Source organism: Scleropages formosus, chromosome 19 (genome assembly GCF_900964775.1).
Source record: "Scleropages formosus chromosome 19, fSclFor1.1, whole genome shotgun sequence".
Classification (NCBI taxonomy): domain Eukaryota; kingdom Metazoa; phylum Chordata; class Actinopteri; order Osteoglossiformes; family Osteoglossidae; genus Scleropages; species Scleropages formosus.
Window position 1 is genome coordinate 217,418 of NC_041824.1, and position 144,179 is coordinate 361,596.

Here is a 144,179-nt window from a genome sequence, read left to right on the forward strand (position 1 = left end):
GGAAAATGTGTTTTGCTCTCAACTATTGTTAGCAGTGGAAATAAATCCGGACTTCTGGACTCGGCTTGCGTCTGGGCCCAAATGGCCGATTCCCCCTGTGAGAGATGAGGCGCGGGCATTGTTCACAGCTCTGGTAGCCGGCTCTGTCCTCATAAACCTCAGCTCAAGATCTGCCCTGAGATTCTGCTGTCTCTATTGCACAGGGAGAACGTGAAAGAAGAAATTAAATGAGCACAAATGCATTTTTCACAGAGAAATTACTTTTAGTCTTTACTTTTATAATAGTGTTTTGTAACTCCATGGTTATAGACACAAAATATAAAGCATTGTTCTGGGAAAAAAGTGTGTGGGCCAGCAGGGACATTTTTTCTGACTAACACTACTTTGGCAGTAGTCTAATATCATCCATCTATAAAACTGGAGATAATACAGTATGCTCTGGTCACATTTACAATAACTGATTTTCGGTACTGGTCAGTACTGCATTCATTCTACACATGTACTATCCGCCTCAATATAAAGCAATACAAATATATGTTATTTAATTGCCTCATATTGTGTTGTTCATCACAACCTTTGCATATGGGTACCTCTGTAATAGTAATGTCATATTTGAAGGAAAATACTATGCAGACTGATAACGTTACAAAATTATTCCATGACCCTTCATTTCCCCCCACTGTGCATGGCACAAATGAGCAAGCACCTGAAATACGTGGGGGGGGGGGGGGGGGGGGAGATCTATAATAACAAAAGCGTAGCAAAGATGGGAATGAGCAAACACTGTTCCATCCAATGAGGGAAGACAATATTTGTCCGTTGCCATAGACCTATTTGACATTTTGAGTCATTTGGTTTGATAATGTGGACCTGCAGCATTATTCTCTTCTTGATGCATTTTCCAATTTGCAGTTTGCTGCCTGCCCATTTTGCACTCATTTTTAAATGTCACCTTAGCTCAAGTGAAATTTGTAAGCAATGTTTTTTTTTTGGTTTTAATAAAAATATGTCCCTGTAGGTTTATTGGCACATTGTCAACATATGTATGTGCTTCACATTGTCAGTTCCTCAAGAAACAACTGAACTCTGATGTTGTTACTCATGACTGTGAACTAACCCAGGAGAAATTCTGCCATATGGCATGTAAGAGAAAAGCTAAAGACAACACTGCTTCTTTATTGATAGGTGGAATCTTCACCCAGAAATGGCAGAAAACTCAATGTTTACTCAACTTGCTTTTTTTCTGATTGAACCCCAAAAATCCTACGTCCTTGTGTATTAACAACGAGAGTGAAAATCTTTGTCACTCTGGAGATGACTCCTGAAACTGACTGTTTGCAGAATGGGACAGTACCAGGAGAGTGGTCAGTGACTCAAACACTGGTTACTCATCACCAGATTTTCTCCCAGGATCCTTTAAATTACGACCATTTGATATGAAGGGTTCAAGCAGTGTACTTGAACTGACTGAAACCACACACACGGTGCCTTGCAAAGGAATCCAGACTCTTGACCAGTTCTCTCCTTATTGAATCACAAAATTATAATCATTGAAACTCACAATTAAGGTGACATTTTTATGTCAGAAAATGTTTTCAAAACACATTAAAATCAGATATGCTGTTTGCATAACTATTCATGCATTCATACCTGGTTTCACCATGTTTTGCGGTCTTTTGGCGATGGTCTGTACCAGTGCGGCACCGACACAGCACTGACTACACCACCTCTCCGATTACAAGTAGAGCTGAGGAGTGCTGCGGGAATAAATTAAGAGTAAAAATCCAACAGGGAGTATAAGGACAAGTACAAACTTTATTAAATGTGAATGCCCATAAAATCAACCTGACCTGCTGAGTGAAGGTCTAGCTCCCTGTTCCCATACAACCATCGTTAGGATGCTGAAGGGTTGGGGAATAGGCCACACAGGTGCTGTAGATCCAGATCCAGGGCAGCACACAGTTTGTCTACAAAGGCAAAGCGTGGAGCTGCACAACCCACCGGTGATCCACTCATAAAAATCGTGCAGGAGGCAACGCGGTTCCTTCAACCGGTTTAACAAAGTAGCTAAAGAGCACCAAAAGAAAACCCTCAACCCGACTGGACCCCAGTCAAATACACAGTTCAGAAAACACACAAGAGGTGACGTAAAAATCAGCCAGCTGCTCACATAAATCCACACCTGGTCAGCAAAGCAATTTTTAGCATTTACATTTTAAACACTAACCCAAACAGTATTGGGAGTGTCAGTTAAGAGAGACAGTAACTTCCAGGGCTGCTTATGTAAGTAAAAGAAGTATAATTGCAAAGAACAGCAGTTAGCAGTTCAGAGAGCATGGTACAGTGTGTAAAAAGAGAATACGTACAAGAAACATCACTGTACTGTGAACACACCATAAACACAACCACTGATTTCAAAGGGTAATAAAAGAGAAAAAAAAAAAAAAACACCTGCCACACACACTTCAGTTACATTCATCTGGCAAATGTCCAGATGTCACACTGCACCTTATAAAACAAACTATTCCATAAAACACAAGCATTGCAAAGTCACATTCAGCGCAAGGTTAAATTATTTTAAAAATAAGACAACAGCTAATCCATAGAGTCCAAAAAGAGTAATTTCAGTCCAGCAGAGCAAAGAAAAGCAGACTCTCGGAACCCAAGGTGCCCATGATGCATCTTCTTGATGGTACCCAATGCACAAACACGGTGCCCTGGTCCCAGAGGCCAGACCAGCTTTGCACACCATTTAGGAATCTTTTTATATTTACATTTATTCACTTAGCAGACACTTTTCTCCAAAGCGACTTACAATGGATACTATGTAGTGTTACTAGCCCACACACCTTATTCGCCAAGGTGACTTACACTGCTAGATACACTACTTACAATGGGTCACTCATCCATACATCAATGGAGCACATTCTTTCTGTGACACCCAGGCGCTGTGAGATAGCAGTGCTACTCGCTGTGCCACCGCTTAGCCCATTCTTCTAGGCAGATTTGCTCCAGGTTATTCTGACTGGATGGGTGACACTTGTGGACAGCAATTTTCAAACAGTGTTTCAGAATCTCAGTGGCACTGAGATCAGGACTACACCCGGATCAGTATAGGACAATTCATGTTTTATTCTTTGGTCGTTGTGGCGCATAAGCATTATTCCAGCAAAATGTGGCTCTACCAAGTATTGCTGTGTTTCTGCTCTTTGCCTGTCAAGTTTTTAACTCAAATGAATATATCAGAAGTGATTTGTCAATCTTTTAGATTTGGGAAGAAGACATTAACACATCAGATGAATATATATAATCTGAAACCACAGGACTTTGTGTTGTCTCAGTCCTGGTGATTTAGGGGTAGGTAACTGTGCTAATTATCCACCTACAGGTTTGCTTGTGGTAGGGGTCACTTCTGGGCAAGAGTGTTATGGCTCTAGCAGTCAATTTTGGATGGCTGCCTTCTCGTGGCTTGCAATTCCCAGGGTAAATTACGAGCTCCCTTAAAATGTACACTTGGTTTTGCCCACATTAAGAACAGGGGACTTCAGAAGGGCCCAGCAACAAAAAAGTAAGAGTGAGGAAGGTCAGTAGTGGGTTCTCTGTGACATTTGCCGATAGCTATCAATCATTGACCAACTGGACAGATTTGCTCATCATGTCAAGTTGGAAGAGTTGATTAGTTTGCCTGAGACCATGATGATTATGCAGAATTTGGATGGATGAATGGATTTCAAAGCTGATCTTTTAAATTGACATACATCTTTATCCCATTTTCATGTCTTATGCTATCAACAAGATTAAATTTAATGAAAGGAATTGATCAGTCTTTGCTGCCTTCAACAGTGAGAACCGGAAATCACCAAGTCCACTGCTCAAAAACATATCCATATAGCAAATTGCATGTGGTGTGTGCCCACAATCCCATACATAACATTTATGTAAGCTTCATAACTTATTTGTGCCTGTCAATTATTTCCAAAGTGGAAGGAATTAGCGGTTCCCAGAGCACTGAATGGGAGGCTGGGATGAGCCTTTTTTAGGTAGCAGCGTAGAAGTGGAATGTGAACGCTGTGGGGGAAATTTTCTCAGTGACTATAACCTGACCAGGCTTTAACTGCCCTAAACCACTTTCCCATTCCCTGTGTTTCATGTATTTTAAGTTGCCCATAATGGTTCAATGATGAACTTTAAATTTTGTTTGCAATGGCCTTACATATTTTTTACCTTTTTTTTTTTTCAAATTACACATATCAGTACACAGTAGGGTTTGTACTGGCATTTGCAGTGAAAATGGCAAAAAAATTGCTAGTCTTTTCATTAGGTTTGGAGTACATAACACTCTGATTGGTAGATGTCTAATTTTACATGTTAAAAGGAGCAGATGCCTTGTGACAGATGCTCATGAACAAATGCCTTCTAATTATGAGAGTGGGAAGGAACTGTGTCAAATGATGTACTATTTTTCAGCATGCAGAGAAAAGGTGAAAGAGAGAGAGGTTGACTTAATCACCACAATCTCGTTTGCATCGTTTATAGATTGTATTTGATCCATCTTGAAAATTGCAGTATAGCTTGATGAATTCGATTACAGATCATATTGAGACAGGACTGCTGGCAAGTGCAGAATAAAGCAACCTATGTAACAGTCCTCATATACATTTAGCTGATGCTTTTCTCCAAAGCAACTTACAATATTAAGGTCACAATTATTAAATGCTTACAATCATTTACCGAGCTGGGTAATTTTACTGGAGCAATTCAGGGTAAGTACCTTGCTTAAGGATACTTCAGCCACAGGTGGAGATTGAACCTGCAACCTTTGGGTCTAAAAGGAGTGGTTCTAACCACTACACTACCTGCTATCAATGTCTAAAGTGGCTTTGGTTTGGAAATACAAGATGGTGCAAACCTTGCCTATAGCTTACTTGTATTTCCTTCAACTAGTTCATTATTATGACTATTCAGCACCTGTGTGGTAATCTGGAGGGCTGGTACTTTTCCCAGTGGGCCAGGCAAGTTTTTCCAGAGCAGACTGCAAGCTACTGGCCACTGAAACAAGCAAAGATGAGGAATAGACATGCTGGTTTTCACATTTGGCCTTTAATTCTCTCTGTTACACACACATTTACATTTATTTATTTAACAAACACTTTTCTCCAAAGCAACTTCCAATGAACTCTTTGTTGCATTACCAGCCCACACACCTTATTCACCAAGGTGACTTACACTGCTAGATACACTACTTACAATGGGTCACTCATCCATACATCAGTGGAACACACTTTCTCTGTCACTTACAGACTATGGATGAACCTGCACAGCACGTCTTTGGACTATGGAAGGAAACCCACACAGACAAGGGGAGAACATGCAAACTCCACATGGACTAAGTCAGGATCAAATCCACATTCTCTTGCACCACACAGGTGCTGTGAGACAGCAGCACTACTTGCTGTGCCACTGTGCTACCATACAATGGGAGAGGGATGTTAAGAAGGTCTGAGGGAGAGGACAGGAATGAGGACAGGAGTTTCATTAACATGGTCCATTTCAGCTTCTTGTAGAAAAATTGGTTAGCGGCATCAGGTTCTTTCACATGGTCAAACAGAAGTCGAACAGCTTGTCTCCATCTTTAATCTAATTATAAAAAGAAAGAGAGAGAGAGAAAAAAAACACTTTAAGCAATGTGTTCCTTGAACAGACTGCTTTCAGTTAAATTAGGGGTCCCTTATCCACAACTGTTACCATGGCAACATCACAACTGTTGTTCTACAAAAAATTGTGCTGAATTATATTCAAAACTTTTCTATAATGGATAAGACTCTCTTGGCTCATTAAATTCCTTTAATCCCTTATCGTCTCTCCCCATCAGGCATGTATTAGAGTTAAAAGCAAATTTTCTTTTGGTTCCACACAAACTTCCTTATTTCGATTTGTATGAAAACATTATCATTTAAGAAAAAACAGTCTGCATTACTTATTTGTTTTTGAGAAAGTAAACTAAAGCTGATTATTTAAATTAGAGCATCAGTAAGTACTATGCTTGCTGCAATGAAACATATATTACACTGTTTTGATTATGTCAGCCAACACAACGCATCAAGTGTTACAATACATTTATTGGCTGGTGTTGTCATTTTCAGTCATGGTACCCTAACTTACAAACAATAGAGAACAAAAGTCTGTTTGTAACTCAGACCGCTCGTAAATCCAGCCGCTATCTAATAGTGTGTGAAATATTAGTAATACAGCTTAAATACTTGATTTAGTTCTTGAACTTGATCTGGACAGCTATAGGAAGCCAGTGCAGAGAAATGAGTAGAGGAGATATGTGAGAACGCTTCGGCAAGTCAAACACGATTTCTAGTGCGGTATTCTGTATCAACTGTAGAGGTTTGATGGCAGTAGCAGGAAGGCCACACGGGAGAGAGTTGCAGTATCCAGATGGGATATCACCATGGCCTGGACAACTAGTTGGGCAGAGTCAGTTGTGAGATAAGGACGGATCCTGCAGATGTTATGCAGGATGTATCTGCAGGTCTGGGTTGTGGCTTCGATGTGCTGAGAGAAAGACAGACTTAAGTGCATCATCACTCCCAGACTCTTAGCTGAGGAGGTAGGCGAAATGAGTGAGTTGTCCAGTTTGATCGATAGATGGTGACAGGAGGACAGACCAGCTGGGAGGTGAAGAATCTCTGTTTTGGAGAGATTGAGTTGGAGGTGGTAATCAGACATCCATGCAGAGATGTCTGACAGGCAGGTGGCACAGCAATATGATTACTTTCCCTTTCATTAACACTGATGGGATACTAAGGTATGTGAATATCTGCAGGTGTATCTGTGTGTATGTCAAAAGAAAGCCAAGTCTGATGTTTTTGGGGTTGTGACAACTCTAGAGGTTTGTTGAGACAAAAGGACTCAGACACAAGGATCTTCTTTCAGCTGTTTCATTATTGTAGGTTGGTTGAGGCATTGGAGAGAAGGGTTTCAGAACCATAGCTGGAGATACATGCTCCCGAACTGAGATCCCGGGTCCTTCTTACCTCCCCACTTCAGTGCAGCATCTAAAGGATTCTCTCACTGAAAGCAGATGAGACTTAAATAGTGGAGTCATAGTAACACACTGTTAAACAGTGATGATCAGTGGTGGTCAGACATATCAGTGTTGTTTGTTAGCTGTTAGTTGTAAACATGATAGGTTGCCAGGTACAGGGGTCTTCTGTTGTGTACATACATACGTACCGTATAGGTGGAAGAAAGGAAGACGGCACCAATATAGTAAACAATGTTGGATTGGCCAATGCACAGGAAAAGGGACATGTACCCACAGGAACCCTGCAGTAATTTATCAAGGGAAAATGGCATGATCATGAACTAGGAAATGGTCCAGGAGTGAAGAAAAACCCACGTACAACAGTTCTCTCAAATTTCTTTCCCATTAACATGAACCAAGCAGCACTGGTGCTGTTTTGATGACTCCTGATTACCCTCAACCAAGTTGAAAAACAACCTATTGCCAGATTTGCTTGCCAAGCTCCAGGGATGGAAACACAATGGAAGACAAATCAGATATTTGTAGTATAAGGAATACCATCAGATCTTTGTTGTACAAGTTAATTACAAGGATTAATTTACTACTGGATAGTGTGAGAGTTAGAATGAGGCTGGGTATGAAAAAGGCAAACAGCCATCAAAGTGTGTGGTGTCTGAGTGTGTTCTTCTCAGATCAAAGTTTTGCCAACCAACCAAAAAGCACAAAGATGCACTGAATAGATGGTTCCTTTAAATGGGCTCAGGGTTTGGAGGAAAATGAGAGTAGAACTGCCCTCAAGCACCCAGGAAAAATATATATTTTTAGTTCCTTCAGTCTTTAATGGGCTGTATGTTTCAGGCAGAGGCACAACAACACTGACAAGAACACAGAAAAAAGAGCTATTTTATGGCAAATGGGTCGACTTGATGTACATATAGCAGTATACCTTTTAATACATGGTGAACAAACATCTTTTCAGTGTTTCCCTGACAACTCTGAGAAAGAGAGAGAATGGGAATACTTGCTCTAGGTGTGTGGGGCCGAACAGAGGGGGGCATGATTGCGAAGTAATGGTCGCCTAATCCACTTCTATCTACTTGCTGTGACACCTGTCCCGTTGCATAAAATAGATTATTGATTTTTCCCTTTCTCACAAAGCAGCAAGGTTATTCCGCTGGGTCCACAGTGCAAACAGAACAAGCGCAGAGGTAAAGCTATAGTCATTAGGTGTGCTGCCAGTCAACGATGCATGTTTTACAGTTGAGGCCCATGGCAGAGGGACTCTGCTCAAAAAAGTCACCGGCACGGCAGAACTGCATTCCTGGGGCAAGTGCAGGGGAAGGGGGTTTATAATGGCAATTTAAGTCCTAGTCGGAGTCATCCAGCTTTTCAGTCTTAGTCATTCGGAAGGGTGGTCAGATCCGCAAGGGCACATATTTTGGAGAGGAGCATTCAATACAAAACTCTTTTCATTCAGCAGTTTCTGTAAAGTCTTCTACCTGAGGATGTGTGGTAACCCATCCAGGCCTCAAGGCACCAGCTGGAAAGAGCACAGTGGATGAGGAAGACGGCAGCCGCCAAGAGGTGGTCCACCTTCCACAGAACTGGCAGCTGAGAAGCACAGGTGTCTGATTGGTTTTGGCTAAGCTGTCGTGAAATCAACAAAACTTTTGTAATACAGACCATAGTTTATAGTACAAAATAGTTCACATCATTTGTATTGCTTGCGGGGGTGCGGTGGCGGAGTGGGTTGAACCACAGTCCTGCTCTCCGGTGGGTCTGGGGTTTGAGTCCTGCTTGGGGTGCCTTGCGATGGACTGGCATCCTGTCCTGGGTGTGTCCCCTCCCCCTCCTGCCTTATGCCCTGTGTTACCGGGTAGGCTCCGTGACCCTGTATGGGACGAGTGGTTCTAAAAATGTGTGTGTGTATTGTTTGCTTTTCTGCAGAAGTGGACAAATTATGATAAAAGGTCTAACTTCTCATAATCAGCATTTTTATGTAGGTGAACATGGAATTATTATTTATTTTCCTGTTTATCTGTGGATGGAAAACCTTTCGGAATAGTGGCATGAAGGACATGCACCGAGAGTTAGATATAGTCACGGAAGGTGAGGTTAGCCATTACTACGTGGCTGTGAGCTCTCCAGTTTCACTTAATACATGCTTTGTGTGCTTGAAACATAAGCTTGATCCAGAAGGGAATCCGATCCTCCCTACTTCCCCATCCTTTGTGCAGGGTCAGCAATCACCTACGCCGTGTCATCCAGGCTGGATAGGAATTGATTGTTACCATGGAAGGATGCAACAGAGGGAAAGGTTGCATAAAAGTAGAGAACATTAACAATTAATGCATGCTGCTTCGTGAGAGGGGGAAAAAATTCCAAAGCCATGTTTTATTGAGAGGGGTGTACCTGTGAATTATTGACCAGGAGAGACTGTCTGTCATTCTAGCAATCAATAAACGTACTGATGGCTGTGCTCCAGGCTATTTGCACAAACCCCATATTCAACAGTACCTCTGCTCTTCAGGTGGGCTAAAGTACCCCTGCATAGTATCTAAACATATAAAAAATATGGTATATAATTACTACAACATATATAATTTCCAGAGGCTTTATTGAAATTGTGAGAGGGCAAAATGATATTTGAAGACACAGATACCCCCCATAAACACAGAGATCACGCAAATGAGTAAAACACACCGCTCCATGCTTTAAGCCCAGGTTCTTTGCGTAAATAAACTGAGGTTACAGAGGCTCTCATTCTTCTCCACACATGGCAGCACAATGCAGTTAACAGAAGCTACAACTGAAGCCTAAGCAAGTCTTAAAACTGCATCTACATTTGTCTGTACTGTGGTTTTATTTTTTTTTAAGTTATGAGGGTTTTTCTCACACGTTCAACAAAGTTGAACATGGCAGCCCTTCAAACTGTAAATGTAGGATATATAAAAGTGTACGGGAACATAGGAATATAAACCTTTTTAAGAAACAAATGAAAGAAACATTGCTGTATGACAGACTGGTGTCCTGTCAAGGGTGTACCTCACTTTGTACCCTATTCTTCCTGGGACAGGCTCTGAACCACAGCAACCATGAACTGGAAAAGTGGATACTGGAAAAAATGAATGAATGAATGAATGAATGAATGAATGAATGGTGGACAGACAGGAAACCCTGAAATACTACTACATCACACTTCTGTTTACTTAGAACCCTACTTCCAGGTCCTTTTCTCAATAAGGTTTAATCTGAAATGACAATGTGAGGGCTTCAAGCCGTCACTTATGTATTTGGAGTTCTACTGCTGCTCTACCCCACATTGTTTGAAATGCACACAAGATGGCAGCTGCACAGATGATGCAGAGCACACTTGTCTTCTAAATGGTCATACAAAGACCTGTAATACAGAGCAGAATGGTACTGAAGTGTTGGGACTGTGGATTCATAAACTTGGTATATGCAAGACTGAAATACATATAATGTAAGTGTACATGAAGACAGACAGTTGTCCGACTCATTCATTCGTTTGTTTCTTCATTCGTTCGTTCGTTGATCATTCATTCATTCATTCATTCATTCACACAATGTAGGAGTTCACTGGCTCACAGTTGACTCTCTCACCTGAACTTTGCTGACACAGAATGTAAAATGTACAGGAAACACATGTAAAAGTAGGTAATTAAGGAAATGCAGATTTGAATCACACATAAAAATGGCACTGAACCAGATATTAAGCACAAAAATGGAGATAACGCTGGAAACAGCAATTTTTGACTTGTCTGAAGCTGAGCAACTATATTAGCCTTCACCGCCTTTATTAACACTGAGTACAGGTGAACGACTGCAGTGAAGAACTTCTTGAAGTGAAATTAAATTTTTACGGGTTATTGTCTCTAGGAGTAACATTCTAATAGTAGCCAGGAACATGTCTGAGTTCAGAACGAAGAAGTTCTGTCACATAGGGCATCTCTGCACACTGTGAACATGACAAAGCACAATAAGAACAGATTGATGGCAGATATACACTTAGTTTCAAAGAGCTGCAGGGTTCGGAATAGTAATTAAGATAAATTAGGATGCGAATAATTATCAAAAACCACCAAAAGGTTTTGAGTTGTGAAAATCCTTGGTAATCCTTAGTAAAAGATTTATTAAACAATTTTGATAAGGAATATAACTTATGGGAATGTAATACAACTGGGTGTCGCTTAATAGTAAATAATACATTGCATATCTTGAGTGACTTCTGTAGTTAACTGTCTTCTTTCTTGGGCTGATTTTTTTTCTTTGCCCTATGCCTGTGTTCAAGTGCTTTGTATCACTGGTGAGAAGAGCTCTATAAAACACCTGGAATTGAATTGAATTGAGTGAAACTGTGTGCATTTTTGGATATTAAGCCATATTTTTGGAGCAGCACTTAACTAGAATAAGGTGGGTGCTGTGGAAAGAATAAAAAGGCTGAGTAATAAAAAGCATCTGAAAATTTGTAACTGGTTGTGAATGTTTTCAATCTCAGAACCAAAATGAATTAAAGCTGAAACAAGCTCTTTAGCAAAAGTGCATGTATTTTTAAGTTTTTTTTTTTGCCGTAAAAGGCATTGAAAACACTTAATGAAGAGAGGTCTTTAAGCGCCAGCCCACTCACTTTTTGTCCCTCCAGATTAAATTACACATGTACACTGTGTAAACAATGGGGTTTAAATTTGACATCTGATGTCATTCTCTGTTCATAACATGAATTTGTGAATTTTTCATTCACTTCCACAAAAGTAAAAAAAACATTTCACAACACACGTACATCCTCCCTTTTCCACAATTCTGCTTTGTTTTTGCACGTCTTTTTGAGAAGGCCTTTGTGTTGCACCCCGAATCCTGCTCATTAACTTTCGTTTTACCCCCTGTGAATGTGGCTTCTGCCGCCTTCTCCCTCCGCTGGTTTGTCTGATAGGATTTGCTCCTCTCCTGACTGATGCAATCCCGACAGCTCAACAGCTGCCATCCACAGCCGCTCCCTGTGAAATTTCTGCAGTCAGCAGCATTCCCACTTTTTATTAGAGCTGAATTGAGTATTAAAACAAACCACATTTCACTGCATGTAGAAAAGAGAGAGAGAGAGAGAGAGAGAGAGAGAGAGAGAGAGAGAGAAATGAACCCTAGAATAACCCTAACCCTAATAAAATACAAGACGGAAATGGTAAAAATAGTAATATCTGTGCAGTTACCACTGTTCATGAAATCGTGCTTGCAATGTGTAAAAGAGTGATGACCTACCATAGCTTTGTCTCGGAACGTTTACTGATCCATACGTTAGTTTATATTTGGTGAGAACATGAATAGCAGCCCTTTTCCATTTAGGTAAGTTGCTACTAGTTTTCACCCATTTATACAGCTGGCTAATTTTACTGGAACAATTTAGGGTAAACTGGGGGGAGGGGTGCAGGGGAGTGGTGGGGTGGTGGGTTTGCCCTGTGTCCGCTGTGTGGCAGGTGTAGGGTTTGAGGCCTGTTTGGGGTGGCTTGTGGAGGACTGGTGTCCCATCCAGGGCGTCTCCCCTGCTCCCTTGGCCCTGTGCCCTGCGTTGCTGGGTAAGGCTCCGGCTTGCCGCGACCCCACTTGGGACAAGCAGTTGTAGACGTGGCAAAAAAACGTAGGGTAAGTACCTTGCTCAAGGGGACTACAGATGGCAGAGCTATTTGAACCTGCAACCTATGCTACCATTATTTATTTGTTTTCATTTATTTCGCTTCACTTCATACTTTTATTCTTCCCATTACTTGTTCAATCTCATTAAATCATGTTCACTGGCAGAGCTTTGGTGTACACAAATACTTATTTATGTGCGTATTTCCGTTTGCCCACTAACTGGGAGAAAGTGTAGTGTGACACGAGCTGAGTTCAAAATAGCGAAACTAATCCAATTCAGGAGGTCACGTGTGCTGTTCTCTTGATTAAATGTCACAGCATTAATGCATGAATATTTTAATATTTGTAAAGGAAAAGGACAGCAACAAAACAAAAAGCTCTCATTTCAGTCCAGGATGAGCCAATGAGTTTCCACTACAGATGAATATTAATGTACGAAGGAGGTGAATGTAAGCAATGCTGCCCTGATCAGTTATATATCTATAAATGTAAGGTGCCCTGTCATCATCACTGCTTTACCTTCGAACATTCGAACACACTCCTAGCAGTGTCATGCAAAGCCAAACCCGTAGCTTCTTATGTATTTCACACTGCCCATGTACAACCATTCCTCTTGTATAAATTTCATAAAAGAGTTACAAACATAGAAATTTTGAACTTTCCAGTCCTTCACATCTATTGACAGCTGCCAAAGAAACACATTATGTTAAAGAACAGGAGAAGAGACAGACTGAACCAAACATTTGCACAAATATCCTTCAAAGGCCACGGGGAGTTTGAAGGACTTGGACTGGGGGGCTGATTTGTAAATAGTGATTGGTGAGACTCGTCCTTTCCTGATACCATTCCAGGATGAGGATAAAATAGAATTAAAAAAATGTGTACAAAGTGTGAGAGTTGATTTCTCGACCGCCCATGACAGAAATCTTTACATCTCTCCATCCTCGTCTATCAAGGCACGACCCATCCAACATGACAGTGCCATCATAGATGAGTCACAGAAACCTATGCATGGGTCCAGCCCTTTACTGCAAAGTTTTATTTTGTTCCCCTCCTGTTTTCCCTATGTATAATGGAGGGCTCACTCTTAATACTACAGGATAAGAGCCAAATTGATGAGTTCTTACAGCGATGTAAATGAATGCATGTGCGGTGCGGTGGACTGAAGAGGAGCCATTGCAGAGCTTACAGCCATCTGCCCGACTGTACGAAATAGGAAATGTCTCTCAAATAGCAATCATCCCTGCAGAACCATTCCGCAGCATCATCTGATTTACTCTGTATGCTTGACGGAGCATCCAGAGTAATTTTGGAGTTATATGTCACTGTCACTTGTGTTGGGTGCTGGTGATGGTTACTGGGCAGCCATGGCTCCGAATGGACTTGGCCCACTTGTCCTTATATTTGTGATTAGTCAACGTCTGTCACACCATATAATAACGCTAGAGCTGCTGCGTTTTGTGAGTGTTGCTTTACTTCCAAACATCGGGAATTGTATTACACTGAGTTTAATAAAATTCGGCAGGCAAAGTGTATTCAAAAGCTCACCAGCATTGAGTACTGAATATAAAAAAGATTTAACTGATTTAACCCAAACCGACTGTTTAATATTTGAAAAAGCATACTGTCTAGTACTTGTGTGATACAGTATGTACTGGTTTGCAATGTATATGGTGGTATGTGACAATGTATGAATGTACTCAAGAATCACATGTGTGCATCCAACTTTCTCCTTCTATTGGTCTAATGCACTTTTTTTGCTCTCAGAGATGTATATTGTTTTGGAGAAAGGCATCTGCTAAATGAATAAATAATCAGTGCAACAGAAAACAATGGAATAAGAAAAGGAAACTTTTCTCCATTCGAGTGGAATTAAAGGACTGTTCCGTCCTACTACTTGTAGAAGTATAAATGGGTTCATTAGAAGGCAGAACTATAAACTGTATGTGTCATGTCCACGCCCACAACACCTGACTCTGCTCCAGCACCTGATTGACCGCTCACCCTTCAAAGGTCCCTCCTCATCTCCCATACCTTTGCGGAATCTCGTCAGGGACAACCGCCCTTCCTTGTGGCTCGTCGCTCATATGCATCTCCCGTTCTCAGTTCACGTTCTCCAATTTTGACCCCTAGCTTTGTTTCTCGACCATGTCCACGATCTTCGTTTCAACTCCGATTGCCGTTCGACCGACTCTTCGCTTCGTCTCCTGACCTCGCCCATGGATTCCCGTTCTGACCCCGACCGCCGATCGACCGACCCTCTGCCTGTCCCTGATATCAAGAACTTGCCTGATCCTCTGACTCCAGACAAATGACTCCACACTTGGGTCTTTCCGTCCCGGTTCTCTCGGCCTGTCGTGACAGTATGTTACTTCAAATGGTATTCGCTCGACAAAGGACTTTGTATAAGTTTTGCATCCACATTTGTTATTTTCAAGAATTATGTGAAGGAATCTATTAAAGGTAACTGTATTCAGCGAATAATATTTAAAGGTAATTCTTTACGCTTAAGTTTATGTATTTACTACTTGTATAGTACTAATGAAGTGAACAAGTGAACATTTACAGACAAATGTTTGTTTTTAATTTATCATTTTAAATATGAAATAGCAGGCAATTTATTTGGATGTGTGAAACCAATAACAATTTATTAACAAGTGTAAATTTAATGTCAAAAGTCAAAAATAAGATCATTTGAGCTGCATCTAATATATTGTAACCAACAGTTTTCAAAAGGAATACTTCTTCAGGTAAGAAATTTTGTAGAAATATGTAACCTATGTTAATTTTTTTAAAAAAGAACAGTTGCATGTAGAATAAATGTAAAAAAAAAAAACTATTAAAAGTTACAATACATTCAATAGCTTTCCATCTGGTTTGGTTCATTTAAGAATCATTGAAGTAAAACATTTATTTATGTTCTTTTTTTCGTAAGGCCCACGATAGTATGAAGGCAATAAGGTAATGAATAACGTTACGTGCGTGGACTGAGTGATATTTTTACTGAATCCCTTTACTGTTAGGTGTCAGACAGGAGCTGTAGGATCCCAGGCAGCGCGAAGAACTGAAACTGTTCTGAAGTCAAATCTTTCAGGTGAACTGGTCACTTCAAATGGCCCATAGTGTGTACGACTACCCTGTGATGGAGTGCTCTCCTGCCCGGGGTGTACTGTACCTTTGTTAGCCTACAGCCCAAGTTCCAAAACAGGCTGTGAATCACTGTGATCCTGCCATAGAATAAGAGATCACCAGTAATTGAAGAGATTCAGTAAATTCTGTTTACTTGTTTCTCTTGTACATTTTGAATGTAGCAACAAAGCAGAGCTCACTTTATGCTGGTGGAAAAATCTCTTGTTACAAAGGGACATAAATGCTTGAGTGGGAGGTTTATAAAAAATACTTAAATACATTTCCAGTGGAAAGGGCAGCAAACCATTCAACATTTATAGAAGTTGCTTCACAAAAAGGCAGGCATAGATGGAAAAGGATCATGAAATTTGCAATAAATAATGGGTGTTTAACGACAAACCATACACATTTTTGTCTTAATTTTTATGTATGTAAAATTATGCTTACAGTTCGGTGTCTGCATCTATAGCTCTTTGTCGGTGAAAGGCAGTTTTATCTGAAATGTCACCTGAAGTAAAGCACCTGCTAAATACATTTGCATTTATATAATTACATCTGTGTACATTTATGTGATTATAACATTATTATTATAAATTGTAATATATATATAATTCAAATAATATATATCTCTACAGATTTCATATTAACCTTCAGCCAAATGGAAGTGGAAATTATAGCCAAGAAGAGAATTTATTAATTTTTTCTGGACTATGTGTATATTTTGACCAGCCTGCATTCTCCTTCTGTACACAGTTTTGCCTGATATTAGAATTTAGTTTCCAACAGTTTTTTCTAGGTTTAACTTCCAGCTAAATCGGAGAAGCGCAGGCGATGAAGTAAATTCCATATTCAATTCAGCCCGTGGTCTGTTAATAGCCTGTGTTTTTTACTAAATGTTATTAATATTAATGAATTCTCTCTGCTTACTGTATTAAGTTGTGGTACATTAATTAAGACGGACTGAAACCAATGACATTTAAGGTTCTCTATTACATCCATCTTAATTACTTATGTTTATTCATTAATTGATGATTTAATAAGGTAATACAACCATACTACACACATTGTTTAATAGCCAAATGGAAAAAAAAAAGCCATTACATAGTAAAACCGTTTAGAAATGTCTGTTTTTATCAATGTAATAGAATACTTAACGCATAGTAAATAAAAATTAGCTGTCCTACGTTTTTACCGCATGATCATATAAATCTGACAAATGCCTGTACAGCGCTACTGTTGAATGTCATCTTAAGGAGAAGAATTGCAACATGCAGGTTTCATTATTATTTCCAGATAAGTTGTTCCACAATCTTGTAAGTAAGGATAAAAGGGCCCTCAGAAGCAATGTATTTGATGTCTCATTTATGTAACAGCAGCTACCATGTGCTTCATTATAGGTTGCGATAAAGATTTCTAACACATTTTCAGAGCAGCAGGAGGTGTCCAACCAGAGTAAATAAAAAGAGTAGTTCTGTCTGTTTGGATGCAAGAGATAGACCAAACAAAGAGTATTGCACCTTACAGACTGAGGGTTGTAAAAAAAAATATGCAATGCTGGACCACAGCCAGAGTCTTTCTGCACCCCCACCCTAACACCAAGCCAAGCTCAGTTCCCGATGTCCCCCCCAGGACTCAGTGGAGGCTTTCATCCCGCAGTGAGGCTCCAGTCCTTGGTGTGTGTCCTTGTGCTCTTGGCTGCTGCTGCTGCAGTGCTCATTTTTATTGTCCCTGTACGTTACGTCCACTGGGGTGTCCATTGTCTGTTTCTGTTTCTGTTTTTTATTTTCTGCCTCGGACTGGAAATGGAGAACTGTTCATCATCACTGAGCAGGAAGACCAATGTCATTGGCTGGAGGATGAAAGAGGTGGAAGTTTTTTAAAAATTTCTTTAATTTTTTAAATTATTTATTTATTTTTTAAATAAATACAAAAATAAAAAGCTTTTTCTAATAGACCTTTCTCTTTTATGGCTTTGACTATAGTCAACTCTGATACTTTGCTTCTTTGCATCTCTTCTTTTTTGTTTGTTTTTCTTTTCAATAGCTAGTGTTAGAGCACAGCAGTAGATCGGATTACAAAACACTACATTTTGCTCTTGACACCCTTTTTGTTTCCAGGCTTGATAGTTAAGGCTGACCAGTTAATAGATTGGGCTGCTTTCATTTTTATATTGGCATAACTGTGTTTCTTCTTGTTTCTTTTGTGATCACTTCCTGTGTAAATTGACTTTTTTTCTACACAAGACATTCAAACACTTTTCTATTTGTTGCACACCGTCTTTTTGCTGCAGACTACCTGGTACACGTGTATTTCACACAGCACCACATCGCTAGACATGCTCAGGGTCACAGCGCCGTAGAGGGTAAAGTGGTGGCATGGCGATGCCCGAGCCCTGGAGCAGGACCCAGCCTCACAAGTACCTAGAGTGCTGGAGAATGTGCCCTGGCTCGAAGTTACTGGTTCCCATCACCTTGGTTGAAGGAGCGAGGCTACTGTGCTAGCAGACTACATATAACAGACTGCACATTCATTTGGCAGCAAAGAGAGAGAAATGCACAATTTAGGACAGGGTGTTAAAGAACATGATACTCTCCCTCCTAAAAAAGGTAATTAGAGACAAAGCAGGTGAAAAACACACAAGCTGAAGCACCAGGCTGCCTGCCAAACATCAACCAGCAATGCAGTGGTAATTACAACAACACTTTCCACTTCATTTTCCAATTACATTGTATTTCATCTTCCATTCCCGCCCACGGGGTCCAGGCCTGAAATAGGCATCCGCCTGCATTAAATTTTAATGCAAACCGGTGTTTAATTAAGAGTGCAAAAGCAAACAAAGCCGTGGGGGTACTGTCAGCGAGAGGTATCGGAAGAAATCTGTGTCCTAATAATTACTTTAAATGATTGTTCCTGCCCGCTCGCACAAAGCCGACATACACACATGCACACAAAGAAGTTTGGACTTGCAGTGAAGGGCGGTGCTGGAGAGAGAGCGGATTGTGGGCGGGTGGGGGTGGAGGGAGGGACTTCTCTATGAACAACTGAAAGCACAAGACTTCACCTGCATGCAAAATATGTAGGAGACAAATAAACACCTTTCAAATGTTCTTGTGGGGGGGGGGGGGGGGGGGGTCTGGGGAGTTCTGCATTAGTTCTTAATTAACAAATTATGCAAATTGGCTTCACAACTTCTGAGAGGTCACTTCAGATAAGAAGCTCATTTCACTTCCTGATTGGTCGCATCCTGGGGCATCGACATGAGGCAGTGCAGAAGAAAGAGCGAAACTCTCCCTGACATTGTTATACTTTCCAAAAGTAGGCATTTCTCATCCAAAGACTGCACATTCTGTGACGAAATCTATTTCTGTAGCTGTCAGCTGCTTGTCTTTAGAGAAAATATAAATGTAGCAAGTTTTCCTTTAACACAAGAAGCAGCACCATGACTGAGATATTTTGTTACGAAGAAGTGATTTTGACTATACAGCATAATGTACTTTGGATGTTATAGTTTTTCACATATATGTACAGTATATGTAATGTAGTTGTGGGTAACATTATTCAAATGTAATTCAAATGACACACACATATATATATCCTGTACATATATACATGTTTTTTTTTTTTTTTTCAAGACCCCAGACAAGAGAAAGTTTATAAAATCCTCATCCTCTCCGGCAAAGTGCGCCGTGGTTTTTTTTCTTTCTTCTGCTACTTGGCTGTTAAGTTATGGAGTCGCTGAGCTTCTGCTTCACCTGTCCGCTGTTGTGCAAGCTTAAGTGAGACAGATAGCTGTCCATTTTGCTGAAATCCATCATGCAGGAGAGAGCGCTGAATGGCTGGCCTGCCTCATGGGGAAGCTCTTGCTGAGTGTAGCATCAACACAAATAACATTAAGATGCACAAGGCCAGACAGAAATATTGGAAAAATGTATAATGCCATTCCTCCCAAAATCATTCTACTTAACTGATCTCACAATAAGATCAGCAGATCATTTGTTAACGTGAAATGAGAGAATGGAAAAAAGTGGTTACGCTATGGTGCACAAACAGATTGTGGAGAGGAGAAAAAAATGAAGCTTAAAAAAGCACACTCCTTCAAGACACCGTGTGTGTCTTTGTACCGTTTGCCACGCTCAGAGACGTGTAACACTTCCACTGGAATGGATACAACATCTGCTCTATAGTGTTAGACAGACCTCAGTAAACTAGTGAGGCAGGAGAGCAAGTCCTGCTCAGAAAATGCACAGTAATTAGCGTTTTGGTAAAGAATGCAAAGCATTTGCTGCATATTATTTTATGCACCATTAAATACACTCAGAACTAATAGCACACAGATATAATTGTTTCTATTTAGGAACATTAAAATAGAACGGTTAAAAAGAAACATGAAAAATGAATGAAAAAAAACAGAAAGGAATGTGAAATGATAACCTTCTTTATGCAAATGAGCTAAAAACTACAGGCAGTGATAAAACCTGTAACCTTTTTCATTTATTTTGCATGTTTCTCCTCTTCCAGCTAAGCACTCCGCATTCTTTGTCTTTATGAAACTTTCTCACTCGGTTATTCTCCGTATGGCTCTTCCCTAAATCATGAGCAGCAGAGCTCAACGGATGGCCTCCACCTGAGCACGATCTCATTAAGAGAGCCGTGTGTAGGCACACCGCACCAACAAAGACACCCCCAGGCATTGTTTTGTTTCTCATGAATGTCACAAAAATTTGCACAGAATACAGTCCTACTTTTTAAAAAAAAAAGAGGACTGGCCATCATTAGCTGCCAATGTTTATTTGTTCAACTTTGTGACAGCGCTCTTCAGGTCTCCCCATAGGGGGATGGATCAGACCGACAGCCAGTGGATGCAGTGAAGCGCAGTGGCTTTGGAGGCAAAGAGTATTCCTGTTCCACCTGGGCCTCGTTGGAACTATAACACTGACAAAATCAGACATTCAAATAGCTTGATGCACCTTGAGATACAGGAAAATGAAAGGCCGTGTGAACTGCGGATATTTAAAATTTCAATCGCTTATTGATCATGGGCATTTTAGGGTAAATTATTTAAGGGGAATACAGCTTTGCAACCTGTCTTTCTGTCTTAGGAACTGTAACATGTAATCAATCACTTGGACTTTGTTTGGGTTGTAAAAGTAGTAGCCTGTTGCACATCAAACAATGACAATGGAAATATCATTACACACACAATGTCTACAAGCGCTCGATCCAAGCGCGGTCACGGCAACACGGGGGCGCAGGGCTGGGGGGCGGACACACCCAGGACAGACGCCAGTCCGCCGCAAGGCACCCCAAGCAGGACTTGAACCCCAGACCCACCACCGCGCCCTCCTATGGGGGGAATATCATGTATGTTTTAAAATATTTGATTGATAGATATGTGACAATAATTTTACTAATTATTAAGCATTACAAGAGTGTAATTGCTTGGTTCACAGTAACACTAGATGCATGTAGAAGGCAGGAAGGAAATGAAAATAGAAAAAAGAAATCTCTGCAAACCCAGAGCAAAGACAACACTTCTTAGAAAACCTGGCAAAGTTTATTGAAAACATACATTTTTACCCACAAATTTTACTATTACTACTGTTACTAAAATTTTGCTATCTTCTTGTTTGCAAGTGCATGATGATATTTCAGATCATATTCTTTCCTCAGTCACAGCAAAATAAAATAAATCATACATCAGATACTTATTATAAACAACTTAACTGGAGATAGAAAGTCATAATCAGAATCAGACTCAGAATCATAATTTGTTACTGCCTTACATAAATATTTTGTTTGGACAATTTACGCACATTTAGTATTAATAACACATTTTACAGTCAAGGTAGACTTCTTTTTGTTAAACGTTTGTTTTTTTTGGGAGGGGGGGTGGCTCACTTTAGTATACACACACACAAACACACACACACATTTTCTGAACCGCATGTCCCATACGGGGTCGCGGGGAGCCGGAGCCTACCCGGCAACACAGGGCGTAAGGCCGGAGGGGGAGGGGACACATCCAGGACGGGACGCCAGTCTGCCGCAAGGCACCCCAAGCGGGACTCGAACCCTTGACCCACCAGAGAACAGGACCCGATCCAACCCACTGTGCCACCGCGCCCCCTGCAGCCACTTTAGTATATGAAAAGAAATTCTTTATGTCTGTGAAAAGGCTTCAGTCAATATGGGCTCCTTAAAGAAATTACCCAGCAGTGATTTAGAAAGAGTGTGACAGACCTGACCAAAGATCAGTAATCAATAATGTCGGCTGGCTAGAGGATACTGTATTTTTAAGCACTGTGCAAGTCTCAAGGTTAGAGACCCCTTTTAGCAGTTCATTTTACATGTGGCAAATCATTTGTAGAGCCCCCACTTCAATATCTTAAGCCACTGTAAATAGAACTTATTATTTTTGTATAGTAACATTTCCATCCAAACTGACTTTCAAGTTCATCCATTTGGAGAGCTGGTTGTTTTACAGAAGCAGTTCTGGGTATGCTCTTTGCTGCAGGGTTCTAGAGTAGAGCTCATGCTCACACTTTAAAACAGAGCGTGCGGAAAGAAGCTGTATGTACAGTATGTCAGCGGTGTTATGGAGCGACTCTACCTGCCTCTGGCAGTCTTTGTTGCAGTACATCTCAACATGGCAATGGTCCCGTCCTCTGCATTGTTTAGAAGCACACAGTGGACCAGGGGACTCATACAGGGGATTGTGTGGCCCGACCAAAAGATGTAACAAATAAGTTGGAGTTTGATATCGCATGACTTCCATGCATCCAGCTATTTTACATGAGAGCCAGTTCTCTGGGGGGCAAACGTGGTTTTCCTGCATACGGCTTTTGCGATGCCAGCATGCCATCAGCTGGGATCTTCTTCTCCTTGCCACCCCTACTGCACATCCCCACCCCCCTTTTCCATCTTCGGCCTCATTGGTAGTCCAGTCACATTGGGAACAATCCTCAGGCAATAATCGCAATAAACAAAAAAACCTGTTTATCTGGGAGGAACAGCATTCCCAATGAGTAAGCCACGCCGTGGGGAGAGCAGGAGAATAAAACCTTGATATTTGTACAAAGAATGAAATCAATTTGAAGCACATGCAAATCTCTTTGCCTGTTCACGTTCCTGATGCAGATGCCGAAATGATGGCCTCCCTGCGTTGGAGTATTTGCAGCAGTCATGAGGGCATGCTTGTGGATAATGCAGATTGCTTTCTTTCGGTTGCTATCTGGGCACGGTGTAACTACTCTATGATTGCACGGCTAAGCCTCACATAACACAGAACAATTGCCATTGGGCTGCAAATGGAACAAATTTGGTCTCATTCAATAGTCATAGCCTGGGACAGAGTGGAATCATAACTAGGTCTTCAACAATAAGCACCCAGTTGCTGTGTCTGAAAAAAATGGGAACTGAGGGTTTTCGCACCCGGGGACGGTTAGTGGGGGAGGCACACCGTGTTAAATGCTAAAGTTTTTAGAATTGTTCCGGCGTGCACTGGCCACGGTCATCGAACCACCCTCCATTGTGGTGCAGTTTTCACAGGAAACTGTGGAAATGTTGTTATATCAGCAGTAATTTCTCAACAACAAGTCAGGCACCTGAATGTGTGACAGACCAGAAGAACCAGGGGTGTGTTGTTGCATGGACAGGTGATGTGTGAACGGACATGGTCCCAAGGGTGTCAAGCTGCCAGTGTAAGAAAAGAAAGCCCCTTTGCTTTATTCTAACAAAAACAGACTGTGATCATCATGGGGCTGTGAGACTTCCGTCCCTAGGGAAGGAATTGTATGTTTTGCGGTAACATTTTATTGTTTGGCAAGGACAACGTTAGGATCATTTCTGTGGTGCTGAGGGCCTTGTTGAGACAATCGCCACAATGCTGGGCCCATTAAGAACATTTTCATAGCTCTCCTGCGAGGGCCTGTCTTGACGCCATGACAATTGCAAATTATCCTGTAGTTCCGGAAAAAAAAATCCCAGCTGAGTACGTCAAAAAACTCTCCATATCGCCTCCAGAGGATTTCTGAATGCTTTATAAAAACCAGCAACATGGTGTATCCTCTCATCTTGGCCTTTGAGTGAAACCATCAGCAGGGATGAGCAGAGTAGTAGGTTGTAGAAAAATGGCTATTTCTCTGAAAAAGTACCCACCAATAAACAATGACACAAGAAACATTGCGTTTTAAAAGGTCATTTTGAAATAAGCTAATTTTTTCTTTAAATTTATACCCTGGTAAATGTTTTTCCCCTTTTATTGTCTCCATGTCATAACCTTGCACCCAAGACAATATTAGCTGAGCATTTTTCAGCAGATGATGAAAGCACAGACACCGAAGCAGAGAAGATCTGTGTCAGTGTGATTACTTACTTGGGGAAAAAATTGTATCAAGATCCCGTAGAAGAGTTCGGCAGTTATGTAAGGACAATAGCCTTAATGACACATGAATGATAAATGTGAGATTTCATTTCATGTCCTGAGTTTTCCAGCATGCACAGAAAGGGTTTCATTTTTCCTCTTCTCCTTTTCACTTATATTCCAGCCATTGACAAAATTAACATATAAAAACTGTAAATTACTTTGACATTTCTATCCTTTAATACACACACATTTTCAGAACCACTTGTCCCATACAGGGTCGCAGGGAACCGGAGCCTACCCGGCAACACAGGGCATAAGGCCGGAGGGGGAGGAGACACACCCAGGACAGGACACCAGTCTGTCGCAAGGCACCCCAAGCGGGACTCGAACCCCAGACCCACTGGAGAGCAGGACTGTGGTCCAACCCACTGCGCCACCCCACCCCACCCCACCCCACCCCACCCCTCCTTTAATACAGCATTTGCAAATATTTTTCTTCAATATGTAATTGTGTTATACTTCAGCTTTCAGTCCGAACATCTTAAAAACGTCTATTGGCTCATCTTTCAGTATGATACAGTTGAGCTTTTGTCTCATTTTCCTCTGATCACAACAAGGAATCATTTAATAGTGCTTCATATTCAGCAGCTCTAAGATGATTCAAACAGATGAGCACATGGTAAATGCGTGGTAAATACAGGTGACAGTAAAATGTCCCAGGTAATGAAAGCAAGGCAGCTGATTACTACCTACTCCCCTGCCACCACTCACTATCCAAGGTTGCACTGTGTCCAGCATTGATTCCTTCAAGTTCCTTGGCACTACCGCCTGCAAAGACTTGAAGTGGGAGAAGAACACCACTAACATAACCAAGAAAGCCCAGCAGAGGATGTACTTTCTCCGCCAACTAAGGAAGCACAACCTGCCCAAGGAACTGCTGTGCCAATTCTACAGGGCCACCAATGAATCCATACTGTGTTCATCAGTCACTGTCTGGTTCAGCTCTGCCACCCAATCGGACAAGCACCGCCTTCACAGACTGGTTAAGTCAGCAGAGCGCATCATCGGGACCAACCTGCCCTCCTCCGGGACCTCTACACGTCCTGTGTCAGGAAACGGGCTCGGAAAATCATAAGGGACCCCTCACACCCCCTCTCACAGTCTGTTGAGACTCCTTCCCTCTTCCAGGCAATACAGACTGATCGAAACAAGGACTACCAGACACCAAAACAGCTTTTTTTCCAGCAGCCACAAAGATTCTAAACACCCTCCCATAACTTCAATCTATACTGGACTTTTTACTACGTATGTGCAACATCATACTACGTATGTGCAATATGTAGTAGACTCTGTACTACTACTGTCATTTCAAGTATTTTCCCCTACTTGGTGCAAAATCATAGCCAGGTGCAATATGTTCTCTAACCAACTGACAATCACTGCACTATAATGTCAATTTATGTTACAGGCCAATGTGTACTGTTTTCTACACTTGGTCATTTAGTTGTGTTATGTTTGCATGGTACTGTGTTTCTGCCATTTGTTGTGTTCTGTCTGCATCGTACTGTGTTCTTGTCTGCTGCATTGCTAACGGTCATGTGCTATCTGTAATCATGTTTGCATTAGTCTATGTCTAGTCCAGTATGTGTGTATGTAGCCTGTATGTATGAATGTGCACTGTAGGTTTGCTCTAAACCGGAAACAAATTCCTTGTGTGATCAGGTATACTTGGCCAATAAAGCTGATTCTGATGTGACACGAGCTGAGGACTAATGACCTTCTGCTCCAGTTGGTGTCTTTTACTCACTCTGTTACCATTGAGTATGGAGACGCAAATGAACCGTGAATCAAGGAGTTGAGTCTCGACAGATCTTCATCGATCACTACGTCCATGAGGAGCTTGTGTGACACGTGGAACTTGCTGCAGCTATGAAGGCCTCCTTTCTCTTTAAAATCTCTTATAAAATATTAAAGTTTGCACCGGGGTTCTCTACAACACACACCTCTCACCACCTACACACCTTTGAAAGTGGTGCCTTTTCATGTTGCCCACCATACTCACATTTCTTCAAGTACTGGTTGCCTTGTCATTTGCTCTCACTCCATCCAGGCCTGCGTTGCCATCAGACATGAGCACTGCAACATCCCGCCTGAGACTGAGATGCAAACTTAAGTCCTTTGAGTTCCAGTTGCACCTCTCGCTGTTCATGAGCATTCTGGGTGTTGTGATTTCCCTCAAGTGTATTACCAAAGGTACTTTAGGCATGTTTATTACATGAGATATATTAACAGAAACATGCCTTTACATGTTAATACTTGTTTGGGTGTGACTGAGTAGAATGGGGGAGGGAATCATTACCTACAACTGACTTATCGGTCTCATCAAGGCTCAGCAGGCTGCATTCTGCTGTTGTTTCTGATATGTTCTCACAAACTGTGTACCAGAAGCCAGTCGTGCAGCAAGTCTAAGAGTGTACACATACATACACGTGCCTTTCTGTAACAGCATGGCACACACCATCAGTTTTCCATTGGCTATGGGTAAACTATCAGCTACAGGTCTGCAAACCCCAAGGATAATTCTCCGTTAACAATAAGATTGGCCAGTAGGTGGCATTGTGGTTATGGCCATCACCTTGCATTGTGTCCAAGGTGTAATGCCGCTCTTTCTGCTATAATACCCTTGATTAAGGTTCTCACCCTGAATTCCACTAGTAAAAATGTCCTGCTGTAATGGAGAGTAAATCAGTTCAGTTAGTTTAGTATGCAAACCTAATATTGTAAGTTACTTTGGACTAAACATCGGGTGAGAAAAAACAATCATTAATGTGGACTAGAGAATTGTTCCTCCTGTACTCCAGTGTTACAGCTCAGAGGAAAAAAAAAATGGACCAAAATAATAAAAATGCTATTAATTCCTAAATGAAGTATTCAAACCTTTTCTGTTTGTACAAACATATACATGTACCGGGGGGTGGGACACACACACACACACACACACACACACACACACACACACACACACACACACAGGTGTTGAGGATTAATTAGTCAGTTGCTAATCAGCTGTATCTCAGGGCCTTGATGGAAGAGACGGCCTGCATGTAGCTTTAGTATGAGCCAGTAGATGATACTGAATTTAGAAAAGAATCAAATTCTGCTCTAAATTTTACCTGATTTTATCAGAAGCACTGATTTCCCCAAGAAGAAAGAAATGAGAGTCTGGGAACTTATTACCAGAGGTTTCCTGTCTATATCCTGGTGTTGGACAAAATATACTTTTTCGAAGGGTGGGAATGACTTACAAAGCATTTGAAGCATGACATTATAAGAATTGAATTTCTTGCAGAATAATGACATGTTTAATTGATGATGTGAGCAAGAAAAAAAGCCCAAATATACAGTTTTTGCTAGGCTAAGGATTTGGAGCTCCTGTTATTAAATCTTCCGTTGTTTCATTTGGAGAATAGGCAAAAAGCCTATTAACTTGTTTCGAAAGGCATGTTCAATTATATATCACATAAAATGCCCATAAAACTAAATGAAAATGGTAGTTCTCACTTGTCAAATTATGTCAAAATGGGATTATAAGTAAAAGATCAACAATAAAAAAGTAATTACAATTTTCCATCTACACTCCTATGTGAACAGAACAGTGAACATACTGATCATCTGTGAGATGTCATTGTTGCCGGCAGCGAGGCGTCTCAGTGGATTGTAAAAGTGGGTTAGGGTACGGGTACCTCAGAGAGGACTCCAAAAAGATGGAAATAAAAAAAGAAACTTTTGTCCCAGTTCAACATTTGGCATCCCTGGAGCTCAAGTGTTCAGGGAGGTTGGCACCGCAGCCGCCCAGCAAGGGGGGGAGGTTCATTTGCACTAAAGCCAGTGAAGCGCAATCTCTGCGAATGAGCGACGGCGGGACCTGGGGTGCAGCCACGTCTGGAACAGCTGCACTGAGCACCAGGGGACTGTCGCCCACATCATCAGCGGGTCCACAGGCTCGTTTCCCTCGCAATGGGCTGCCGCTTAATGCCCGTATTGAGAGGCCTCCTGCCTCACAGGAGCTCTTCGCAGTCTAGGAAATGGCAAGGATTGCTCATCATTATTGTTTTTACCATCATCATTATTTGCATTATTCTGAAAACATTTTTTATTATTCCTGTCTTATATTCGATTCGAGTGCGACAGTTAAAAACTATTTCTTCCACATTTTTTCCCCATCACATTTTGTGACCCAGAATAGTTTTATGGAAAATACATCTGTACTTCTGCATTATTATTATTCTTCTTCTTCTTCTTCTTCTTCTTCTTCTTCTTCTTCTTCTTCTTCTTCTTCTTCTTCTTCTTATTATTATTATTATTATTATTATTATTATTATTATTATGTTATTGGGGGGGGGCGTGGTGGCGCAGTGGGTTGAACCGGGTCCTGCTCTCCAGTGGGTCTGGGGTTCGAGTCCCGCTTGGGGTGCCTTGCGACGGACTGGCGTCCCATCCTGGGTGTGTCCCCTCCCCCTCCGGCCTTACACCCTGTGTTGCCGGGTAGGCTCCGGTTCCCCGCGACCCCGTATGGGACAAGCGGTTCCGAAAATGTGTGTGTGTGTGTGTGTGTGTGTGTGTGTGTGTGTATTATGTTATTGTTGTTGTTTAATTGTATTAGTTATACTGTGCTGAGAGCTGAAAGAGAAACAATCTTGTATGTTTCCTGCTCACCACAGACATTATAAAATGACTAGTGGTAAGATTAATTTCCTTTTATGTTCATGATCACTGTTCACCTTGACAAGGGAAAAATATTTGAAATATAGTAATAACAGAAAAAATCACATTTTATTATTATTTACTTGGATATTAGATTTTTCAGCCCAGTGTATCCACCAGTACTCACTTACACTGTCTCAGTGGCTTTTCCCCACTCCTCTCTAGCAGGGCCCCTGCTGGGTATTGAACCCAAAACCCTCCAATAACAGTTGCAGCTCGGTTTACTTTTGAAAAATATCCACATTTACCATTTACTGAAAACCTTTCTTTCGGAGGGCTTCCAGCTATTTTCCATCACATATGAGGTTCAATATTGGTTCAAAAATGACCTAATTACTCACTCGAATAAAACACACAAAAACACTCACATGCTATTGTCTCCATATTCATGTAAATTAATGTCTCCCCTTCAATCCACATTATGCTTGTTTTTGGTACAGAACAATTGAAAAGAGTTAATCTCTGAGAGTTAAAATGTATTCTTGTCACAGAGCTACAGCTCATTCAAACTGCTTCAGTGCCATTGCTTTTTTATTTACATTAACATTCATTCATTTAGCAGACGCTTTTGTACAAAGCGACGTAAATCTCAGCAAAAGTACAATTTATGCATTACATTGAGAGAAGGAGACATAGCTGCAGACATGAAAGTCTCAAGCAAACCTAATTTGTTCCCTACCACTTGCTGCACCGAGGTTCATCGTTCAGATAGGTGTATAAGACACAGGAGAGACAAATCCCGATACCCACACCAATTTTTTTTTATTAAATATTATAAGATACACAAATGAGCAGAACAATACCAGAGCAATGGCTGAATAAAGGTTGTATCTGGGGATGCTTCTGGAGTTACGATGCGTGAACAGTTACACCATAGATGAGCTGGAGAGATCTTGGGCGAAGTGGATCTGGAAAAGGTGGGTTTTCAGACCCTTCTTGAGTTTTATGTCAGAATCAAAATTGTCTAAGAGACCTGTAGCATCTACAGAGCTGGATGTGGGAAGAGGATCTTCATCAAATAGTTGTTTCAATGAATCACTGTGTACTATATACTAACAGACATTAATTTAAAATTTAAATTTTTTTCTTGCTGTATGCCTGTGTTAAAGCGCTCTGTGTCACTGCGTGAGAAGAGCGCTCTATAAAAAATAAAAATAATAATAATAAAAAATCATGGCAATAGGCAACATTTTAAAGCTTTTTATGAAGAATTTAAGACAGGGACACAGAAATGCTGCTTTTAATTTGTGTTTTGAGCATTATGTGTGAAATACAATCACAGCAACTCTAAATGTTGTTTTTAGGTGACTTGTGGGAGTCTCTGTATGGCTTCGGCCCCCCTCTCACACAGCCAACTGCCTGAACTAATGAAAAAGCTTTTTTTATTGCACACACCTCTGCTAAATTTACTCATTTAGCTGACACTTTCCTCCAAAGCAGCTCCCAGTGTTAAGCTACCTACAATTGTGAAAGCTACTTTACAATTACCCATTTATACACATGGGTAATTTTACTGGAGCAATTTAGAGCAATTACCTTGCTCAAGGATATTAGAGCTGGAGGTGGGATTTGAACCTGTGCCCTTAAGGTACAAAGGCTGCCACTCTCATCACTGTGTTGAAAAGCTGCCCCAGTGCTTACAATGAAAGGACAGGAGCACCACAAGACAGTGATGGGATTCTAAGAGACATCATTCTCTACAATATGGAAAAGTCATTGGAACTTTGTAACCCTGGAGCATTTCATAAGGCCTGACACCTCCTCCGTGTTCGAGAGTGTCATTCTTCAGCAGCAGTTACAGTACTGCTGCGTGCTGCTTATGTCAAGTATGAACCCTGACTAAGGACAAGGACTTGTGCAGGTAATAATGTGCCAGATACCATCTTAGACCAAGTATTAATTAGTTCGCATTCCTGCCAGCGTTCATACATTTTGCCTGTCAATTGTTCACTGTGAGGGCTGTAATACAGGCAATTGTCACTAATGAATTTGTAAAACCATTCTAAGGAGATTTCTTGAAAGACAAGTTTTTCACATTCACTCTCTAGAAAGTTATGAAAAAATGGTGGTTGTTGTTGTTTTCAACTAATTACTTCTTGGGCATTTACTGGAGTTCTTTTCTTTATTTTTTAAGTACAAAGAGAGAGAACACAATCAAAGAGCAGCACTATGAAAGAATAGGAATGTAGAGAAGCTGCTACTGTTTCTGGCTCAGTTTTTGACACACGAGACAGTTATGAGGTGAAAAAACATGTCACAGAGCCTCACCACTGTGACTGTAATAACATTCTCACAGTCCAATGGAGGTCATATTTACAGCGTAACATTCAAATGTCACTATACTCGAAATGTAAAAAATCTGCTCCATTTTCGTATTGTCGAATGCCGTTCACTGTTTTCTCATATCGCTGCAAGAAGTGTTTGCCTTTACCACACAAGTATATTCCACCAAATACTAGTTGTATCGATTTTTTTTTTTTTTTTTACCAAACAGCAGTGGTCGGTGACTAAATGAAGTCTTTGCTGAAGGAATGGACTGACTCCTTCAGGCTGAGAGTTGGACAGCCTGACCGGACTGTAGTACACCTGACAACTCAAGGTAAATGTTCAACAGAAACAACATTGGCAGAGCTCTCATTCACAGCTGAACCTCACCTCACCTTTGTGAGTGGAAGTATCGGGAAGTAGCTGAAAAGCACTTTTCTTCTTTTTAGGACTAATTATATTTTGAAATGAGAGGGCAAATTCCAGGAAGACCATTAGCAATTAGACCACTGTGGCTGTCAAGGTACATAATTATGGGCAGTGTGCATGATTAAGGAAAGAGGTTCAATAAATTACATTAACTTACTTTTAAAGTCATGGAGGTAAGACTGCTAGGTCCTAAAGGAAGTGGGAGATGGAATGCAAATATTGATTTCATGTCCCTGATGGAAATTTACTTGGTGGTTATTGAGGAATAGGGGCCCTGCACTGCCTGATTTCCCCACATAAAAAAAGTCTTGCTCTCCATTAGAGACGTGAGGCCGAGCATAACAAGAGAAAGGGAAAACATTCGTAATTTAAACATCTGTCAAAAGATATGTGGAAGCAAGAAAGATGCCAAAAAAGTGGAATTTAGGAAAAAATAGATATCTGAAAAAGAGCTAATGTACGTATGTAGGTGACTGCTACACTGCATCACTTGGTCAGTGCAGTCCTCCACCCCACTATGGTATGTTCCACCAAGTACTGGTTATATCGCTTCTTGCCAAACAGCTTTGGTCAGTAACTAAATGAAGTCTTTGCTGAAGGAATGGACTGACTCCTTCAGGCTGAGAGTTGGACAGCCTGACTGGACTGTAGTACACCTGACAACTCCAGCTAAATGTTCAACAGAAACCACGTTGGCAGAGCTTTCATTCACAGCTGAACCTCACCTGACCTCTGAGAGTGGAAGTATTGGGAAGTAGCTGAAAAGCACTTTCCTTCGTTTTAGGACTAATTATATTTTGAAATGAGAGGGCAAATTCCAGGAAGACCATTAGTAACATAACGGAAGCACTTGTGCAAAACTTTGTTAGTGTCTGTTGTACTTTTGAAATTAACATTGGGACTTTGTAAAGCAGCCAGTGCTGGAGAAGTGGTGAAATCCAGCCTAGCTCGCCATCACAGAGGCCAGATCAAGGCTTGTTCTGAGGGGTGATGAAGTGAAGCTGCCCCCAGATAAATGTGAATGTGTTCCCTTTGGTCTGGCAGGTGCAAGAAGAGAAGAGGAAGCCTCCTGGCACAGTTTTAGGCACATCTGCTGGCTTTAATTGACTTTTCAGAAGGGAGTGTAAAGCTGTTTGGAGAGGTTTTGTTGGCGGGGGGGTGTTGCAGAAGATTTTCCTTGTCCTAAGAATGCACACCCGTGGCCTCCTCCAAATCCTCTGTCAAGCTTCTGGCAGATGAGGGAGCCCATCTCCATGGTACCTTTCAACCTGCTGCCGGTTGGTTGGCAGGGGAGGGATAAGAGACTAGGGGAAGGGGTTGGCAGCAGCATGGTCGTCTTGACGGCAGAGGAACTTAATTGCGCTTGGCACTTCCAAAGTCCTGGATCTGGCATCTCTCCATCTTTCCTCCCAAAGTAGGCTTTGGAGTTTTCACTCATATGCAAATCATATCACAGGAAATTCACCAAAAGATTTTTCCATCACCTTTTTTTCAGCCCCCTTGACTGGCCCAAAACTCCTTCAAGTCATCTTTTGGAAGGGATACTTTCTTTCTGGAGTACTTTTAACATGTCCTCCTCAGAACTGTGCCAGGTTTTCTGAAGTGCCAGAAAACACTCCTGGTATCCCGATAATGTTTGACGTTCATACAACAGGTTATCCACAAAAGAAAGCATCAGATGGTTAAAAATATGTTTGTTAATAATCCAGTAAAGCATTTTGAAAACTTTGTCCTCCTCTGCAGTCTTACAGTTGCAGTTTTCTCCTAAATTATTCTACATAAACACTGATTGTTATGAGTAATGGAATCCTAACCTACCAAACCTGAGTGTTACATTGAGAGATAGCAAATTTATGCCATCTCTTTCAAAATAAATTTTGAGAATCAAAAGGACCACTGAATATCGACTTATAATTTTGCACCATTTCTGATAAAATGCTAAATACTGTATTTGCTTCTGACGATAGCTTACAGCTCTTCAGATCCAGAAATAATCTTTCTTTTATACCTGAAGTATTCTCTCTGGATAACCACATGTTGTCCTAAATAATGCTCTTTTTTCTTTTGCCACCTAAGATTTTTTTTGAAGGTTCTTCAATCATTTTTTGATATGTCAGAAGTCAAAAGCCACCCATCAACATATTTGCTGTGTCAGTTCCACAAAAAGCAATCAGGAAGCAATTTCTTTCGTCAAGTGATTTATGCAAGTAAATGTATTTTACACCAGTAATACTTATGGAGAGGTTTGCATTTTTACAGTGACAGAAGTTGGACATCATGTAAGTTCTGTTGTTTATGCTGTTTACTCTATGTAGGCTATTAACAACTGTGCAGACAGAGTTGTTTACTGGAACAATTTAGGGTAAGTACCTTGCTCAAGGATACGACAGTCGGCAGGGGGGGTGGGGAATGAAACTGGCCACCTTTGGACCTAAAGGCTGTAACTCTAAGCACTTTGCTACCAGCTACGCCATTACAGAACAATGTCCATGTAGTTTTCCGATGGTTGCCATGTACCTTTTCTCGCATTTTTTTTTTTTTTTTTGGTTACTGCTTCTCCTATAGAACAGTTGGGGACCTTCAGATTACTGGCTATAAACTATTAAAAGCAATTTGTCTGCCAGAGATGAGCTATACTCCATACTGTCAGAGAATCCAGGGATGTTTTCCAGAGAGTTTCACGCACTCTACTGGGAAAAAGGTACATTTACGTTAAAACTGTTGGAGAAAATATTGCAGGTATGAGGAATCTAGATGGCTGGTGAATGAAACATTCAGTTGAAGATCAAAACAGCACTGCTTGTGTTGAAGGAGAGCCTCTCCAACTTGTCTTTGATGGAATCATAAAGTCATTTCTGTAGTAATTTTGCAAGTGTATGACAGCTGAGTCTTTTAATATTTTTCCTACCCGCTCGCCTTGTTGCCTGGTTGCACAAATCAATGGCGTCGTGGAACAAAGGCAGGACTTCCATTGAAAGGTGTCAGAACACATCAGACAATGGCCTCCATCACTCATATCGCAGATACTTGGCATCGTTGTGGAGACACGGCTGTGAAGGTGATATCAGCAGTGTGAGTGAAGCACCTCAATAATCAGTCCTCCGTACAGCAGCACTTACTTCCCAAAGGGTCGCTAATCTAGTGTTAATATTTCCGGCACAAGTGCGCTCAGCGATTGTCTCCAAGTAGTGCCATTTATTTGGGGGAGTTTCTTTCCCCTTCAGCTTCCACTCAGGTTTTTGGACTAACAAAATCAATTTTACTTTGCCATTTGGGATAACAACATGAACAGAGCAAATAAGACAATCTTTGTAAATGTGCAGGACTATATCACTTGAGCTTATGATTTAGGCTTCCTAAAATTAAATGGATAGAAGTGTAAACATGTATCAAGCACATAGGAAAGGAGGTACCTCTCCTCTAATATCAGTCAGTAACCTTAAAGTTAAAGTGCATGTCCTTCATCACGACAAAACTTGTGTCTTCCAGGCATGCATGCATACATACACACACACACACACACACACACACACACACACACGTACATACATACTGTCATGCCCTCCACCTCAGCGCAATGATGAGCACCTGCAGCAAATCAGAGGACAGGCAGATAGAATGAAAGCACGGAACACACACAGCTGCGTAACCTTCTTCAGCCTTGTTACTCACTCGTGCTTCTTGCATTAGTTCTCCTGCCTTCCCTGATCCTTCGCCCTCGTCCTCCCCTCGCCTTCATCCTTGTTTCCCTGCCCGTTCCTGTTATCCAAGACTTCCTGGTTTACCTTGACTTCTCGCCAATTTTCTGGATTACGACTCTCGGATTCTCCCTTCCGATATCGTTCGCACATTGGTGACCATTTGCCTGTTTCTTTCGCCATGTCTTTCGGATTATCCCGTGAGAAATCTTCCAGTGCTCCGCGCTTGGGTCCGACGCTTCCGCTTCAGGGGAACACCGTGACACATACATACATACATACATACATACATACATACAAACATGCTGCGTTCGCACCACGTACCACCAAGTGCACTGAGGTGAGTGGGTCTGGAAGAGGTCAGAGAGCAAGGTCAATGTGTCACCTTGGAAAAAACAAGCATGAGGAGGAAGCCTTTCTCAGCAAAGAAGAAAATACATGTCAGCACAGTAACAGAGGAATAGGACACTGCAACGAAAAGCTCCAAAGGAGTTGTCTTCTTATTCCTGCTCAGGGCCCTGGCAATGAACCATGTTGTGAGATTTGTGTCTGGCAAACACTTAGGGAAACTTTTTAGGCAAAAGAAGGCAAACTTTTACTGAGTCATGAGCAGAAGATTTCATATTGTCGTATATCTTATTATCATACATTTTATTTCATAATCAATATGAAGCACTTTAAGAAACGCTTCAGAAATTATAGAAGCTTAGCCTATGGCTTTCGGATGCAATATATTTCAGCACTTCTAACATACGTGACCTTAGTTCAAAGTGACTGTGACAAAATCTTTATATCCCCAAGAACTTGTAAGTTGCGTTACGCAAAAGCATCTTACATTTACATTTATTTACTTGGCAGACACTTTTGTCCAAAGCAACTTCCAATGAACTCTATGTAGTGTCATCAGCCCACACGCTTTATTCACCACGGTAACTTACACTGCTAGATACACTACTTACAATGGGTCACTCACACACACTCTCTCTGTCACTCGCACACTATGGGTGAACCTGAACAGCATATCTGTGGACTGCGGGAGGAAACCAGAGCACCCAGAGGGAACCCACGCAGCCACGGGAAGAAGATGCAAACTCCACACAGACTGAGTGGCGATCAAACCCACATCCTTTTGCACCACCCAGGTACTGTGAGACACCTCAACAAGCTGAATTAGTTTGATCTGAATTCAGTCAGTAATTTAGTCTGAACTCTTATTTGCTGTTGGTGCAAAACTTCAATAAAAGAGACTGAGAGAAAGAAGCATGTCCGGTGTTCAGTAATATGACCCTACGTATGGGTTTCACTCTGATGGCCAAGAAATCATCACTGTGTTATTAACACTCCGTTCCCCAGACTGCCAAGCAGCCGGTAAAGACAGGACACCTGTCTCACAGTGCATCACAGCTACAGGCAGGAGAAGAGCAGATTAACCCTTGACCGCTCCCCAAGACAGAAAACTGCACTGATTGCATTTGTCTCTGAACGCCCTTATAACAACGTATCGCTGTGTCATTCAGGGCACGTAGCCACTGCTGGCACTTCCCCATATCTGCCTGCCCTCGTGGGCTGCACGGGCTACACTCTTCCTCCTACAGCCCCTGAATGTGCACAGATGGCGCAATTATTGGCCTTTTCAAATGAGCCTTGATGACTGATGAGGAGCAACATATAAAGGAGCGTGTGCTGCACAGTAATTGTTTGTGTCACATGGATCGCAGGCCTTCCACCTCAGGAGTGCTTCTCCAGTGTTGCCGCGCTGCCGCTGTGCTGCCGCTGTGCTGCCGCTGCACCTCGGTGGGGTTCCCATCGCTTGCCGTTGACTTCCATGCCCAGGTTACCCAAAGTAGCAATGATTCCAGTGCCTCAAAGCTCATCTTTCAGCAGCTTGTTTTCTGGAGCGTTAATTGGGAAAGCCGTCTAAACAGGAATGCATTTTTTATATTTTCTTGTATTTTTTTAAAGTTGCTGCCACTCTGGAGAAGCTGCAAAGTCATTAAGCACTCAGCCTCTTTTTCCTGGGGTCAGATAAACATTTGCTATTTTGGTTTGTGATGCAGTAATTATCTCCTGGAAAATTACAGGCGCTTTACTGTGCATGAATCTCTTTAATGCTGAATAACATATCCATCTTTGTAAGAGCCCGGCTTGTGGCACTTTGCTCTGGGTGCTATTCATTGTGGAAGCTCATTTTTGCACCGCACAGCTTTATTCGCGGTGGGACAGTTTCTCGGAACGTGCGCAGCTCTGCGCCTCGTCTCACGTTTCTCTTCTGCTGCACATGACCTACGAACACATGTTGACTGTCGAACATGTTACAGTCTCTCAGGTGTTTGTTGAGCTTCTTGGTAACAACTGTGCCACGTAGGGCCTGTGCTTTCACAGGGTACCCTTCACCGTGAAGCCTTGGTCAGCTGGGAAACATGGGCCCGGGAGGACGGTGCACTGGGAAGAGAAGAGGAGGTGGCAAGCGGGTGCTGCTGGGTGGGGACATCCCAGCGCTCTGTCCTCATTCTCTCCGAAAGCTCGTGGTGCCACCAGGGAGCAATGATTTCCAGTGCAGCCAAGTAACCAACATCTGCTATGGGCCCAGGGGACATTGTCCTCATTAGTGTATGTGGCTTTTCTCTCTCTCTCTCTCACTCTCTCTCTCTGTCCCTCTCTTTCTCCGTTTCTCTCTGTCTGTCCCTGCTCTGCCATCCTTTACAAAGTTCACCTTAAACTGCTGGTACCACAAGCCTTGGGCGTTTCCTGTTGTTCACTCGTTCTCACCCCGGATGAGGAGAGTCAACTAAACAATGCGACACACGTTCTGATGGGCAGCCTGTACCTCCACACTCACTGCTCACTACATTAAAATTTCATCTTAGATGCTCATGCAGATGAGAAGTAATGGATAGCGGGGGATTTAGATGGCAGGTTTTGATGATGTTACTCCTTTATGTGATTTTATTTTATTTTCTTCACTAGAGGCACAACAGCGTGGTTATCAATATCTGAATAAACCTCTTTCAACTACTGAAGAAGATGCTTATATGGCAGTCATCAACATTAATAGTCTTCCCTGACCTGAAAAAGATGATGCATTCCAGAACACACACACACACACACATTTTCTGAACCGCTTGTCCCATACAGGGTCGTGGAGAACCGGAGCCTACCCGGCAGCACAGGGTGTAAGGCCGGAGGGGGAGAGGACACACCCAGGATGGGACGCCAGTCTGTCGCAAGGCACCCCAGACACACCGGAGAGCAGGACGGAGGTCCAACCCACTGCGCCACTGCACCACCACACCCCCGCATTCCGGAACAACCCTTCATAAAGCAAACTTTCATAACTTGAACACAGTTGTGCTAAAATACCACCGAATGCAATTAAAATGGACCAAATTACTTCAGTAATTAACGTTAGTCATAGTAACAAATCATGAAATTGCAGTTTCACTTCATTAATTATTCTATGAAGATGTGTATCTTATATAATAATAACAATCTACATCTGTCTAACCACATTCCCTCAGCTCTTTCTAAGTTCCTGCACAGTGTACACAAGCACACTCATGAACACATTTACATCACATTTATTCACTTAGCAGAACTTTTGTCCAACACAACTTACAATGACTTACCACTGACACAGCTGGGTAATTTTACTGGAGCAATTTAGGGTAAGTACCTTGCTCAAGGGTACTACAACTGGAGGTGGAACCTGCGATTTTCGGATCCAAACGCAGTAGATCTAAGCACTACGCTTCCAGCTGTCACATACTGTACACAAGAGTACTCATAAACACAAAAAACATGCATATGATATTCAGGGTTTATGTGTTAATTCAGCCTTTAATGTAAAAAAAAAGGCCAACTGAATATGTTTTGTCCCTAGCTAATAATTATATACGGCTATATTTATAAGATGCATTATTATTATTGTATATAATTATATATGAACATTAACAGCCTTGTCCTGTTACAGGGGACAATGTTCAAAATAGAAGGAAAATCATTTCACGTCATTACTCATTAGAACATCACAACGCATCATTACAATGGAATATTTAACATCTTAATGCATGATAATTTTCTGCAGAATTTTACAGTAAATTAAATTACATTTCCAGTTCTGTTACACGTGCCATATCAGTAATCCATCGTGACCTAAACCATGCGTAAGACGCGTTAAAGCCGTCCTCTTTTTGACTGGTGAAACCGCTGTGTGGTTCAAACCTGCATCTTCTGTACAGCAGAGCTTCCTGTTCGCTTCTTTAGTACAACACCGTTGAGAGGCTGGACCTCTGAGGGAAAGGTTTGGAGAACCTGTGTGTGCTGTATCTCCTAGAGCTCCCTTGTGCTAGCTTTCCTACTGAGCTTTAGATGGCAGTGTTCAGCTACAGCAGAGCGCTGTCTGCAAGCACTCGGACGACTCTGCGTGCAAAGGTCAGATGAAACACTTCTTGATTTCTCTGCAAAATTCTCTGTGGAAGTAGATGTGAACAGGGGAACACCACCTGAACCAAATTCATGCAAATCACATCGATGTGCAATGATTTATAATGGACTCTGTACAGTAGACAACACAAATAGATGGATGGGACTGGCATTCAGTCTCTCTTCTCTGCTTATACATCATCACGTCAACAGACTTAGCAGTCCCCGAGAGAGTCTACGTCCTCCAGAGTAATATGCGAAAAAGAACATCCCACACCTCAGTTTACCTTTACATCTGAGCCCGAAAGCATGTCCTGCTGACAGACAGGATGGACTGCAGAGACAGCGGCAACGCTTGAAAAACTAACGGTACCTGGCACACATCTCAGGTGCGCCCCTGTCGGAAACAGCAGTGTCACTTGGGAGGGCCCAGGGAACATGAGGGGAGTGACTGATGGCTCTCTGTCGAACCCCAATGCACTGCTCAGTCATACTGGGAAATGTGTCCTGGGTCTGCTGCTGTGTCTGTCCAAGAGGGAGTCAATGGTAGGGGGCGCCTGAGCTCCGCATGGAGGGACGCTTCCAGCCTCCCGCATCGAAATTGACTTTCCTCTTTAACAGGGTCCCAACACAGCTTTGGCTGCCACGAGAGCGGTGCGATGAGAAGGCGGCCAGGCATGTCTTCCTCCCTTGGTGCAGTCTTCGGGGCCGGGCCCAGTGTGGCAGGGACATGGTTCGGTAGGGAATGCCCGTGTGCGTGCGCCCAGTGAGTGTAACCCCTTGCCCATGGGATCTCGTGCTACACACTGTACGCTGAATACTGTGCACTTGGAAAGAGCACAAGCTCATCTGAGGCCTGCGTGAGCCTGACTGACAGAGTGGCCCAGCTGCACTTGTGAAATGGTGGAGAAAGCCCTCAACCCTGGACCAGATCAGCTCGCTCTCCAACTAGGATGAAAGTACAATCTGTGCATTTGCCATTGCTTGGCTGCGGTTACCTGCCTTGACACCTTTACTCGGGTCACCTGGCATCGCATCTTACATGTGACTCATGCTGTACGTGCACTTCATCTATTTCGGACAACAACGCATGCAATTTTTCCCTCATAAAATGATGAAGTTTATTAGTTTGTTCTTCAATCTTATATTTCTAGACTTAGCATTTATCTCTTGTTAGGCTAAATGATAGAAATGCAGACTGTTATTTTATCCTATGCTCCTTTGACTACTATTATTCTGTCAATGCCATGCCACCAAAAGCAATTTCCTTCTCCCCACTATTTAAACATTTCCATTTACATCTAGAGAGCTGATGTTTTATTCTAAAGTGCTAACTACTTACTTAAGTCCTAAATCTCAGTCTCAATCTCAAATCTGTACTTAGCTACTTATTGACCCATCTGTACAGCAGAGTCATGTTTACCGTAACAATTCAGGGCCCCATCATATCCATATCATTTATATATACCATGTAAATACCTATAAAATGATGTATTTCTCAACTATGACACCTTTCTTATTCATATACCTGCATCTGTATACCAATGTACCTACAGAACCTGTCTTGATTTACAACAGCTGCTGAACAATAACCAGTCGGCTGCCTCCCGACCTGGGAGTCTTAAGGTTGCAGGTATGTGGCTTTGACCATGACAGCACCTGCTGCTGGAAGCTGGGGATGATTCTTGAGATGGAGCTGCTTTCACTTCAAGACAACATTTTACTAGGAAATACGTTTGCACAGTTTTTCTGCATCTGCTGACAACATAACAACTGAACTCGGACACCTAGTAGAATTTTGGCTTGTCTTTATGCTAACAGCCAATGCGTGTTCAACTTGCCGGAATGGACATTTCACGACAGTCACTTCCTTTATGAGGAACAGTGGCCCAGGGAAAGAAACGTGTTGTACCAGAAACTGATTGAAGCTCCTGGCAGAAGTAAAAAAGAAAGAGAGAGAGGCACTCAGTCCTGGTGTAGGTCACCCTTTCCTCTCTGCGCTCCTGTGTTTTTCGTCTGCTTTCGGTCTCTGTGCCAGCAGAGGGGTTTTGTTTCCACAGCCGACGCCAGAGCGGCTGGCTGCTGCTGTCAACACTTCCCTGGCCTCACGGCACGTGGCTTCGGCACGGCATCGCGGCACGAACAGCTCTGAATTGGGGCCGTCCGAATCGCCCCGGTGTGCTTTTCCACGGGCTTTGGGCTGCCACTCGCATTTGTCATTACTGAAGGGGAAATAACTGGCTCAATCAACATACGTGTAATTAGTGCTGTTTTCCAAAAGTCGCTGATGGGCCTCAATCCTGTAACTTCCTTGTGTTGTAATGGAGAAACCCTTTCACTGGCATCTCAAAGCGGGAACGATACCTTTTATTCAGCCTCATTATAAATACGTACATTTGCCAGTTTTCTGACTTTGTCACCTGCTCTTACATATTTCTTTATGTAAATAGCTGCATGTTGAGAGCAGGAGCCTGAGAAATGGCTTTTTTAATGCATCGGTTCACCCCTTAATGGCCTCCATGCTCAGCAGACGGGGCTGTCCTGGTGAGTGACTTGTCGGTTCTGACAGAACAAAAATGAGCAGGAATGACAGGCGCATGTAAATGGCTGCTATCAGTGCACACACCTCACAGTTTCGGTCATGGTGACACTAATTGCTCTTCTGCTTCGTTCTCATCTGTTAAAAGGGTCAGAGGAACGCATGTTCACGCTCACAGAAGTGTGAGTGTTCCTTTAACAGGCTTTGTGCTTTTTGGGCTGCGTTCTTGAGCCATATGTTACATGTTCTTCATCATAGTCAAGTATTCTCCTCACTTTAATATATAACAATTATACAACATCAAAACATGGGGTAGTGCTGACAGTTGTTTGTTGCCTTATAATTTCTACACCCCCAGTTGGTACTTTTCTCCTGCTCTAGTAACTCCCGTTGATGCAGTCAGAATTTCTAAATCATTGCAAAGTCATTTTTGCAGTATACCACTCAAGTTCCATCCACCCATCGTCAACAATCACTTGTCCTAAGCGGGGTGACTGTAAGCTGGAGCCTATCCCGGCAACACAGGGGGAGAGAACACAACCAGGACAGGATGGCAATCCATTGCAAGGCATCCCAAGCAGGACTCGAACCCCAGACCCACCACACAGCAGACAGTAGCTGAACCCGCCACAGCACTGCACCCTCTTTCGTGCTGGAGTTACTTTGGACGAAGGTTTCAGGTAAATACTCACAATTCATATTCGATGGCGGCAAGTGTTAACAACACACAAGTAATGATTTAACCAAAACCTAAAAACTACAAAGTGTTTCTTTTTTTATTTCTTAGACTAAGTTCTGTTTGTTTCTGACCAACTCCCTATGTTTCCTGTCTAAGGGGTCAATCAACATGACAGTAGTTTAGCTCACAGTACACTCCAGGCGAACATATGCTGTTTTTATCTGTTCACGTAATAACCAAAGGAATACTTTTTAAAAACTTGCTTCAGTCAGACCAGTACATTCTGTATCTCCCTGCTTGCTGTACATGAAAAACCTATTTGTGATGTACTGCATATTTTTAAATACATGAAACACGGGATTTAATAATGAAAAGATATAAGTTGTATAGTTTGCCAAGAGATGGTTATTCAATGGACTTCAGTATTTGTGTTACGTTACAGTTTTTCTACCTTTTATTGTAAATGAAATATTCAAAAACATCTTTAAAACATCTATACTGTGAACCATTCTCTTCCCAGCTTGCCAGTTTGAACTTGACTTTACAGTGGAAAGTTATATCCATGGTGCATTAATCACTGAAACCTATAATGAGGTAATTGCTCAAGCAATTCATATTCCAAATTAGAGAACATGGAGCAGTTTTAAAAGGTCACAAACGCAGCTACAACAATAAGAGCTGTTTAAATTTTGAATGCTGGGGTGGCTTGGTTGGCAGAAAATAGCTTTCACAGCATTTTGGTGGAGCTCCATTTAAATCGAGCCCTCAGCTCAGTTTTCACTGAATAGTAGAATATTATACTCTGTGTCTTGTAATTTCATCATAAAAAATTTGTATATATTTGTGTGGTATGTGGAAAAGGTGTGATAGACATACTAATTCAAATATTAGACGCAAGTGCATTTTAAAATCACCATTGTATGAATTCAGTTAACTAATTCTAACCTGTGTAAATATACACACATTCTGGGATTCATTCTTGAAATTTCCAAATTGAAAAAGGATTGACAAATATGCTTTTCATCTTTCCTGTGTCACCACAATTGAATATACGCTCAGTCCTCCATTGTTACCAGTAGAAGGTATAGCATGAATTGTACAGTGCTGCACATGGAAGGCGCTATAGGTAATACTATAGGTAGAGGACAGCTGGTAGCGTAGTGGTTAGAGCTGTTCCCTTTGGAACCTTATTTATCTATAAATGGTAAATAATTGTAAGTAACTTAACATTGTAAGTTGCTCTGAAGAAAAGCATCCGATAAATGTAACAGGCAGATTGGTAGATTATTCAACAGCATGTATACATATGAAACACAGTTATTATCTGTCCTTTCTCACAGGTAGAATTTGGGGGCACTGTTTATTGGTTTCTGCAAGAGGCACATGCTAACCACCATTTACCTTCTGATTCGACTGTAAAAAGAGCAGCCAGCACTGTGTGACAGTGACATGGGTGGGAACCTTTTAAGCCAGAAAAATGCCACGCAGAATTTACCAAATGAGAAGATATAGAACTTGGACTAACATTTAACAAAATTGCAACTCAAACCCGAGGAAAGCAGGGACAATGGAAGCAATGCTCTTAGTGGACTGGTTTGCGTGCTCAAGTTTCGAAGAAGTTTTGGTGCTGGCATTTCTGTGCTTCACTTCTAAATCTATGTTGAGTTGATTGTGGTCAGGTGCAGATCCTCAAGGTGAGTCGCCTCAGTGGCTGTAACAGTTCAGTTAAAATTGCTTTACTGGTACACTTCTTCCAACCCAGAAAATCAACTCATTGTGCTGTTTTGCACATGAAAAATACAGGTTTTATTATATTTTATTACATTTAATCAGTAACTGTCAGGGTTATACAGAGGAGTCCATTGTGACTCCAGATATCCTATTGTCCTGTTGTCATCAGCCATATCAGATCTATGCCCTAACTTCAGGAAACATTGCTAGACATGTGAGTTCAGATTACAGATTGCATATATTCACAGAAAATGAATAGAACTAAAATCTAGATAGGTATCTTCACAACAGTGGGGAGGTTAAACCAGAGGACCACAAGAAAAGTCTATCAGAACTAAATCCACATACATGAAAAACACCTGCTCCTCATTAAAACACCCTATAAAGGAAGACCATCAACCCGCAGCGGTTGTGAAATCTCATTGAGAAACCTTGCCTTTCCGCCTGCTCACCATTGTTCTTAACTCCTTGTCAATTGACCTTTGGATAATGACCTTTGCAAACCCCAACTCTTCGAATCATGACCATTGCTCTTAGGACCATGACTACAACATCTGGGACAACAATCTCCACCCTTGTGTATCTCGCTAGAATCATGGCAGATAGAATGTAACACAACTAAATTATAGGTAAGAGTTTTGACTGACTTTATGCTAAATGGATCTTTTTTTTTTTTTTTCTAATTTGAGTTATAACTATTATTCAGTCAGGCAGTGCGTATGTAAGAGTCTGCAATATAATTTTAAGAATAAAACTCTCTTGTTATGGCCTAAAGAGTATAAATGGAATAGCTCCGAGATATCTACAAGACCTGATCATCCGCTACACCCCAACCAGACTGCTATGCTCCCCCACCTCTTCCCACTTGGTGTGCAAAAGATCCAAAAGGTGAAGCATAAAGGTTCTTGGTTCTGGCTCCAATTTGGTGGAATGACCTCCCCCTCTCACTCAGAACTGCTGAATCTCTGTCCATATTTAAAAAGGGTGTTAAAATTCACCTCTTCTGGACTCACTTCACCCATGATCTCTTAAGTTCATGTAAGGTATAAATGTTCATGCTCTATTACTTTGAGATCATACCTGTTAAACAATGGATAAACCTTTATGCAGCTACTCCTGTAATGTAACATAAATGTTTATACAACGTATATGTTTTTAAAATATATATTATTACTTGGAGGTTGATCAGGAATCGTTGATATTTAAAGTTTTATGCAGCTACTCGTGTGATGAACATTGGTTCATATGGTGAAAAGGAACTAATTGTACTCAAGAATCACACATCTGTATCTAAGTGTCTCTTCCTGCTAATGTAATGAACACATAGTATTTTCTATGAGGAGGGGGTGCGGTGGCGCAGTGGGTTGAGCCACAGTCCTCTTCTCCGGTGGGTCTGGGGTTCAAGTCCTGCTTGGGGTGCCTTGCGACGGACTGGCGTCCCGTCCCGGGTGTGTCCCCTCCCCCTCCGGCCTTACGCCCCGAGTTGCCGGGTTAGGCTCCAGTTCCCCGTGACCCCATATGGGATAAGCGGTTCAGAAGGTGTGTGTGTGTGTGTGTATTTTCTATGAGATGCTAGTCGCTTTGGAGAAAAGTGTCTGATAAATAAATACATGTTAAACAATACAAAAATAATTGAATGGAGAGGCATTTGTTTTGACACCACATTGTCTTTTGTATCTGCAGGGTTAGCAGTTGAGCAGAAATGCATTCTTCGCAGGTCATGGTTAACCTTGATGGAGCTCAAAGCTTAGCAATACAACTCTCCCTTAATGGGAGCAGCCCCTTGTGGACTCGCAGCGGGACATCCTCACTTCCACAGTCAGGAAAGGAGGCATGTGGATGTTTGGTTCCACCTTGCACAACAGGCTTGCTCTTTTGGAGAGCACCTCTACACACACACACACACACACACACACACACACACACACACATTCTAGCCTCCATACTCATGCTTTTATATTTAGACTTGTAGTTCCTTCTGTTGATGTAATGCACTCATTTTATTTTTCTCTAAGATTTATGTCGCTTTATAAAAATGCATCTGCAAAATGAATGAATAAATGTAAATGTGTTTAGTAATGTTCATCCATCTTTCTCACTTTAAATTGACCTCCGGCTCTAATTCAATGTTTCTTTGTGATTTTTTTGAATTCCAGTTCACCTGTTAAGTTTTTAACTTTGCAAGTGCACACTAAAAAGCTATGCTTTAGAACTTTGAGTCCTTTCCAAGCAAACCAGTTTTTCCTATAGTTATCACTTTTAAAGGATGCATTTGAAAAATAAAAAAAAGATTACTGAACTGAAAACAGGTGCTGCACAGAAATATACTTTTGTTTTTTGTCAAAAATTACTTAAAGGTGTTGGAGACCTGGAGATTGTACCATTCCAAAGAACTCAGATTCTGCAAGCATACAGCTGCTGTAAAAATGGGCCAGTGGAAAAGGGGATCACCATACACCGGATGCCTCTGCTTTGCCCGTCAATGTGTGCTCCAGCTGACCGTATGTTTTCAAATTTGTTTTCAACTGCCATATCCCTACCACCCCGTGCCCAACATAAGCTTTCCCCTTTCACTAATAAACCACAATCTACCCTTGCAGGTGACTGAAATCGGCTGGGCTATCGCAGGGCTGAAGAGCCAACCACCTTCTGCTTAGAGCTAATTTGGCACTCAGCAGCAGTCCCAGCGGTGCTGGAGGTGAAAACAGCTTCAGCCAATTCTCATTTCCAGGCTGTGGGAGCAGCTCAGAGGAGGATGCCAGTCTCTATTTATTTCAAGTCGAGATGGGTGCCGACTCTAGCCTAATGTTATATCAAGCTGGTCCAGGAAGGGTAATAAGTCCTCCACCACTGTTTTGCACTGCAACAACCTCTCTATCTCCTCTTCTATTCTGATCACCTGTTGTATGCAAGACAGATCTAATGTGACCCAGGAAACTTCCTATAACCCCCCCACTGCTGCAACCTCAATCCAACTACTCGATGATCAAGGCTTTTTCAATCAATTTCTAACCCTCTTGAACAAATGAGCAATGTAATTAACAGTGCAGGATGTTTGCATTCATTAGATGGGCAGGTGTATCCAGATCATAATGTTCTCTTCTCAAGTCTCAGTGGCCTTGCACTCAGCACTAATTTCTATGTCTTAAATTAATTTTTTTTCCCTCATTAATCTACACTCATCATTCCATAATGACAAAGCAAAAACCTCCATCCGTTTTCTTGCCCTCTTGTCCTGCTAGGGTCACGGTGGCAGTAGGGAGAACAGAGCAGCATAGACGTCCCTGTCCCCTGCAACTTCCTCCAGCTCAGCTTGGGGGATCCCCAGCCGCTCCCAGCCCAGCTGGCAGATATAATCCATCCAGCAGGTCCTGAGCCTACCTAGGGGCCTTGTCCCAGTTGGTCGTGCCTGGTATACCTCCAAAGAGAAACGCCAAGGAGGCATGCTTACCAGATGCCGAACCACTTCAACTGGCTCCTCTCAATATGGAGGAGTCGTGGCTCTACTCTGAGTTCCTTCCGTATGTCCGAACTCCTCACCCTGTCACGGAGAGTGAGTCCCAACATCCTGCGGAGAAAACTCATTTGAGCTGCTTGTATCCGTGATCTTGTTCTTTCAGTCATTACCCAGAGTTCATGACCATAGGTGAGGGTAAGGACGTAGAGCGACCGGTAAATAGACAGCTTTACCTTACGGCTCAACTCCCTCTTCACCACTACAGTTCGGTACAGTGACCGCATTACCGTTGCCGCTGTTCCCAATCTACAGCTGATCTCATGCCCCCTTCTCCCCTCATTCATGAACAAGACCCCAAGATACTTGAACTCCTCCACCTAGGGCAAAAACTCTCCCCTTACCTGGAGGGGGCATACTATCCTTTTCCGTGAGAGAACCATGGACTCATCCCCATTGCTTCATACTCAGCTGCAAACCGTTCCAGTGTGTGCTGGAGGCAACCATGTGATGGTGCCAAAAGGACAACATCATCCGCAAAAAGCAGAGACGTCACCTTCTGACTCCCACACAGAATGCCCTCCTGACCTCGACTGCGCCTTCATATCCTGTCCATGAAAACCACAAACAGGAGTAGGGACAAGGCACAACCTTAGCGGAGTCCAACACCCACACTGAACCGAATGGCCTGCAGTAGTGGCTCTGGTACCCCATACTCCTGAAGCACCTTCCACAGATTTTCCCAGGGAACACGGTCATAGGCCTTCTCCACATCCACAAAACACATGTAGACTGAATTAGCAAATTCCCATGCCCCTTCAGTGATCTTTGAGAGGGTCAAAAGCTGGTCCACTGTTCCACGGCCAGGGCGGAATCTGCAATGTTCCTTTTCAATCTGAGGTTCAACTATTGGCCGGATCCTCCTCTCCAGCACCCCGGCATAGACTTTCCCAGGGAGGCTGAGAAGTGTGATGCCCCGATAGTTGGCACACACTCTCTGGTCCCCTTTCTTAAAGATAGGGACCACCGCTCCAGTTTGCCAATCCAAGGGCACTGTCCCCGAGGTCCATGCAACATTGCAGAGACATGTCAACCATGACAGCCCTGCAACATCCAGGGCCTTAAGCATTTCCGGGCGGATCTCATCCACCCCCGGTGCTTTGCCACTGTGGAGCTTATCAACTACCTCAGTAACTTCCACCAGGGAAATGGACTCTAACAGCCCGAAAGCCTCTGGCCCTGACTCCTGTAAGGGAGGCATATCACTCCGGTTTAAGAGTTCTTCAAAGTGCTCCTTCCACTTCCCGACAATGTCCTCATCAGAGGTCAGAGTTTCTTCACTCCTGCTAAACACAGCCTGAGCGAAACTCCTCCAACCCCTTCTGAGCTTCTGGATGCTTCTTTAGAACCTCTTTGAAGCCGACCAATAGTCATTTTCCATAGCCTCTCCAAACTCTTCCCATGCCCTGGATTTTGTTTCTGCAACCGCAGCAGCTGCTGCCTTTTCGCCTGCCGGTACCTGTCTGCTAAGTCAGGAGTCCCCAGAGCCAACCAGGCCCTAAAGGCCTCCTTCTTCAGCTTGACGGCTTCCCTCACCACCGGTGTCCACCAGCTGGTTCTCGGGTTGCCGCCCTGGCTGGCACCAACAAGTTTTTGGACACAGCTCTGCCTGGCTGCTTCCACAATGGAGGTTTTGAACAGGGTCCATTCAGACCTTATGTCCCCTACCTCCTCCGGGACATGGAAGAAGCTCTCCCGGAGGTGCGAGTTAAAATCATTCCGCACAAGGTCCTCTGACAGTTATTCCCAGCACACCCTCATTAAACGTCTGGGCCTACCAGGTCTGTCCATCAGTTTTCTCTGCCATGTGATCCAACTCACTACCAGATGGTGATCGGTTGACCGCTCAGCACCTCTCTTCACCCGAGTGTCCAGAACACGTGGCCTGAAGTCAGAAGAAATGACTACAAAGTCGATCATTGACCTTTGGCATAAGGAGCTCTGGTACCAAGTACGCTTATGAGCATCCTTGTGTTTGAACATGGTGTTTGAACACGGTGTTTGTTATGGACAAATGGATTCAGATTGGGCAAGCCGTTCTTCCCAATCCCATGCCGCCAGACTTCCCAGTCATTGCCAGCGTGAGCATTGAAGTCCCCCAACAGGACTATGGAGTCTTTAGGTGGGGCCCTGTCCAGAACCCCACCCACCTTCTCCAAGAAGGCAGAATAATCTGAACTACTGTTTGGTGCATAAGCACACACAACAGTCAAAGTTTTCCTCTCTGCGACCCTAAGTTGCATTGAGGTCACCCTCTCGTCCACCGGGGCAAACTCCAACTGTATGGCAGCCAGCCAGGGGCTTGTGAGTATACCCACACCCGCCCGGCACCTCTCACCTCGTGCAACTCCTAAGTAGGAGAGGGACCACCCCCTATCAAGGAGTTTGGTTCCAGAGCCAACACTGTGAGTGGAGGTGAGCCCAACTATATCTACTTGGTATTTCTCAACCTCCCACACCAGTTCCAGCTCCTTCCCCTCAAGTGAGGTGACATTCCACATACCAAGAGCCAGTTTCCATCGTGAGGGGCTACAGCGCCATGCGCCACCCCGACCCTTCCGCCGCCAGGTATACATTGCACCCAACCCCCATGCTGGATCCTTGCAGGTGGTGGGCCCACATAACCCCCCCACGATGCCTTTTTGGGCTGACCCCGGCCGGGCTACGTGGGCTGCCCGGCCACCAGGCGCTTGCCTAGGAACACTACCCCCAGGCCTGGCTCCAGGGGTAGGTCCCGGTGACCCTATTCCAGGCAGGGTAAACAATCTTTTACTTTTTCCACGGAGGTTTTTGGATCGTATTAGTCTGGATCTTCACTCCAGACCTGTTCGCCTTGGGAGACCCTACCAGGAGCATAGTGCTCCCGACGACATAGCTCTGGAGATCCCTAGATCACGCAAGCCCTTCCGCCACGCCAAGGCCCCGATCCAGAAAGGGATCCAGGCTACAGCTGGTACAAAATGCTGCTGTGAGAATTGTCACTAGAATTAGGAAGTATGACCATATAACAACTGTACTTAAATCATTGCATTGGCTCCCTGTTGCATTTAGAGTTTATTATAAAATTCTACTTTTGACCTATAAGGCAGTACATGACATTGTTCTGGTTTACATTTGTGAGATTGTTGACTTATATCCCAAGACGATATCTTCGTTCATTAGATGCAGGTTACCTTAATGTACCAGTGATCAATAAGACCTCAATAGGAGGTCGTGCCTTTAGTTAGAGAGCACCTAAACTGTGGAATAGTCTACCAGTTACTGTCAGAAATGCCCCGTCTGTTTCTGTTTTCAAATCCCGACTAAAGATTTCCATGTTCACTCAAACATTCCACCTCGAAATGTAATTACACTTGCAATGCTTGTTTTTCTTATCACCATTATAAAAATGCATATTAAATTAAGTTAAGTAACAACTTACTAACTCTGTTCTTTCTTCTTGTTGAGCATTGTCTCGCTACATAAGACCTGAGGAGGCTGGCTGGTGGTGACGAATCCCATGCTGACCGAGGATGATGACCAACTGCCATGATAAACGACATGTTCCATGCTGAACTGGGGATCGAAGATACCATTTAGCAACAATATCATTATTACTTGTTAAACTGGCTTACAATTGTTACTTAATCTAGAATGCCCAGGAGGGGTGGGCAACCACTGGCCCTTGGACCCCCAGAGGTTTTTTTCTCCCTCAACTTTCAGTTGGGAGTTCTTGTTCCTTTCCCCGGTGGCCAGTAGGCATATTTATAGCTCTATAAAAGTACTTTATTATGGTAGCCATTAGTCAACTGTCTTGTTTGTTTGTATCAGTTTTTCTTGCGTTATGTCTGTGTTAAAGTGTTCTGTGTCACTGTGTGAGAAGAGCGAACTATAAAAATAATAAATTGAATTGAATTCAAAAATGATCAGCAGAAAATCTGCCAGGAAGAACATGACAAAATCACTTCCAAGAAGCGCAAAGCTGGTTCCGACTCACCCCAAAAGACTTAAGACAAAGGGCTCTACAAAATACAGTATTATTGTGTGGGAGTTGAATATTTATACAAGCAGTGTTTTTATCAGTTTTATTTTGAAGTCTTTTGACAAATTTACTTTGCCTTTCAAAATAAACTGTTAAAACACTTAGATTGGCAACAAAACGCTTATTCCAATAATGTGTATGTAAGGCACTCTACACTTTTTCACTTGAATCTAATTCAGTTCCATTCACTGAAGTTCAATTTATTTTTAAAGAGCACTTTTCTCACACATCACCACAGAGCATCAAAGAAAGGATCAAAAGACACAACAAAAACATAAATAAGAAGTTAGTTATACATTAAATTACAACAAGAACTATACTAGCTAGTAAAGATATAAAGTAAGCCAACTTGGCACAGAAACCAAAAAATTCCTAACCAAAAGACAAGGCAGAAAAATAAATTTGCAGGGGTCCAAGTGCAAGTGGCATCATGGGCATTCTAGATATAAAAAGAGTACCAGTAGTAACAGCTTACAGCCGGAGACTTTTACAGCTATTGATGATATGACTACAGTCAGAGTTGATGAATTGTGCTGGTATTCTGTTTTTTGCGCCCCGTGGCATGCAGTCACCAGCTCTTGACAATATGGTGTTCTGATCTCATAGCCAGTCTCTTCAGGGCTCATCAGAAGGGAAAACAATGGTGATTCTCTCAAAAAAGAGGGTTACTAACTCACGATGTAGCAAGAACAGAGTGTTCACACCAAAGGACAATACACACAGATGCAGCAAACAGGAATCAATATCAACTGTGTACCAAGGCGAACAGATGAATTTCACACCTGGATTTGCTGGCTGAAAAAGAGCAGGAGTTTCTCACAACATCTGGAGGACTATTCCAAAGTTTCAGTGCTCTATGGCTAAAGGCACACCCTTCTACTGAAATCGAATTAATCACTTGTTATTTAAGGTAACCAGTATCTGATGAATGAACACAATGTTCTGGAATTTAATAATCCCACTAAAGTGAACTGGAGCAATGCCTTTCACTGCCTTATACATCAGGAGTAAGATAATATACAATATTTATGGGGGGGGGGGGTGGCATGGCGGCACAGCGGGATCGGCCGTTGCCCGCTGTTTGGCAGGTCTGGGGTTTGACCCCTGCTTCAGGTGCCTTGTGATGGACTGGCATCCTGTTCTGGTTGTGTCCCCTCCTCCTTCGGCCCCGTGCCCTGTGTTGCCGGGTTAGGCTCCGGCTTGCTGCGACCCCACTCAGGGCAAGTGCTTGTTGACAGTGGATGGATGGATGGATGGATGGACAAATGTACTCAAATTTAACTGGGAGGCATTGCAGTGATGTAAGAACTGGTGTAATATGGTCGTATTTCCTAGTTCTTGTGACAATTCTGCCTTAGCATTCTGCATCAGCTGTAACTAAAATATAGTCTGTCATGGGCAGCCTGAAAATAAAGCATTACAATAGTGAATCCTGTTTGAAACAAAGGCATTAACTAGCTTCTTAACGTCTTGCCTACAGAATGATTGCCTTTTTTCAGTATTATTTCTCAAATGAAGGAAGCATGACCTAGTCAGTGTAGCGATATTAGTTCAAGTTCAAGTTCAAGTGGGTTTTTATTATCATTCCTCTGAATGTCGTTTCTCCGGGACAATGGTGCAACACAGTAGGTAGGTCCACAAAAAGTGTAAATAGACAACAGTGTGAGGCACATTAGGCACAAATAAGAATTTTAAATCCAAAAAAACACCTTAATTCCCTACACTTTTAATGCTGTAAATTACGTGTAGAGAATACTACCATTAAATAAAGAAGCATTAAAAATGTTAACAATAAGTTGCAGCAGAAGGGAAATTGCAGCTATAAATAATTTAGTGGGTATTGGGTCTAAAGCCCAAGCAGTAGATTTCATAAAATTAATTAGTGAAATAACTTCCTCTGTAGTAACTAAATTAAAGCCATTCAAATAGTGTAGACAAGATACAATATTATTCAAGTCAGGTCCTGCTGCACTGATTAGGACTCGTGTAGATTGTACGACTGCCCGTATGTTTTCTAATTTATTATTAAAGAACAATATAAATTCATTATCAGTAACTGAAAAAGAGTTACATTGTTAATCTATATTTGTAGCAGATAATTATTATTCTTATTTTCATCAACTGAAGACCATTAATATTCGAATCTGGCTTTATAAAGTGCTTTCCTATATTTCTTTTGACAACTGCACCAGGCTACAAAATAAATGTGCAATTTAGCTGAATGCCATTCATGCTCTAGTTTATGAGGTATGTTTATGTTTGTGACATTCTAGCTCTACAATATGATTCGACTCTTTAGACCATTGTGACTTTCCTTATGTTCAATTGATTTTAGTTTTAGGTGGAGCCCCAGAGTCGAAGTCATGTCGAAGTGTCTAAAGAGTCTCAGATATCCTTGTGTAACTGATAAACTCAGCGGTGTTATTTTCAATTTTCAAAGTTTTATTAACAACGACTTCGGCAGGTACAAATTGAAGGTTAACAATGAATGATGAGAAATAGTCTCCTTTAAATTAATAATAGTTACATTATGAACATTTACACTGCAAGTTATGAGAAGATTGTGTGATTGTAGCAATGTATAGGACCATTAACAGTTTGAGGAAAACTGGTGGAAAATAAAAGAGACATAAAACTTTTAATGAGTGTTAGACACCACATGTATAGGGACGTTAAAATGACCTATCGACATTATTTTGTTGTGGGTGAATTTTTCAAAAATGGTTTTGCACATTTTTTCCCAAAACAAATTTTTATGTATTTTCACGACCATGCTTGCACCTCAATCAGCAGCACCTGGCTCTAGTAAAGCATCTGATTTCAATTGGCCTGGCTCTGGACCATTCGCCTCATTTCCCGACTTTGTCTACGCATCTTTGCTTTCACCCTGACTGCCAACTGACCCACTATTTGCCTGTCCCCGACAACGAGAACAAGTCTATGCCCTTGGCTCTGAAGGACAGTTCTGCACTTGAGTCCTGCCTTCCCTGTGTCCTCTGCTCTGGATGACATATATGAGTGCAATGTAGTGTTTTCTTCTTAAAAAAGTCAAAAACATTACATTTTAAAGTACTGACCTGCCCTCCGATTTTTAATTATCTTGGAAAGCAGACTGAGTGAGATCTTGGACCATTTGGACATGCAGACGTTTTCCATATCCGTGTCTTTATGTCTACGCTTCTGAACTGTCCTCTTCAAGGAAGGCCACATGTTTTCTATATGGTTTAGGTGTAGGGACTGTGATAGGGCCTGGTAAATGATGATTTTGTTTTCTACTAACTATTGCTTTGTTGATTTTGGGTCATGGCTTGGGAAAACCCCCCACACTGCTCCTTGACAAATCATCTCTTGGCATGAGATGAAATCGACAACTCAGAAATCAATGACAAAATGCACTGGGAATATATTTTAATTTCCTTCTGTATAGTCAGACGTGGCTCAAAGAAATTATTCAGATGTTTCATTTGATCATATTATTAGGAGACCCCTGTACCAAAGGAAGCTTGGCACCCTAACCCTAACCGTGATCCCACCCTCGTCAGGACCAAGGCCAACCCACCTTAGACCACCCAGCGCAAGGAAACCTGAGAGGAAGGCAAGAGTTGACAGCTATCACAAGTGTTTTATTTTGTAAGTTCTCACCCAGCAAAATGATTCTTAGCTACTTCAAAAAGCATGTTGTCCTGTAAGCAGCAGCACAAATTTTAATTATAAAATTGGTCACTTTCTGTATTTCACACTGATGCCCCTTGAGGAGCTGACAGACACCAAGGAGAAGGAAGAGTTTATGTCACTATGTCACATATTTCTTTTTCTTTTTCACATACAAGTAATTAAACACAATATTTAAATTATACAGTCAAGTGGTATCAAGGTTGCAATTTCAACATGTCACAGAGTTGTAGACCTAATAAAAAAAAAAGGTTAAAAAAAAATACTAACATACAACTAATGCTAAGATGGATGTGTTTACCTCCCTGACACTCACACAGCTCTTGTACAAAGGGAATATGGTATTAGCCCTGCTATCAGCTTCCCCCCTTTTAGCCATTTTTTTAAAAAAACCCAGCACCAACTTTCAGCATGTTTCCAGGGTTTGGAATGGCAGCAGAAATGTGCTTCTATACAACAACCTTCCCCATGGCTTGGAGAGGTCCGCTGACACCCCCCCACTTCTACAGCAACACGTTTGCTTCTCCGAAAAAAATCGCCTGACAGTACTGTGCTTGTTCCTCCTAAATTCTCCTGACAGGTCCCAACGTGACTCGTAATGACTCACCCCGGCAAATCAAACATAGGGTGGGGAGCCGTTGGGCTTGCCTGCTTGACATTGACAACCTCCTCCCACCCCTGATGATGTTAGGAGCAAGCAGGGAGGCAAAATACACAGAAACTCAAATAAACTCCATGGCACAGTGGCAAAAGTCATTTGATGAATCTGCTCATTTTTAATTTTTTAAAGGAGGACCACTGTCTTGGCTTGAAGCAGAAACAGGGCAATCCCTAGGCCTGACCTTAGTCTTGTTTTCAGTGGCACAAGGGCAGGGGGCTGGTAGCAGTTCTAAGTACCAGTCAGCACTGATGGACATGGGAGAAGCTGGGTCAGTTTGGTGAGGAGATGAATTTGCAAAAAGAGCACAAGATGTTGCCTTGACTATTTTCTGCAGCCTGTCCAGGGTGTCCCCTGTAAACACTCAGCTTCAGAGTTGGGAGCTCACTCAAAAACACCAAAACTTGTATTTTTTTGTTTATTTATGTTTTTTTTCCAATTCATGCTATTTCATTTATTTGAATTGTTGAATGCACAAACTCCTTTTTGATTAATGTTTTACTTTTCAAAACCCAAGAGGAAAGTGTTAGAGTCCATTGGCACCAACTACTTTTACATTTTAATGAATGAACTAGATTTGGCACAAAATCAAGGCTTTGTCTCAACTGGAAACACTCAGATGGCTGATTCAAACCCAGCCCCTCCAATTCAGAGCATTTTGATGAAAAGAAGTACAATAATCTTTCTGGAATTCCAAACCAGGAAAATTAGCATAAAAAGGACTGCTATTAAAAGACAATTTTATAGCAGTCCTCAGCCACACAACGTAGTTAATCTATACCTTTGAGAGTTTAAAGCGTGCACGCGCGCGCGCGCGCGCGCACACACACACACACACACACACACACACACACACACACATTTTTTGCTACCATATTATTTGTTGTTCAGAATGAAAAAAGCAACATAAAAATGATATTTTATCCTTGCCAATTCTGCTATTAGCCTTTTTATTTCTAGGTCATTGGCCATAAAACCTTGCACTGTTAGCCCAGACAAAATGATAAACCCCTAATCATGTAAAGCTTTATGAGATTTGCAGTCCTATCTGAAACACGGCAGCCACTTAATCAAATAAAATAGATTGCTCACTTGTTTTTTCCAGCAACTGAGTGTCGGAATATAGTGCACATAAAATCAAACTATTCCTTGAAAAGCAAAGAAAAGGTCAAGGAAAAATCAATAATCTTACCATGGTTATATCTGATACAGGAAGATATCTGAGCATATAGTGTATATAGAGTATATAGTCTCAGTACGCAGGACTTGAACCACCATGTACTTGAACCTTGGGATCCAAATGCAGCAAGTCAAACTACTGTGCTACCAGCTTCCCCTTTCACTCTATGAAACTGTCACAGAAAAGGAGGTCAACATGTCAAGGGGGATGTGGTAAGAATGTGGTAAATTATGCAAGTGGGAAAATACATACTTAACATACCGAATGGTGCAGATAGACATCGCAAGGGCTACAGTTTCGATTCAGCCAAAACAGTCTAGCATCGCTCTGTTTCAGTAAGAAGGATGAGAGAGAAGTTTGACTGACAGCCCAGCAGGCAGGGGGTGGCTGAGATGATTGGGACTAAGCAGGGGAGAGTGTACTGAGTGTAAACAACCATGATGGGCTGTTTTTGATTTGTGTTAACGAATCATTAATTTCCAGCACTACTGCCGCTAATAATTAAGGGCAGCATTTCCATCATTTCAGTGCTGCCATAGCAACAAAACAATTTCTTGGAGAGAACAGAAAGACAAAGAAAAAAGGGGCGGAAGCCCACATTCAAGTGAAGGTCTCTTTGAAGGTACGATTCAACACTGACTACTACTTTTCACAGGTGGGAAACTGAAACTGTGGGGTAATCTGTGAAGCTCACCAGGTGCCAGTTGTGGGAGTACAGTTGTTTGGTTTTCTGAGAACTGTTTATTTCTGATGATCACCAAATTTGTGTTGTGTAGCATGGGACCATTTGTGCTCAGTCATGAGCTTGATATGAATTAACACGTTCACATTAATGGTAACACCTTTGAAACATCATAGCACAATGAAGACAAGATACGCTCACTTTACACATAGAGTCTCTCTTACACACACACACACACACGCACACACACACACACACACACACACACACACACACACACACACAGCTGCAGAATTTTGTGCTGCTCTCTTTGCGTCTATGAGCTGCGATAAGGTTTGACAGCCTATCAAACTGCATGGAGGATTTTCGTGCCATCCGCTTGGCGACTCTGTTATCTCGTCGGCATTTCAGCACTGATATAACAGAGAATCAATTATGAATACATAGATCTGGGGATGGCTTCAGCTGCAAAGATGCTTCCTGACAGCTGCGCTGTTACTACAGTGGTAAATACGTAAGTTGCGTATAGCACTGCAACTAAAAATACTAGGCCCTTGGGGATGGGAATCTGTGCTAGAAATAACAAGAATGAATAAAGGCTCAATTTTTAAAATCAAGATTGGAGATATTGTAATAAGCACAACAGTAATGGCCCATGTGGTTGTAACTGGTGCAATCTGGCCAGGTGAAACATTTTTTTTCACTGAGCACCCAGCCCTGGGCATGAAGAGCAAATGATAAGATCACTTAGGGACCACTTGGAATGTGTTTTATAAAGATGATGAGGACCTAAACATTCCCTAAAGCCAGACTTTAACTAAGTCATTAACGGTGATGGGGGAAAAGGGATTCAGATCTTGGCAGGCAGTGTCATTTTTAATGGAGCTACACTGCAGGAAGCTAGTCGTACAGTTCTGTGGTTTCACCACACTGGAGAAGTATGCCGTAACCCAAACCGGGCAAGAATATGGTCTGCCGAGGGCAACAACAAATGGAAAAGTGGCAGTGCCAGACTTGTCTTGCCTTTTCTTCTGAATCCCATCTGAAATGCATTGCAGACAGAAACTGTGAGAGGGAGCTAGAAGCCCTCTTTGTGGCTCCAAATGAAAAGCCCCTTTCAAAGATTGGCTGTGCTCATTTCTGCTCCTCAGCAGTGTTCCCTAAGAGGCCAAGGAGGATTCCCAGGAGAGTGTGTACACCTACTTTTCAAAGCCATCTCATTCCTGGTTAAACTATGCTCTCAACTTCCAGCTTCATTTTATTTACAAATTTATTACTTATGAAAAAACACTTCAGCAAGTTATTGTCTCATTTCCCATGCAGAACTTTCCTTATAAACTGCATTCCAAATGAAGTTTGTGTAAAAAAGCTAGCATTTGTTTTCAAAGACATGAATATACAATCAAACCATAAGGTATTGATTTGGAGGTCGTGGTTTGATAAACCAAAGTTGAGCCCAAGGCTTTGTCTACCAATGTTATGAATCCACGTAAAATGTTTAATTAATTCTGGAATTATAACTGTGGACAAAAAAACTACAGTTTCCATTTTGTACCATTTTTGTTTACATACACCTGTTTACACTGCATTCTTGCATTTTTTTCTTTTACATTCCGACTGAGTAATGAATAATTTCCAGGGCCATTGATTTTGGATAATGACTCAAATAGGCAAATTACAAGGGCTGACGCAATCGAAGGGAAAAATCCATGGCAGGTCCACCGAGGCCCCAGCCTCCCAGCCACATTCCTCTGGCACAACGTGTGTTTAAACAGACCAGGATTAACAGTGTCCTGGAGGAGCCCATTAAAATCAGTCTGGAACAATCCTTCCCTTATCACCATGCCATGGCACAGGGGAGTCCGTCTGTCTTGGACACCCACAGTGCTCCTAAGGCATTGTGTCGCTGTGCCGAAGAGCTGCCAGGATTCTTGCTTATGCGAAAGGGCTTACTCTGAAGCGGATGGCCTTCTCTACTCTTTTGCAACTTTGACTTTATCCTCCCCAGCTCACAGCTTACTCCAGGTGGTTCATCTTACTGGACAGGCAAGTCCACGTGTCCTGCCCTTTAGGGAGACTAATAGTCACGTCCACTGTTTACTCAGGTGTCCCAGTGTCATTGGTAAAAAATAGAAAAGGTCGCACTAAACTTGTTCATACGCACTCCCACCTCCTCCATAATAATGCACTATAGTGTTATTGTCGCTGTCCATTTTGTACATCAGAGAATTGAGTGTTGATCACAACGGGCCCAGTATTTACCTCTCAGAATTGTACAAAGATTGAGAACCATCATCTGCATTTTATCATCTTGGGGACGTTCTTGACATGAGTAAATCCGTAGAGTTTATAGTAACATAGAATGGGAGCACATATGTTCGATATGAGTCAGCCCTGACTCCATGTCATTTCCATCCATATACAGTGTGTGTGTGTCTGTGTGTCTGTGTGTGTCTGTGTGTGTTGTATCTATGGAAAAATATCTAAAACCTTTCCTTAGTAAACCTATGTGCACTTTCTGGATTGAATGCACAACGTATCAATTACACAATCCATATATATTCACACTTTTTAAGCTCTGTACTTGAAATAGTTATGTTATGAATGCTTGTTTGCTTGTTAATCTTAATTGACACAAGTTAATCTCGCCCCAACAAATATTCCTTGTTATGACTCCTAAAAAACAATATCCTGCACCCTGAACTCATTGTTCTTCTAACATGTGTTAGGCCAAGATAAGTCATTAGAAGTGCAGCAGAAAAACTCTTCTGCGATAGAGATGCTCTCTACATGGATTTGCAAATCAAAACGACACAGGGCAGAATTATTCTTAATTAAGCAGAACACATGCATTTGCTCTGGCTTTTGCCTTTCCTTTTGACATTCAGCAAGGTACTGCTGATGACTTCTGTATCATCAGAAAGCACAAATACCCTCTGCACAGGTGTTCTTTGTTAAAATTGAATGTGAGAACAGATGTAAATCTTTTGACGGTGTCCTTGTGTTCGTTAATGCTGGAAAACACGTCTGCCCACATATAAAATAAAGACTGCTTTTATGTACCAGGTGGTGGGGTGGTTTGAGAGGATGTGGGTTTGATCCCCACTCTGTGTCTGTGTGTGTTTCCTCCAGGTGCTCTGGTTTCCTCCTACAGTCCAAAGACATGGTGTAGCATGCCGAGGCTGCCCGGGAGGGGGCGGTGACAGGGGCAAAGCAGCCACAGCTGGGGCTGATTACACTCCCTATTTCTTCTCCGGTGCCCAGCAGTAGAGAGAAGAGACCGAGGAGGAGAACGAGACGAACCCGAGCTCGAACCCGATCCCAGAGACGACGCCCGTGTTCCGACCGACCCGACTCTCCCAGCCCCCCTGACCTGCACGAAACCTCATCCTACCTGTTCCCTGGTCCCCCGGTCCCCCTTTTCCATCCCCTTCCTTCTCCCCGCTGTAAGGGCAAATAAAAGCCTTCACCAACAGGCAACTGCACCTCTTGTTTCCTGCCTCGTCTCTTACACGTGCTTTTCAACCATGATGAGCTATGACAAGCTGTACCGTGCTCCTCTTATCAAAGAGACATGCTCAGGATGGCTCCAAGTCAGCTTTCACCGAAACACATGGCAAAGACACAGCTGAAACAGGGAGGAAAACTAATTACAAAAGTAAAATAACCCTGGTTTACAACTTGACAAAGAATGCAATGCAGCATCTTGGCTTTATTTTATGTTTTCCACTGTTACTGAGGCAGGATAAAACCTCTCCCTGGGACTGGGGATGTTTTACTTTTAAGTTGTTGCTGTGACATTCCTAGGAAACTAGGCTTGCAAAAAAAAAAAAAAAACTTGGTTCTCTGTGTGGTCAGTTCTGGGGTAGCGGTAACGGGGGAAGGATTTGAGGCAACAGGCAGCAGGTTTGTCTGGCAAGAGTTGTATCTTTAAAAGCCAAAACCAGCAAAAGAACCCAAGATAGGAATATGACCCCTTTAAGAGAAAACAGAAAACCAAACAACACAAACTCGCCAAGCAACCCTCTCTTAAAGTCCTCAGGTGAGCTGCCATGAAGTCCTTCTTGAGACCCTTCCTTTGGCACCAGCTGGCCTTCATTATTCTCTGAGGACCTGGCAGGGACACACTGAGGAGCTCTCCCTCATGTTTATTCTGCCACTGCCACATTGTCACTAGCTGCTAGCTGACACCTGATACATCCACAGTGTGGTTGGCAACTGCCAGTAATGCCTAATGCATATACTTCCCATCACAGAATGTACATGAGATCCTTAACCGCACTGCAGTGGTCACATGTTAAGCAGTGTCTCCATTTCAAGCTTCTTGTGAGGTATATTGTCCTGCACTGACTTGCTTTTGCTATTTTCACATGTTCACATCCTATTATCCACTTAGATTGTTTTGTTTACCTGACAGTGCTTACTGCTCTGGGGGTGCGGTGGCGCAGCAGGCTTGGCTGAGTCCTGCTCTCTGACGGGTCTAGGATTCAAGCCCTGCTTGGGGTGCCTTGCGATGGACTGGCATCCCGTCCGGGGTTTGCCCCCTCCAGCCTTGCACCCTGTGTTGCCAGATTAGGTTCTGATTTGCCGCAACCCCACGTAGGACAAGCAGCTTCAGACAGTGTGTGTGTGTGTGTGTGTGTGTGTGTGCACGCGCTTACTGTTATCTTGCAATTATAGAAAGAAAAAAACAATTATGCAATAAATGATTCTTCTCAACAGGTCTTGGTTTACAGAAAATCTATCTACTTATGTTCAAAATTAGGAAAATGTTTGGTTTTGTAAATGATGCAAAATTTGCTTCAGCAGCAGAGCAGGTAGTACAGTTACCTCACAGCTCCTTAGTGGCTTCAGATCTCACTCAGTGTGTGCACTGAATTTTCACACATGGTCTACAAAGGTTTTCCCTGTGAGCATCTGTTTCCTCCTATAGTCTAAAGATCTCCTTCTGGTGAATTGGGGAATCAAGTGAGTGAGTGAGTCTTTTGCATTGCTTTCTCGTATAGATGAGTGAACGCCTGCAGGTATATCTTGCAACGTAAGATGTTTTGGACTAAAGGGTCAACAGTAATTGTCATCTTGTCACATATGCAGAGTTAAGCGCAAGGCTGGCGTCAATGGTCATTTGGTGCTATGGTGCTCAGCACTATGCCACTTTCATTGTCCCCAGCCAGTACCTGCTTGAGTAAACAATGTAAACACTTGGGTGGATAAGCCATCATTGAAAAAGAAAAAAAAAACATGCAAGTGATGTAGTGAGGAAGAAGTAACCTCATACAAGTTACAGTTCTCAGACAATAATTAAAAAATATGGATCTCCTTGAAATGTCAAATCCATTAGGAGGATAGTAATGTTCATCAAAAGAACCAGCATTGTAATACCAAAAACTAATGTGCACTGTATGATAGTCTGGCTTGATATTTTAAGAATCATGGTGTAAACAAGGAGATAAGGAAAGCTGGGAAACTGGAAATGATAGTTTTCAGGCATAAGAGGATTTGAAAGGGATTTACTTTCCATTAGATAGGGAACTTAAATAGAATTGGAAAAAGTGTGAAAATTCCACTTTTTATGATATGAAAAATGACATTTTACCAGATTTTACACGGGTCAAAAATAATTTTAAATTGAGATTTTTTTTCCGTCCATGTACCTATTTAACAAGTCAAAAAGAAACTTTCATTGCCTTGGGGCTTTTATCCTTTGATAGATACAGTATGTATGTTTTTTATTCTTTCAGTAAAGAATTTGATCAAACTGAGTTATTTGGGAAGCAGAAGAAGTCACCCCTCTGTAGCGTTTCAGCTGTAGAAGCTGAACAAGGCTCCGAAGCAAAAAGAACTTGCCAGCTTCTAGATTATTCTTAAGTGAGCAACAGACATTATAAAGAAAAGTGATATGTAGCCTACGCAGCACTTACATAACGCCCACTTTGACATGAGACCCCTTGACAGGCAACATGCGTGAAAATATGACAAACACTGTGTGCTGTATCACGGTGTGCCAGATGTCACAGACTAAAGAGAACCGATTAAATAGGGTGGTGCTTTTCTCGTAGCAAGAATTCTGATTTAAAATCATCACTAAATAAAAGAAAAAGGAGATCATATGGTTTTAAAGAGTTTTCAAAGGAAAACACATCTACGATATTAAATAATGCACCTGAAATAATGCATCCAGTCCCTTTTCCAAATGTACTCATTACACACATACTGGGGTCCCATACAATGAACAATCACTATAACTGCTAGTAGAAAAAAATGTTCTTCCTCCCCCTTACAACAGGCTAAAAAACTCAATTAGGTGGTATTTTTGCCTGTCGTGCAGTTGTTTTATATCCGTAAATGTTTTGTGTTTTCTTGATAACAATGCGATAGGCAGTATAATCATAGGCAGAACTCCTGGCTCAGGTTTTCGGTTCGGCGCAGTCACAACAACAACAGAAATAAAACATGTCGGAACATTTTAGAATATTAGATAACACAATGAATAATTCACTTATCTAGACGCGATGCGGGAAAAAAAACGAGACACGGTTGTCCGTGCTTTTATGTTGAGCTCAATCAGCTACTGTTATGTTTTATGCCTGTCTGTGTTGGACTGTTGCAACGGACTGGTGTCCCGTCCTGGGTGTGTCCCTTCCCCCTCCAGCCTTACGCCCTTTGTTGCTGGGTTAGGCTCCGGTTCCCCGCGACCCTGTATGAGACAAGCAGGTCAGAAAATGTGTGTGTGTGTGTGTGTGTGTGTGTGTGTGTGTGTGTGTGTGTGTGTGTGTGTGTGTTGGACTGTTGAAGTATGTCCGTTCTGCAGTTGGTTCAGAACGATGCAGTTAGAACTGTCGGTGGAACCAGGAAATATGAGCATATAACACCAATTCTTAAGTCACTACACTGGCCTCCAGTTCATTTTAGAGCAGACTGTAAAATCCTCCTCTAAAAGGTAAAAGGTAAGTCATGGCCTTCCTCCTGTTTACTTTAATGATATTACTAATTCCTATATTCCTGAACATTGCCTACAATTCCTAGATGCTGAATATTTTATAGTATCTTTTGTCATCATGTATTTCATTTTAGTTTTTAAATTAATTTTAGGACATTTATTTAACCGATTGTATTTTTCACAATAAGAAATACTGGTAACATCATCTCACAACCATCAAAGGGGATGATTTCATGGAACAAATGAGTCTCATTAAGTAAGGGATGAGTTTAGTCATCACACCTTTTTAATGCACTATAGAAATACATTGTTGAGCCTGTGGCCATTTCGTATTTTTGTTCCAGGAAAGTGATGTCTTGAGCAGACTACATAAAAGTGAGGATAAAGGAAAACTCTCATGCAACAGGTCAGATTCGAGGGTATATCACTTTTAAATCCATTTGATAAAATGATCTCCCAACCTATACTGCTGAAGGATTTCAAAGAGGAAAGGCAACCTAACACTGTGAAATACCGTCTTAACATCCACTGTCGCCATTGCAAATTTCAAGGTGCCTGGTAAGGTTCCAAATGTTAAAAAGAACTTTTTACTGATGTGTGCCTGTCTGATTTTCATGAGGCCAATGTGATCAGGTAGACACATAACAGGACTCAACTTGATTTCCTAAGCTTTAGATCAGAGTTGATAACGGTGAATAATTTAAAACTTTCTATACATTCCCTTTTAGAAATATCCCTGTTCATGTGTCACCAGTCAGCTTTTAAGCTGCCAGGGTAGTAATCACATGATGGATTGTGACGATGGATTTTTGACACTGAATACTGCAAGATACCAAAATTGTCAAGTTGACTTTTGTGTCCAAAGTAGTTGCATTCATGTTCTCCAATTGCTGTGATGGAGCTTAGTCCGCTGTTCACAAATGTTGTACCTACTTTCATCGTGTGCTCTATGCATGTGTCCATATGGACATTTATAAGGATATTAAAAAATCTTCGTTCTCCTTGGAGAAAAGTTGCCAACAGTCTGTGATCTCTAAGCTCTCTAAGCAATGTCACATAATGACTTAAAGGTTGTTTAAGGGATATGAATCAATAATGTTCTTGTAACTCCGTCAATCTCCATAACAGGTTTTATTGCTCCAATTAATTTTGCATTTGCATGAGCTGCCTTCCCTTTGTAAATTTTTCCACTTTATGTATAATCCGCACACAGAGTAGATCCTGTGAGCCAAACACCAATCACCCTTCTGATGCTCCACCTATGTGTAGCGTGGGTGGCATTATCATCATGCCCGCAACAAGAGCACAGTTAATGTTCTGGCTCAGTGGGCCATTTGGGATTTGGTTCAGTGCAGATGACTATGGTTTGATGATTGGTTGGAAGGGGGTTAATTTGCTGTTCTCATTGGCTGGAGCAAGTAATTGGCATTAATTCAGGATCACTGGCCCATGGAACTGACATTCTGCCACAGTGTCATGGATATAAGGAGAAAGAGAGCCTGTGCTCTCACATGCCTTCCTGCTGTTACCTGGACAGTCTTCACAGTGTCATGTTTTTCCCACAGTTATGGTTCTTTTTTTCAATGTAGGAGGAAGACAGCAGGGCCACCAGGTAACATAGTGATTAGCACTGCCACCTTGAATCAAAGGACCAAGTTTCAAATACCATCTCCTGCTGTTGTACCCTGGAGCAAGGTTCTGACCCTGAATTTCTTTAATAAAATTTGCCCAACTGAATAAATGGGTAAAAACGCAGTAAATTATTTAATGTTCTATGTCACAATAGAGAGAAGTGTCAGAGGAAATCGATAAATGTAAACGTAGGACAAATAAAGATCCGCATAAGCGTAGATTCCATAAACTTTCTGTTTAACAAAGTGTTGAGCTCTAAAAATGTGTATGAACCATGTTGTAGGATTTCACATTGTTCTCCTTTAACAGTAACTGAAATTACAACATGTCAGTATAATTCTGTGAAATAGCTACACTTATCTTGTGTAGTTACTCCAGAGGTCATTGTAAATGCAAAGGCAAATAACAACTAATTAAAATATACAGATGTCTCTCTCACCTTGAAAAAAAGCACCCAGGAAAAACAGTGAAAAAATAATACACCTTAAAAGTGTAAACATATTCATTTTTCATTTGTTGTCTTTTGAACCATTTGGCAACATTAACTGTAATGCTAAGCACACATTCACGGTGGAAGCAGTATAAATTAGTTTTAACATAATTTACATAGACATGTGAATAACTGCAGTGTTCCCTTCAACCGGATTCAACACAGGCAACAGTCAGCATCTGTCCATTCCTGCCCATGTTTTCAGCTTCAGCCAGAACACAAACGGTGAATAATCGTTGTTCGTTTGTGTGTGTATTTGTTAAAGGACCTGCCCTAGAGAGTGGGCCATCTCAGCAATCTGATAGGACAAGGTCTGATGAGCCATTATTTTCTCATCATCTAGAGAAAAACACACTTTCTGGGTCCTGATTCGTAGTAGCCCCATGTCCGTTCTATATTTCAATCTCATTCTCCTGTGCTGAATATTTGATGTTTCAGAGACACAGAGAGGCTTTGAGTGTACATTTCTCTTGATGCTCTTCTACACTGTTTACATTCCTACCAGAAAAAATGCAAGACAAACATCTCCTGCACTCTACAGAGTGATGGCATCATCAGGGAAGCTATGTGGGAGTCACTGTGGATTCTAATAACAGCCCCTTAGGTTTCCTTCTTTTTGGTTTTATGAACTGCACAGTTACAACAGCTAGAGGTAGAGACAGTACACCAATAAACTTTCACGCAGCATCTTCTGTAATGTAACAAATGTTTATGTATGTTTTAAACTATATATATTTATAAGACTAACTCGAGTGCTTGAAACTATACAAGGCCAACAGGACACTGATAGACTTCTTCAAGAACTCAGCGCGGTTCTGGAAAGCAACACTTGAAGCCAACTCCAAGGCCATCGCATAAGTGACCATCAAGTGCGGCATATACCATGGTGATACACTGTGCCCACTGCTGTTCTGCATAGGCCTGAACCCCCTCAGTCAGATCATCGCAAAGAGTGGATATGCATACAAGTTCAGAAGTGGAGTAACCATAAGCCACCTCCTCTACATGGATGACAGAAAGCTGTATGCCAGGAGTGGGCAAGACATTCACCGATTCACTAATCCACCTCACCAGGATATACAGTGATGACATTGGGATGTCATTTGGACTGGATAAGTGTGGTCGAATGGTAGCAAGAAGAGGGAAGGTGATCAGGACTGAAGAAGTGGAGTTACCAGAACTGGAGACATACAGGACAGCTACCAATACCCGGGTATCCCACAGGTCAATGGGACCCATGACAAGGCAGCAAGGAGGTCAGCCACAATCAAATACCTCCAGAGAGTAAGGCAAGTCCTGAGACGCCAGCTCAATGGTATGAATAAGATAATAATAAGTTGACCACAGGAGGAGATAGATGCCACAGATGTGAAGCACCCTGACACTGTATGTCAGGGTGCTCACTGTGTGTGAGTGTCACGGAGTGAGTGTGTTTCACCGGTGCATGGATGAGTAACCCCTTGTAAGTAGTGTATCTAGCAGTGTAAGTCACCTTGGTGAATAAGGTGTGGGCTAGTAACACTACATAGTATCCGTTGTAAGTCTCTTTGGACAAAAGCGTCTGCTAAGTGAATAAATGTAAATGTAAATGTATGATAAAAAAAAAGAGGGGGGCTAAGGGTTACTGAGTGTCAGACCTATTATCCAGGATGAAACAAGAAGCATCCAAGAGGACCTTCTCAGCGCACCACAAAAGCCAGAACCAACATTTGAAAAAATGGTCTAGGGCAGCAATAAAATTACATAGTTGTAGATTTTTTTCAAAGTCTGTGTCAGGTAGGTTGAAATTATTTCTTAGAAATTTTTGGGGATTTCTGAGACTGCCATTTCCGGAACCCAATTTGGTGAACATTTCAGATCTTTTCCGAGACCAAAAGGAGGCCATAAACATAAACCATTCAGGATCCTCAGGTATCTTTTAACATCTCTCTAAACTAGAAGAGTATTGAATACAACAAAATTTTTTGAAGAAGATTGGATCTTATAAAATTTATGAATGAAAGGCAACTATTTGAGTTGTCTCAAGCAGCCTAACACACACACACACACATTTTCTAAACCGCTTGTCCCATATGGGGTCACGGAGCCTACCCGGCAACACAGGGCGTAAGGCCGGAGGAGGAGGGGGCACACCCAGGACGGGACGCCAGTCCGCCGCAAGGCACCCCAAGCGGGACTCGAACCCCAGACCCACCGGAGAGGAGGACCCGGTCCAACCCACTGCGCCACCGCACCCCCTTCAGCCTAACCCACATACTCTCTAATTGCAGAATAAACATGTAATTGAGTAAAACATGGAATGTCTTGTCTTTATACAGTTTTTGTCTGAATACAAGTCGAAGTAAATTCACAAATCACTCCTTTTTGTTTTTATTAGCATTTTCCATACTGTCCCAACTTTTTTGGAACTGGGGTTGTACCCTAATACTAGATATGTCTTGATTGCTCCTAACAGCTTCTCCCAAAAGATCAACAAGCTGGGGGTCAACACTCACCATGTCGGAGAGCTCTTGCAGTAGGTTATTACTGAGGGTACAGACATGGAGGTTGTTCACTCTTGTAGTAATCTGAGGGTCCACATCAACAACTTGGACTGCTCAGATTATTTCTATAAATAGAAGGCTGGCATTATATAAAGTTTGTCGTAAATGTGGGGGTTTGCAAGTTGAAGGTTTATCTCTTGGGGATGACTGGAATGAAGAAACATGGCATGATATATACATGTTCAGTACTAAGATTAGTGGTCTCACACACAGTCTGAAACCGCTTGTCCAAAGTGGAGTCACAGCGAACCGGAGCCTAACCCGGAAACACAGGGCACAAGGGACCTCTCAGGACGGGACGCCAGTCCATCACAAGGCACCCCAAGCAGGACTCGATCCCCCGACCCACCAGAGAGCAGGACCTGACCACACCCCCCAGTGGTCATTCAGTTTTGTTAAATAGTTTTCTGGTATTATCCTGAATACCTAATAGGTTACACTACAACAGTATTTTGAGTTCAAGTGAGAAAATTTAAGAATATAAAGTTGTTTCTATGTCTTGCTGAATTAACATCCGTTCTGTTTTGCACATTTTTACAGTTTTTGTTGAAAACTAAGTGAAAAAGCCCCATGTCTCTCCAGAACATATGTAATGTAAAGTCAGTATGGGCACAGAAACCAAATTACTGATAAATTAAATCAAAGCTGTTTCAGTACAGTTTTAATTCAGTTTTAATTATTGTTTCAATGACTGTAAACAAAACATAAAATTAATGGGAATAAATCTACACAACTTGCATTATTATTATTTACTTCAAAACTTTTGTTGAACATGAACATCCTGCATACCTGTCTTCCCTTTGAAAAGTGACTGTGTGTCAGCTTTTGCATCCCTGTCACACCATGGCAAAACTCATCTGTCGATAAACTCACTTACAAGGTTGCGGCAGTCCGGAGCCTATCTAAGAATAACTAGGCACAAGGCTGGGAGGGCACACATTGGACAGGATGGTAGTCCAGCACAGTCATTAAAAACTGAGAGAGCGGTAAGCTTGTCACTTCTAGTATGGAGCCAGTTCATTTCACTATTGTTTTGTAGAGCCACAGTCTGTGTTGTGCTGAGGTTTCCAAAGCAATGAACAACTGCATTCTACAATGGTTTTATGCATGGTTACAGTTCAAGGGCTAAGCTTTTATTGCTCTCTGTGGGTTTATGGTTATGGAATGGGAATCTCTGGTGCATTAGTCTTACTCATGCATGCTGACACAATTGAAGATTACGTAGGTAATTGCTTTCCCACAAAACCCGGTAATTATTGTGTTTCCCTCCAAGAAATTAAGCATGTACAGTAAAATAAGCACATATGAGAACCGAAAAACAGAAATTACAGCTCCTGAAAAGCTTAAACTGCAGCATTCTGAATTCAGTGTGCCCACTGGCATGTTACAGAAATACACAGATTCTGGAAGCTACAAACCATCATACAGGAAGTGGTATTTTGGTTAGCAGTTAAGAAATGGGGAAAAAAGGAAACCAAAGCTGGTCTGAATCAATTCTGTTTTGTCCTTTCCATTTGACAGAAACAGCGTTGACCTCTCTTGACGAAACTCCAGAACTGCAATGAGGCAGGTATGCTTCATTTGGTGTGAGACAGCAGAAGGTGTCTGACACATAATCCCAAATTGAGATACGATGACACAGGTTACTGGTATGAACTCCTTAAACTCCCTGCTGCATATAAAGTCTAGTACAGTGTGTTACATCACTGTGTAACACACTGCACAATGCCGCGTACATTTACATTTATTCATTCAACAGACACTTTTCTCCAAAGCAACTTCCAATGAACTCTATGTAGTGTTATCGGCCCACACACCTTATTCACCGCGGTGACTTAAACTGCTAGATACACTAATTACACTGAGTCACTCATCCATACAGTGGAACACACACACTCTCTCTGTCGCTCACACACTACAGGGGAACCTGCGTGTTCCAGCTGTTTTAGAGGAACGTTACCTTTCTGTCTGTTGTTACCGTACACCCATGTGAAATCAGACTTTGTTCCCAATTTGAGGAAACATGAGAAACTTCTTACAAGATTCTACAGTTGTAGTTCTACAAAGAAAATCTGGTATTTCTCTTTATTATCCCTGTCACATATGTACACAGCCAAGAGGTCAATGGATTGAATTTTTAATTATTCCCACTGATAGAGAGAGTGACCACCACCACCACCACCACTACCACCACCACCCCTAACCCCATCTATCTCCAATACTATCCTATTTCTCTGGTCTATCCTGGTCTTGTGCTCTTCAGCTAGATGGAGAAAGTATCAATATAAGCAAATTAAATGGCTAAAGCTGGAACCCAGGTCTTTTGTCTGAAGCCCACTGAATGGCATGCAGATACCATCGATCTACAAGTGGGTGCACGCTCTGTCTGGCCGCTGGCGGGTTTTTGGAGGAACGCGATAAGCAGCTCCATTGACACCAGGGCCTCCATTGCTTCTGTCCTCCCCCAGCCTATTACACCTTATTGATCTGAGAGCAACGGGAAGTTTCTCTTTCATCTCTTTCCAGAAGAGCAATCACACATAGACCACCACCATGGTGGCACTATATGAGATCGGCCCCCTAGGCTGACACTATCATGTGCATTTGTTGTTCTTTCAGCCCATAATTAAACTTATGTTAATACCCACAAAGTCCGTATTCTTGTTAATTAATTCTTTGATCACTCAAAGTTTTGATATACAGACGGGGTGGATTTAGTTATCTCGGAGACGCAAATTTGTTTTTCTGAAGTCCATGGATGAAACATTGACTCCAATTAGCTGATAGAAAATTAATTTTATTTTGCCTTTGTGGTTTGAAAGAGTGTTTCCTCAGAAAAAAAAAATACAAATCAGTGTTTAAAAAAAATAAACTGATGGTGCATGATGATGACAGCAACATTCTGGCAAGATTTTCATAAGGAGTGCTACACGAGTTCATTAAACCCTGTCTGTCCTCCACAGATATTAAAACAGGAAAGACAGAGCTCTTCAGATGGATATTAAATTTGCATATTACTCAACCTTTTTTATAGTGCTGTCAGTTTTTCTATGTGATATGTCAAGCTGCAATAGAGGAATTGCAAAAATTGGTGATGCTAAATTTCCCTTAGTGCGTAAATGTGTGCAACTATTCTGTGATGAACTGACTGTCTGAACTGATGGTCTGACAGTGAAGCTTTGCCTCTCAGCACTGTTTTGTTGCCAACTCTTCAGACTAAATGTTAGCTTGACTTGGCATGTGAGGATGTAGCCTTATCACCAACATGGACTCAAAGGCCTTTGAGTCTCTAGGACAGCAGGCTCTCCTCTGATTCCCTTGACAAACCATGTGAACGTGGCCAAGTCTCAAAGCGATTTCCTTTGGTCATTTATTTACTGATTCACAGTTAGGAATCTCTTTATCTGTGATTTCCTTCTGCCCGACACCAAAACCTATAGTGGCATTTCAGTGTCCTTCCACAGCCTGACTGCACACTCACCCAGAATTAGACACCAGATCTGAATTTATATTTCAGACAGAATCCCACTAGAATAGAGCCAAATAAAGAATACATGTGCAACACTCGAGGAATACTAGTGAAATAATAAGAACCAGTCACATGATTGTTAGGCCTATGGTAAACTATTTGTATTAGCGTGGAAACCATAATATTTCCAAACAGTTGCAACAGAAATACAGAAAACCAGCATTCCTAGACAGAGGACTAAACCTCAGACAATGTCCTCAGCTAACACAACAAACTCACTTTACCTGGGATGAGCTCCATGAAAGGCATGGTTCCATAAAAGGATCACTATCTTTCTCCCAAAACAAAAAGCCATCTCTGTTTCAGTTTTTCAGTATTTTTAGTTTAGTAGTTAGTTATTGTGAATTGTGCTGTAGTAGTAATAGTACAGTATGGTGTATATGTTGTGCTCTATGTCACACCGAGGTCCAGGACAAATGCTGTTTCTCTCCGATGTAGGTCCTAAACATATTGTCGAAGTGACAATAAAGTTGACTTTGACTTCAGCGGTGCATTCCTGCTGCTTTTGATTGCACATTAATCCAAGTCTCAGGGGGGCGCAGCGATCGATGAAACTGGACAACTCACTCATTATGCCGTCCTCCTCAGCTAAGAGTCTGGGAGTGACGATTGACTCAAGTATGTATTTCTCTCAGCACATCGAAGCCACAACCTGGTCCTGAAGATGCATCCTGCATAACATCTGCGGGATCCATCCTTACCTCACAACTGACTCTGCCCAACTACTTGTCCAGGCCATGGTGACATCCCGTCTGGATACTGCGACTCTCTCCTGTGTGGCCTTCCTGCTACTGCCATCAAACCTCTATAGCTGATACAGAACACTGCGGCTGCCTGAGCTGTGTTTGACTTGCCAAAGTGTTCGCATGTATCTCCTCTACTCATTTCTCTGCACTGGCTTCCTATAGTTGCCTGGATCAAATTTAAGACCCTGGTTATTGTGGACAAATGCATCAATAGAACTGCTCCCAGATATCCACAAGACTTGACCATCTGCTAGACCCCAACCAGTCTGCTAAGCTCTTCCACATCTGCCTGCTTGGTGGTCCATCATACAAAAGGTAAAGCACGGAGGTTCTTGCATCAGGATCCATTGGGGTGGAACGACCTTCCCCTCTCACGCAGAACTGCTGAAACTCTGTCCACATTTAAAAAGGGTCTGAAACCCCACCTCTCCAGACGCACCTCACTCATGATCTCTTAAGATCACGTAAGGTGTAAATCTTCATGTACCACAACTTTATGATCATGCCCAGATAAGCCTTTACACAGCTAACCCTGTAATGTACCTAAATGCTTCTCAAAATTGGAAAGTAACAAACTAACTGTACTTAAGAATCACATGTCTGCAACTCTGTATCTTTCGCCTAATATAATATACACATTGTATTCTCTATGAGATGTACGTTGTTTTGGAGAAAAGCATTTGCTAAATGAATAACTGTAAATGTAAGTGCTGCATTTTCATGTTTCTCATTTGACCTCAGGATTAATGTATCATTACAGAGGGCACTGCACCTTACTGCTGTGTGTTATATGAAGAACATAGCATTCAATGAAGAGGCAAACATAGAAACTAAATGCTGAAATGAATACCAATCTGCCACAGACAAACTGTACAGTGTTAGAGTATTTTCTCTGTACTGTACAGTATTATTTTGGATGCTTGTAGGGACATATTAATTTTATCTATTTCTTAATACTGAATCTAGAAGTAATAGATTTTTTTTCTGCGCAATAATGCACAGTAAATCTTTACATATATTTGCCAAGTATGAGATGACAAATATCACCATATCTTTACTGGAAACGGTAAAAAGCTGTCACTGCATATGTCCATTTAAATATATTTTGCCTGCAGCTACAAACTGTGTAAATAGGACATGCAGGCATTTTATCAACAGCCAAGACATTTGATAATGTCACATATTTACTTCCTTTAAAGTTGTGCACTGTTTCATCAGTTAGAAGTACAGGCATATGATCAACAGCCAAGAGTTTTGTGCTTGTATATACAAAGCCAAGGGATGAGGCAGTAGTACAGAAAGTCAACACAGATCAGGCTTCCTCTGAATCAGAATTTTCTATGTTCAAGATCTCTTTACAAACCCAGAACAGGGAAAGAAAATAAAAGCAGTTCCTTGGTACTACTACAAAAGTGTGTGCTTATGAGTTCTAATGCAACTTCTTTCTCTGAAGTCCGGAACCCAGACCTGCACCCCTACTTCCTCCTGACAGCCACAGTGGGGCTGGTTTTCTAATATCCATTATTTCCAGTAGGAGGGTCAGTGTGATTGCATGGGGTGTTGCCAGAGATTTTGCAGGCCACAGATAAGAGCTTCTCTCCAGACACTGTAATGAGTTAACAAATCCCTGCCTGACCCAGAACCCTCCTATCACTGGCAAACCTGTCGCAACCTTATGATTCCTCCATAGCAACAAATACGGCTTTGTTGCCTTACAAGAAATAGACAGGGGAGCAACCGGAAAAAAAACAATATGCACGCCTGTGAGTTTTAATTTAAAGAATAAAGAAAAATGTATAACTAATCTGTAATTCAATTCTAACAGTGATAGGTCATTAAATCAGAAGTGCTAATTCAACATTTCCTTGCAACAAAAAACAGGGAACAGTTCCCATCACCCGTTTTGGCACTACCTACATTATCCTTTTCATTTCTATAAAATCTGATTTTTTTTTTTTTTTAATCCCTACATGACTGATCCCATTGTTCATGTGTGGTAATAACATTTTGTGTATCAGACTGTGGACCTTTGGATCTTACATTCAGAGAGACAAAACTCTATATCAGACCTTAGCTAAGCATGGTGGAAATAATGCAAATGATTAATTTCCCTTGTAATCCCTGCTGGGGCTGATAAGTGGACAACAGGTGTCACTGTAGGGCATTTCCATTGTTTAGAGCAGTCCTTGAGGCCTCAGGGGAAGTTATTCTGAAACCACAAGAGGAAACATCAGTCAAGTTGTGTGCATTATATTTGCGTTGCAGGACTAACGCTACAGTTCATCATGTTTGTGTAAATTTATTTGTTTGCTGCCATTTGCTGTTTGTTATATTTCAGCCTGCATTTCCATGTAAGTCTGTATATAGGTTAAAGTAATCTGTTGTGCAGTTGTTGCTTATGTATTTATTTGTTTATTTAATGTATTTATTCCTTTGAAGTTTTGTCAATGTGCTCCGAATCAGATAGTGTCACATGCTATAGACTGCGTCTCTCTCAGGTGTTTGGAATAATCACACCACCCCTTTGATTTTTTCTAATCATGGAGTGCATCAAGATGAAGAGGAAGCAAGTCATCATGAGCAAGTTCTCAGCATCCTGCTGCCCCGATCATGCTGAAATCATGTTCCCCACATTTCAACCTCTATCAGATGGTGAAATCTATGACCTCTTACTGCCACACAAAGCCCCTACCTGCTCCCTCAGTCCAACCCCTTTGCCTCTCCTACAGGACTCTCCTTTATCTCCAAGATCATTAACTCCTCGGTCTCCTCTGGCTGTATCCTATTTGCCTCCAAAACCTCCCCCATCTCACTGCTGTTAAAGAAATCTTCTATGGATCCAAACTTAGTCAAGAACTACAGGCCAGACCACCTCCTCCTTTTTATGTCAAAAACTCTGGAACAGCCTACCTGTGATCAGCCGTGTGCATTCCTCACCCAGAATAATCTCCTCAATGGGTATCAGTCTGCATTCAAAGTTGGGAGGCCACTCTAGCCCTCCTTGCAGTATCAGATACTCTCTAGTTGGGTAAAGCAGCCTCCCTTTCCTCAGTCCTCGACCTCCTTGACCTGTCTTCAGCATTTTATACTGTCTACCACCTCTCAACCACTCTCATCTGGAGTTTCACAGGGCTCACTACTGGGCTGCCTACTCTTCTTAATCTACACTTCTTCCCTTGCCCTGTCGTCACCTCCCATGGATTCTCCTACCACTGCTATGCAGACAATATCCAAGTCTTCCTCTCTTTTCCTCCCAAGAGCTATGCATCACTGCCTGCCTCTCAAACTTTCTGCATTATTACCACCTACAACTCAAACTCTCCAAAACAGAGATCCTTCATGTCCCAGCTGGTTCCAGCTCCTGCCAAGAAATGGCCAATTTGCTTCCTCTTCCACGTTATTGACTAAGAAGCTGGGTGTAATGATTGACTCAAGTCTGTCCTTCACTCAACATATTGAAGCTGCAGCACAGTTCTGCAGATATATCCTGCATTACATCTGCAGGATCCACCATTATCTCATGATAAACTACTCAAGTACTGGTCCAAGCTATGATGATATCCTGTCTGGAGTACTGCAACTGTCTTTTGTTTGGCCTTCCTGGTTCTGCCATCAAATTTTTTCAGATGATACAGAATGCTGCTGCACAAGTTTTACCTATCAAAGCTTTCCCATGTGTCCCACCTCCTCGTCTTTCTGACCTGGCTTTGTATCCGGGCAACAATAATGTGTGTTACTGTAACATCCAGGGCAGCAAAAATGTGTGTTGTAACATCCATATCTGGATGTTACAGTAACACACATCCATTTTAACTCTGGATGCCACAAAGAAAGCAGCATGATCAAGGGAAAAGTTAGCAAAGGCTGGCAATGATTTGCTCTTGACCTGCCAGTAGATTTAAACTATTTTTTATTTTTTTTAAATGATAGCCTTCCAAATGTGATGCCTCACTTTCCCTTTGATGGATCTCACAAATGGGTGCTGACAGTGCTCTTTGGAATTCAGGGGCTTCTCCTTTACATCCAACTAGTTAGTGTTCCATGACCCTGAATGCTTTGCTCTATCCAGTCTGTGAGGTGACTTGAGACTTTTTATAGACTGTGGTTCAAGGAATGTTGGACTGTATCTCAAGGACTGGCATGTCCTTTTAGCACAACTTCCTTTAAGATTGTTAGCATCATGTGTGGAAAGTAGCAGAATAGTAATGAGGTTGTTGTCCAAGAGAAACATGAAGGATAAAATGACAATTTATTGTAATTTAGAAGTGGCATTTATATGGTCTTTGTATTTCCTCTGCTCCTCTTAATGTGACAAGAAAAACATACTACCAGTGTTTTCACAAAAATATTTTGAAGAAACAGACTAAGCAGTAATTATTCAAGGGACTGATGACATCTGACTTCATTAAAAAATTTTACTGCTCCGAAAATAACATATCCATCCATAAAGGTTATTAGTTTTTTGAAGATGATGTTTAGACTTACATAGACACAAATCAGGATACTTTTACTTTCCTTTCTAAGTAGGCAGCAAGACAGTTTGTCTTACCACTGTATGTGGCCCAGAGCCACAGTTTATTTCCAGAGTGAATAGTGATCGACATTTCTGTGCTTCACTGGGGTAAGGTGAATATTTGAACCCTATAAAGACATCATGGAGAACATCAGCAATACCCAATGAAGGTAATAACAATTTTCATGAACCCATAAATCCAGCTAATTGGATGATTTGGCTCACCTGCAAAAGGGGGGACACTCACTGCTCCAGCAGTTCAAGGGGAAGTTGCTGAGAGGCATATTTAGCTATCCCAAAATAAGTAATTTATACTCATCTCTGCTGGTACTTGATGGAAAATGAATACTATGTCTGTAGCTGAATCAAGTCAGAGGCTTGTTACAAAATAAAGTGGATAACATGAAATGGGAAAGGAGCTTAATAATTACTGGGTAAGGGGTGGAGTTACAATACTAATGAAAATTTAGAGATGACTGCCAAATATATTCCTAATATAGGCTGTGTAATATACTGTAAAAAAATACAAAGCTATTTATCCCTTTCAGAGTCACAAGCTGGGAGACAGGAAGTAGGACCTAATTGGGGAGGGTTTATTTAGTTGTTTCAGGGCTAGACAAAGTTCGTGGTCAAGAAACAGGTGAAGGTTTGGGTACCAAGGGGTGAATATCATTTAGTGGGCAAAGTGGAAGTGTGGTGTGAGGATCTAATCCGAGGGAGCCTGATTGTGGGGGGGCAAGGAAGTAGGGCAGGGGAAAACAGGCAGGCAACACAGAACAAAGGATCACAGGTGCATTGGCGAGTAAGGAGTGGATGGGTGTCTCTACGACATTCAGCAACCTGTTGACGATGGACTGGCTGCTTTTATACCCTGCCCTGTTGATTCCTGGCAGATGCATGTCATTTGGGAGTGGCTGTGGGCACAACAGTACCCCTCATTCTCGCCACCCTGTTACCTGGGAAGGGGAGGGCGACCCCTAGAAAGAGGTGCCGGACAGGACGGATGGACTCTATGGTAGGCGGAGATAAGAGTAGGGTCAAGAATATCATGAGCAGGTACCCAGCTCTGCTCCTCTGGCCCATACCCTCCCAGTCCATAAGAGTACTGGAACCCTCAGATTTACTGAGACTTTGTCCTAACTCGCAGTCTTGTCCGCGGGACCTGGCTTCTTATTCTGTGCTGACCGTAAGTCTTGCAGGAATTGTCATTGAACTGAGGTCACGAAACAGGAGCTGGGCAGGATGGGTTCCAGAGCAGCTGTCTTGGGGTCATTTTCGTGCACCCTAGATAATGAATTTGCCATTGTGTCCTTGGATCCTGGTGGATATGACATCATAAACTGGAAGCACGTAAAAAAAAAAAAAAAACAATTCCCACCATGCTTACTTGGGGTGGAGTCAGCACGTTTTTTTCAAGTATTCAAGATTACGGTGATTGGTGAACGGCGAATGGCTCCCTCCAGCCATTGCCTCCATTCTTGTAGAGCCAACTTGATAGCTAACAACTCCCAATTTCCCTATGTCATAATTGCTCTTGGCCACTGACATTTTATGCAAAAAGTAAGCACAAGGGTGGAGTCTCGGAGGCATTCCCTGGCGTTGAGAGAGAACTGCCTCAACCCCTACTACCAAGGAATCAACCTCTACCACAAAGGGTGTCATTAACACGGGTCCAGTAGGAAAATGTTCCTTCATTTCCTGAAAGGCAGACAGGGCTCCAGGGAACCACGTGATTTGGGTTCCCTTCCAGCGCAGCAGAGAAATCAGGGGAGTGGCAATTGAACTGAAACCTCTAATAAAAAATTAGCAAAACCCAGAAACCCTGTGCTTTTTAGGTTGGGGCCAGTCAAACACCGCTTGTATTTTCTTGGGGTCTACCTAAACTCCGTCCATACTGAGGATGAAGCCCAGGAAAGAAACATTAAATTCGTATTTGGCCCTGGGAGGTGCTAAACATGGTCTTCCATTCGTCTTCTTCTCGTATCCTAACTAAGGTATACACACTGCACAGATCCAATTTCGTGAATATCTTAGTGCCATGTACTGCTCCAGAGCAGCAGTAATGAGAGGCAAAGGGTGGGAGTATTTTGCGGTTACTTCAGTAGGACTGCGATTATTGATACAAGGACAAAAACCCCCATCCTTCTTGGCTACATAAGAAAACCCAGCTGGGGCTGGAAATGTTGATGGCTGGATGATTCCAGAGGACAGGGCCTCTGTAATTTACCCCTCCATGGCCTTCTACTCAGGTAAGAGGTCACGGTAAGCCTCCGGCACATCAAGCTATCGAGCCACCTCCGGGCTTTCTACGGAGGTGGCTCAACTGGGAAGAATTAGACACAAGGTGACACACTGGAGGCTGTACGACACCAGTTCCCCTGTGCTGCAGGCAAAAACCGGGTCATGTTTTGCCAACCACGTATACCTCAGGATGATGGGGTTGTCCGGTGATATTTTAAGATAGAAGAATATTTCTTTTTCATGACATGCTTCCACCTGGAGCTGCAGGATTTCTGTCCAGGACTCCCCAATGCTTGACTCTAAGGGTTGCCCATCCAACTCATATCACAACTGCACATGGAGATAATCTGTGACTCCGCAAAAATCAACATCAATAAAGCTGCTAATAAGAAAATAGCTCCTCCGTGAACCGCCACCTTACCGTGGTGGAGGGGTTTGAGTGCCTGAATGAGTCCAGGAGCTATGTTGTCTGGGGCTATATGCCCCTGGTAGGGTCTCCCATGGCAGACAGGTCCTGGATGACAGACGAGACAAAGCGCGGTTCAAAAACCCCTTATGAAGGAAAAAGCAAGGCTTTCGTTTACCCCGCCCGGTATGGGGTCACCGGGGCCCCACCCTGGAGCCAGGCCTGGGGGGGGGGCTCGCACGCGAGCGCCTGGTGGCCAGGTCTATGCCCACGGGGCCTGGCCGGGCTCAGCCCGAAGCCACGACGTGGAGCCGCTCTTCGGTGGGCTCACCACCTGCCGGAGAAACCATAAGGGGCCGGTGCATTGTGATTTGGGCGGTGGTCGGGGCCGAGTGCCCGGCCGACCCAAACCTCGGGCGCCAACTCTGGTTTTTGGGACTTGGAATGTCACCTCACTGGCGGGGAAGGAGCCTGAGCTGGTGCGGGAAGTTGAGAGATACCGTCTAGATATAGTCGGGCTCACTTCCACTCACAGCTTGGGTTCTGGAACCACTCTCCTCGATCGGGGGTGGACTCTCCACTATTCTGGCGTTGCCCAAGGTGAGAGGCGGCGGGCTGGTGTGGGCTTATTAATAGCCCCCCAGTTCAGCCGCCATGTGTTGGAGTCTATCCCGGTGAATGAGAGGGTCGTCTCCCTACGCCTTCGGGTCAGGGAACGGTCTCTCACTGTCGTTTGTGCTTATGCGCCTAGCGGCAGTGTAGAGTACCCGGCCTTTTTAGAGTCCCTGGGGGGCGTGCTGGAAAGCGCTCCCACTGGGGACTCTGTCGTTCTACTGGGGGACTTTAACGCCCACGTGGGCAGCGACAGTGATACCTGGAGGGGCGTGATTGGGAGGAACGGCCTCCCTGATCTGAACCCGAGCGGTGAGTTGTTATTGGATTTCTGTGCTAGTCGCGGTTTATCCATAACGAACACCATGTTCATGCATAAGGGTGTCCATCAGTGCACTTGGCACCAGGACACCCTAGGTCGGAGGTCGATGATCGACTTTGTAGTCGTTTCTTCTGACCTTCGGCCATATGTCTTGGACACTCGGGTGAAGAGAGGGGCTGAGCTGTCAACTGATCACCACCTGGTGGTGAGTTGGATTCGATGGCAGGGGAAAAAGCTGGACAGACCTGGCAGGCCCAAACGCATAGTGAGGGTCTGTTGGGAACGTTTGGCAGAGGCCCCTGTCAGAGAGGTCTTCAACTCCCACCTCCGACAGAGCTTCAACCAGGTCCCGAGGGAGGTGGGGGACATTGAGTCTGAATGGACTATGTTCCGCGCCTCCATTGTCGGGGCGGCGGTTCGGAGCTGCGGCCATAAGGTCTCCGGCGCCTGTCGCGGCGGCAATCCCCGAACACGGTGGTGCACACCGGAAGTAAGGGATGCCGTCAAGCTGAAGAAGGAGTTCTATCGGGCCTGGCTGGCTCATGGGACTCCTGAAGCAGCTGACAGGTACCGACGGGCCAAACGGAGCGCGGCTCTGGCAGTCGCCGCGGCAAAAACTCGGGCTTGGGAGGAGTTCGGTGAGGCCATGGAGGAAGACTTTCGGTCGGCCTCAAAGAGATTCTGGCAAACCATCCGGCGACTCAGAGGGGGGAAGCGGTGTTCCACGAACACTGTTTACAGTGGAAGTGGTGCGCTGCTGACCTCAGCTGAGGATGTTCTCGGGCGGTGGAAGGAGTACTTTGAGGATCTCCTCAATCCCTCCGACACGCCTTCCGTAGAGGAAGCTGAGGCTGGGGACTTGGAGGGGGACTCGTCCATTACCCTGGCTGAAGTTGCTGAGGTAGTCAAAAAACTCCTCGGTGGCAAGGCTCCGGGGGTGGATGAGATCCGCCCCGAGTTTCTCAAGTCTCTGGATGTTGTGGGGCTGTCTTGGCTGACACGCCTCTGCAGCATCGCGTGGAGTTCGGGAACGGTGCCTCTGGACTGGCAGACCGGGGTGGTGGTCCCTCTTTTTAAGAAGGGGGACCGGAGATTGTGTTCCAACTACAGGGGGATCACACTCCTTAGCCTCCCTGGGAAAGTCTATGCCAGGGTACTGGAAAGGAGAATCCGACCGATAGTCGAACCTCGGATTCAGGAGGAGCAATGCGGTTTTCGCCCTGGCCGTGGAACACTGGACCAGCTCTATACCCTCACTAGGGTGTTGGAGGGTTCGTGGGAGTTTGCCCAACCAGTCCATATGTGTTTTGTGGACCTGGAGAAGGCATTCGACCGTGTCTCTCGTGGCATCCTGTGGGGGGTACTTCGGGATTATGGGGTTCGGGGCTCGTTGCTACGGGCTGTTTGTTCCCTGTATGACCGGAGTAGGAGCTTGGTTCGCATTGCCGGCAGTAAGTCAGACCTGTTCCCGGTGCATGTTGGACTCCGCCAGGGCTGCCCTTTGTCACCGATTCTGTTCATTATCTTTATGGACAGAATTTCTAGGCGCAGTCAGGGAACGGAGGGTGTCTGTTTTGGTGGCCGCGAGATCTCGTCTCTGCTTTTTGCGGACGATGTGGTCCTGTTGGCTTCATCAAGTCAAGACTTGCAGCGTGCACTGGGGAGGTTTGCAGCCGAGTGCGAAGCGGCGGGGATGAGAATCAGCACCTCCAAATCCGAGGCCATGGTTCTCAGTCGGAAAAAGGTGGATTGCCCCCTCCGGGTTAGGGGGGAGTTGCTCCCTCAAGTGGAGGAGTTTAAGTATCTCGGGGTCTTGTTCACGAGTGAGGGAAAAACGGAGCGGCAGGTCGACAGACGGATCGGTGCAGCGTCCGCAGTAATGCGGTCATTGTACCGCTCTGTTGTGGTGAAGAGGGAGCTGAGTCGTAAGGCGAAGCTCTCAATTTACCGGTCGATCTACGTTCCTACCCTCACCTATGGTCATGAACTCTGGATCATGACCGAAAGAATGAGATCGCGGATACAAGCGGCAGAAATGAGTTTCCTCCGCAGAGTGGCTGGGCGCACCCTTAGGGATAGGGTGAGGAGCTCAGTCACCCGGGAGGAGCTCGGAGTAGAGCTGCTGCTCCTCCACATCGAGAGGAGCCAGTTGAGGTGGCTCGGGCATCTGTTCCGGATGCCTCCTGGACGCCTCCCTGGGGAGGTGTTCCGGGCTTGTCCCACTGGGAGGAGGCCTCAGGGCAGACCCAGGACACGTTGGAGAGACTATGTCTCCCGGCTGGCCTGGGAACGCCTTGGGGTTCCCCCAGAGGAACTGGAGGAGGTGTGCGGGGAGAGGGAAGTCTGGAGGACTCTGCTCGGACTGCTGCCCCCGCGACCCGGCCCCGGATAAGCGGAGGAAGATGGATGGATGGATGGATGGAATAAGAAAATAGAAAATCATTTCCTTAGTCCTTGCTCTTTTTCCTCTTCAGATTGTGGCCTCCTGTTCCTCAAACAATGACAACAGCTTTTTTGATCACACTCCTGGACCTCAACCAGTGTTTCAGATCATGAACTTTGTTATTCAAACCCCAAAATGATCCCTCCTACCTCCTGTGCATCATTCTGTGTGTCAAACTCTCATAAAACCTGTTCTGCGTTCTTCCTTCCCTGTGTCCCTGTGTCCACATGGCTTCAGTTCTCAGGTGAACCTCTGCTTTGTTTTCCCAAAATCAGTCTGCACTTCATCATGATCGCTTATTACCCACGGAAAACTGACAGAAGATTCTGACTTCAAAATGGACGCAGCAGAGTTTAATGACCACCAGGACCAAATAACTGACAACGGAGAACGCCTTGTGGTGCGATAACATAAAATGAAGTGGCTCACCGACCCTGTAAAAAGAGGTGCTTCTTCTTCCGAAAAACTAAACTCCCCATGCAGCATTTAGTCTGCGCCAACAAGAATTCTGGATACACATGCCAGCCTCCACTTACTGTACCCCTAGAGGTGCAGTAAGTCATATCTGGATTATTTGTGGCACAGAGAGAGGGCAACCCCGAAACCTGTGACAGGTTTCAATATTTTCAAAAGTAAAAGAAAGTAAAATTGCTGATTGGATTCCTCAAACCCCTGCCTGTGAACACTTGAATATGACATATCACAGCTGATTTTCTCACTGAAGAGAACACCGTTATCCTGGTATTAAAGAACCAGTTTTCAAAGGTTTGCCACTTGTTGCCTATGAAGAAACTGCTGTACCCTATAGAAACAGTAGAGACCTTATTCCTGCAGGTTTTCTGTCCTTATGGCATCCCTGAGGATATCATATCTGATAGACGTCTCTAGTTTTCTAGTCTGTTTTCATTTAGGTAGTGTCAATCAGCCTCACCTCCGGGTGTAATCACCGGACCAGGTGGACTGATCAAACCAGAAGAAAGGCACGTTCCTCCGCAGTTATTATTCTCAAAACCACGCTGATTGAAGTTAGTACCTCCTTTGGGTGGAATATGCTCAGAACTTCCTGCTCCAGAATTCCACTAATATGACTGCCTTCGAGTGTGTTTTAGGATATCAGCCCCCTCTCTTCCCCTGGACCACCGAATCCAGCAAGGTGCCTATAGTAGATAAATGGTACAAGAGGAGTAACCAGTTTGTTTGGTTTTGTTTATTTTTCAGCATCTGCTCAGCATCAGTTGGTTTGTCAGCATTGTGTTTACTTTGTCATGAAAAAAGTGTAATAGACACATATCTGTATTTGTTTCCTGGGTAATTTCTGTAAGAGTCTTAGACATAACAACAATAGGTAAAAATGTCTAAATTAGTCTATGAAACTGCAGCCTCCCGCTCCCTCATAGCACCATTTTAATTTCCATTCTGAGTACATTTTGCTGCCAGCTAATCTGTAACATGAAGTCCAAGTTGTCATGACCCATAGGGACAATACCCCTAGGGCAAGAGGAGGTGCCACTCACTGGCACTAGCCCAGACCCACGCATCTGTTCACAATCTGGTGATTAGTGAAGCATAAAAGGAACAAAGAACTGATGTTAGATTGCAGATTCCTGCTTTTTGTGCTCCTGTCCAGGTCCAGAGTTCCAGTTCAGTATTTCATCAAATCTCTGTTCAAGTCCCACTCACTGATTTGTGGTTCACATTTCACCCTTGTGAAAATATATTGTGTGTCTCTTTGTCCTGTGTTTATCATTTCACCTCTACACTGTGTTTTCCAGTTTGCACTGTGCACTTATAAATACATTCTGCACGTGGAGTTGTTGTACTTTTTGTCTGTGTTCGGACTTTACAGTAACGTGTCCGTGTCGGACTCTCGTCAGGACGCTACACAAGTACAATTAAATTTCACCTGTTGCTAAATCAACCTAAAGTAATACGAGTTTAAACACCGGAATATATAAAGATAATCACACTTACATAATTTGCTGATTACGTACATTTTATTGCTTTGAGAATGGAAACAAACCCAAATAACCATTCATGTATCACATACACTTCTAAAAGTTTGTTCAGTATGAAGAATTCACACTTCATCAGCAGACAACGATTAACCAAGAACCAACTCTAAAAGTGCCCTTGAGGAAATCCAAACAATTCATGACACCCCAAAAAAGTCACCATGCCATGATTTCATTCACATTCAGCAAAGAGAGACAAAAAATGCAATTTCCGTGTACATATCTGTGTAGTGTAGTTCCTTTCATGATATATTTCAGTTTCTGTGTAAACTGATGCTAAATGTCATTGTATATAATAGGTCGATGAAGAACACATGGAACAATGCAAGTATTGGACAACTGAATTAACATTGACCACATGAAGAGCAGTCTCCCTTCTTTGTTGGCCCCTGGCCATAATGTACTTTTCACAGCAGCTCTGTGCTGTCATAAAAGCAAGTACTTTGGGATTGGTGCCAAACAGTGAAAGTCACCTTAATAACATGCTGTTTGCAGATTGCAGCTATTAATAAATGCTTTACTAAGTCCAGTGTATGGCTGCATGGCCTGTGCTGTCCTGTCTTCCACTTATTTCCTTTCATTCCCACTTGCTTCACCACAAGCTTCAACTACCTGCCCAATATACCTTTCTCTTGAAGCCCTGACAAGACAGAGGCTCATAAGCATTTGTTTACAAAAATTAAGAAAAAAAAAAATGAAAAAACCCAAAAAAAGATGAAAGCCATTTCTGTTTTTTATTTGCTGGACTGCTCTCCAGTTATCCTTCGTTTCTCCAGCTAAACAAACGTGACAGATTTTAGCACTCCATCAATTATTTTGCAAGCTACAGTACTGTGCATCCAGAATGCTAAGTGGCATTGCCTGAGTTGCATTTCCTTGGGACTGATTATCTCCATGGAGGTTCACCATAAAAGCTTGACTCACTGTGAAGTCAACAAAGCCCTCATCATTGCCTCATGTTCTCAAAGATCCTGCCAGCTGTCTGAGAGCTTTGTTTTAGCTTGCATCAAATGCATTGCAGACACTGTCTGAAAACTATTAAGAATTGTTTTTTTTCCCACTTTTGTTGTGTTCACGCCATATCCGTTCCTTTCAAGTGCTCATTTCTTGAATTGAAAGAACTATTTTCCCACCGCACTGTCCTGTGTTACTTGAAAACCACACATTTGTGTGATTATGGCTTCCTTTAAATTCAGTTGACATATGAAAAAGAAAAAAAGGGCAGACGGGGCACCATGAAAGAAAAACCAAAAAAAAAAAAAGAAAGAAAATTTGAGCACTCATTTTGCATTTTTATAGCAATTTTAAATAAAATGATATAGCAGTAATCATATTTTCTTTTGCACATGCATTGTCAATGTCTCTCAATTTATGTACTGTTTATTTGCAGTCATAGCTATTTCAAGTTATTTCCTCAAAAAACAAGATTAAAAAAAACTGATTTTTCATGTAGAAACCTGCAAATACCCTCAATTTCTCCAATTATGCTATAGAGAACTTGTTTTCCAGCAACATGAAAGGATCCGTATCAAAAACAATTAGAGTTTGACCTGTCATCAGAAACAATACTTTTTCAGTGGCAGAAGCATTCCATATCACAACCTATTCATATAGAAATGGCGACTCATTGTGAACAACTTCTGATAACAGGACTGCTTTTGAAGACCTCAGAGTACAGTGAAAAGAGCCGCAATCCACTTTGAGACAGCACACAAGCTTGCCACATCTGCTTTGCTAATTAAATGATGGAGCTACTTCTCATGATGCTATTTCTCTCCATATGCAGCTAAGCCCCTGCTGCCAGAGACAGCACTGGGATGAACCGCTGAAGACAGAGCGATTTCACATGCGAGAGCTTGGTTGGCTGGACTTTCGGAAGCAGTGAGGGGTTTTCTAGTCCCCTAAATAAATGTCTACGCCCTATGGCTGGGTGGAAGTATCACATTCTGTTCTTGAAAAAAGAGGGAATGAATAGCAACACTACTGAGCTGTTTTCACATATAAACTCCATTTAACCATCTCCAGCTCACAGTCTGCATTATTCTGATGCATCATACTGATGTGACTGAAACATGGAAAGGCCTTTGCCTTCACATGGCTCGCCAAAAAAAAAAAAAAAAAAAAAAAAAAAACCTTGGATTTTATTATTTCCGGGGACTGTATAGTGAAGCGCGGGGGTGCGGTGGCGCAGTGGGTTGGACCGCAGTCCTGCTCTCCGGTGGGTCTGGGGTTCGAGTCCTGCTTGGGGTGCCTTGTGACGGACTGGCGTCCCGTCCTGGGTGTGTCCCCTTCCCCCTCTGGCCTTACGCCCTGTGTTGCCGGGTAGGCTCCGGTTCCCCGCGACCCCGTATGGGACACGCGGTTCTGAAAATGTGTGTGTGTGTGTGTGTGTGTGTGTGTGTATAGTGAAGCTAATGTCATGATGGCTGTGGGTGTTCCTGCTGTCTGACATCTGATGATATCTTGGAGAGAAACGCTGTTGTGCAAGTACAGCCTTGCTGATTGTTGACAGCTCAAGGCCATGATGAATCAACAGATTCTGATGTATCACTGTTTCCTTTGAACGTAGGGTGGCATTAGGCAGGTAGGGTCGAGGCAAGGGAGGAGGGTGAGTGGCAGTAGGTGAGAAACAGAGTGCCAATAATTATCCCCCCTGAACTTTTAAGAAAATTGGAAGGGCAATATTTTGAGTCTGCTGTCAGTCAGAACAAACAGGTTCATGACAAGAGCAGAGGACAACTATCGCTACAACCTCCCTCTTTGCTTTTCTTACGTTCCTCTTTCTTCACTCCTACCCTTTGTTTCTCTTTCATGTGTTATGATAGACCACAGTATTCAATCCAGACCTGCTGATACATCTTGCTTTGCAAGTTGGTCTGCAGCTCAGTATAAACTGAAAGTGAGTATGTATGTGTGTGTGTGTGTGTGTGTGTGTGTGTGTGTGTGTGTGTGTTGAGAATTCAAGACATTCCTGCTGTGATAGGTTCAGCCAAATAATATTCCTCTGGGGCATTTCTTGTGTTTTCTTTGTGCCATCTAGGAGGGTCAGTATAAGGATAAGCAACAAAAGAGGCCTCTGCAGAATCTGAGATTGGGGGCAGGTCTATTACATCACACATGGACTAAACATTATCACCACAAGCTAATTCCGCTTTGAAATTGGACAAATACAAATAACTTATATTACCATATGTAACTTTACTTATTTGTAATTGTTGCAGAATGTTTACCAAAGTCATTGTGGTAAGATTTCAGGCTTAAAAAAGCTAAATTTTCTTCTAAAATGTAATAACTTCAGCATGTCTTCATGTCTTTGTTAGTGCAGGGCAATAAGGCAGTAATGGAATTCTGACTAATATTTACTGAAATCTTTTTTACTGTCTATGATGACCTGGGCTAAAAAAGTTACAAAATAATGAAATACAAAAAAAAAAAAAAAAAAGTTATTAAAGAAGTTACAAAGACATTAAGGGGCTGGCATTTGTAGCTGAGTATGAAAAATATTTTAGTCTGAATATTGGCACACAGCAGTAGTAGCACCTGAGGTGTTTGCACGAATGTAGGATAGCTCTGTATCTAAACAGGAATTAGACTGTAAAATATAAAATGGGCTCATCTGCACTCACACAGAGAAACGGCATGGACAAGAATCCAAAGCATATAAACAGAGAACGCCATATGATTTGGAATGTAAATTAATAATGACTAAGCTTTAACACAACAAGTTTTTCAGAACACACATTATCATAACGTGATACACACACACTTTCCGAACCGCTTGTCCCATACGGGGTCGCGGGGAACCGGAGCCTAACCCGGCAACTCAGGGCGTAAGGCTGGAGGGGGAGGGGACACACCCAGGACAGGTCGCCAGTCTGTCGCAAGGCACCCCAAGTGGGATTCAAACCCCAGACCCACCGGAAAGCAAGACCCGGTCCAACCCACTGCGCCACTGCGCCCCCTGTAACATGATAACATTATCATATTAATTTTTCACATTACCTATTATTTTTTATTTGCTGGTTTGCCCTGGTTAGTATTTATGAATATAAGGAAGAAAACAGGTCTTCAGCAAGGCACCAGTACACAGGAAAACCTGTATTTTTCAGTAAGACAGCTTAAAAGCGCTCCTCACCAATAAAAGCAGAAACATAGCAATAGCAGTTCTTAAACTGTCATCCACCAGGCCAGGTAATTTATTTTATTACCAGCATCTCTCTGGGTACTGTACTCAGGAAGGCCTAAACTCTCAGTGCCACACACACACCCTAATACCACACCATTGCACTAAGCTTTTTGGTTGGGTTTTCTATGTCCACAGGACCTGAGGGGTGTGTTCTGGGGTACAGAAGAGATCTGTGGGCATGGTCTAGCTTTCACATTTGGGTGGGCACGGAAACCTGGTGTATATTTACAGTAACTAAGAGCCAACCAGTAGGGTTAGTGCTGCCAGGGATATTCACTAACCCTGTAAAAAAACTGAGTTATACGTTAAGTAGGAAGCGTGCGTGCCTTCATAAGTAAATTTTGCACAGCAAATAGCATTAATCCCACATCACCCGGGTGGTGCGAGAATGCGGGTTCAGCCCCCAATCACTCTGTGTGGAGTTTGCCTGTTTTCCCCATGTCTAAAAGGGTTTCCACTGGGTGCTCTTGTTTCCTCTCACAGTCTAAACAGATGCACCTCAGGTAAATTTTTGTGATGCTAAATTGTGTAGTGTGTGAGTATGTGGCTACCAAGCAATTCATCTGTGCTCCGCCCAGGGTGTATCCTCCTTAAGCTTGTGTCCAGAGACACCAGGAAAGACTCCAGCCTGCATTGACCAGGAGTGGGTACAGTCTGTAGTGCTGGTTTAGTGCACTATATATCTGTCACTCCTGGTGCACCCAATGACGCGCTCAACGACTGCACGTCTAACAACCGCGTGCTTGACGACCACCTCAGCCCCTCCTGTGATGACCCCGGAGACGCAGTATAAAAGCACCCGCTCCGATGGACCTGGCAGCGGAACCTCCAGTTGAGAGACGTTCTTCTCGCCTATCTCTTCCGAGGCTGATTGTTCTGCTCCGTTCTCCGGGTGCAACCCCGTGTGATACAAATAAAGCGAGTTAGCATCAGCACTTGAGTCTGCTCTCCTAATCCTCCGCACACTGTGTGACAATATCAAAATAACAGTTTTTTTCCTCCATCTTCTGCAAACATAGATTATTTTGATTTGGTACCATGGGGCACTGGACACAATGACTGTAAGAGTGTTATTCCATAGAGAAAATATCATGCTAACAGTACATTTGTTGTTTCCTAGGACACTGTGGGAAGCAGAGTCCTGAATCACACAGTTACTTATAGCACTTGACAATGAATTCTGAAGTGCAGGAAAAAAAAAGAGAGATAAATGGCAGTTTAGCAAGTAGAACAAATATGGGATTAATATGAAAGATAATTGATATGAAGTAATAACCCTGAGCAGAGCAGAGAAGAAAAAGCATATCCAAGGAATCCTGCATAACAGCGCTTGTCACACAGAAAAGCACTTCATTAAATTGGTGGTAGAAACAACAAAGTGTGTGACTCCTCTTGTCAGGAGCCACTGGTGAAATAAAGTGACTCCTTCTGCTGGCCCAGGTGAAGGAGAATACGGCGGAGGGCAGGTACCTGACAGCTCTTGTGCTCTGGGTATAATTCCACATTCACCAGAGAAATCACAGGACTCGACTTCTTCCTTTGCTGTCTTTAATCACTTGAAGCCCACTGACCCACAGTATTGACTGAAGTGCTCTACGGTAAATAAAGACTTTGTCTTTCACATGGAGAACAGCCCTATTATTCATGTGGGGGTTGCAGTAATCCCAGTTTTCCATGCCACTCACTATGATCATACACTTCAGCAGAAAACAGACTATTACATTTTTAATACTTTAATCTTTTTCCCTTAGAGGTTTTTCAGATCTTGATAAATCCAGGACTTAGTCTTGTAAATGTTAACCTGATCCATGACAAGTAACTTTAACTCCAATTTTGATGTAGATTTTGTGTGCTCCAACTCAAGGACTGTGCAACAGAGCTTTTTGGTCAAATGTTGCGTGATCAGGGTTTCACGCTATTCGGTCCTGGTATCCTCTCCATTTTAAGGGATTTACCCAGAGTACCACAGATGACACAGTAAAACAACACTGGACAGCACCTTTCCCATTTGTGTTTCCTCACTTACAGTATGTATCACACTTGCCACATTACCAACAGGACCACACCCGTCTGCTCCCTCCTGACTCCCACCTTGAGGGTGGCCTTCTTGGGCCTTGTTAGGCGAACCACAAACAAATCCTGAGAAGTCCAAGAACACAAAATATGAGGGATTTATAATGTTCTGATGCCAAAGACTAGTACCATCTGAGTATGATTTCCGTGTGTGCCAGAAAATTAATTTTATCTTATGACAATTTGTACTTTGTGGAGAGGTTTGCTTATTAAAATCCAAAGCAGTTATGAGGTAACGGGTGCTTACCTTTGATTCTCAAAGAACACTTGCTCCAATTTTTAAATAACATTTTATTTAAAACAGAAATAACTCACTGTTCAAATAATTGTATTAATGAGGTATTTAATCAATTGAACATCTTCACACCCTTTCAGATTCTGTAGCTTTAGACTGATGCTTTTCTCCATCTCTATTTCTCTGTATTCCCTCCTGACTCATAGGCCTTGCAGGGTAAGAAAGACCCCAGACAGGTACCACGGCTACAAGTCAATGGGGGGGTGTAGCCCTGGCAGCATTCTTCGTGCATTTTAGCATGTAACAATGCCAGAATTTATGAACCCTTTGAGTCAGTCACCTATGATACAGTTTGGAACCATGCCCCATTCTCACTCATTTTCCTTAACCACTGTTCTTCTTACAGTGGCAGCAACCTGGCCTCTCCCAGAATCACCGAGTGCACCCTGGAAGGGCTACACCTGGGACAGCACATCAGTCCATTGCAGGGTACCCAATGTACACATTGTCTCACACAAAGATATACTACAGACAATTAAATTAATTAAAGCTCTCTTCACTCAATGGGTTGTCAGCTTCTTCATTTCATGCAACAAAAAAAATAAGGAACGCATTGCATGCCCCATTTCATCTGGGCCTTGTGGTTGCAATTCGGGTGCTGGAACAAAGATGAGTTTGAAAAGAAAAGCGTTGTGAAAATCCTCCGTCAGTATGTTGAAAAAAAATGCTTATGCTTGTTTTATACATAAAAAGATTGTTGAACTCATGATTTTATGAGTTTCATTCGTTTGAATTTTAAGGGTTACCCAAGAGTGAATAATACAGCCTTTGCCAAAGTCCTGAGATAAAGATATAAATTTTTTAAGAGACAGCATTTATTCAAAATACTGAGAGATCCACATTTCTTGCTTCACATAAATCATGTAAAGTGGAGAAAATAAAAGAAAGAACACTATCCACATGCAACAGAATATTGAAAATCAATGAAGTATGAATAATTTATCTATTGTTCACATCTGGTCACATAACTTATATGTCTTGCTTGTACTGACTACTTCCCTCAACATCATTTGCGAAGTATCTGACTCTTGGTCAATCACACATACAAATCATAGAATATAACCATTTAAAAGCAGATTTTTTTAAAAGGCAATTTAAAACATTTAAGATAAAGCTCAACTTCAATGTTAATAAAGAATTGCCAAGTCCCGAAATGCAACCTCATAACTGGAGCTATACACATACTGTACGTCTGCTCCCAGTTCTTTGCTGTGACATAAAATCGGCTTTCTGTTTGTGTTTTTCATTAACCATTTCAAAAGTTAATGCTGCAGATCTGCCGTATATCAGTCAGCAAGGTAGCTCAAAGATTTTTATCGATTTCCCCTGCCAGTCCAAGCCTGTACTTATGTACTTTTGCTTTAAAACAATATTGCAAAAAACTCATGACTTGTGTTAAATAACAGTGTACACTTGTATGACAGAGCAGGTCAGGTTGATTAAGTTTACAACTAACTGCCTACAAAGGGGAAAATCAATAAACAATTCTGGACTGCTTTTTAGAGAAGCAACAGCCAATACTGTTGACCAGCAAAAGACTGCAGATTCCAGGGAGATGATATTAAAAGACGGGGGCGCGGTGGCGCAGTGGGTTGGACCGGGTCCTGCTCTCCAGTGGGTCTGGGGTTCGAGTCCCGCTTGGGGTGCCTTGTGACGGACTGGCGTCCCGTCCTGGGTATGTCCCCTCCCCCTCCGGCCTTATGCCCTCTGTTGCCGGGTAGGCTCCGTGACCCCGTATGGGACAAGCGGTTCTGAAAATGTGTGTGTGTGTGTGATATTAAAAGAATTAACTCCTGGAGCAAGCATGGGAAAGTACACTCAAACTTACCAGAAAACCGTTTATTTTTTTGGGACGGACACATTTCAGAAGGAAACATTTGTCACAGTACCCATATGCTGCAAAAGAAATGACATATACACTTCTGAAACATGAAATCATTGCATTAAATGCAAATTAAACTTTTTTTCTCCACCCTTGTGCCACTTTCACATTGCTGGTCCATTAAGTATGACTTCATGTGCCTTTTTTCAGAAGTGTACATGATGACATATGTTTTATGGTTATCAGGTGTACCACATGCCAACAGGACCAGAATCTAAAGTGAAAATGGCAATGGCAAAAGTGAAAGACCCACACAGGCCTGCCAGTTTACAAGGAACTCCCAGAAACCTTCCAGTCAGCTGTTTCCTCGGCTAAAACTATATTCTTCCTCCGCAAACTACAGTCTGCAGTCAACAATCCACTCAGACCTCTCCTTCTTCCTACTCTGCCCTCCTCCCTCTTCTCTCACCACTAATGAGTTTGTCTTTTCCTTCATAGCCAAAGTCAACTACTTCACAAACAAGTTCTCATCATCCACCTGCCCTGATCAGGTTTCCCTGCAAAGTCTCATTCTCTGCATTTCAATGCCCGTGAAAAGGTGAAATCTCCAACCTCCTGCTGTCAAACTGAGTCACCACCTGCTCCTTTCATCCCATCCTTTCACCTCTTCTACAGGAAATTCCCCTGCAACTTATTTCTTCTGTTTCCATGACCATCATCCTTTTCTCTCTTCTACTTGCTTCTCATCTGCTTTCAAAGGTGCCCTAATGTCACTGCTAGTGAAGAAACCCTCTCTGGATCCAGACTCAGTCCACAGCTATAGGCCAGTCTGTCTCCTCCCTTTCTGTCAAAACTTTGTAATTGGCAACTTGTAACCAGCTATCTGCATTCCTTGGCCAGAATGATGCTGTCCAGTTGTCCAAAGTGGCCTTCACTTCCTCGGTCCTCATCCTCTACCTGTCTGCAACATTTAACACTGTCAACCACCAGATTCTGCTGTCTTCTCTTGGGCAGCATGGAATCAAAGGAAAAGCACTGAAATGGTTTGAGTCCTACCTGTCATTTAGATCTTACCAAGTGATCTGGCAAGGCTCCCATTTTTCCCTTGAGTGTCTTTCATATGGTGCTCCACAGAACTCAGTGCTGGCCCCCCTACTCTTCTTCATCTAAATCTCTTCCCTTAGCCCTGTAATTCCCACCCACACATTCATGAATATGAGCATATTCAGTTGTGACCAATATAATCAAGCTAAATTTATACTGGCATTAAATTCACTGTCTAATATCCTAAATTAAATTTGGACCAGAAGACCAGGCAGCAGAAAGTTGTACTAGATTAGAATGTCACCATCACCTGGACCAGAAACTGTGCAGAATTTGTTGTGAGATAAGAGCAGATCCTGAGGATCTTATACATTTTGCATCTGCAGGATCATGTTATCACACTCAATATATTGAGACAAAAATAGAGTTCAGTCGATCATTACTTCCAGGCTCTTAGCCGAGGAAGCACATGAAATGAGCGAGTTGCCTAGTCTGACAGAGAGCTCTTTACAGGAGGACAAAGTAGTTGGGAGCTGAAGGATGTCTCTTTTGGACATTTCTTCAAAATTTTAACCTACTAGGCAGAACTAGTGCAGAGTAGTTAAAAAAGTAAGCAGTTTAAAGGAGTAAGAATGGGTGAGTGACACAAGTCAAACTACAGTTGAATTTGAGGATTGCACAAGCTGAACTTTATCGTTGTGTTTCACAAAAGTGAAATTCTCAGTATGGATTCATTTCTCTGTTATTATATGTTTGTTTTTCTTCCCATTTCCTGACCAAACTCCAAGACTAGTGGTGTCACAGGAGAAATGACTGGTAATGACCGAAGCCCTTGTGTAACCACACAGTTAATAGTGTAACTAGTTTCTTTTACACCTCGTTCTTTTAAAACTAAATGTTTGAAGGACTGACGAAGGCCTTTAATGCTTATTGTTCAAAAATCTTTGTACACTTTTTCTTTTGCTATGAAAGGTACCCATCTAAGCGTAAGATATGCTTCCCCAACTGTTTCCCACACCTTCTTTAGCCAGAACAAGGAATCGCACCACCAAGTAAGTTGAAAGATAATTTTAAGAAAAATCTTCTCAGAGTTTTCATTGCTAGCCTTTCTCCACCTAAGTGCATGCAAAATTATGTCCTTTCAGCCGCAGTTTTTCCATTCACCTTTTGCAGCCAAAGAGTAATGTCAGCAACTGAAAAGATTCCTGCAACTGCTTACAGTCTTTTTATGTGGCACTTTTAGTTAATGGCACACCTTTTTATGTCTGCCATTTCAGCCATTCGACACCTAAATCTTTGCATGAATATGTGTAAACGTATTATCGTATCCCATCTTCATTTGTGTTGGAGTGAAGTCACTGTTGGTGCATCACCTCTTTAATTTTCTTTAAAGTTTGTGTTTTTCTAAGGTCTTTAAAAAAATACCCCATTTTGCTCTAAATACTGTATAGGAAACACATTCAAGTAAATTACTGTTTGGAAAACTGTTTGAAGGCTTTCAAAGAAAAAGGGTATGAGGCCTTCAAGCTGAGCTAAACTGAGGAGAAATTACAGACATTATTCTTTCTTTAGGGACGACAGAAGTAGAAAATTGGGAGAACTTTAACGAAGGCATTATCTGACATCTAATGACAGATTTTAATGTAATCATGTGACAGAACTACTGTAAAGAGCCTTTGTTAACAAGGGCTTGTGATTTGCTTTTTCTGGTTTTATTTATTTATTTATTTGACTCCTGACACCTCCAGCAGCCATTCTCCTAGAGGCTCAGGTCTGTTCCCTGTCACAGGGGGCAGTGGAAATCAGGGGGATAGATTGAAGTGAAGCCACCTGAAATTGAGGTTGGTTGACCTGGATGGGAGCACACAGGCAGAGTCAAATGAAAAGGAATGAGAAGAAAGTGAAAAGCTTATTGGATATATTGAATCATTTCACTTTGCCACTGGCTGAAGGATTGGCCAGTGAGTGTGATCAGACTGCAATTCACAACTTCAACTTGGTGGAGGAATCAAATCTCAATGTGTATATGTGCATACACCAGTGCAACATCCCAAAGCAACGCATGTCCCTTAGCCACTTAGATAGAAGAAACCCCCATAGAGACCAACATGCTCATGCTCATTTCTGTGGCTCAAAGAAAAATTAATAGTTTTAATAAAACCAAAAACCAAATCGATATCTTTGTTTTAGCCCCTCTGGTAATCTTCGATAACTGAAGCAATCTTGTTCATTCCACATATAATCCTGTTGAAACCTAAAGCCTGTGCACATGCAAAACTCCTGTAGAATAGAACAAACTGATAGGGAAATTAACCCAAAAGCACATGAGCTGAAGAAGTGGAGCTCTGACACAAAGCAGCTCACAAAACAACCAACACTGGGTCTCTGCAGAGGCCTGGGGGCGTTTCACACTGCACATGGACCCACGGAGGACTAAACACAGTGATACGGTAGTCAGCTGGACGGTCAAAGACGCCCATAGAACTGAACACAGAACATCAGACCCATGGTTTTTTCAGTTTCCCTCCTTTGTTTTCATTTCAGCTCAGTTCTATTGGTTTTCAGTCCATGTTGCGCTTCATACCATCTGAATGCGAAGGGACAGGGAGGTAGAGGTTGAAAAAGAAAAAACAGCTAGTGTGCATAAGTGAAACACACTTCATTATTTCTAATTGTTCCTGTTTCATCTACTGCAGAGAGTAGGTGCAGATAGCACTGCCACAAGAAGCCTTTTCCTTCTTAATCTTCCAGAAAAATGCATTTGCTGGCTAAGTGCCTCTTCTTTCCAAAATACGGCCTTTCTGTAGTTGATGCATAGTGCATTGCAGAATTTACGTACGTGTGACATTCCCATCAACTAATTTATCTGCACACACCTGCAACTTGTGATTTTTTCATGACATACGTATATGTCTGAATACTTTTTCTGAAAACACTATTAACATTCTAAATATTTTTATTTATGCAATTTGAGAAGAAAGCAAGATGTTTAAAAGAAACTTGAGGACTTTAGCAGAAAACATTTAGAGTACAATTAAGAGAGGCTATTGTATTGCAAGATTTAATACTTTTATTAACTTTTGGTTTATAAAGAGACACTACTGCTGTTCAGGTGCATTGGAGACTTAAAAGTCACCCATAGTACTTGTGTGTGTGTGTGTGTGTGTGTGTTCCACTGATGTATGGATGAGTGACCCATCGTAAGTAGTGTACCTAGCAGTGTAAGTCACCGCGGTGAATAAGGTGTGTGGGCTGATAACACTACATACAGTTCATTGGAAGTCACTTTGGAGCAAAGTGTCTGCTAAATAACCCACACAGCTAGATAGAGGAACAGCTTTTACCCCACTGCTGTAAGAGTATACAACACTAACCAATGTGCTACCTTTAGTAACTAGAGTTGGACTGCTCCACCCAAGCATACTGGTAAATTACACTGCCACTTAAGAGTTCTCATTCTCATTCGCTCGTTCTGAGTACTCTGACTGTCAACTGGCATTATTGTTATTACTGTTACCATTATTTATTGCTATTGTTGTTGCACTACTCACTGTCATTGTCATTGTTTTGTTTATGCAGTATTTCTGTTGTCTTTGTCCATAGTCTGTGGAGAAGCATTCAGGAAGATTTTCATGATACATTTACATGTATCTATGACAAGAAACTTGAAACTTAAATGTCACTTTGGCTGAAAAGAAACAAAGACCTTAGTCACTGAGCAGCTCAAGCAAACTTTGGTTATTTCGTCTTTTAGATAATTAAATTATTAAACAGTAGGGAGACAACGAATGGTTCTATCTTTTCAAAACACAGCATTTTGGCATTATTTCTAAATGACACAACAACAGTTTTCAGGGGCTTGCTATGGAAATGACAACAATCATCAGTTTGTGTTCTCTACACTGAACAAAAGGATTAATGATCAGTGAAAAAACCTATTAACACACAATGCCAAACCTTGTGCTAACATATATGTCATTAGACTGGAATTTAGCGTCTTCCGGGGTAGACTGCATCATCATAGAAACTAATCCTAATTAAATGGCCACAGAAGCCTACGTGACTTGATAATATATATGTCATTCAATTCTAATGTGTGAGAACCGCATAGATTGTGAATAAGAGAGAAGAGCCCGAAAGATGTATAGTACATTTATTCTGAAGTAACATGTTATGGTCTCTTTCAACAAACTGATCGATACATCTGTCTCTGCAACAGCCTCCAGACACAAACTGATTTTGAGCAGCAAAGGGGTTCGCTTTGACACTTGTCATCTTTGCTTCTGCATCTTTTCACATCATTTTTCATGCTGGGACACTGCTTTACAAGGCTTTCCAAGCTCCAGTAGTAGGCACTGGTCCATAGTTCATCCATGCAAGTTTGTGGTGCTACAGTGTCAGCATATCACTCAGGAGGCTCTTAGAACACCAGAAGAAGCTCCTGCACCAATGAATGAAACAAAAAGACTGAGGAGACCATGTAGCTTCACCATTTTAGCTGATTTTGCCCAATCACTTCTTAGACCAAAAAAAAATCTGACAAGGCAGCATCAGCACCATCAACAACATAATTTATCATTTCTGGCAGAGCAAGTAACTCTGAAGATCTGACTATTCTTCACCTAAATTGTTAATTTCTCAACATCTAAGCATTGTGAATAATGGCAATCATGGAACATGCCCTTGATGATTGATGTCTTCATGTCTCGATGTGTTTCAAGAATCCGGAATCTTTAGAAATCAGTAGTCTTGCTGTTTTCAATTACATTTCACAGAAGCAATAACAAGTTCAGAAAAATCCCACAGTCCCCATGGGATTAATTTTTAAGTCCTCAAAATCATTTTACAGAATTTATGGAAGAACTAGCAGGCAACACAAAGAATTTGGACGTTATTTATTTGGTTATTTGGCATAAGTATATATCCTTTTATTATACATCCTTTCAGTTTTAAGCTCATGCCAGAAACAGTGAATCATTCAGTGCTTGTAATACATTCCTCTGGAATTACCTTGGGCAAAAGTATGGTATTAGAATTACAACAGCTTCAGTAAAAACCCAGAAACATATTGCCAGTAATACCTAAACCAACCATAGCATTTACACTTATTTAGCAGACACTTATGTCCAAAACGACTTCCAATGATCCCTGTGTAGTTATCAGCCCACACCCCTTATTCACCGCAGTGACTTACACTGCTAGATACACTACTTATAATGAGTCACTCATCCATACATCAGTGGAACACACTCACTCACTCTGTCACTCACACACTATGGGGGAACCTGAAGAGTGTGTCTTTGGACTGTGGACAGAAACCAGAGCACCTGGAGGAAGCCCACATAGACACAGGGAGGACATGTTAACTCTACGCAGACTGAGCGGGGCTTTATCCCACATCCTCTTGCACCACCCAGGCGCTGAGAGACAGCAGGGATACTGGCTGTGCCACCGTGCCACCCATGCCTACATGAGCAGCAAACGATGGCACTGTAGCCTTATCAGCTCTTTGATTTCTGGATGACCATTTCTTCTGTATTGCATTTCCCACCTGATTAATTGACTGTTTCTCCACCTCCAGCTGAGTGCACTTTCATGATGAATCCATGTAAAGAGAATGGGATTCTATTGTTCCACTCCATAGCATTGTAAGACAGCCTGTGCTAATTGCAATATAGTCCACTGTAGCAGCCCCTTCTTTTTCCTTTTGCAGCCACTGGCTGACAACTTCACTTAATTGCCTTCCACTATTTATCGACACAGATTAGTACAAAATGAGTAGAACCGGAGAGAGACTGACTAGTCCTTATGTTTTCCAAGGTTATCTGGAGATCTAGACATTTTGCTCGTAAACTGCTTGGTCCATAACTCTGCCATTTTCTGCACAATTTTCATGTTGCCAGGACCTTTCTTCCGCTCCACCTTTTTGTGTAATCATGCCCTCACAGACTCAAGTACAATGCCATACAGATATGACATTTTGAGAATCAGAATTCATATATATATGCAGCTGAACGTCCCCGCTCAGGTAATCTAATTAAAAGAATTTTTCAGTCTCAAAATCTCATACATAAAATACAGAACAGGTGGTGGGTTGGAGAAAACAGAAATGGTTGTGTCTCATTAATGATTCTAAGGATGCTGGGATATTTCTGCTGGCAGCAGCTGGTGAATTAGTGTGTGTTCAGGTATCTTGCTCTCCAGGAATTGGAATAATGTTATCCACATACCTCATAGTATAACCTGTTCTTTACTCTTTCCTGTCACTCTTAATAGGTCTGCCGAAATAACTCCTACATCAACGTCATCTGTGGCAAAATTACTGGCACCATCATTAATGGGTTTCTTTTGTGTGGGATACATAGTAGCTCTGAAAGAGCTAAACGAGTGCAGGTGGACAGATATACAGTGTTAAAGAGTAATTAATGGAGGGAAACTGCCATGTTATGTTATGGATTTGGTGATATTTTGACAAAAAGGTTTGACAATTTCGGGACTCAAATGCCTAAAAAGGTTTACCATTGAAAATAATGGTAGTAACATGTTTGAATTCTGAGAAGAGATCTTACAAAGGGTTTTTCAGGAACACTTCACCCTTGCATAACTGGTGAAGACTGCATCTACAAGGGTAATTCAAGAAGTATTACAATATGTTTTTCAAAGAAGTTAAAACATTTTTGAGGACACTGTTTTTCCCTGTATGTGTAAAACAGCATGCAGGCTATGTAACTGGCCATATGTCTTTAAACATAGACAACAAGTTGGACCTTCTACATTTATTCATTCAGCTGATGCTTTCCTCCAAAGTGACTTTCAACTATTTACCCATTTATACAGCTGAGCAGTTTTGGGTAAAACCCCTTACTCAGGGCTACTATTACTGGAGGTGGGAATTGGCCCCACCCCCTCTGGTCCAAAGGCAGCATGTCTGATCAGTGTACTCTTAGTTCCTGTCTCCACTGACAATTTCCTGAGGACAGATGGTGACCAGTGATCCTTGATGGTGGATTGCAATCTCACATGGAGATTACTTTGTGGTCATGTTTGTATGGAAAGTAGAGTATGTAAATTCATTTATCAGACACTTTTCTCCAAAGCGACTTCCAATGAACTCTATGTAGTGTTACCAGCCCACACACCTTATTCACCGTGGTGACTTACACTGCTAGATACACTACAAGATACACTACTTACACTGGGTCACTCGTCTATACATCAGTGGAATACACACACACTATGGGTGAACCCGAACAGCATGTCTTTGGCATGTGGGAGGAAACCCAAGCACCCAGAGAAAACCCAAGTGGAGAACATAAAAATTCCACAGAGACTGAGTGGGGATTGAACCCACGTCCTCTCACACCATCCAGGCGCTGTGAGACAACGGCACTGCTGCCCGTACTTAAATGATATATTACTACTTCCTCGAAAAATAGCACTGGCCTGTTCAAAACCACTATGCACAATAGGGGCATTTGAAATTTTAACCTTGCTGCTGGTAGCATAGTGGTTACAGCTGCTGCTGCCTTTGGACGCAAAGGTTGCAGCTTTGAATCCTACGTCCACCAGTAGTAGCTTAGAGCGAGGTATTTACCTTGAATGGCTTCTGTAAATTTACCCAGCTTTTTAAGTTGGTAAGTAATTGCAATTTATATGTCACATTGCAGAAAAAGTGTCAGGTAAATGTTTTTAGTGCTAGATCCTCCCGTGCTGCTGGGCACATCGAGCAATGAGGTCTCTCCACTGCTGCCGGTCCTCTGCCAGTGCTTCAACTTCGTTCCAGGATACGCCAGCGAACTTAAGATTGTTGATGAAGGTTCGACGCCAGGTGGTGCTGACCTCCGGGGGGCACCAGTGCATTGCCCCCTGGGGAATGGGATGTCGTTGCATTCGTAGAACATGCCCGACTGGCCTGAGTCGTCGTTGCGTGATTGTAACTTGAAGGCTGCTGGAATTTCCCCGGTGCAAGACTTCTTCATTGGTAATGTGGTCGATGTACCGGATGTTGAGAATCCGCAGGTAAATGAGTAAATGTAAATATTACTATGGTAAGCACAATTTTTTATGCTTACTAAGTTTACAAACAGTCATGATTACTGGAATGCCTAACACACATCTACCAAACATATAAAAGTACCTAACTTGCAGCATGCCAGCTATTTTGGCTCTTATTACTAGACATACTGCTCCTGAAATTTTGTCAATCTTGGCCAGTACTTTCAGTATAAAACATGAAATCATTGGTAAACCTCTATAAATTGTTAATTTTTTTTAGCACAAACCGAAGCAGGCGAATCACAGCTGCCCACTGGAAGTAAGAAGAGATACTCAGACTGTTAAAGACCCCTCAATATAACACATTGGTGCCGGGGACAAATCTTTCTTGTCAAACGATGTGAAAAAACATTAAAAATCAACAAAGTAAGTGATAAAAGGAGTTTGCTGAGGGATTAAGGGATTTGGATCATATATCGTGACAGACTCAGAGATGGGAATAAATTAATCCTGTGTGCTAAAACCAAGCACATATAAAAAGAAACTCTGTGCATTTTTTTTTTCACAGATCTGCATTTTGTTGCTATCTAGACACTCCAGTAACAGAAAAATAGTGTTTTCTATCACCTACCAAAAATACACACACATACACACACACACACTTTCTGAACCGCTTGTCCCATTTGGGGTCGTGGGGAGCCAGAGCCTAACCTGGCAACACAGGGCGTAAGGCTGGAGGGGGAGGGGACACACCCAAGACGGGACACCAGTCCGTCGCAAGGCACCCCAAGCAGGACTCAAACCCCAGACCCACCGGAGAGCAGGACCCGGTCCAACCCACTGCGCCACCGCGCCCCCCACCTACCAAAAATAATTCAATCTATATTTAAGCCCATGCATCCATTTCTTAACAATATGTTGGTTGTAACAAATTACAAAATAATGTGTTACAAAAATACCATCTGTCTGACAAGAAACATGGAATTGCTTTTGTAAAGTAATATTAGCTACCTTTGCTTAATGTATTATTTTCCACCTTGTATTTCCACAGATCTATAATATGTCCTTATTTTTCAAGAAGCCCAAAAGTCTAACTTGCGTTTCAATTGTTAACTGACTTAGCCTGTAATGTTATTTTCTCTTTGTTTCAACCACAATCTTTTAAAAATTATTTTAAGCAATAATATGGCATCTTCCTTTTCACAAAGTTTACAAATACTTTCACTTATTAACTGCTTGTCCTGGTCAGGGTCATTGTGATCTGGGGGCGTATTCTAAGATCAATCAACAGAAAGCTGGCAACATACACCCTGGACAGAATGCCAATCCATTTGTGGATATTATTTGAAGAAACACTAACTTTTATTATTTTTCAGCTGATAATACTCAGCTCTGTGTTTTGTTCCAACCAAATGAGTCATTGTCTGCTTTGTCTTTAGTTAATTGCTTCATCGAATTACAGGAATGGATGAGCAGTAACTTCTTATCTCTAAACAGTAAAAATAGAGAAATATGTGAGGTTAGTGGGGATTCTAAAGAATTAGATTTTAATAGCTTTAATGCTAGGAGACACTTTGGTGTTTTATTGAATACTAATCTATATTTTGGCTGTCATGTCACTGCACTGTCTAGGTCTTGTTTCCTTGAACTGAAAAATATAGATAAACTGAGGTGTTTTTTTAATCAACAAGATGCAAATAAGTATGCAAATAAGCTGGTCTATGCTTTTCAGCCAATTACTGTAATGCTTTATTAATACATGTATTCCTAAACATTGTCTGCCCTCCTTAGGTCCTGATATTTTAATGTATACATGGGTTAGTTACAGTTCAGTTGGAGAGCGTACCTGTAGCTATAGAGCACCTAAACTCTGGAATAATCTGCAAGTAGAATCCAGAATGAACATTCAGTCTCAGCCTTCGTATCCAAGCTTAAGACTTACTTTTTCCTTAATGTACTCATTATATAGTTTTTTTTCCTAGGCGAGAGAGACACTTCAACCTTTTCCAAACGGATTTTCTGATACAACTGTGTATAAGCAATTCAGCAATGTGTGATGAATGTCGGTGCATATGGTGAAGGAAACTAACTGCGCTTAAGAATCACATGTCTGCAACTATGTTTTTCTCCTAATGTAATACATGCATTGTATTTTCTATGAGATGTGTGTCGCTTTGGAGAAAAGCATCTGCAAAAATGAATAAATGGAAATGTTATACAATTGACTCAAAACTTGTCAGACATGCTCTGCATGGCTTTCATAGGTATAAGAGGAAGCCAGAATATCATCTAGATAAACCAGTACACTAATTAATCAGATCCTGGAGCATCTCTTAGATAAATGTCTGGAACCTAGATGAGGCATTAACCAACCCAAAAGGCATAAAAAAAAACATTCATAGTGTCACAGGGATGTGCAGAAAGCGGTCTACTATTCCTGTTTCCCCCTTATTCTAATAAGATTATATATCATCCTCTCAGGTCCCGCTTAGTGAACATGTTCCAAAGTGGCAATGATCAGCAGTAGAGTGATTTCATTTAATCTACGGTAACCAATACAAGGTCAAATCCCACTCTCTTTTTTTTCCCCCCACCTAAAGAGAAAAATCTGACACTGGTGATTTGGATGGGTGAATAATACCAGAAGCAAGACCCTGCAAAAGTAGGGCTCCATTGCTTGTTGCTCTACAGTGTGAATACATTCTGCTCATAAGATTAGTAATTTCTGGCAACAACTCTATTGCACAATTCCAAGGATGGTGTGGGGGGAAGGGGGGTGGTTGCTTTTGCTTAACTAAAAGCTCTGTTAAATCACTATACTTGGGAGAAATGTCCATGGGTGTCTGTATAAATGGTCTCATAAGACCTGACAGGGCAGACAATTGACCTCCCTAAGGTATCAACTCCCACAAACTACTGGGTCATGTGTTGTTTACCAAGGGTAACCTAAAATCACTGGGATTAATTCAATTCAGTTTTAAGAGAGTGCTCTTCTCATACAGTTACACATAGTTTAATGGAGAGTACATCAGAAAAAGGTCTCTTTATGACACACCACTACCTGAATTTCTATGCAATGGATTATGAACTAAAAAGCCCTGGAGCCAATTTAAAGCACTCACAAGAAGTTACCATTTTAACCTGCACACTCCAAGTCATTACAAAGGAATAATCCATAAAGTTACCCAAAGCTCTGGAGTCCACGAAACCCTTTCCATCTAAACCTGATCATCCCAACACAATTTAACAAGTAAAAGCAATTGGAAAGCTGGCATGAAGGTGCCTCTCACCACAACTGTGTATAGGAGCCTTCCTGGGGTAATGGACAGGTGATAGAGAAGGTGTCACTTCCTTTGCAGTACAGGCACTACCACTACTATAAGTGGTGTTATTGCAAAGGCAACCTCTAATTTGCATATGTTTTCTACCTTCATGAAAAGAGTTTGATACAGGAGGTGGACATGGGTGTGATTCTACTATCTGCACTCTCAGATGAGATTACCAATAGCAGCGGCGCACTCAAACTGATCTAGGGACCATTAATCATCCTGGCATGCTGGAGATGAGAGCCGCATCATTCCAGCCAATCAAAACAGCAAACATCCAAAGTTGTTAGATATATGCTATGGGCCTGGATTGAGTTATCAATTGATCCCCTGCTGTGCACCTGGCTGCTATATTGTTGATCAGAGCCATCAGCTGATTTGTAAATTGTTCAAAGCAGGTGATTGCAGTGGCCTGGTGCTCCCATAATGCAGTAGCTCACTCCAGTGTGGTATCTGAGAGCAGCCTGATGATCTAAGTAGCATGCTCAGTATCAGTGTTACAAAAAGCAATAATCATTCAGCCTCCGCAGTACAAGATATTATACTCTATGCATATATTACAACAGCTGTACACAAGGACCCAGTCTGACTGACTTCATGAAGCCACAGAGAAAAAACACCTGGCATTGCCATCATACAGTTCCATGATGGAAGACCAAGCAGCTTAATTTTCTCCCCCAACTACCACATGAACCACAGAGTGCCAACATGCATATTTCATTGACGTTAAGTGGGCACCTCCCTTTGTCAATGTTTCATTGAATTATGCCCACAACCCCCTAGGCTGGCTGAACAGTGCAGTCTGGTGTCCCAGACCTACCCCGTTCCACACATGTTAGATGCCCTTCACCCTCAACAAATGCAGCAACTCCACAAACTTACCCACCACTGTTAAATCATACCTCACATTTACATTCATTTAGTTAGCAGACACTTTTCTCTAACGTGACTTCCGATGAACTCTATGTAGTGTTATCAGCCCACACACCTTATTCACCGTGTGGACTTACACTGTTAGATACACTACTTACAATGGGTCACTCATCCATACATCAGTGGAACATGCTCACTCTCTCTGTCACTCACACATACCATTAAATGCTGGAAACGCACTAACTCTACAAACTTAAATCAGCCCAATTAACAAGGCCATGCCACCTTACATAAACAGCTGCCTCCCATTGCTAGCCATCTGCCACTAATTTAACAACTACCACACACCTCCCTGTGATCTTTAACCCCAACTAGGTCTCTTCTCAACTATAACCACTGACTCACCTTTTCAGCAGCTTCCGACAGTTCCTCCACCGCAACCCTTAAACAACCTCTAACACCAAACTCCCCCAATGATGACGTAGCTTATTTAGCTACAAACTCCCTTCCACCTACCTCTACTGGTCTCACATGAGGTTGCCACTGACGGTCTCTTGCCTCTGCCACCAGATCAACATACCTTAACATTTTCCGCTCTTATACCTCCCCAATAGCATCATCAAACAGCACTCTTAACTCTACAAAATACACAATCCGCTCACACTCCGAATATAACTAAGGTCATAAAGACAGGACACTGGACCCAAGTGCAAGACCTGGAGGACTAGGCGAGTTTTTGTAGTTGGGGGATGGGTGAACGGTCAGTCAATGGGTGCATTTCGTTGAGGTGAAGATCCAAAGATGTGGTCAATGGGTAAAGCAAGCAGTTATATCATGGGAAGCATTGCGATGACCAAGACTGAAAAGAATGTTATCACTGTTGAGATTCTGCAGATGGATGGTGGTGGACTGGTACCTTTTATCCCTGGTTGTACTGATTGGTGCCAGGTGTCTGGAGTGTGTTGGTGGGCATAACAATAATATTAACTCTGGATGCAATGAAGTAACCACAGTAACCTGTAGCAGCTGGAGCTGTTTCCCCACATCAGCCAGCAGCTTCTAGTCCCATGCGTTACCCCACCTACCAAGACATGTCTGCTATTGCACAGTATTACTCTCTCCCACCTGCACAAATCCACTCATATTATTTATATAGCCAACAGGCAAAGAATTGACCAACAAACGCTTGCTCTCCAAAACATCTGCTAAATATTTAAGCACTTTGCATTATGGCACCAAATATAGCGCCCCTGCGCCAAGCTAATCTTACATCCTAACAAAATATGCCTCAGCATCGCCACACCGCTACGTAACTTATAATATCTATCCCCACTTGCCCACTGCTTAACATTCTGTGGTGTGGGCAGCATGTTGTACGTCACTCCAACAATGAACTTAATGTGATTCGCCTCCATAGCCCACGCATCTTGCCAGCATAGCTTCTGCTTCTCCACGCCCTCCACCTTTAGGGTTCCACACCCAACCCATCCCTTCTTACGGTGCCACTTTTTCACCAACACATCTTTCGATTCCATTAATGTCATCTACAAGTCCACTTGGAGATGCCCTTATCACACCATAAAAAGTTGCACTAAGGCAGACTTAAAATTAAGAGAAAGTTAGACTGATTAGTACAATCAGTGGCATGTACTGTTTGTGCAAAGAGTAAACGTGGCATTCTGTGTGCTGCCTAATACTTCACAGTGGTCATAGCATGGTTTAAGCTAAGACCAAATTCTACTTTAATAGCTCTAGGTTAATTTTGACGTGAAGGAACACCAGAATGTCAGAAAGTTTGGGTTTGGGAATATGAGAACATTAGGGTTATTCTGCTTTTAGTGTAAGTATCACCTGCAATGAAGCAAGGCTTTTATCCTTTACAATATGTATTTGACATCCAAATTGAACATACAGTAATAGGTTACTATCATTAGTTCAAACAGTGTGCATCTTTAAGGTTTGACCTGAGTACTTTCAGGCAAAAAAGACCAACATATCAGTGAGAAAAATAAATACAAAAGCATGTGCAACAATTCTGTAACCCTTATCCTCCACTCCAGCCCTCTCTGTAAATTGCACACAGACAAGGGTAAATAAAATAAAATGAATTCCAGCCATGCCCCAAAATCCACAACAATTCACGCTAAGCAGCAAAGTAACCCCAGACAACCTAAGGAGGAAATGAATAATGCAGAAGATGCATTGAAACTCGATTATATAAACGTTATTTATCTGATTGACTGAGCGGAGCCAGCAGGGTTCAATTTCCGTTCCCTTACTCATATTTCATAGCTTCTCAGCCTATGATCTATAATCTTCACATTTCAGAAAGTGCAGGGTTTTTCCCCATTCCATCCTACCCAGTCCCATTCCTGCTGCTGCCTAGAGCTCCTGCTTTTATTCTATGCGGATCAGACTGTCTCTGTAAGACTTTCATTCACCTGTGTCATTTATCACATTAGAATAGTGTTTTATGTGGATACATGTGTGTACATAGTCCTATGTGAAAATATGCTTCCTGTAGGTTTCCAACATGCACATTCCTAGCATCACTAGTTTGTCTTATGTAAATGGATACACTGGAAGGCTCTCAGCAACATCCTGTGTACTTCCAGTGAGCAACAAAAGACTATAGAGCAAGTTAAGTACTTGAGCCAGCCAGTACCAGCAAAAATTATGGTGTTTGTCTCTATCAAACATCAGCTGCATTAATGGCGAGAATTCGCTCAATATTGTAACGGCGCTGAGGGGCCTGATGTATCCATCCATCCATCCATCTTCCTCCGCTTTTATCCGGGGCCGGGTCGCGGGGGCAGCAGTCCGAGCAGAGTACTCCAGACCTCCCTCTCCCCGCACACCTCCTCCAGTTCCTCTGGGGGAACCCCAAGGCGTTCCCAGGCCAGCCGGGAGACATAGTCTCTCCAACGTGTCCTGGGTCTGCCCCGAGGCCTCCTCCCAGTGGGACAAGCCCGGAGCACCTCCCCAGGGAGGCGTCCAGGAGGCATCCGGAACAGATGCCCGAGCCACCTCAACCGGCTTCTCTCGATGCAGAGGAGCAGCGGCTCTGCTCCGAGCTCCTCCCGGGTGACTGAGCTCCTCACTCTATCCCTAAGGGTGCGCCCAGCCACTCTGCGGAGGAAACTCATTTCTGCCGCTTGTATCCGCGATCTCATTCTTTCGGTCATGATCCAGAGTTCATGACCATAGGTGAGGGTAGGAACGTAGATCGACCGGTAAATTGAGAGCTTCGCCTTACGACTCAGCTCCCTCTTCACCACAACAGACCGGTACAATGACCGCATTACTGCGGACGCCGCACCGATCCGTCTGTCGACCTGCCGCTCCATTTTTCCCTCACTCGTGAACAAGACCCCAAGATACTTAAACTCCTCCACTTGAGGGAGCAACTCCCCCCTAACCCGGAGGGAGCAATCCACCTTTTTCCGACTGAGAACCATGGCCTCGGATTTGGAGGTGCTGATTCTCATCCCCGCCGCTTCGCACTCGGCTGCAAACCTCCCCAGTGCACGCTGCAAGTCTTGACTTGATGAAGCCAACAGGACCACATCGTCCGCAAAAAGCAGAGACGAGATCTCGCGGCCACCAAAACAGACACCCTCCGTTCCCTGACTGCGCCTAGAAATTCTGTCCATAAAAATAATGAACAGAATCGGTGACAAAGGGCAGCCCTGGCGGAGTCCAACATGCACCGGGAACAGGTCTGACTTACTGCCGGCAATGCGAACCAAGCTCCTGCTCCGGTCATACAGGGAACGAACAGCCCGTAGCAACGAGCCCCGAACCCCATAATCCCGAAGCACCCCCCATAGGATGCCACGAGGGACACGGTCGAATGCCTTCTCCAGGTCTGGGGAAGTCTGTCCACCACCGTGTTCGGGGATTGCCGCCGCGACAGGCGCCGGAGACCTTATGGCCGCAGCTCCGGACAGCCGCACCGACAATGGAGGAGCGGAACATAGTCCATTCAGACTCAATGTCCCCCACCTCCCTCGGGACCTGGTTGAAGCTCTGTCGGAGGTGGGAGTTGAAGACCTCTCTGACAGGGGCCTCCGCCAAACGTTCCCAACAGACCCTCACTATGCGTTTGGGCCTGCCAGGTCTGTCCAGCTTTTTCCCCCGCCATCGAATCCAACTCACCACCAGGTGGTGATCAGTTGACAGCTCAGCCCCTCTCTTCACCCGAGTGTCCAAGACATATGGCCGAAGGTCAGAAGAAACGACTACAAAGTCGATCATCGACCTCCGACCTAGGGTGTCCTGGTGCCAAGTGCACTGGTGGACACCCTTATGCATGAACATGGTGTTCGTTATGGATAAACCGCGACTAGCACAGAAATCCAATAACAACTCACCGCTCGGGTTCAGATCAGGGAGGCCGTTCCTCCCAATCACGCCCCTCCAGGTATCACTGTCGCTGCCCACGTGGGCGTTAAAGTCCCCCAGTAGAACGACAGAGTCCCCAGTGGGAGCGCTTTCCAGCACGCCCCCCAGGGACTCTAAAAAGGCCGGGTACTCTACACTGCCGCTAGGCGCATAAGCACAAACGACAGTGAGAGACCGTTCCCTGACCCGAAGGCGTAGGGAGATGACCCTCTCATTCACCGGGGTAGACTCCAACACATGGCGGCTGAACTGGGGGGCTATTAATAAGCCCACACCAGCCCGCCGCCTCTCACCTTGGGCAACGCCAGAATAGTGGAGAGTCCACCCTCGATCGAGTAGAGTGGTTCCAGAACCCAAGCTGTGAGTGGAAGTGAGCCCGACTATATCTAGACGGTATCTCTCAACTTCCCGCACCAGCTCAGGCTCCTTCCCCGCCAGTGAGGTGACATTCCAAGTCCCAAAAACCAGAGTTGGCGCCCGAGGTTTGGGTCGGCCGGGCACTCGGCCCCGACCACCGCCCAAATCACAACGCACCGGCCCCTTACGGTTTCTCCGGCAGGTGGTGAGCCCACCGAAGAGCGGCTCCACGTTGTGGCTTCGGGCTGAGCCCGGCCAGGCCCCGTGGGCATAGACCTGGCCACCAGGCGCTCGCATGCGAGCCCCCCCCCCAGGGGGCCTGATGTAGATTAGTGTAAATAGTTGGTGTTAGTGCCTATTTCTGTACGCAGTCCTGTGTTACTTTCTGATTGGCTGTTATGTTGTTTCTGCTTAGTTTTCCACGGGGGAATTCTCAGGGGTTCAAGGGGCAACCTTCCAACCATTGTGTGGAGGGGGGTTCAGCATGACCTGGGGGAACCTTCCAGTTTTCAGGAGCTGCTTTGTGCTGTCTGGGGGGTCTTTGTCAAGACTGCTATTGAAAAGACGTATATGCGGTCAATAAAGAACATTTTCCTAGAACCCACTCTCCAGTAGCTCCATGGAGAGATGCTACAATATTAACTGAAATACTGAGTCCATTGGACATGAAATAGACTCAGAGTTGGAGCAGCAGAACATGAACAGTGTCCCCTTGAGTTCCAGATGAATCCAAATGGTATGATTAGGCCTTAAATACACAGATCCATTTCTCCATTAACTACATTTATTCATTTAGCTGATGCTTTTCTCCAAAGATAGAATTATTTATCCATTTATACACTTGGCTAATTTTTGCTGGAGTAGCTTAGGGTAAATACCTTGCTCAGGGGATATTATAGCTAGAGGTGAGACTCAGACATGCAACCTTTGGGTCCTAAGTCAGCAGCACCAACCACTACAGTACCAGTTGCCCCTAAATAACTCAAGTATCCAATGGGAAAACTAGATAACACAGTAGGTAACATTGTTGTTAACACTTTTAAATTACAATAAAAAGCCCAAGGTTTGAGTTGAGCCTCATGCTTTAGTACCCTTGAAGAAAGTACAAGCCCCAAATTGTTGCAAAAAAATTACTTAGTTTTTTTAAACAGGTAAATTAACAATAATACATTGTTGGTGGGAAGGTGGTAAAGGAGAACTTTTGTATCGATGAGAAAGTGATTCCTTCTCTTTTGGAGAAGCCAGTTAAGAGTTTGGATAGAGGGTATAGTTCTGTGAAGGAGCAGGTTGTTGCACTCAGGGAGGTGATTGTGGAAGGCATAAAGAGCATTGATGTGTTCCTCATCCCTCAGAAGTTAAAGTTGTGGTGTCTGCAGTTCGGGCTCTTGCCACGTGTTAGGTGGCCGCTTACAGTGTATGAGTTTTCTGTTCCGGAGGTGGAGAAGCTTGAGCGAATTATTAGTGCAGCGATCAGGAGATAGCTGGGGGTGTCATGCTGTTTGAGTAGTATAGCGTTATATGCTAAGGGCATGTTGGAGCTGCCGGTATCAAGTTTGGTGGAGGAGTATAAGTGTGCAAAGGTGGGTTTGGAGCTGACTCTAGCGGAGTTAAAAGATGAGTTTGCGAGAAAGGTGGTGCCGTCAGTGAGGACAGGTAGGGGGTGGAACCCCAGAGATGCAGTTCAGAGCACAAAAGGGGCGCTGATGTTGTTGGGCATGGTGGGACACGTGCAGAGAGGGAAGGCAGGGTTTGGTTCTGGCCATTTGCGGTGGTTATGGAGTGCTGCCCTGGAGGCAGACAGATGCTGGTTGGTTGTTGAGCAGGTCCAAGGGCAGGAAGAGGAGGTGAGGTGTGCAAAGGCGGTTGCGTTGGCGAAGCAGGGTAGTGGGTAAACTGGGAAGGTGTGGAGAGGAGGAAGTTGTGCTGGCAAGATGTGTGGGCGATGGAGGCGAGTCACCTTAAGTTTATTGTTGGAGCAACTTATGACGTGTTACCAACACCACAGAATGTTAAGCAATGGGCAGGTGGCGATGGTTCTTGTAAGTTGTGTGGCGACGGTGAGGCACATTTTGTCAGGGTGTAAGGTTAGTTTGGGGCAGGGGTGCTATGCTTGGCGCCATAATCAAGTTCTTAGATGTTTAGTAGGTGTGTTTGAGAGTAAGTGGCAAGTTGTTAATTCTCTGCCTGTGGCAGGCCAGCTAGATCAATTGGTTTTGTGCGGGCAGGAGAAAGTAGTACTATGGAAGGGCAGACGTTCCCTGGTAGGTGGGGTAACGCACGGGACTGGAAGCTGTTGGCTGACCTGGGCAAGCAGCCCCAGGTTCCGCAGGTCATTGCTGTTACTTCACTGCGGCCGGACAGGGTGTTATATTCGGAGGGTGAGTGTACGGTGTACTTTATAGAGTTAACAGTGCAGTTCGAGGATGCTATTGGGGAGGCATACGAGCAGAAACTGTTAAAGTATGCTGAGTTGATGGCAGAGGCAAGGGACCGTGGTTGGTGGGCTCATGTGAGGCCAATAGAGGTTGGTGTTAGAGGGTTTGTGGCTAGATCAGCTACTGCATTGTTGGGGGAGTTTGATATTAGAGGCCGCTCGTTAAAGGCGGCGGTGAAGGAGCTGTCTGAGGCAGCTGAGAAGGCAAGTCAGTGGTTGTGGTTGAAAAGAGGGCAGGGTAGTTGGGGTTTCAGGCTGGAGGGAGGTGTGTGATGGTGGAAAATTTAGTGGCAGGTGATGATGGTGATAAGGAGGTGTGGTCTTATTAAGTAGGCTAGTTTAAATTTGTGGTGTGGTACATTTGCAGTTGCTTTGGTGGCGGGTATGGAGGTAAGGTTAGAAGGTATCTATAGAGCTGTGGTTTAGCTGGTTGAGTTAGCGGGGTTGCGGTAGTTGTTGAGGGTGAAGGGTATCGAACATGTGTATGGAGGGGGGGTGCGTCGGGGGTGCCGGATTGCACTGTTGAGCCTTCCAGAGGTGTTATGGGCCTAATTCAACGAAACACTGATTGAAGGGAGGTGCCCACTTGATAACCTCAATGAAATACTTATGTTGGTGCCCGGCTGGTGTGGTTTGTTGGTTTGGCTGGTGAGTTAGACTTGGTCTGGTGAGTTGGCATTGGTTGGTTGATGGTGTTTGTTGTGTTGGTGGTTAGCCTTGGTTTGGTGGTGGATCAGATGTGGTTTGTTGGTTTGGTATTGATGGGTGTGGTTTGTTGGTTTTTGTATGGGTGGGTTAGACTTGATTTGTTGGTTTGGTGTTTGTTGGTGGGTATGTTTGATAGTTGGTTATTAGGCTTGGTTTGTTGGCTTGGTTTTGCTGGTGGTATGAGTGGATGGTTCTGAGATGATGTGTTATGTGATGATGTGATGATCTGTGTGGGTTGTAGGGTAGTTTCTGTGTTGGTGGGAGTAGGCTTGGTTGATTTCTGTGGGTGGTTGGTGCTGTGGTCTGTAGGTTTGGATTTGTTGGCTGTGGTTTGGCGGTTGGTTATCGTTAGTGGGTTGGCTGGATGGCTGGTTTCTTGGGTTAGGCTTACTATGGGTGTTTTGTTGGTGGGTGTGGCTTGGGTTTTGCATTAGTGGGTTAGGCTTGGTTTGATTATTTGTTGGTGCATTAAATCTGGTTCATTGGTTTGGATTTTGGTTGGTGGGATTGGTTTTGGTTTGGTGGGTGGGTTAGGTCAGTTAAGTGTCTTGATTTCAGGGCATAAAGATGTATGTTGGCTATGCTGGGTGTTCTCTGTGATTTTAGGATGGTGGGTGGACTGGGTCCTTGTGTGCAGCTGTTGAAAAAATACGCACGGGGTATAACATCTTTTCCTGTGTATCTTGAATCTCTGCAAACTCGACACTGTCAGCCACTTAGGAGAAAAGCATCAGCTAAACAAAGAAAAAATAAAAAAAAATGGAAAGCGCTATCCAGTCAAGTGCTTTACTCATGTTCAGCGGTCTATATGCTCAGTGTAAATATTCAAGGAGGACATTATATTGGTGCCCTGGGCATTTTCAGGGTACTCAGTATTTAATACATACTTTGGCAAAAGAAAATAAAAAGGTGTATGAAGAAACATGCAGCTTATTTGACTGAATCGTTGATGAGTGAATGGCTAAAGACTTGCTTTAACATCACTCTAGATAGTGAAACAAAAAGGGAACTGAAGCTAGCATGCTGACTGAAGCCATCTTTACATGTCATCGTAGACAGTGTGCTACAGAAATACTGAAGGGTCTCTACTGCGCAAACCTACTCTCACTCCTCCCAGATTATCCAGTCTCGCAGTTCTGCAGCTGGCAGCTGATAAGCTTTGACCGTATGGATTCACTACCTTATCTTAATTCAACATTCATGCTCCAGAATATAGGATTTCAACACGTCCTCTTCAGTGCGTCAGGTATGACCCAATTAACGCAGGAATGTGCTACTTTCAGATATAAAGGCGCATTGATGTGATAAGAAGTTTCAGCCCTTCTGTTAGAACCTCAGTTCAAACTTTCAGTACAAATATCAATTTGACCAGCCAAGCGTATTCTTAACCTCTTTTTTTTTTCAGCTGGAAAGCACTCAGGCTGAATCCCCAATAAGCCCTGCTATTAGTTAGTGGCACAAACTATCCAAACCGTGCTTCTGGCTGAAAGTTATTTATTTCTTTATTTTTTTTTAATTCCACTTGGAAAGGTTGTGCTGAGGCTGTGTAAAGTTGGCCCATAACTGCATTAGAGCTGAAGTAAATGTATCAAATTTCTTTCTCTTTTCACTTTGCTTTCAGCTCACAGCAAGAGTACATTTGTCTGCCGATGTGACCTCTGTTTGTAATCCACCTATTTTATGGAAGCATCCTGAGTGCAATCAAAGTGTGTCACCAAAAAGCCTGCAGTTATTGACAAAAAAAGAACTTTACAGTTCACGGTTCTAAGGGCCACTGACACCCACTCTACTATGAAAGTGCCGTGTGACTTTTATGGTTATTTATACCAATTTTTCGTCTTCGCTTAGGGGTGGGGTGTGCTACATCCCTTTCTTCCTCACTGTCATATTCTCTTCTAAAAAAAATTGGTACCTGGACAAAAAGTCAGCCCATTTCAAATCTTACATTTAGTCAACGCTTTTCTCCAAAGTGACTTACAATGTCACAAATACACACACACGCATTTTCAGAACCTCTCGTCCTATATGGGGTCACGGGGAACCGGAGCCTACCCGGTAACACAGGGCATAAGGCCGGAGGGGGAGGGGACACACCCAGGATGGGACGCCAGTCCATCGCAAGGCACCCCAAGCGGGACTTGAACCCCAGACCCACCAGAAAGCAGGACCGTGGTCCAACCCACTGCGCCACCGCACCCCCCCGATGTCACAAATACACACACTTTCTGAACCGCTTGTCCCATTTGGGGTCGTGGGGAACCGGAGCCTACCCAGCAACACAGGGAGTAAGGCCAGAGGGGGAGGGGACACACCCAGGACGGGACGCCAGTCCGTCGCAAGGCACCCCAAGCGGGACTCGAACCCCAGACCCACCGGAGAGCAGGACCCGGTCCAACCCACTGCGCCACCGCACCCCCCTGATGTCACAAATATTTACCCATTTATAAAGCTGGGTAATTTAACTGGAGCAATTGAGGGTAACTACCTTGATCAAGGGTACTACAGCCAGAGGTGAGGCTCAAATGGGCAACTTTTGGGTCCAAAGGCAGTTGTTCTAACCACTGCACTACAGGCTCTCCCTTACTATCAATTGCAAACAGCTTGTAATCACTTCAGAAGCACTAGGGCCACACAGCATGATGGCAAATAAGTTACAGGTGCTCTCTCTGACAAGTACTGTACTTGAATAACTTTCACCTCCCCCCCTTTCTCAAAAACTCTTGCATATCTGCAATATCCGCAATATCCACCAAAGCACAACAATTGTTTCTAGCTGTGGTGCAAAATTAATACTTTTGCCACAGATGTGGAATGATGTTTGGATGTGCTTGGGTAAAAAAATGTTTACATTTATTTAGCAGATGCTTTTCTCCAAAGCAGCTTCCAATGAACTCTATGTAGTGTTATGACCCACACACCTTATTCACCGTGGTGACCTACACTGCTAGATACACTACTTACACTGGGTCACTCATCCATATATCAGTGGAACACACACACTATGGGGGAACATGGACAGCATGTCTTTGGACTGTGGGAGGAAACCCACACAGACACAGGGATAACATGCAAAGGCAGCTGAAGGCAGTGACTGTGAGATGTACGCTACCTGCAGACACTATATATAGAGCTCTTATACTGGGCTCAGTAGCAATGCTTATTTTGTATGGAACCCACAACTGTTCACTGGTTCCTCAGAACAGAAAATAGGTTTGAGTCAAAGTACCATGTCTGTCCATAGCAAAATTAATACTGTAAACATGATTTTGGGCTGTGTACGGATTTCTGTGATGGAGGCTGTAGAGGAGGGCTGCAACTGCAAATGTAGAGCATGGTTGCCATGTAAATTCTCTTCCATTAATCCTACCTGGAGCCCAGTATTGATTTTGCATCATTGTGCTAGCATCAGCATGCTGCTCACACTAGGGAGCCTATGTGAGGACATCTGGGTGGGGCATTGCTGGTGGTGGTGGAGGCTGTGGGGGGTTTAAGTTATCTGCGAGGTCCAGGATCCTCACAATCAATGCAGCCCACAGAGGAGGCACACAAAGGAGGCAGATAGCCTAAGGAAATGAACCAAATTCAATTTCAGTCCCCCCCCCGACATGCTCATAAAAACAGTGGTTCAGAGGATGATTATTCGGTCGGCCAGCGATGTTGTTATTATTCATAGGTGACATGTGGCTCCAGAAACCTTTCAATTTGTAGCATGCCGTACCCCAGCAATTGTCATATTGAGCAAAATGCTGAAAAAAGGGGTCCGATGCAAAAGATTTAAGGCAGAACAGTGGCAGTCGGACAGAAATTTTTTACAAAGTGATAAGAAGCTGTGGACATGGAATTGCAATCCTGGGGTTGTTGTAGAGATCATACTTTTAACCAGAATTGCCAAAATAAATACATTTACAGCCAAACTTTTAGTAAAGCATTTCATTGTCAGCTGCCAGCAGCACAGGAGCTAATGTTTTAAACCTTGACAGTAGAATAGTTTTTACAGAAGGCTACAGGATGTTGGAAACCTCCACAACTATGGGAGTGTAGCTGCTGTCAGCTGTGACAAGGCATACTGGGGGGGTCCCAAAGCTTGATCCTAGTGGGGGGATGTGTCCTAAGACAGGACAGGATGGTGTGAGGAGCAGGAGCAAAACACTGACAGCAGACAAATTCGGTTCAGTTTCTGGGGGATTTGTCAGAGTACATCGCTAAAAAATAAACTAGCACTGGGCCCCCGTTGGAGCACTGGACACCCAGCCTATAAAGAACATAATATTGGTTAGACATTATTTTCATCTATTTTAAAGGTGAAGATAGAGGGCGAGAGGCTGATACGCGTTTCATTTGAATATTTAGAACATAAGTATTTTGTATAAATGTTCTGAAGTTGAATGTTTCCATACTCTGGTATCATATGCAAATACACCACCAATGTGTTCTTATTGCAACACTTGTATGAAGTCATGCATGTCAAGGCAGAAAATACATATAATTAATCATATCCAAATGAAACATATCCGTCTCTCTGATAAATCAGGCTGTATCACAGTACTCTATGAATCATAGACTTGATCATTTAAATAGTGAAAGGACTGCTGGTCAGGTTTCATCGTTGTCATTCCGACTAATTATCAAGATTCTTATTTTGTGGCTTAGCTGAAACTGCTGTGCTCATGAACACTTAAGTTCTGTTTGGAGTTTCCAAGTTCTTGCTGTGTCCATGTGGGTTTCCTCCAGGTGCTCTGGTTTCCTCCCACAGTCCAAAGACATGCTGTTCAGGTTCCCCCATAGTGTGTGAGTGACAGAGAGAGAGTGTTCCACTGATATATGGATGAGTGACCCATTGTAAGTAATGTATTTTGCAGTGTAAGTCACCGTGGTGAATAAGGTGTGTGGGCTGGTAACACTACATAGAGTTCATTGGAAGTCACTTTAGAGAAAAGCGTCAGATAAATAAATGTAAATTTGGATGGTTGTTTTACTGTAGTGATTCAGGTTCAGCATCATGCACAGGGGTACCAAAGCTAAACCCCTCTTTGGATTTCACACATCATCCTTCAGACTAAAAGTCTTCATCCTTTAATGCTGCCTGCTCTTGTATACAGCTTTGTGTCACATGTGCACCCACTATTCTTCACCTGCCCCTGAACCCCAAGTTTTCTACTCCCACTTTGTCCCTCTCACCCTTGTGTAAAATTTCATGGCTGCTCTATTTTCACAAATGAGCCAGTTGCTAGGGGCAACTACGTGGCAGAGAAGGATGTGAAATCAGCCCCGTGTAGCCGAGGCTCTTGCCATGTCAATGTCGGAGTGCTAGAAATTATCCAGGGCACTATGTTGCACTTGATGTCACCTTTTTTAATGCAGATGAACTACCAGACAGGTCAACAACCTCCCTCCCTCACCCCCCAGGCACATCTGATGTTCCCCTCAAACACCATTAAAAATGCTAATGGTGTCAAGTACACATCCCTTATTTCTCCCCTGACACAATTATATAACCCCCCAACACATACAAACAGCGGGGCTACTCTGTCACCTGGAGTTTAAGCTGAAAATGGATTTATGCTTTATTCACATTTGATTTCTTTCCTTTGTTTCACTGCCTGTTATGCAATGTGTACTTGGCAGAGTCATCTACCTGCCTTTCAAAAAGGTTGGGGACTTTAGTTTTGTGCTCAGAATGTGCTTGATATTGGACTTTTTTCGTCTTTCTGACAAGCCTTTGGGAGCAATTCTTCATGGACGGAAGACAAGAAACAATGTAGGCACAAGGACAGCTGTGTCCACATTGTCTCTGGTGCCCACCATTTTTCCTGATCCCCAAGAGTGACACTAATTTATAGTAAAATATCACCAAATACCCTTAAAATTTACTAAATTACTTATGATAATTAGAATTAGTTACCATAACAAGGCTGTTTCCCTTCATTAATTACTCAGTATTTCCATATGGCTGTCTTCTTGTGCTCATGCAGCTCTTTTGTAGCCATTATGCATTACACAAAAATGTGTTTCAGGTTAGCTGGTGAGTCTGCATGATCCCTACTGTGTGTGAAAGAAACCTGTGTGCATGTTATTGCTGTGGTGTACACAAAGGAGAGTAATTGCAGTGAATTTAGTGTAAAGTATCTAGGCTTGGGGGGTGCAGTGGCGCAGTGGGTTGGACCAGGTCCTGCTCTCCAGTGGGTTTGGGGTTCAAGTCCCGCTTGGGGTGCCTTGCGACGGACTGGCGTCCCGTCCTGGGTGTGTCCCCTCCCCCTTTGGCCTTACGCCCTGTGTTGCCGGGTAGGCTCTGGTTCCCCGTGACCCCGTATGGGACAAGCGGTTCAGAAAATGTGTGTGTGTGTGTGTGTGTGTGTGTGTATCTAGGCTTGTAGGACACTTTGGATAAAGACATGAGCTAAACATTCATCAAAAATCACTGTAAATGGTCTGGATGCAGACACGATTCTTAATCACACTCAATTTGTCACGGTTCACCATATGAACCAGTAGATATTACATGAATACCTGCATAAAGGTTTACAAATTATTAAACATGAGTTTTAATATGAACGAGAAGTGGAAATCATTCCACCACACTTGGGGCAGAACTGAAATCCTCTGTGCTTTTCATTTTGGGCCTCTTCTGTGTGGGACCACCAAGTGAGCAGAGATGGAGGAGTGTAGAAGTCTAGTTGAGGTGTAGCAAGTGATCAGGTTTTGTAGATGCTGAGGAGGAGATCCTTTGATGGTTTTGTAGGCCATAACAAGAATCTTGAATTTGATCCAGGCAGCTATATGACGCCAACGCAGAGAGACAAGCAGGGGAGATAGATGGGAACACTTCAGCAGGTCAAACACGACTTTGGTATCAGGCCGAAAGGCCATACAGGAGAGAGCTGCAGTAAAAATGTAGAAATTAACCATATTCTAAAAAGTCTAAAGACAACTGAGTCATTGTGAATCTTCAGTGCTCATGGAAAAGTAATCCAATTCCATTTTAACTGATTTTATCATGCTGGATTAGGGGTCTGACATGAACTTTGAAAACAAGCACAAAGTCTGCAGAACACAATACAAAGAGCTTCCCGAGGGAAACTCACAATTCTTCTGATGAGCCCTACTGCTCTCCATCCATATCATGAGCGCTCTGTATATTTCCATTATACATTTCATTTTCTGACACTCCTCTCCAATGGAACTTATAATGCTTTTTTTTTTTTTTTTTTTTTAAACAGTTATGACCCATCCCAGCCTTTCTGCCTGTTTCCCAAAGGGTTAGGGAAGAGCATTAATGAATATGGTAGCTCCAACTGAAATGCAGAGGCTGATTTGTTAAAGCTTGTTGAAGCTATTACGTCCAGCTGGAGAGCTCTTACTTGTTTTTTCCTTGCTGCACTATCTCCTCATTTCCCGGATCCTGAGGAAATGGGTAGGGTGGATGGAATTTGGAGGAGGTCAGAACATCTAGATGGCTACAGAGGGAGCGCAAGGGAAACACAGTGAGCGCATGCATTCCGCCCCGGTCAATCAAATCAGTTCTGTCCCCAAAACACACACATTCTCACTTTGCTCCCACTACGTGATGACTGGAAATGCACGAAGCCAAAAATGTTCAAACAATTACCTTATTGTTACTTATGGTGTAAGCTACAGGTGATGACTGTTGAAACCTCAGAGGCTGAGAAACAAGAAAGTGTTTCTATGGAATCCGCAATCTTTCTGTTACAGGCTACGCTCTAAATTCACCATGCCAGCACAGCTATTTTAGTTCTTCAGGACCACAGGTTTCCTGCAGGTTTTACATTACTGTCAGTGATGGTATAGATGTCATTTTAGCTCAGTAATTCAGCTCACATAGCCTAAGAAGGCACTAACTGGAAGGTCACACTGAAACCTTGTTAACAGGTATATTTCTGAGTACTGATATATAGCCATTACACAATCCTGCACTTTACATTGTACTGCAAATGTTCCAGATCTAGGTTATTTTATGAAAATATATCTGACATGTCTCACATTGGGTGGAATTTGAAAGTAAGGTTGTAGTTCTTGTGGACACTTTGTGGAAAAGCTGGAACACTTATCCCTAGACAGCACCTATACATACTTTGCACTCACAGAAAATGCATCATAAACCCCAGTTTGCCCTGTGAGAGAATGGTTAAACATTACAAGAAAGTTCGCTTGGGGTTATGTTTTGGGAAGTGAACATTAAATAATATCTGTACTACATGTTCTGTTTTATTTGCCCGGAACATGTCCAAGCCCACACAGAAAACAATCAGAGAATAGAAACACTTTGAACAAAGGTTTTCACCAGCAGCCGAAGGAAGTAACACGTCGAAGAGCCATTCTGCTGACAGTTTTCTATTGATACTTACGTGATAATTAATCATGTTTAAAAGCTTAATTTGAGCACTGTCAACACACTGGCATTGCCTGAATAGCAGATTAAACATACCTGCTACACATCTCACAGTGGGTTGCAATTAATGCCAACTCTTTCCATATCATTTGGCTCATTTGCGGAAATTGCTTGTCAGCTTAATGTTAATGAGCTGCCAGGGTCAGCACTGGCAGTTGCAGAGACGTTTCCAAGTAAGACGACAGCCCCATTGTTGTGAAATCGCAATTAAATAGTAACTTTTTTTTTTTTTTTTTTTTTACCATTCATGTGTCAGTACCTGAAGATAGCAATTCATGTACTTAAAATTATTTAAAATCAGACAGCAAACCATGTGTCTAACAGCAATACACACTGCAGATGAAAACTTTGCAGGCAAAAGTGAAATAGGTCTAAACAATACATCTATTATTATTATTGGAGCGCTAGTAGTGTAGTGGTTAGAGCTCGATGGTCCAAGTCTTACGTCCAGCTGTAGTACTGTTGATGAAGGTACCTGAATTGCGCCAGTAAAACTACCCAGCCGTACAAATGGCTAAAAAACTAAGTAGCTTAAAACTGAAAGTCACTTTGGAGAAAATCAGAAATTTATTATTATTATTATTATTGTCATGTCTGACATTAGCAGTAATGAAAATTAGCCCCCGAGATCCAAATCACCCGGCGATCAAAATGTGGCGCCGCTTTTCCCAATGATACATTCAGAAAAGAACCTATAAAAGGCAAACAACAAGCCTGCAGAATTGTGGATCCTTGAAAAGCTATTTACTGTGATTCTCCAATGGTCCTTGTGCTCTCTTTACTCATTTACTTTTAGTTATTAACACTTTTATTTCCAAAGTTCTTGTCACTGCATGTTTCTCCTCCAGTTCTGGGTTTCTGCCCCACCTGGTCCTGGTCCTGCGTGTCTGCCCTGTTTAAGGTACATTTTGGTCTACTTCTCCTGTTACACTCACTGTACTAGTTCAAAGCGCCCTGTGTTTCGCTTTGCTCTGTTCATCCCATCACATGTGCATTTTGGCTTCTAATTTACTCCGCACACTCATATTTTCACTCTGCACAGGTTTCACACCCTTACGTACACATAGGGCTGTTACAGTAAAATACACATCCATTTCTGTGTGACCTCTGGATGTGACAATTATTAACATTTATTCTTATTTTTTTGGGGCCACATGGCCCAAAAAAGACTTATTTTGTATTTAAAAGCACATGTGAGTGACAGCAGATGTTACAATAACTGCTTTACAAAGTTTTACAGCATATGTACTGCCATGTTATTTTAAGTTAAAATTAATTACTTTCATCATTTTATCCAAAGCAATTTACAGTATGTGAATTTTTTTACAGCTGGGTATTTATAATTTATACTGGAACAGTTCAGGGTAAGTACCTCACAAGAGTGCAAGAGCAACTGCCAAGGAGTAATACAGAGCAAACTCTTCTTTTCTGTTCCAGTTGTCTGACAATAGCAAAGCAAAGTAAATTGTCTCTTTAAAAAAAATAAATAAATAAAAATAAGAGACAATTAATCCAACAAGGCAGAGTAATATTTGAAGCAGCTGCAAGCATAAATCAAGGATAGCAAATTACAATGTTCCTTAGGTGTGAGCAGTAGCAATTGTCTGTCAGTTGTCCAAAATAATCTGTACCTATGATTTTTCATTCAGATGAAATTATAATTTTATAAAAGGAAATTCATCACTACAGTCTTCCATTTATTGTGAGAAATAGGAGTATAACACAACTGCAACATGCTATTGTTATTTAATATAATACACACACACACACACACACACACACACACATTATCAGAACCGCTTGTCCCTTACAGGGTCACGGGAAACCGGAGCCTACCCGGCAACACAGGGCGTAAGGCCGGAGGGGGAAGGGGACACACCCAGGACGGGACGCCAGTCCGTCGCAAGGTACCCCAAGCGGGACTTGAACCCCAGACCCACTGGACAGCAGGACTGCGGTCCAACCCACTGCGCCACCGCACCCCCTCTATTTAATATAATAATAATTTAAAAATGAAGAAATGAAACACTGACAGAACTTCAAGATTAACCAAATTATGAAGAGACTGATTTATGCTTTAATACTTCAGCATATTGAAATCCTCCAGCCGATAATTATATTAATATCCCAGATGATGATTTTAGCTAGAATCTCAGTTTTACATCTGTCACTCTAGAAAAAGCCTTTGCTATTGTCAGACAACTGGAATATGCATCCCAGTAATAGTGAGGTGGAAAAAAAAAAAAGAAAAAAGAGAGATAAACAAAAAGCCTACAAATCAAAAATGCAAAAGCAAACTAGAAACAGACCAGACCTCAATAACTCTGTTCCCCATCTTCCCTGTGGAAACCTTTCGCCACCACCTTAACTCTTCACTAAAAGTCCCTGCTTGTGCCCCCCACCTCCCCTGAAACTTTCATAGATGAAATGTAAAAACTAAATCCCACCAACTAATAAGTACAACATAAGAACCAGGGAAGAAACCAAAACAATAATCAGTAGGCTACTGTAAAATAGTTGTGTGAACCAGTCTCAGTTTCTCAGATTTGCCAGAAATGCAGATGCAGACATGTCAAACAGGCTGGGGAAAGAGACCACGATACTTCCTGTGAGCTTTAAACACTCCAGCGAGTTCATCAAATTGCCATCTTCTCCGAATCATTTCATCTCGCAGGTAGGGGTAGAGTTGCAGTTGGAAGTCTTTAAAGATAGCTTTGTGTTTCTTTGTTGTAGTTCTCAGGGTTTTCTTTGTCAGAAAAATACAGAAAATGGACGAGAATGTTTCTTGGATGGGCATTTGGATCAAGAGTGTAGCCAGGGAATCAATAGGTGAAACCAAGCTCCATAGGAGGCAAATTGACCGGCAGTCCCACACAGGAACGTGGTAGACCATGTACTCCAACAAACAAAACCCTTCATATGACACAGGCACAACAGCAGCTTAAACCAACAAGGTTGAGAAAAGAACCTTGCACAGAGTAAGTCTGACAACAATCACAAAGAGTGAAGGGGAAAAAAAAAAAAAAACTCTGCAGTCCTCCAAAGACAATGAAATAAACTTTGTTTCATATATAGTGTTACACCTAAAGTCTCAAAACCTCCAAAGGCTTTCAGGAACAGCACAAATTTTTAAAAATTGCAGCATCTTAGTCCCAGTGATTGCTCAGCTTCCCGAAATTCCCAAATTCCTACTGCTAAGGAGACTCCTCAAGCTGATTCCAGCATTTTACCAAAGTCAGTCTATGAATCCACACAGCTAGTAACACAGCAGTGTACGAGTTCAGCAAGAGCTACAAACAAGAATAATGAAAGAGGACACACAACTCATTTGCATAATTTCACCATTTAAAACTCTCAACACTGTCTCATATCACTTATCCAGTTCATCCAAATCACATTTTTAAAAGTGGAAAGTTGTGTAACCTCACTATGGAAAATGAAGTGACATAGAATGAGAAAATTAAACTTTAAATATCAGCCACTTTCACAAACCTGTTACTACACATAGTGTAAACTTTGTGTGGTACTGTATTATAGTAAAAAGAGCTTTTTGTGAACAGGCCTAAACCTACTTCTGCAGTGTGAATGTTCACCTTCATTATTGCTGTGAGTAAAATAGTTGTACTATACGAAGAAGTAAAGTTTCTAAAGAGTGCATGCAGTACATGTCTGAAAGGGTATTGGAATTCATTTGTGTTTACAGTAACAAGCAAACATTCTCTTAGATACTAAGACATGGCTGCTGTCTGGCCAGTTTAAGAAAAATGTCACATCCGAGGTGAGGTATAACGAAGTAATACACACCATTAAGTACGTTCAAGCAACCTGTAAATGCTAGTGCCAAAAATGTTCTTAAAAATACTCCCAAAAACCTGCTTTTAGTGCCATGTCTCTGCATATATTGAAGTTTGACCTGCCCATTATGGTTAAACCATGCATAGCTAAACAATAAAAACATCAGGCAATACTGTGGGAAACTAGACTAGTTTTGCTGATGGTTTTCTCCAAAGCAACCTACAGTATTAAACCACCTGAAGTTATTTATCCATTTATACAGCTGGACAATTTTACTGGAGTAATTTAGGGTAACATGCTCATGGATACTAGAGCTAGACGTGGGATTTGAGCTTTGGATCCAACAGTAAAAGTTGTAACCACATACTGTATGCTATCAGCTGCCCCATGAGGCCTTACACCTTACATGTGCTCATCAGGAAGTCACTTCTAGGGGATTAAGGTGGCAAGTAAAGGATTACAAAGAAAAAAAATGCAGTTAGGCTTCACCTTGGTTTTGTCAAAAGAATGTAATTGACAAGAAGCTCATAGCCACTATAATCAAGCAACATTGAAATGAAGTAAAAACAGCCATTTGGATGCTATGGAAAGGTTAATGGTTTAGTGTTTGTTCATTACCCAAATGCCAAACAGCGCAGCTTCAATCAATGCTGCCTATGTGCAATTGGGCTGCGTTCTAAATTTTGAATATGTTCATTAAGCCTCATGTATTATTGATACAATCAGACACTAGACTTCACCTGTTCAGTTTTATAAGAGCTTGAGCTGATATGAGGAGGAAAAATGGCTGAATTTCATCATTGAAAAAAGACTCTTTGTCAAGGCAACGAGTTGGACACCTTGAGAGGAGGTGTTGCTATGGGAGTAAGAACACTTTGCAAGCACACAGATTTTGTAATTGAGCAGCAGGGTGAAAGCTAGAGTTGGACGTCACTTTGGAGAAAAGCATCTGCTAAATAAATAAATGTAAAGTGGTGAAGCAAATAAAATGAAAGAGATCTAAAGAAAAATACAAGATTCTAAGTATTCTTGCCATAAAGAAAGAACAGTTAATGCCTTCTGGACTGTGGCCTTTATATATTTCTTCAACATGAACAGTCTGGTGCAGTGGCGCAGTGGGTTGGACCACAGTCCTGCTCTCTGGTGGGTCTGGGGTTTGAGTCCTGCTGGGGGTGCCTTGTGATGGACTGGTGTCCTGTCCTGGGTGTGTTCCCTCCCCCTCTGGCCTTATGCCCTGTGTTACTGGGTTGGCTCTGGTTCCCTGCGACCCTGTATGGGACAAGCGGTTCTGAAACGAACAGTCTGAACCACTTGCCCTATTCAGGGTTGCAGGGAGCCAGAACCTAGCTTGGCAGCACAGGGTGTGGGGCTGGAGGGGGAGGGGACACAACCAGGACAGGACACCAGTCTGTTGCAAACCACCCCAAGCAGGACTTGAACCCCAGACCCACCAGAAAGCAGGACCTGGTCCAACCCACTGCATCACCTTCACACTCCACCCTCTTAAAAAGCCCACCATTTAGCCCTAGACTCACACTATTGTCTCATGGGACTTGTTGATGCTGTTGGTCAGTTGACTATTGACTATTGAGAGGGGGGTGCGGTGGCGCAGTGGTGCAGTTGGTTGGACTGGGTCCTGCTTTCCGGCAGGTCTGGGGTTTGAGCCCTGCTTGGGGTGCCTTGTGACAGACTGGTGCCCTGTCCTGGGTGTGTCCTCTCTCCCTCCAGCCTTATGCCCTGTGTTGCCGGGTTAGGCTCTGGCTCCCCGTGACCCCATATGGGACAAGCAGTTCAGAAAATGTGTGTGTATTGACTATTGACTTTGTGTTGTCTTTGGAGAAAAGTGAACAGGTAAGTACATCATGTGACCTACCTATCCAGAATGTAGGTTTAAACTGGCTGTCTAGACACATTAGGGAAGAGGTGGGTGCCCCCACCCCCCATACTTTTCATTTTTGGTAGATAAAGTAGGTTAGTTAGGGCATCCTAGATGCTGATTTGCACAGTAAAAAAAACTTGCACTTAAGCACTTCCTTGTGTTTTTGTTGGCCTCTTGTCACCCCTAGATGCCTGGGCTTGTAACATTAATGTGAGCTTGTCCGGGATCTCCTCTCATCTGGAATACTCTCAACACCCCACTGGTTCCCCATAGACTCAGACTACTGTGTCATTGTGCTTGTTGATGCACCATCTGGGATTGTGTCCCTTCAGTTGTTTGGTGCGAGTGGTTTTAATTTTACACAGTTGTGTTTTTGCTTATCAGGTCGTTGTTTTGTTTCTTTTTGCTCTGTGTGGTGTGCTCCCACCCATGCATTGTACTGACTATGTCTTTGTTCAACTTGCACATGTTTATCAACAACCCTACTTTGGAACTATTTGAGAAGTATTGGACTGCTGATTTGTTTCTGTTAGCAGACCACTTCCATATTCAGGTTAAGGCTTCCTCTTAAGAGAAATTTCCATTGAATTGTTTGAGTCGGGGGATCCTGATTGTCAATGATCCTTCAGTGCCTACTATGGGTCCACCTGCTGATGCAGGAGAGATGTTGTCCACTGAAAGTATGGCTGAGCAAGATGAGGGGGCAGTGCAAGATGAGGCTGAGGTTTATGCGAAGACTAACAATAAAGCTGGTTTGCCACTCTGAACTGCTGTCATCTACTTCTGGGTCTTGGGCTGATGCTCGTTTGAGGAGACATTTGCCCCGTCTTCACATGGAGAGACAGGAAAGGCCACAGGCACGGCAGGCAGAAATAGACTTGAGTCTGGAGATAAGCCAGCTAGAACCTGAGGCAGAGACAAAGGTTAGACTTTGGCAGCTTGAACTAGAAGCAAAGAAGGTTGCCCTTGTTCTAGCTGAACAGTCAAGCCTCTCTGAAGCCTCTTGTGTGTCACCTCTGTTAAGTCCATCCACAACTTTTGATGGCAGTAAGCATGCTGCTTTATTCCCTCTATTCCAGGAGAAAAGCTGATACTTATTTTGGGGTGTTCGAACATGTTGCCACATCTCTACACTGGGCAAAAGATGTATGGTCCTTTAGTGTAATGCAAGTTGATTGGAAAGGCTTAAGATGCTTGTTCATGTTCATTAAAAGATGCCTGGGTTATGATACCATGAAAGCAGCATATGAAGGAGTCTCTGCAGCCTACAGACACTGGTTTAGAGCACTAAAGAAGGGGTCCAGCCAAACTTATGTTGAATTTGCATGAAAAATGGGAGTTGGATAAGCGGTGTGCTGCAAACAGTTAATGACCTCAACTCATTACCTGAACTGATGTTATTGGAGGAGTTCATGAATTGTCTTCTGGAGTGTTGCTTGAATGAGTAAAAAGTGAACTCATTGACTCAAGCAGCTGTTTTGGTTGAATTTGTGCTTATCCACAAATGTGTTTGTCTGCACAAACAGAAGACTTCCACTCAAAGGAAGCCTTCAACCACCCCAACCCCTCAGTCACATTCTGAAGAGGAGTGTGAGCATCTATTGTCACACGCATGATCAGTGGTCTGGCCATTTGGGTATTACAAAAACTATACTAGGATTGATATTTTTCAGGCCTTACTTAAAAGCACATGTGGCAAAATTGTCACTGATGTTTTATTGTGCAGGTAAACCAACTGAAGTGATTCCTTTGCCCCGTCATGCCATTACTATTGGGAAAAAATGATTTGAGCATGTATTTGATTGTGCTGGTCCCTTACCCAGGTAATCACTTCCTCCTAACTATCATGTTTACAGCTACACAATATCCTGAAGCACACACACACATTTTCAGAACCGCTTGTCCCATACAGGGTCACGGGGAACCGGAGCCTACCCAGTAACACAGGGCGGAAGGCCAGAGAGGGAGGGGACACACCCAGGACGGGACGCCAGTCCGCCGCAAGGCACCCCAAGCAGGACTTGAACCCCAGACCTACTGGAGAGCAGGACTGTGGTCCAACCCACTGCGCCACCGCATCCCCCATGTATCCTGAAGCAATTCAAACTAATTACAACAAAAACTTGTCCCAAGCAAGTCGCAGTGAGCCGGAGTCTATCCGAGACATTGGGCACCAGGTTGAAAGGGTGGGGGCACACCCTGGATGGGATGGCACCATAGCCAGGTGAATCCAACTGGCAACCTTCAGAGCCAAAGGTAACCAGTCCAACCATGACACCGCCAGCCACCCTGAAACCACACACACACACACATTTTCAGAACCACTTGTCCCATACAGGGTCGCAGGGAACCGGAGCCTACCCGGCAACACAGGGCATAAGGCCGGAGAGGGAGGGGACACACCCAGGACGGGACGCCAGTCCATCGCAAGGCACCCCAAGCGGGACTCAAACCCCAGACCCACCGGAGAGCAGGACTGTGGTCCAACCCACTGCGCCACCGCATCCCCTCACCCTGAAACCATTTCCCTGTGAAAAATTGCAGCATCTGCAGTCATAAAAGCACTAATAAATATCAATATTTTGCCTTCTTTCTAAATTTTACACAAGCTCTTAAGATGCAATCACACCCCACATGTCCAGTGCTTGATTTCACAAAGCTTTAAAATCAAAGTTTCTCAAATATTGCTTTGATACAGGAAAAGATTGGGATGAAGGTATTCCACTCATATTACTTGCAGTATAAGAGTTTCTTAGTTTCAGTGCTGCAGAACTCATATTTGGTCATACATTGCAGGGACCTTTGAAAGTTAGAAACAAGTGATTTCTGTCTGACTCAAGTTCAATACTCAACAGCTCGGATCATGTCAGCAGATTCAAGGAATGCCTACATCACACTTCTTCCCTTGCTAAGGAGTCACTAGTGCAGAGTCAAAAGGGTATGAAACATCAGTATGATGAGAAAGCCATTCCCTACTCATTTTCACCTGGAGATATTGTTGTTGCCAGATCCTGGATCTCATCATGTGGAGCGGAGGACACAGGGAAGATAGGACCAAAGTGCAGGATTGTTCATTCAAAGCCAACAAGCCTTGTGCTTGTTGTCAGGGACAGGTGAATGGTGACTCGATCAGCAAAATGGGTAAAAGCAATAATCCACGGATAAAATCAAGAAGCAAGGCAAGTATTCAAGAGCCAGGTAACGAAGAACATGTTTCAAGGACAAAAGGGACTAGGACATGGACCATGATGAGTGCTGTTAGCACAAAGGGAATGGTTGTCTCTATCAGATTCTGTAAGTGAGAAAGGGCTGTGGAGTGTCTTTTAAAGTCGAGTACTCCAATTACCGCCCAGTGCTTAATCTGAACCAGACTGAGGTGTGGACGTGACAGATCTGTCCCGTCTGTGTGGTTTTCTGGGCCTTATGAGGTGGTAAAGAAATGAAGTGACACAGACTACATAATTCATACTCCGTACTACCATCCATCCATCCATCTTCCTCCTCTTATCCGGGACCGGGTCGCAGGGGCAGTAGTCCAAGTAGAGCCCCCCAGACTTCCCTCTCCCCGCACACCTCCTCCAGCTCCTCTGGGGGAACCCCAAGGCATTCCCAGGCCAGCCGGGAGACGTAGTCTCTCCAACGCGTCCTGGGTCTGCCTCGAGGCCTCCACCTAGTGGGACATGCCCGGAACACCTCACCAGGGAGGCGTCCAGGAGGCATCGGGAACAGGTGCCCGAGCCACCTCAACTGGCTCCTCTCGATGCAGAGGAGCAGTGGCTCTACTCCGAGCTCCTCCCGGGTGACTGAACTCCTCACCCTATCCCTAAGGGTGCGCCCAGCCACTCCACGGAGGAAACTCATTTCTGCCGCTTGTATCCGCGATCTCATTCTTTCGGTCATGATCCAAAGTTCATGACCATAGGTGAGGGTAGGAACATAGATCTACTGGTAGATTGAGAGCTTTGCCTTATGACTCAGCTCCTTCTTCACCACAACAGACCGGTACAATGACCGCATTACTGCGGACACCGCACCGATCCGTCTGTCAACCTGCTGCTCCATTTTTCCCTCACTCGTGAACAAGACCCTGAGGTACTTAAACGCCTCCACTTGAGGGAGCAACTTCCCCCTAACCCAGAGGGGGCAATCCACCTTTTTCCGACTGAGAACCATGGTCTCGGATTTGGAGGTGCTGATTCTCATCCCCGCCGCTTCGCACTCAGCTGCAAACCTCTTCAGTACACGCTGCAAGTCTTGATTCGATGAAGCCAACAGGACCACATCGTCCGCAAAAAGCAGAGACGAGATCCTGCGGCCACCAAAACACATATCCTCCGTTCCCTGGCTGCGCCTAGAAATTCTGTCCATGAAGATAATGGACAGAATCGGTGACAAAGGGCAGCCCTGGTGGAGTCCAACATGCACCAGGAACAGGTCTGACTTACTGCCGGCAATGCGAACCAAGCTCCTGCTTCGGTCATACAGGTAACAAACAGCCCGTAGCAGCGAGCCCTGAACCCCATAATCCCAAAGTACCTCCCACAGGATGCCACGAGGGACACGGTCGAATGCCTTCTCCAGGTCCACAAAACACATATGGACTGGTTGGGCAAACTCCCACGAACCCTCCAACACCCTAGTGAGGGTATAGAGCTGGTCCGTGTTGCACGGCCAGGGCGAAAACCGCATTGCTCCTCCTGAATCCGAGGTTCAACTATCGGTCGGATTCTCCTCTCCAGTACCCCGGCATAGACTTTCCCAGGAAGGCTAAGGAGTGTGATCCCCCTATAGTTGGAACACAATCTCCGGTCCCCCTTCTTAAAAAGAGGGACCACCACCCTGGTCTGCCAGTCCAGAGGCACCGTTCCCAAAGTCCACGCGATGCTGCAGAGGCGTGTCAGCCAAGACAGCCCCACAACATCCAGAGACTTGAGAAACTCGGGGCGGATCTCATCCACCCCCGGAGCCTTGCCACCGAGGAGTTTTTTGACTACCTCAGCAACTTCAGCCAGGGTAATGGACGAGTCCCCCTCCGAGTCCCCAGCCTCAGCTTCCTCTACGGAAGGCGTGTCGGAGGGATTGAGGAGATCCTCAAAGTACTCCTTCCACCGCCCGAGGACATCCTCAGCTGAGGTCAGCAGCGCTGTAAACAGTGTTGGTGGAACACTGCTTCCCCCTTCTGAGTCGCCGGACGGTTTGCCAGAATCTCTTTGAGGCCGACCGAAAGTCTTCCTCCGTGGCCTCACCGAACTCCTCCCAGGCCCGAGTTTTTGTCGCGGCGACTGCCAGAGCCGTGTTCCGTCTGGCCCGCTAGTACCCGTCAGCTGCTTCAGGAATCCCATGAGCCAGCCAGGCCCGATAGAACTCCTTCTTCAGCTTGACAGCATCCTTTATCTCCAGTGTCCACCACCGTGTTCGGGGATTGTCGCCGCGACAGGTTCCAGAGACTTTATGGCCGCAGCTCCGACAATGGATGTGTGGAACATAGTCCATTTGGACTCAATGTCCCCAGTCTCCCTCGGGACCTGGTTGAAGCTCTGTCGGAGGTGGGAGTTGAAGACCTCTCTGACAGGGGCCTCTGCCAAACGTTCCCAACAGACCCTCACTATGCATTTGGGCCTGCCAGGTCTGTCCAGCTTTTTCCCCTGCCATCGAAACCAACTCATCACCAAGTGGTGATCAGTTGACAGCTCAGCCCCTCTCTTCACCCAAGTGTCCAAGACATATCGCCGAAGATCAGAAGAAGCGACTACAAAGTCAATCATCAACCTCCGACCTAGGGTGTCCTGGTGCCAAGTGCACTGATGGACACCCTTATGCATGAACATGATGTTTGTTATGGACAATCCGTGACTAGCACAGAAATCCAATAACAAGTCACCACTCGGGTTCAGATCAGGGAGGCCATTCCTCCCAATCACGCCCCTCCAGGTGTCACTGTCGCTGCCCACGTGGGCGTTAAAGTCCCCCAGTAGAACGACAGAGTCCCCAGTGGGAGCGCTTTCCAGCACGCCCCCCAGGGACTCTAAAAAGGCCGGATACTCTGCACTGCCACTAGGCGCATAAGCACAAACGACAGTGAGAGACCGTTCCCTGACCCGAAGGCACAGGGAGACGATCCTCTGATCCACCGGGATAGACTCCAACACATGGTGGCTGAACTGGGGGGCTATTAATAAGCCCACACCCGCCCGCCGCCTCTCACCCTGGGCAACGCCAGAATAGTGGAGAGTCCACCCTTGGTCGAGAAGAGTGGTTCCAGAACCCAAGCTGTGAGTGGAAGTGAGCCCGACTATATCTAGACAGTATCTCTCAACCTCCTGCACTAGCTCAGGTTCCTTCCCCGCCAGTGAGGTGACATTCCAAGTCCCAAAAGCCAGAGTTGGCGCCCGAGGTTTGGGTCAACCAGGCACTCGGCCCGGACCACCGCCCAAATCACAACGCACCGGCCTCTTATAGCCTCTCCGGCAGGTGGTGAGCTCACCGAAGAGCAGCTCCATGTCTTGGCTTCGGGCTGAGCCTGGCCAGGCCCCGTGGGCATAGACCTGGCCACCAGGCGCTTGCATGCGAGCCCCCCCCAGGCCTGGCTCCAGGGTGGGGCCCCAGTGACCCCATACCGGGCGGGGTAAACGAGAACCTTGATTTAATGGTCATCATAAGGGGGTTTTGAACCACGCTTTGTCTCGTCTGTCACCCAGGACCTGTTTGCCATGGGAGATCCTACCAAGGGCATATAGCCCCAGGCAACATAGCTCCTGAGATCATTCAAGCACTCAAACCCCTCTACCACATTAAGGTGGTGGTTCGAGGAGAGGTACTCCGTACTACTAAAAGAAGAAATGGCTGGTGAAATGATGTAGAGGTATTTAATGAAACTCCTTGTGAAGTTCAAGTCTTGTTACTCAAATGGGAAAATTTTGGTTCGCTCTACAGTTTGGTGAATTCACACAAGACCTGTGCATTTAATGTCATTGTGATTTGGACACTGTATCCTGAATTACAGTCATATGTAAAATTAAACTGACATTTGTGATGAGATTAATTGTTAATGGTTCCTTCTGTGCCAGCTAAAATTTCTTCCAGGTTCTTTGCAGTGATATGATTATTAACCAGTCAAAGAACAGTTCTATTTGACATTTTTCTTAGACTTTCATATCTTGCCTTAACAAACGGTATTTTGGATAGTGGAAATCAAGTATTTAGATATCTTTTTATGGCCTTCACCTGCTATGTAGTAGATAATTGTCTTTATTTTCAGGTCCTCAATTAGCTGTTTAAAGGAGCCAACGGCTGTTGAGTGGATGGAGAATACTCTAAAAGGGCTAAAGAGTCAGAGAATTTATAACGAATCAAGTTATAAGACCTTACAGAAAGTAACAGTAGTGGTATACCTGGAAGGGTTCCCACAATGTTGCATATGCCATATTTTTTATTTTTTCCAGTGTTTTAAATTCAGCAAATAAACTTTAGTTTTGCATTAACATTTGCAGAAATGTCATGTTTAAGGCAGGACAAAGAGACAGTTTGTTTCCTGCAGAGGGTGTGCAAATTTTTTAATTTTTTTTTTTTTTTAAACTGAGAAAATCAACAGACTGTCACAACCCCAAAGGGGTGAAGTCCCCAGTGTCCACTTGAGGCACCACCTATAATCCATGCATCAAACACAATGAACCTGTTTTCAGTTAACCTCATCACCAGTCTCCAGCTGTATCAAAGGGGGCAAAACCACATCGCTAGTTTGGGGATTCCTGTTACTCTTCAAGCGTGCTTCTGCTCAAGCCTGAGCTCCTGTCCTGACCCCACCAGTCCTTCTGATCCTGTGTATTTCACTGTTGCATCCTTAGTATTAACTCCATTCATGCAACACAGTCTTACTTATTGTAAGGACACGTTGCGCATCTCTCTCTTATTCCGTGTCCTCCTTGTCACTCATGCACTTAATCTCCCGGGTTTGCGCTGCCCACTTCTATAGACAGTATGCGGTTGAGATCGTTGCACTTTACGCCCTTGTCTGGACATTACAGCAAAACACATCCCTGTTCGTTTCACATCAGGATGTCACACTGAAAATAACACTTGATTGGGGGTCAAACTTTTGCACAAAACTGTGTGAAAGTTTTGCTTTTTTAACTTAAGTGTTTTTGTTTACTCTTTAAAGACAGAAAACATTTCTTCATATTCACATCCTCATTTCTATTTAACAATGTGTAACAGAAACACACACAACAATACACTCCCAATATCCTCTGTTGAACAGGTTCCTCAGGGACTCTGCACTCTATTTCTTGCACCACACTTTTCCTGACAACCTCAGAACTAGTATCTCTGTATAGCAGCACTTACTGAGTCCCTGCTTGAGACTCCAAGATTTCAAGGGATGAGTGACAGTGGTTCAGTAGTCCCTTTTTTTGCCTTTCAAACCATATGAAAACTGCTTTGCTATTATTAAAGAAATATATATACTGATTTTAATGCAGCTGCTAATCCAAAGTCATCCTCTCCTTTTTCCTATGGATGCCACAGATTTTCCAAATCCAGTTGCCCATTACAATTGAGCAAAAAGGCATCTTGATGGAAAACAAGAAATGCTGGCATTACTGATGCCTGCAGCATAGCCCACATGAACACAGCTTTAGAAAATAAACCACATACACTAACTTTAAAGTGGTTCTAAGGCAGTTCAGACAGCCTGGGCTTTTCCATCTATAAGCTCCCGCGTCACAGCTGGTCTTCAGCAGTCCCGGCCCTTTCCAGGAAGATGGGGTCCGGCTGATACTTATTGGGGTGAAGCACTGAAGCAGCAGGTCATGGAACAGCTTGGGTGCTGACACACGATGCCAGAAAAGCACTGGTGTTTTGTGCAAAGCTTTCACAGGGACAAAAGGCACACAGCAAATATGCAGCACTTTTGTATTTTACTGTTTTACTGAAGAAAGATGTGTCCCTTTGGCTATTAATCAGAAACTGAGGAGCCTTTAAAATTTCCTGGCTTCTTTGAAAAGTTAACCTGCTGTTTTGCCCTTGAGAAAGACATTTAATTTAAATGGTACCATTAAAATTGTAAGGTGCTTTAGGTGAAATGTTTTCAGTAAAGACATTTGTTTAAATAAAGTAAGAAGTATAAATACACACACACAGTCTGAAACCACTTGTCCCAAGCAGGGTCGCAGCAAGCCAGAGCCTAACCAAGCTGGAAGGGGAGGGGACACACTTACAATGGGATGCCAGTCCATCACAAGGCACCCCAAGAAGGACTCAAACCCCAGACCCACCGGAGAGCAGGACCTGGTCAAACCAGCTGCGCCACCGCGCCCCCCAGAAGTCAGAACCGCTTGCTCCATACGGGGTCGCAGGGGAACCGGAGCCTACCCAGCAACACAGGGCGTAAGCCCGGAGGGGGAGGGGACACACCCAGGACGGGACGCCAGTCCGTCGCAAGGCACCCCAAGCGGGACTCGAACCCCAGACCCACCGGAGAGCAGGACTGTGGTCCAACCCACTGCGCCACTGTGCCACCGCACCCCCCTCCCCCCAGAAGTATAAATGATAAGTATGCACACACACACACACACACACACACACACACACACACACACACACACACACACACACACACACACACACACACACACACACACAGAGTCTGGACTGCTTATCCCAAAGAGGGCCACAGGGAGCCAGAGCCTAACCTGGCAACACAGGGTGTAAGGCTTGAGGGGGAGGGGACAGACCCAGGACGGGAGGCCAGTCCGCCGCAAGGCACCCCAAGTGGGACTCAAAACCCAGACCCACTGGAGAGGAGGACCCAGTTCAACCCACTGCTCCACTGCAGCCCCCTAAATAATAAGTAGATATTATAAATTATAAGCACTCACTGTGCTGGGCATGCTGTTCAAATACATGGCAAAGCACATAAAATAATTTTCTGAATGTTGTAACGGTGGTTACCTATGCACTATGCTAATTTACTGTTCTGGGGGAAAAATCCAGCTGCCATTATCCCTTTAAAAAGTAGTGTTTTGGAAGCATGATGGAGAACAAAGATGCATCATTTGTCCAACGTGTGTTCAGTTCCAGCTTGTTGTGCTCTCTTTGTGTTTGTGTTGCAAAGATGAGGAAGAAAATAACAAATCACTCTTAAACATGTGAGTGCTTCATCACATTTCTGTTTTAAATTACTCCATATGAATTTTATATGGAGCTTCTTTCCTGATGTATGCTGGCAAACATGTTGCTATTGGACAAACACACGCAAACACATAAACACACAGACACACAAACTGGTTGTACTTAAGAAATTGTGTCTGCATCTGTCTGTTGGTGAAATGTTCTTTTGTTTCACACTTCTGTGTGGCACTTTGGAGGATAGCTTCTAATAAATAAGCACTTCTTCATTTCCTTTCAACCCTGCCTCACCACTAACTTCTCACCTCTTTCTGCTCCTGTTGTCACCTTTCACCGCAACTTAAAATTTCTCTCACCTTCCTTCTTTGCCTCTGCTACTCTGGCCGCTCTCCCTTCTGCTGCACAATTCTCGGCTCTATCTACAGATGATGCCACTAACACTTTCCTCTCTGCCCTATACTCCTCCCTTGATTCTCTTTGTCCTCTGTCTTCTAGACTAGCATGCCCCATTGGTACCCCATGGCTGTCTGGTACGTTACGTGCTAACAGGACCAAACTGCGGGCTGCAGAGTGAAGATGGTGTAAATCCTAAACTCCATCGGACCTGGATGCCTAACAGTCACTCTTAGCTGCTTTTCAGTACACTGTCTCTTCAGCTAAAGCCTCTTCTTTCACAACAAAATACAGTCTGCATCCAAAAAACCACACAGACTCTTTGTGACCTTCTTATCCCTTCTGTGTCCCTCGCCACCTCCTCTTCCCTCTTCTCTCATTGCTGATGACTTTGCTTTGTTTTTCCGAGACAAAGTCAAAGCATCAACCCACCCGGTTCACGCTGGACCTCCCTGTGAAGCTATCCTCTCCAAATTCAAGCCACTCTCCGAATCAGAAATCTCTGACCTCATGATACTGCACAGAGCCACCACCTGCTCGCTTGACCCAATCCCATTGTCACTCCTACAGAACATTTCCCAGCAACTCTCCACCTTCATTTCTAAGATCATTAACTCCTCGTTCTCCTCTAGCTGTTTCCCAGCTGCCTTCAAAACCTGCTCTAATTTCACCTCTGTTAAAAAAACCCTCCCTGCATCACAATATGGTTGAAAATTACAGACTGGTCTCTCTCTTCTCCTTTCTGTCTAAAATCCTAGAGCTGGCAGGCTGTGATCAACTGTCTGATTTCCTTACCCGGAACCGTCTCCTCGATGGTTATCAGTCTGGTTTAAAAGTTAGTTACTCTACTGAGACGGCCCTTCTGGCAGTGTCTGATGCTCTCCAAGCTGCTAGAGCTGCCTCCCTCTCCTCGGTCCTCATTCTCCTCGATCTGTCTGTAGCATTCAACAGTCAACCACTGGATTCTACTCTCCTCTCTTAACCAGCTTGGAATCAAAGGTGCGTCAATAAGATGGTTTGAGTCCTACCTATCTGACATATCCTATCAAGTGGTCTGGAGGAGCTGTCATTCTTCTCCTCTGTCTCTCTCAACCGGTGTCCCGCAGGGCTTGGTTTTGGGTCCTCTTCTTTTCTCGAGCTACACCTCCTCCCTCGGTCCGGTCATAGCCTCCCATGGATTCAAATACCACTGCTATGCTGATGATATTCAGCTCTTCCTCTCCTTTCCACCTGGTGCATCAGACATCTCCACACGCGTTGCTGCCTGCCTGTCGTACATCTCTTCATGGATGTCTGATTACCACCTCCAACTCAACCTCTCCAAAACAGAGATTCTTTACCTCCCAGCTGGCCCGTCCTCCTGTCACGACCTATTGATCAAACTGGACAACTCACTCATCTCGCCCACCTCCTCAGCTAAGAGTCTGGGAGTAACGATTGACACAAGTCCGTCTTTCTCTCAGCACATCAAAGCCACAACCCAGTCCTGCAGATACATCCTGCATAATATTCGTAGGATCCGTCCCTACCTCACAATTGACTCTCCCCAACTTTTTGTCCAGACCATGGTGACTTCCCGTCTGGACTACTGCAACTCTCTCCTGTGTGGTGTTCCTGCTTCTGCAATCAAACCTCTGCAGCTTCTACAAAATGCTGCTACACAAGCTGTGTTTGATTTGCCAAAGTGTTCCCACGTATCTCCTCTACTCATTTCTCTTCACTGCCTTCCTATAGCTGCCCGAATCAAATTCAGGACCCTGGTTATTGTCTACAAATGCATCAGTAGAACTGCTCACAGCTATTTACAGGTCTTGATCAACCGTTAGACCCCAGCTAGACCCCTTCGCTCGTCTACTTCTGCTCGCTTGGTGGTTCCGCACACAAAAGGTAAAGCACGGAGGTTCTCAATTCTGGCTCCATTGTGGTGGAACGACTTTCCCTCTCACTCAGAACTGCGGAAACTCTGTCTATATTGAAGAAGGGTCTGAAAACTTACCTTTCTCAAACCCATTTTGCTCAAGGTCTCTCTCCAGCTCATGTACAGCTGTTACTCCAGTGTGAATGAGTGTGTGGCTACCCTGCGATGGACTGGGGTTTTTTTCCAGGGTGTCTGTGTTGATTGCTCAGGCTGGGCAGTTGGAGAAACCCAGCAACTGTCAGTTTGCTGTGGCAGGATCTAACCAGATCAATGGGAAAAGTCCCAACTCTCCAAATTACAGCTCTGGCGCTGGGGCCAGGCCTCATCCATGAGTCTATCACTGCAAGAAGGAGCTTTCATGTCCTGTTGCTGCTGAGGTGGCTTTTTTAGAAATGCGTTTCAACCAGACCTTAACATAGAACGTCAAATGCCCTTGCTCCGGCTACATGGCACAGGGTGCAGATAAGAGGGCCCAGTGTTCTGCATGCATACCACCAAAAAGCCTCACACAAAAAAGAAAACCATTTCTGCAAGAAAAATACTTTTGGAAATATTCTAAAATGAAATGTCCCAGAAATGAAATTCAACTTCCTAAAAATCACTAGGCTGAAGTGTATGTGGCTGAATGCATCTAGGCAAAAGTTGCTTCACAGAAGGCAGTTTGCATTGACTTTAACGTGGAAACGTCAGGCAGACCATGCAGAATGGTAAGCTATGGGCAATAGGTGTATGCCAAGGGGACCCCTCAAGGAGCAAAATGTACACTGAAATTAACCGTAGACTCCTGGAGAACATGAGAATGGGAAGTTGGAGATGAAAAAGTGCCTAACTGAGAGAAAAATGAAATTAAAGTGATAAGTTCTAAAGGGCTCTTTTTCCAAAAACAGTCACTCTGCACCCCCTGTCACCCAGGTTTCCCAACCATTCACCCCTTCCACAGTATTTTAGTCCACCTTTGATGAAATTGTTTGAAATGGCAGGTTTTTGAAATAATGCAATCCATTCCACATTGCTTCGGGACACACCAAGTCCTAAATGGAGCATGTCTTCTATTAGACCCCTAAAGAAACAAACTAATAGCCTGCAAAGACTGCCATTTGTAATATTACTATAATTCGCATGATTCATTAAACAGAAATGGAAAATGATATCATATTCTGATGAAAATGGTCCCTGGGGAAATTTAAATGTTCATTCATTCTTTTGCCTTTTATTGACTTAGCAACTTGTTTGGTTACTGAGAACATTGGATATCTGATGTAAGTGAATGTTGTTTTATTTTGCTCTCA